A 142,113-nucleotide genomic window follows, 5' to 3' on the forward strand; every position below is an offset into this window, starting at 1 on the left:
AGCCATAGCTCTACATTGCGGAGCATTTAATAAACCAACCACATTTCCTGTGATGTTTAGGATGCGCAAGACCTTCGATAGGCTAGTAGACTGCGGAAATAATCGTGGAGATTACCATTGTTATAGTCTAGATCGCTTATAAAATCTGGACCGTTGCTTTTCCTATAGCTAAGCAAACAAGTGGTAGCATATGCTTTTTGGACGTCTCTATAACAAGGCCTATATCCTCACATACCCCCTCAATTCGAACCCTGCTTTTAACGATAAAACATCACAGAAATGTATAGACGAAGGATTGCATGGTGACAGTGATTGTGTCTGTTAATCGGGTAAACTGGGAAGTGGGCGGAACGAGGTCAAATCATGACATCAGTAATTTTCAGGTCAGAGAACGATGCCAGAGATTCCGAGATGGGATGAGCGCGTTTCTTTCATAGTTCCCAGTTGTCCGACTGAAGTCGGAAGTCAGAAATGAAAGGTGTCCAGGTGAGTCCAATGATGCGCTGCTGCGCGTGATGGTGACCGGTGATGAAGCGCAGGTGCGCGTAATGATGGCGACAGGTGTGCATGATGAAGGCAGTCTGGAGCCTCGAGCAGAGAGGGAGAGCGGGAGCAGGCGTGACAGTAGGTGTATATACACATATACAGTATTTGTGTATGTATTTTTTTATATACAGTATGTGTCATCGTATAAAAAAACTAAATGTTTGCAAAGTAGTAAAAACTTGATTTTTATTTATTGAAACTGGATACAGTACTCAGTCAGATAATAAAAGAGAAAGAACTAAACAAAAAGTCCTCACCATAATCAGACAATGTGATTTGGATATGAACAAAGTAAATAGTCAATTGTATTTGATCTGACTCCATAAGATAATAAGGAAATGTAGAATGAAGTAATGAATGGGCATCAAGAATGGTCTTAGATCGTGAAATCAAATGCAAGTAATAACATTGTCAAATTAATGAACTCCATTAAATATATAAGGCAAAATTATAAAGGTACAAGGTAATACGATCAAAGTATTGTCGTCATGGTAATCAATCAAAGCTGCACTATGCAGAAATCACTCAGCAAAAAAACGAAACTTAAGAAAGGGGAGCATAGAAATACCGCATGTAGAACAGATCTACCACTTCTTAGACTTGCTTTCAATGAGAATGACATATCTATAACTCACATTTCTATGTGGATATGGTCAGGTCACCAACTCGCTCCCTCTCTCCAGCACTCGACGTCGCCGGTCTAATAACCATCAGCCCTGTCAACCATCATTACACCATCTCCCCATCATTACCCACACCTGCTCTCCATTACCCACACCTGCTCACCACCATTACCCACACCTTCTCCCCATCATTACCCACACCTTTCCCCATCATTACCCACCACTGCACCCCATAATTACCCACACCTGCGCCCCATCACCTGGACTTCATTATCATCTTGACTACCTTCCCTTCATGTAGCCCTCGGTAGCTTCAGTCATCAGGCAGTAGAGGTTTGTTTTCATGTTCAGTACTCATCCCCTGTTTTATTCATTTAACTAGCATCATCGTTATCAAACTGTCCTTCTGCACCTGCTTCCTGACTCTCTACATATACCTGACAATTATAAATCAATAGTTAGCAGAAAGTGGACAGAGCCACAGTGGGAGGGGGTTGGAAAATAATCACATGTATTCAGCCAATCAGTGGGTTCAGGAAGTGGTCTTACAGCCAATGAATGAGCTGGAGGAGAAACACCGCCACCATGGCACTTCCAGCAGCCTGACCGGAACATGCTGAGGAGGGAAACAGATGTTTAGGCTGTGATTACACAGGCAGCACAATTATGATATTTTGCCAATATTTGACATGTTTGATACAGTGCATTCGGAAAATATTCAGACCCCTTCACGTTTCCACATGTTATGTTACAGGCTTATTCAAAAATGGATTACATTTTTTTTTAAATCCTCATCAATCTACACACAATACCCCATAATGACAAAGCGAAAACTGGCTTTTAGAAATGCTTGCTAATTATTATTTTTTTTTAAAGCATTCAGACCCTTTGCTAAGAGACTCAAAATTGAGCTCAGGTGCATCCTGTTTCCATTGATCATCCTTCAGATGTTTCTGCAACTTGATTGGAGTCCACCTGTGGTAAATTCAATTGATTGGACATGATTTGGAAAGGCACACACCTTTCTACATAAGGTCCCACAGTTGATAGTGAATGTCAGAGCAAAAACCAAGCTATGAGGTCGAACGAATTGTCCATAGATCTCCGAGACGTGATTGAACGGAGCAAAGTACAGAGAGATCCTTGATGAAAACCTGCTCCAGGGCGCTCAGGACCTCAGACTGGGGCGAAGGTTCGCCTTCCAACAGGACTACGACACTAAGCACACAGCCAAGACAATGCAGGAGTGGCTTTGGGACAAGTCTCTGAATATCCTTGAGTGGCCCAGCCACAGCCCGGACTTGAACCAGATTAAACATCTCTAGAGAGACCTGAAAATAGCTGTGCAGCTACGCTCCCCATCCAACCTGACAGAGCTTGAGAGGATCTGCAGAGAAGAATGGGAGAAACTCCCCAAATACACGTGAGCCAAGTTTGTACCGTCATACCAAAGAAGACTCGAGGCTGTAATCACTGCCAGGTGCTTTAACAAAGTACTGAGTAAAGGGTCTGAATACTTATGAAAATGTGATCAGTTTTTTATTAGAAATGTTTTTGCAAAAGAATACCAAAACCTGTTTTGCTTTGTCATTATGGGGTATTGTGTTGAGATTGAGGGGGAAAAAACTATTTAAGTCTGTTACGTAACAAAATGTTGAAAAAGTGAAGGCGTCTGAATACTTTCCGAATGCACTGTATATTATTTACTATACGTAAAGACATTCAATTGATCAGCTCAGTTCAGCCTAAATTCAACACACCTGGTCTTCCACAAAAACATGAAGTGCCTGTGGCCCTCCAGAACCAGGGTTGCCAGTTACACTTTATTTGGATAATCCAGTTGGTCATAATATCAACAAACTATCCATTGATAACAGAAGCTTACTACATTTACGGTTAAGGTTAGGTTTAAAGTAAGGGTTAAGGTTATGTCTAGGGTTAAGTTTAGGGTTAAGATAAGGGTTAAGGTGAGGGTTAAGGTTATGTTTAGGGTTAAGATAAGGGTTAACGTGAGGGTTAAGATAATGTTTAGGGTTAAGTTGAGGGTTAAGATAAGGGTTAAGGTGAGGGTTAGGGTTAGTAGATAGTCTGTAGAGCATCTACAGATGGATAAAGTGTTACTGGGTTGCCTACCCCTGCCCTATATATTGCACTACATTTGACCATATGGGGAATACGGTGACATTAGGGATGTATGTTAGGGTAAAGTAGTGCACTACATAGGGAATAGGGTGCCATTAGGGATGTATGTTAGGGTAAAGTAGTGCACTATGTAGGGAATAGGGTGCCATTTGGGATGCAGACTTCCAGGAGTTTATAATGTCTCTGGTAATGTTGCATTCAAGTAGTGTTCAGTCAGATTCTCAGATGTCTATCCCTCCCTCTGCCGTCTATCCCTCCCTCTTCCCTCTCTCCCTCCCCCTGCCCTCTCTCCCTCCCTCTGCCCTCTCTCCCTCACTCTCCCCTCTCTCTCTCCCTCCCCCTGCCCTCTCTCCCTCCCCCTGCCCTCTCTCTCTCCCTCCCTCTGCCCTCTCTCTCTCCCTCCCTCTGCCCTCTCTCCCTCCCCCTGCACTCTCTCCCTCACTCTGCCCTCTCTCCCTCCCCCTGCCCTCTCTCCCTCCCCCTGCCCTCTCTCCCTCACTCTGCCCTCTCTCCCTCACTCTGCCCTCTCCCTGCCCTCTCTCCCTCCCCCCCTGCCCTCTCTCCCTCCCCCTGCCCTCTCTCCCCTCCGTCCAATCGTTCTGTTTTCCTCCCCCCAATATTTCACACCAGCTCTGGCCTCTCACCCCCAGTCATTTCTCACACACACACACACACACACACACACACACACACACACACACACACACACACACACACACACACACACACACACACACACACGCAGAGAGAGACCGAGAGAGCAGAAAGACCAAGAGAGCAGAGAGAGCAGAAAGACCAAGAGAGCAGAGAGAGCAGAAAGACCAAGAGAGCAGAAAGACCAAGAGAGCAGAGACCGAGAGTAAAGGAGAACAGTGCAGACAGACATCACCAGTCGAGTCACAGAGAAACAGATGGACTCACAGTGCACGGTGAGTTTGAAGGGCTCTGATTCCACTTCAGGAGGAGGTTGGGGTCCCAGTTCTCCCAGTCCTAACAGGGCTGAACACCAGAGCTGGGCCCCATCATCACCTCTACTGGGGGACCACAGCAGGGGATATTCCCCACTAATAGGTTCCTTGGTGGTCTGCCTTGGTACATCTGGTGCGTATAACAATGTCTTTGTCTTTCTACCGATGGCAGAGGCTTTGTAGAAGGACACATTGAGACTGTTACCTGGAGCGACCTTCTGGATGAGACACTTAAACTCGTACTCTTTCCCCTCAACCATCGGACCTGAGGGGCCTGTCATGGACACACTGTCTGGAAGCTCTGTGGAGGAATGGAAACACACACAGTGATTTAACAGTGCAGAGCCATACTAAGAATATTCAGAAACTCCAGAGAAGATAAGGGAGAGTCACTCACTATAAACTGTGATGTCCAGCTGTTTCTGACACTGGCCTGCTTCTGTGTGGCATGTTGGTTTGATATTCCAGTCAGTCACACTGTTAAATCAAATGAAATATTTAAAGTGCATTTAAAATAAAATCAATGAAAATAAAAATAAAAAACAGAAGAGATTAATAAATGTCTAAAATAACAGTAACACCATTCATTGACTTCTTCGGGATCGAGGTCCCGTCCACGGGACGGTTGAGCTAACGTAGGCTAATGCGATTAGCACGAGGTTGTAAGTAACAAGAACATTTCCCAGGACATAGACATATTTGATATTGGCAGAAAGCTTAAATTCTTGTTAATCTAACTGCACTGTCCAATTTACAGTGCTATTACTGTGAAAGAATACCATGCTATTGTTTGAGGAGAGTGCCCAATTTTGAACATGAAAAGTTATTAATAAACAAATTAGGCACATTTGGGTAGTCTTGATACAACATTTTTAACAGAAATGCAATTGTTCATTGGATCAGTCTAAAACGTTGCACATACACTGCTGCCATCTAGTGGCCAAAATCTAAATTGCACCTGGGCTGGAATAATACATTATGGCCATTCTCTTCCATTTCAACAATGACGGTACAAAAAAAATACAAAAGAACAGTTGGTTTTTTCTTTGTATTATCTTTTGTGATCATCTATTATGTTATTCTCCTACATTCCTTTCACATTTCCACAAACTTCAAAGTGTTTCCTTTTCAAATAATATCAAGAATATGCATATCCCTGCTTCAGGTCCTGAGCTACAGGCAGTTCGATTTGGGTATGTCGTTATAGGTGGAAATTGAAAAAAGGGGACGGATCCTTATTTAGGCCATTGAAGCTACATAACAGTAAAGTCAAACAATAAAGGTGTTTTAAAAGTCTCAGCTGTGTCTGCCCCTCTTACCTGTCCACACTCCAGTTTAGGAACTTCACCTTCTTGTCTGTTAGACCCGTCCCTCCATGCGTCGCCTCCCAGCCCAATTGCTTAGGCTGATCGGAGGTGCATTTGGCTGAAGCTGGGTCTCCATACTTCACCACCAGCCTGGCAGGACTGATCACCAGGCACTCGGCATCTGGAAGACCAAGGTCAAGTTAAAATATGTATTGTTTTTCAAACAAAACAGGACGATATTATTGTCTAACGTTCATGTATCTGCATGTTGATCAAGCACGTTACACTCCATACACCAGAAATAGCCACACACACGCACAAGAAGAACATGCATATGCACACACTAGTGATGCGCGGGTTGACTCATAACCCGCAGCACCGGACAGACGGCATTGGGGTCATTAAATATTGTGTGGCTGAAGGGCGGGTGGTTGAATAAAGAGAAACAATAGCTTTTAAAAAATCAATGAATGTATATTTATTGTGCAATTTATATAGGCTACATTGAGGTTTTTCTTTCATTATTTTAGGCTACCTAGTATTAGTGTATAAATCTAAACTGTAGGGCTTAACTGTTCGCGCGCCAAATAGCCTACACTGGCAGAACAAGTTATTAACGTCAACCCACAGAGGCAAAAAGGAGATTGTCAAAATTGAATTCAATAAGACAAAATGCTGCAAAAGGCAAGTTGAAAATAAAGAGAAGGGAGGGCCAGAAAAGTAATGTTTGGAAAAGAAGTGGTAAAGTGGTAAAAGAGAGTGCTGATTGGGAGGCGCTGTATAAATTCGACAGTCACAAGACAGGACTTCAAATAGGGCTATGGCATGCTAAGGGAACTGTAGCCTACTGTTTAGATGGGTTACATGGAAATGGAAATCTGTTGGTAGGTCTATAATTTCTCACTTAGCCTTAATATTAACTCTTGCAGAACTAAGCATTTCTTGCAGTAAAATGATACACCAAATGCAGACAAAATGTGGACTTGGGAACAGGTGTGGAGAAATAGGATTTCTTTATTTCTACATCTTGAGAGAATACAATGCTCAGTTAGATACCATCTGTAGAGGTGATATCTTTATCATTAAACATCATAAAACCTGATAGTATTTCAACCACATAAAATACGCATCGAAGCCGAACTGCAATCTTGTTAGAAACACATTGGTTTTAATTTTCACAGCTTTCTTTCTCCTTTACAACCGGTCAAACTGATGTCATTTGGACATTTTGCACTGAAAATCTTTCCCCCCCTTTTTTTTGTTGCGTTATTGTATTTTCTCCCCGGTCCCTAAACGTCTTCGCTCTGCGAAAGAAGACAGAGAAAACTTTACAGATGTCAACTAGATTGAAGCTTCATTCTATCGATCTATTACATTATTATGTTGATCAAGGGTTTATTTAGTATTCTAGGTCAACATATAATGACAAAAGAGAAGCTACATTCATCTAATTATAGATTAGTTGACTAACAAATAGCCTACCAAAATGTCGGAAATTATAATTTATATCTAAATCAGGTTTAAAAAAAATCCTACTCCCCCTGTCAAAACATCGTTCCGCCGTCTTTGACTGTAGCCTATAGCATATTTTCTATATTTGCGGGTTAGGGTTGGGTGCGGCCCTCAGACTTTCACTTTATCACATATAGTCGGGTTGCTGTGGACGGGTTATTAGCTATTGCGGGCGGGTGCGGGTGAACAAACAGCTGACCCGCGCACCACTAACAGGTACACACACACGGAATTTAGTACGTCATTGAACAATGGCGGGAAGAATTCAACCATTCACTCTCAGTCATTAGTTATCTAAAATACTTGAAATCAAATGCACAGTACTAAAATATATTTAAGGTAACAAAACCGAAAAATACCTAAACTATTAAACTCAACTTAATTCCGCACTTGTCACGGAGTTGTGGTATTAGACAGTTGTCTAACTTACCGGTGAAGTCACAATACAGAGACAATGATGAAAGAAGTAGACCAATTACAATCTCCATTTTCCATCTAACTATCAACGAACGTCCCTCGGTGAAGTATTCCGCTATTCTGTTAGACGAGTTGAAGAAGAAATGCGCTCGCACTTCTGTTTTTCAGAAAACCGTTGAAAGTGAAAGTATTCTTTACTGGAAAACACCCCAACGACCCCTCCTCTTCCTCCTCTCTCTCAGTCTTCTATTATCTACAGCAGTGGTATTCATAGTCGGGGTCACAAACTCGAGGGAGAACTGCAGTGCACTCGCCCAAAGCATAAATAAGAGTATAGATTGTATGGGACAATAGGAGAGGATAGAGAACGGGGGTGGAGAGGAAGAGGCTATAGGCGGGAGGCCAGATATATCAACCAGTCAACCAACATCTGCATTGTCATAAACATAATTCTATCATTGACACTGGTGCCCAATCTATCTGAGAGATAGAGAGAGAGAGAGAGAGAGAGAGAGAGAGAGAAATAAGGACAGTAGTCTATAATCAAGTGTTGTTTAGGTTAGAGGTGTCACTTTAATCAATCAAAACCAGAATGAAAGTATCATTGGTGCTTCTCACTCTGAAACCCTGAAAAGCACATTCTATTGATATATTCTCATATTCCCTGATCAATTAAGTTCACAGTGTCTCCATGGTAACGGGCATGTTCGTCCGGTCGCTGGGTCGCTAAACAGAGGCAGTGAATCTGCAGGGCAGGAAGTTGATTAGATCTGACAGAGAGAGAAAAACATACAGTCTTCCTGACAGCCTTACAAGAGGCTAAACGTCACAGTCACAGGCCCTCTCATGGCTTTGAGCAAGAAATTGAACATGCCCTAACCAAGGTGCATTTAGTGGCAGCAAGCACTGTAGACAAAGCTAAAGAGTACATCCAGCTTATAGTTAACACTCAAAATGAAGTCTTTCAAACAGACTTACAAAGAGGATAAATGTCACAGCCACAGTTTGCCAATGAACATCTGAATGACTCAGAGGACAACTGGTGAAAGTGTTGTGGTCAGATGAGACCAAAATGGAGCTCTTTGACATCAACTCAACTCGCCGTGTTTGGAGGAGGAGGAATGCTGCCTATGTCCCCAAGAACACCATCTCCACTGTCAAACATGGAGGTGGAAACATTATGCTTTGGGGGTGTTTTTCTGCTAAGGGGACAGGACAACTTCACCGCATCAAAGGGACGATGGACGGGGCCATGTACCGTCAAATCTTGGGTGAGAACCTCCTTCCCTCAGGCAGGGCATTGAAAATGGGTCGTGGATGGGTATTCCAGCATGACAATGACCCAAAACACACGGCCAAGGCAACAAAGGAGTGGCTCACGAAGAAGCACATTAAGGTCCTGGAGTGGCCTAGCCAGTCTCCAGACCTTAATCCCATAGAAAATCTGTGGAGGGAGCTGAAGGTTCGAGTTGCCAAACGTCATCCTCGAAACCTTAATGACTTGGAGAAGATCTTCAAAGAGGAGTGGGACAAAATCCCTCCTGAGATGTGTGCAAACCTGGTGGCCAACTACAAGAAACGTCTGACCTCTGTGATTGCCAGCAAGGGTTTTGCCACCAAGTACTAAGTCATGTTTTGCAGAGGGGTCAAATACTTATTTCCCTCATTAAAATACAAATAATTTTATAACATTTTTGAAGTTTTTTTCTGGATTTTTTTGTTGTTATTCGGTCTCTCACTGTTCAAATAAACCTACTATTAAAATTATAGACTGATCATTTCTTTGCAAGTGGGCAAACGTACAAAATCAGCAGGGGATCAAATACTTTTTTCCCACACTGTATAGTAGGCTGCTTGGCTGTTTACTCTGTTGCGCTGCTACTTTGTGATTGACACTTTTTTTCTCATGCGTTCCGGTACCTCAAGCCCCCCGGATATCCTCCCTGTAAGCTACTGTAAGAGAGATAAAAAGTAAGAGAGAAAAGATAGAGAGTAAGAGAGATAAAGTGTACGAGAGATGAAGGATAGATAGTAAGAGAGAGAAAGAGTAAGTACATCTAATTCTGCCATTCATTGTCTTTGGTATCACATGATTTTATGTCAGTCTCATTAAGACTGTAGAACTGGCAGCGTTTAATCTTTATTGTCAACATAACAGACGATCTGGCATGACACTTCCTCCCACTGGTGTCCACACAGAGCGATTTTAAGGCCACACCTCCAACAAGTCACACCTCCAAACATTATATCATATCAGTTAGCAAACAAAAACAGGCGACTTCTGCGCCCTTGGGTGCTGCCATAGTTACACAGTTACATTGGCTGTGCCCGTCCAATCAGGCTTGAGGTCATCAGCCACTGATACATCGACGTATTTTCTCCGGTTTCTTTGATTGGACTGATGTGCGTTCATTTCATTGTTTGCCACGTCTTCTAGCTAGCTGAAAAGTTATCATGAATCATGTCGACTATATCTAATCATTTTCAAACTCAGCTGTATGAAGGAAATGTAGGGATATAACGTCTCAGGTGCTCATCAACCACTAAACAATGAAATGAGGCCATCCGTTGAAATAAAGCAAGCTGGAAAAGTAGATTCAGCTGTGGTTGGTGGTGGATGGAAGCAGTGGATAACATGTTTTGAGGAAGCTATACGACCTGGCTTGTTATTAATGTTTGATGTCAGACTGTTATACCCCATGGAACTGGAACTATACAATAGATGAAGCGTGATGGTAACTTTATAAACTGTGTTGCTTTATTCTTAAGAGGAGCATGTTGGTAACAGGCAGGACCAGAGCGTTTTTTTGCTTTGTACCGATACTCGAACAGCGTAGAGGTATTGTAGACCCATGCTGAATTTGACTTAGGGAGGTAGCCTATAAGCTGATCATAACCAAATATTATCTTTGATTTGTCATAAACCAAACGTTGTAACGTTTGAGTGTGAAGTGGTTTCGATGCATAATAGCTTTTTTTAATTGAGTTTGAACACCAGAACTGGGCTCATCATCAGCACTACTAAGGAAGAAGTCTTCCAGAAACAGCTGCCATCACTATAAACTGTAATGTCCAGCTGTTTCTGACACTGGCCTCCCTCTGTGAAGAACGAAGGTTTGATCTTCCTGTCAGTCACAATCAAATCATCACCACAACTAGGGAAGAAGTCCTCAGAAAAAGCTGTCACCCCCCCAAATAAAATGGCTGTTGTGTGAATAGTTGTCTGTTCAACACTCTTGGAGCCTGTAGAAGGTCACAGTGATGCTGTCAATGGGAGCAGTACCATGTTCACCACACTGTAGCTGGTCCTGATCCCCCTCATCCATTAGACCAGAGGGTGGAGGCTGCAGCCAATAGCTGATGGACACACTGTAGCTGGTCCTGATCCCCCTCATCCATTAGACCAGAGGGTGGAGGCTGCAGCCAATAGCTGATGGACACACTGTAGCTGGTCCTGATCCCCCTCATCCATTAGACCAGAGGGTGGAGGCTGCAGCCAATAGCTGATGGACACACTGTAGCCTTAGCCCTTCCGCCACCATTGTCTTCCAACCAAGTTTTTTGCTTGTTTACGCACACATCTGTTCCGGTTTGGATTACAATGGTGGCAGACCCCCTAGCTTACACAACAAAAATACATTTATTGTATATGGTTCACATGTCAGTCAATTTGCCACCATTCTTCTCCTGTTTCCTCCTGACAATAGTATGTTAGAAGGCGGAAATGTTATTATGTTCTCAGCTAATGCAATCTCTGTCATGACATCCTACTCAGAGATGGTATTTACATTACATGCCTCCACCTTTCTATCCGGTCAATGTACTCATTGTCCTTGCTATTTCCTGCTATTCAATTATGTTTCTTCAGCATAGCAGCTGCATCTAGTTTCTTTACATTAACTCCCACAGCCTCCCTCTGTGAAGCACTTAGGTTTGATATTCCGGTCAGTCACACTCAAATCAAATCACATTTTATTTAAATCTGGTCTGACCAGCATGGTCTAACTGGTTAGGCTGGTCTGACCAGCATGGTTAGGCTGGCCGACTAGCTGGACAAGCCGGTGATGCTGGTCTAGCCTTCAAAACCACACTCATCATTATCATATTTCCCAGCATGCTCTATTTCAGTTTGATTTTTAGAATTTGTTTGTTTCTATGTGTTTTTACATTTGCATTGATTGATACAATTAATCTCATGCTACACACAGATAAATAACATACATTTTCCTAAACTAATAATCTGTTAGTTGGATTTCTTGCACCCGTTACTGAAATGGTTGTTTGAGTAGTTAGAGTTAGATGGTTAAGGGACTCTAATTTACTCATCTTTCTAACCCTCAGTCATTCTGAATGGAGATTGTGGGTGAATAAATGTTCCAATTGTTGGATATCCTCACTCTGGCTGGATTCCAATAGGATTTAAATCCTCACTCTGGCTGGATTCCAATAGGAATTAAATCCCCACTCTAGCTGGATTCCAATAGGAATTAAATCCCCACTCTGGCTGGATTCCAATAGGAATTAAATCCCCACTCTGGCTGGATTCCAATAGGAATTAAATCCCCACTCTTGCTGGATTCCAATAGGAAGTCCCCACTCTTGCTGGATTCCAATAGGAATTAAAACCTCTTAGATCTGAAGTTCCCTGCTTGGCGGACCTGCGAGGTTCTGGTACTGGTTCCGACCAACATTTCTGCTTATACATCGATGTGTGGACACCGTATATCGAAATGGCTTGCATTGAGCAATAGCCCTGCTTCTCACGGACACAGTATTATATTCTGAGCCTGTGTGACGTAGGATGAGAAATTTGAAACCACTTTAAACTGCGTACACCCAGAAATAGCCACACACATATTCCACACTCATACTCTCCACCCACCGCCTCCTCTCTTCTCGAACTTTTACAATCTCACTCGCCACTCCTTCCCCAACAATATCTGCCCACTCTCTCCCTCTCTGCCTTCCATGCCTCCCTCCCTGAGTAAGTAAGCAGCCATGCACTAGTCTTGGGTTGTGTGAACTGGAACAGCTTATAGAGCAGGAGCCTGTGTCCTGTTTCTGTAGTGAGGCAGCTTGATGTACCAGTACACCCCCTGGACAAGACACTAGTCTATCTCCTGTTTCTGTAGTGAGGCAGCTTGATGTACCAGTACACCCCCTGGACAAGACACTAGTCTATCTCCTGTTTCTGTAGTGAGGCAGCTTGATGTACCAGTACACCCCCTGGACAGGAAACTAGTCCATCACAAGGCCTCAACCCCAATCTACCTCATTATATTGCTGTGTGCAGCATTTCCCAGAGGGGGATCATTTTGGTCACACTTTATTTGGATAGCAAATCTGCACTATCTATAGATCCTCTACAGTTGGTCATACTATCAACAAACAATCTGTTCATAAGCAACTGCTGACCAAGGTTAGGGTTAGAATAAGGGTTATGGTAAGGTTAGAATACGGGTTAAGGTAAGGGTAGGTTTAGGGTCAGGATAATGGTTAAGGTTACGTTAGATCTAGTGATAGTAGAAATGTTACTGATATTCTGTTGAGCATCTACAGATGGACTATCCAAATAAAGTGTTACCTTGGTTTTTGCCCTAGCACTACACAGCTGATTCAAATAATCAAAGCTTGATGCAGGCAAAACCCCAAATACACACCCCATAGGGACCCCAGGGCCGAGTTTGCGAAAAGCTGGCATAGTGCAAAGCAGAGACCACATTTTCAGCGTTGGGAAAGCTACTCTGAAAATATAGTTTACCAAGCTACCAATTACTGAACACTGGAAGTTAGGCTACTGTACACTAAAGCTACCCTTGAGAAACAAAGTTTACTCAGTGACTTTGAGAGAAAAAAAGCATTTCACTACATCCAAACCACTTCATAATTACCATATCTAAATCTGAAGAGTAGATCACTTCGGGGGTCAAATGTTAACAGAATGTGTAATTTAGCTTAATACACAAAAACGAATGTTTCAAGTGAGAATTCGGCAGGTCTGATAAAAGGAAGAGATTGTCTACTTCACCCATATGTTGTGTAGTTCCAGTAGTTAGCGACATGCCAAAAGTAATTCACTGAAAACACTACTGAAACCCATTTTGTAACGTTCCCCAGCAAGAAAACCAAAGAATATCACTCAAACAGAAGGGGAACAAACAGAGTCACTGACAACAACCAACACGAAACAGGAGGGGTTCTGAAAGACACTCATGGAGGTGTCCACTGAAAGTTGACTAGCAACAACAACTGGGACCTAAAAGACACCCACTCAATTTTCCCAAGAGGCAAACAAAATAAAAACCCAAACTGAAAGACAGGAAGCAAAATAAAAACTTTGCAGATCAGACAAAGGAATGTTTATCTAGATATCAAAGCGGGAGCGCAAACTAAAGGTGTTGACCCTCCACATCTCTGAAGACCACTGGCCCAGTCGTTTTTAAATATCACCAGGGCCAGCACAGGTGAAACACCTTCCCACTAACGAGATGGACGAGCCAGGACAGGTGTGGTTGTAACACACGCGAGGTGACGCCAATCGGTGCGCCCTACGTGCTAAAAGTCCAACCTCAAAACATAAATGGAAAACCCAAAACCTGTAACACCTTCCCCCTTGAGACAACTAATATATTCTATAGTTTTGTTGGACAAGTTCGCGCACCAACAGAAAACTTCCATCGCACAACATAATCAACGTAAATGCGGCGCCTTCTCCAGGGTAAACATGGCAAAAAAATATTATAATAATAATAATACAAATAATAAATAAATAAATAAAAATACGCTCTAACCACTAGGCTACCAGCCGCCCCTAATAATCTCGTCCCCTTGGAACGATCGCAAAACAAAACTCATCTCCAAAACGTGCAGTGAAAATAAATTGCGAGCCAGGGCTACACACAGGCTAAACACAAAACGGATCGACTGCCCACCCTTGACAATCAGCAACCAAGTTGTCCTTACCACGGACATGTCTGATTTCAGCGGGAAACTCCTGTAATATGAGACTCCAGTGAAGGAGTCGGCGGCGGTCCTTTCGCTAGATTTGAATTTAGTTCAACTACCAAGTTAATGTACACTGAACAAAAATATAAACACAACATGTAAAGTGTTGGTTTCATGAGCTGAAATAAAATATCCCAGAAATGTTTCATATGCACAAAAAAGCTTATTTCTCTAAATGTTGTGCACACATTGTTTTACATCCCTGTTAGTGAGCATTTCTCCTTTGCCAAGATAATCCACCCACCTGACAGGTGTGGCATGTCAAGTAGCTGATTAAACAGCACGATCATTACACAGGTGCACCTTGTGCTGGGGACAATAAAAGGCCACAGACGTCTCAAAGTTTGAGGGAGTGTGCAATTGGCCTGCTTACTGCAGGAATGTTCAACAGAGTTCTTTCTCCAACGTCATTTTGGAACATTTGGCAGTACGTCCAACTGGCCTCATAACCGCAGACCTTTCGTATGGTGTCGTGTGGGTGAGCAGTTTGCTGATGTCAACGTTGTGAATTGAGTGCACCATGGTGGTGGTGGAGTTATGTTATGGGCAGGCATAAGCTACGGACAATGAACACAATTGCATTTTATCGATGGCAATTTTGATGAACAGAAATACCGTGACGAGATCCGGAGGCTCACTGTTGTGTCACTCATCTGCCTCCATCACCTCATGTTTCAGCATGATAATGCACAGCCCCATGTCACAAAGGTCTGTACACAATTCCTGGAAGCTGAAAATGTCCCAGTTCTTCCATGGCCTGCATACTCACTGTCACCCATTGAGCATGTTTGGGATGCTCTGGATCGACAGGCACGACAGCGTGTTCCATCTCCCGCCAATATCCAGAAACTTTGCACAGCCATTAAAGACGAGTGGGACAATATCCCACAGGCCACAATCACCAGCCTGATCAACCCTATGTGAAGGAGATGTGTCGCACTGCATGAGGAAAATGGTGGTCCCACCAGATACTGACTGGTTTTCTGATCCACACCTCTACCTTTTTTTTTTACGGTATCTGTGACCAACAGATGCATATCTGTATTCCCAATCATGTGAAAATCCATAGATTAGGACCTAATTCATTTATTTCAATTGACTGATTTCCTTATATGAACTTAAACTCAGTAAAATCTTTGAAATTGTTGCATTTATATTTTTGTTCAGTGTAGTTAAATTACATGTAGTTCCCCAACACTGGCCATTTTGTTTACAGTTTTTGGTATGACTAATTTTGTCCATTCTTTGTTATAACCCACCTGTTTTTTTTAGGCGGTAATACATGTTTACTCTGAGGAAGAGTTCCTTATCAGTAGGAAACACACCCTAGTCCCTCCCTTTAGTTTCACACTAAGGCTACATAACAAATGGCACACTATTCCCTATATAGTGCACTACAGAGCGCTATGGGCTAAAAACACAACAAACTTCACTGGCTGCATTGTGAATGTGACCCAATACCACCACCTACAGGACGATGGGGGAAACTACTGGCTGCATTGCGAATGTGACACAATGGCACCTCCTGCAGGGCAATAGGGGAACTTAATTCTTTCAAACTAAGTTTTCACAGGATGAAACACATCAGTATACTTTAATGTTATTTATTAAAATCAGATCCAATACTCATAATAAAGAGACAAAGATGTAAACTGTGTTTTACCAGAGAATGTGTTCATTACTACTGCAGTATACACTCTGTTTACGTCCCTAATGGCACCCTATTCCCTATATAGTGCACTACTTTAGGCTCTGATCAACATTAGTGCACTATATAGGGAATCAGGGTGCCATTTGGGAATCATATTATATGATCAATATCAGATCGTGTACATTCTAATGGATAGATGACATGACAGATCTTTTACCATTAAGACCATCACTACCTCCATATTCACATACGGTCCCAAATGGCACCCTATTCCCTATATAGTGCACTACTTTTGGCCAGAACCCTATGGGCCCTGGTCAAACGTAGTGCACTAAATTGGGTGTCATTCAGGACTCAATACAATTTTTTGTCAAACATCACATTCTCTGATACTTTAAAACCTCATATTTGAACTCAGAGTAAACAACTGATGTTCTGCAAAAGGGAGAAATAGTGTCGGTCCTGAATGGTACCCTACTCCCTTTATAATGCAGTCCTTTTAACTAGAGCCCATAGTGAATGGTGTCCCATTTGACCAGAGCCCATAGTGAATGGTGTCCCATTTGACCAGAGCCCATAGTGAATGGTGTCCCATTTGACCAGAGCCCATAGGGAATGGTGTCCCATTTGACCAGAGCCCATAGTGAATGGTGTCCCATTTGACCAGAGCCCATAGTGAATGGTGTCCCATTTGACCAGAGCCCATAGTGAATGGTGTCCCATTTGACCAGAGCCCATAGGGAATGGTGTCCCATTTGACCAGAGCCCATAGAGAATGGTGTCCCATTAGGGACATCATGAAGCAGTAAAACCTCCCATCATGATCACGGTTCAGACACACAATGGCACATTTCCAGTGCTCTTATTTTGTAGTCCTCTTAGAGAGGACATTTATTTTGAAGCCACCCCCGTGTCTTCACCAGGAGATGATTGGACAGTGTCTCTCATGTGACACTCTTGGTGCCTTTTCAGCTGCCCTGACGCCGTGAACCCTTTCCCACACGCGCTACACAGGAACGGCCGCTCCCCTGTATGTGTCCTCATGTGTAGCTTCAGACTCCCCGGTGTGGTGAACCCCTTATCACAGACAGTACAAGGGTACGGCCTCTCTTTAGTGTGTGTGATCTGATGCACTTTCAGGTTGCCAGATTGGGCGAAACTGGTCCCACATATGGCACAGATGAATGGTTTCTCTCCGGTGTGTGTCCGCTGGTGGCTCTTCAGGTCTCCAGCGCGCAAGAAGGTTCGGCCGCAGAAGGAACAGCAGAATGGTTTCTCTCCGGTGTGGGTTCTCTGGTGGGTCCGCAGGTTCCCCAGCTCTGTGAAGCTCTTACATTGGAGACAGATAAACAAAAAGACACAAAAACAAAAATGAAGGAGGGGAAGCATTGAAATATTGCACATATAACGGATCTACCGCTTATAAGACTTGTTTTCAAAGAGAATGGCAAATCTATAACTCGCATTTCTATCTGAAATCTGTTGGTTCGTACACAAAGCTACATAATTAACTTTAATTGACACGCACCTTGCCACACTGGCAAATGTGGTAGGTCTTCTGCCCTGTGTGGAGCAGCTTGTGTTTCTTCAGGTCGTGGGCTCGGGAGAACTGTTTCCCGCACTCGGAGCATTGGTGTGGTTTCTCCTTCGTGTGTGTCTGCAGATGGGTCTTCAGGTTGCCGCGAATGGCGAACCCTTTACCGCATACAGAGCAGTGGTGTAGGTTCTCCCCTTTATGGATCATCTGGTGGCACTTGAGCGACTTGTATCAAATCAAACTTCATTTAGATCATTACTTACAACAAAATGCAGTGCAAAGTGCTTCCCATACATACATCAATAAAACGTGAGAAAGATAAAACAAAACAGCAGACGAGGAGTAAATAGATAAATTAAGACAGTAAAACAACAACGAACCTTGAAGTAGGAGAAGCTTTTCCCACAGTCATTGCAGTGGTACGGTTTCTCCTCCCGGTGAGTCTGCTGGTGATCTTTATAGTGGGCCAGCCGGGAGAAGCTTTTCTGACACTGGGAGCACTGGTACGGTTTCTCCCCTGTGAATAGAATAACTGTATTTTTTGATAAAGTTTATATTGATTTAAACTGGTGTTGAGAACAACGAGGTGGAAGCAGGCAGCAACGGAGTGAGGAGACGAGGAAACAGATAGGGGAGTTTCTCTCTCTGCGCTTAGTTATAATCAACTTAATGTTAAAAAAAATATTGCAATAAAATAAGCTAATGCAATTGAAGGCATGTATCAAATACAGTTGAAGTCGGAAGTTTACATACACTTAGGTTGGAGTCATTAAAACTTGTTTTTCAACCACTCCACAAATTTCTTGTTAACAAACTATAGTTTTGGCAAGTCGGTTATGACATCTACTTTGTGCATGACAAGTACATTTTACAACAATTGTTTACAGACAGATTATTTCACTGTATCACAATTCCAGTGGGTCAGAAGTTTACATACACTAAGTTGACTGTGCCTTTAAACAGCTTGGAAAATTCCAGAAAATGTCATGGCTTTAGAAGCTTCTGATAGGCTAATTGACATCATTTTAGTCAATTGGAGGTGTACCTGTGGATGTATTTCAAGGCCTACCTTCAAACTCAGTGCCTCTTTGCTTGACATCATGGGAAAATCAAAAGAAATCAGCCAAGACCTCAGAAAAAAATGGTAGATCTCCACAAGTCTGGTTCATCCTTGGGAGCAATATCCAAACGCCTGAGGGTACCACGTTCATCTGTACAAACAATAGTATGCAAGTATAAACACCATGGGACCACGCAGCCGTCATACCGCTCAGGAAGGAGACGCGTTCTGTCTCCTAGAGATAAACGTACTTTGGTGCGAAAAGTGCTAATCAATCCCAGAACAGCAGCAAAAGGACCTTGTGAAGATGCTGGAGGAAACAGGAACAAAAGTATCTATATCCACAGTAAAACGAGTCCTATATCGACATAACCTGAAAGGCCGCTCAGCAAGGAAGAAGCCACTGTTCCAAAACCGCCATAAAAAAATCCAGACTACGGTTTGCAACTGCACATGGGGACAAAGATCATACTTTTTGGAGAAATGTCCTCTGCTCTGATGAAACAAAAATAGAACTGTTTGGCCATAATGACCATTGTTATGTTTGGAGGAAAAAGGGGGAGCTTGCAAGCCGAAGAACACCATCCCAACCCTGAAGCACGGGGGTGGCAGCATCATGTTGTGGGGGTGTTTTATATTGAAGCAACATCTCAAGACATCAGTCAGGAAGTTAAAGCTTGGTCACAAATGGGTCTTCCAAATGGACAATGACCCCAAGCATACTTCCAAAGTTGTGGCAAATTGGCTTAAGGACAACAAAGTGGCCATCACAAAGCCTTAACCTCAATCCTATAGAAAATTTGTGGGCAGAACTGAAAAAGTGTGTGCGAGCAAGGAGGCCTTCAAACCTGACTCAGTTACACCAGCTCTGTCAGGAGGAATAGGCCAAAATTCACCCAACTTATTGTGGGAAGCCTGTGGAAGGCTACCCAAAACATTTGACCCAAGTTAAACAATTTAAAGGCAATGCTACCAAATACTAATTGAGTGTATGTAAACTTCTGACCCACTGGCAATGTGATGAAAGAAATAAAAGTTGAAATAAATCATTCTCTCTACTATTATTCTGACATTTCACATTCTTAAAATAAAGTGGTGATCCTAACTGACCTAAGACAGGGCTTTTTTACTAGGATTAAATGTCAGGAACTGTGAAAAACTGAGTTTAAATATATTTGGCTAAGGTGTATGTAAACATCCGACTACAACTGTACTTGCTTATACTGAAACTCCCAATGTCATATCCAACCGTTATACTAATTTAAAGCAATAGTCATGTGTGGTCACCTAGATGATCATTTCAGCACCGACTTGATTGGGACAGCGCCACCGCATTGCTTTAAAAAAAGTGTGGGTGACTCGTCTTGATAGATCTAACTAAATGGCAGATTTTTCTTTATTCGCTGAATCTCCGTTTGGATATTCGATAACAATCAGGCCGGGGAAATGTTAGCTAAGTGAGTGCTCATGATCATCTTGATTCTAGTTTGCTCATATATTAAATGATCAGAACATTTTGCCAGAGTGTAGCTTAACAAGTGGATTCTGCTCTTCTCTGGCGTAGCAGCCGGTCCTCCTCCAAACCAAAACACCTGTGTCTTGTCTGATAATCAGTCAATGAGATTTTATTCAACCGAATCGCTGTCTGTACACTGCCTTCAGAAAGTATTCACACCCCTTGACTTTTTCAAACATTTTGTTACAGCTTGAATTTAAAATAGATTCAATGTAGATTTTGTGTCACTGGTCTACACACAATAACCCATAATGTCAAAGTGGAATCATGTTTTTAGACATTACAAATGAATACAAAATGAAAAGCTGAAATGTCTTGAGTAAATAAGTATTCAAACCCTTTGTTATGGCAAGCCTAAATAAGTTTAGGAGTAAAACAAGTTAATGTGCTTAACAAGTCACATGGACTCAATGTGTGTGCAATAATAGTGTTTAAAATTATTTTTGAACAACTACCTCATCTCTGTATCCCACAAATACAATTATCTGTAAGGTCCTTCAGTTGAGCAGTGAATTTAAAACACAAATTCATCCACAAAGACCAGGGAGGTTTTCCAATGCCTCGCAAAGAAGGGCACCTGTTGGTAGATGGGTAAAAATGTAAAAAAAGCAGACATTGAATATCCCTTTGAGCATGGTGAAGTTATGAATTACACTTTGGATGGTGTATCAATACACCCAGTCACTACAAAGATACAGGCGTCCTTCCTAACTCAGTTGCCGGAGAGGAAGGAAACCACTCAGGGATTTCAACACGAGGCCAATAGTGACTTTAAAAACAGTCCCAGAGTTTAATGGCTGTGAAAGGAGAAAACTGAGAAATGACAGAGTGAAAAGAAGGAAGCCTGTAATGAATAAATATATTCTAAAACATGCATCCTGTTTGCAATAAGGCACTAAAGTAAAACTGAAATTAACTTTATGTCCTGAATACAAAGCATTATATTTGGGGCTAATCCAAATACAACACATCACTGAGTACCACTCTCCATATTTTCAAGTATTGTGGTGGCTGTATCATGTTAAGAGTATGCTTGTTATCGGCAAGGACTGGGGAGTTTTTTTTAGGATAAAAAGAAAAGGAATAGAGCTAAGCACAGGCAAAATCCCAGAAGAAAACTGGTTCAGTCTGCTTTCCAACACACTGAGAGATAAATTCACCTTTCAGCAGGACAATAACCTAAAACACAGTTAAAGTTTTGACTTAAATCTGCTTGAAAACCTGAAAATGGCTGTCTAGCAATGATCAACAACAAACTTGATAGAGCTTGAAGAATTTAAAAAAGAATAATGTGCAAATATTGTACAATCCAGGTGTGCAATGCTCTTAGAGACTTACCCAGAAAGACTCGCAGCTGTAATCGCTGCCAAAGGTGATTCTAACATGTATTGACTCAGGGGTGTGAATACTTATATAAATTAGATATTTCTGCATTTCATTTTCAATACATTTGGAAAAATATGTTTTCACTTGGTCATTATGGGTAGATGGATTAAATTGGTTAATTTGTCACCCATTTTGACAAAATTGGTTAATATGTACAATCTATCCACTATGGAGCTGTGAGAGTACGTCCTGTTTTATCTGTCTTAACGTAACTTCAATATAATCAACCATTCATGCATGTCATTGCACAGCAATCAAGCATTTTATATTAAAATGAAATAACAAAAGGGAGCCTTGAATAATTCAACAATAAATAACTTGATTTTTCTGCCAAACATCTATTTGAATAAAAGCCCCGTGTTTTGAACGCATGTTTGATTAGTAAACAATTGGATCAGTTATGGGTCTACTTTGGAAAGTTTACAAGGTCCAGCGAGGCTCTTTAGCAGGGCAGTCACAGGGTGTATTTGGGTAGGATGTATCGGCGTTAACAGATACCACTGGAATATTGGCTTCTCCTGATACTCAGATGCTCTGCCTGTCGCGGTCTCGCAGACCATCATTCTCCCGAGTGCACTCAAGCCTATTCCTATCGCGATTTGAAACATTTCTAATCATCCCGAAAAAAATTACGTTTCATCATGGCCACAAATTTCTCTGGCCCAGCCAATAATGGAATCCTGGCAGCTGCTGCGGCTGAGAGAGAAACGTAGTGGGCTGAAAAGGTAGGCAGACTTCCATTGGCTTCTCCCCCTTAACACAAAATGGCAAGCCTGAAACCGTCGGGTTCGGGCTGAGAATGAGACCTCTACACAGAACACATACCAATGATGCCAATGCAAAACATATACAAGATGAACATAAATACATTTTCAGTTAAAAGCCGGTACAAAACGTTCAGTGTCTTAGAGATATAAACCTGAGAGGTAAAACGGCATATATTATATTAAATATATTATATAATTGACCTGTGTGGATACGCTGGTGGATCTTGAGGTTACCCTGCGCAGTGAAACCTTTCCCACACTCTGAACACTGGAACGGCTTCTCTCCTGATAGATAGACGGACAGACAGAACGTTTCAATGTCACAAATAACAGATTTAAAAACCACATTGAGGCCCAATCAAAGAGAGTTGAGACACTGATAACTTTTGAAGGCAATTATAATATCAATATACGTTATAATGCATTACATCATACTATCATTAACATAATGTATTTCACCTTTATTTAACCAGGTAAGTCAGTTAAGAACAAATTCTTATTTACAATGACGGCCTACCGGGGAACAGTGGGTTAACTGCCTTGTTCAGAGGCAGAATGACAGATTTTTACCTTGTCAGCTCAGGGATTCGATCCAGCAACCATTTCGGTTACTGGCCCAACGCTCTGACCACTAGGCTACCTGCCGCCCCCTCATCATCAACAACATCCCATGACATCATCCTCTATACACCTGGAAGAAGGAGCACTACACCTGTGTGGGTCATCTGGTGTTTCTTCAGCCCTCCCAGACTGGTGAAAGTCTTCCCACACTGGTGACAGACGTGGCTCACCCTCTCTCCTAGGGATGAGTTAGAGGTACTGATAAGTGGATCAAGAGCATCCATATCGATTCCAACATTTTGTAATCTAAAATAATACATTTAAGTGATATTTCCCATTACTAGACATATTTTTGATTCAGCCCCCCAATAGATAGGTAAGCATGTACCACACATCTCTTACTATAATAATAATAATACATACAACTTTTAAAATGTTACTAACCCTCTCTCCTGTGTGGATACAGATTTATTTAGCATTGACATGAGAAGACCTCTACACTTCACAGCACCTCTACTTAGAGAAGTAGTTGACGTCACTAAAAATGGTCCCAAATCCATCAGAAGCATACTGCATGATCTGGTGGATGTTGAGTTGTGATGTTATGGCAGGCGGATGTTGAGTTGTGATAATTGGCAGGCATGGTCTGGTGGATGTTGAGTTGTGATGTTATGGCAGGCGGATGTTGAGTTGTGATAATTGGCAGAAATGGTCTGGTGGATGTTGAGTTGTGATGTTATGGCAGGCGGATGTTGAGTTGTGATAATTGGCAGGCATGGTCTGGTGGATGTTGAGTTGTGATGTTATGGCAGGCGGATGTTGAGTTGTGATAATTGGCAGGCATGATCTGGTGGATGTTGTGATGTTATGGCAGGCGGATGTTGAGTTGTGATAATTGGCAGGCATGGTCTGGTGGATGTTGAGTTGTGATGCTACGGCAGGCATGGTCTGGTGGATGCTGAGTTGTGATAATTGGCAGGCATGGTCTGGTGGATGTTGAGTTGTGATGTTATGGCAGGCATGGTCATCCAAGTTGTCCTGAATTTGGTGCTGTGGTGCAATAAGGCTTGAGCATCACCATGGCTGCTTACAGCTATATTCTATATCTTGTAATAGTCTATGCCAAATACTGAAAAATAATAATAATCATTGTTCACAATAACCTGTGTGGATGGTGAGGTGTCTCTTCATGTCGTCTGAGCGTGAGAAACATTTCCCGCAGACGGAGCACTGATGGGGTTTCTCTCCGCTGTGGGTCTGTGTGTGCCTCTTCAGGCTCCCCACGGTGATGAAGGTCTTGCCACACTGGGAGCAGGGGTGTAGCTTCTCCACTGCACTCTGAGCGTTCGAACTCTGTTCATTCTCCCCATCGAAACTGTCTGTGTCCGAGTTGGCGCCCCCTCCTGTTTCTGTGACAACACTACAGGTTAATTACTGTAGGTGACCGGGTGTATCTCTTAAGATCAATGTTCTCTTACGTAACACTATAAACTATCAAAGTGGATACAACCAAAGCTTTTATCATCCCCATGAATGGTTATTGTGGTCTGTGATTACCTGAGTTGGTCTCATCCCCGCCACCTCCCTCCTCCTCTGCATCTCTTTTAATAGAATGCCCTGTTAAAATAGATTCACATGAATAGAACAGATAATATCCATCAGAACCTCTACAACAGTCCAGCACAGGCAACCAGGCAACCAGGCCACCGGGGGCCTGAGTGTCTGCTGATGTTTATTATTTTTGTCAATCAGTGTTTGATATAGACATGGGTGACCAGGAGTGTACAATAATGAGTGCAGAAAGTTAGGCGCCCCGAGGACTCTCCCCACCCATTCTAGCTAGCTACTGTCCTGCTACTACCCAGAGGACTCTCTCCCCACCCATTCTAGCTAGCTACTGTCCTGCTACTACCCAGAGGACTCTCTCCCACCCCATTCCAGCTAGCTACTGTCCTGCTACTACCCAGAGGACTCTCTCCCCACCCATTCTAGCTAGCTACTGTCCTGCTACTACCCAGAGGACTCTCTCCCACCCCATTCTAGCTAGCTACTGTCCTGCTACTACCCAGAGGACTCTCTCCCCACCCATTCTAGCTAGCTACTGTCCTGCTACTACCCAGAGGACTCTCTCCCACCCCATTCTAGCTAGCTACTGTCCTGCTACTACCCAGAGGACTCTCTCCCCACCCATTCTAGCTAGCTACTGTCCTGCTACTACCCAGAGGACTCTCTCCCCACCCATTCTAGCTAGCTACTGTCCTGCTACTACCCAGAGGACTCTCTCCCACCCCATTCCAGCTAGCTACTGTCCTGCTACTACCCAGAGGACTCTCTCCCACCCCATTCCAGCTAGCTACTGTCCTGCTACTACCCAGAGGACTCTCTCCCACCCCATTCCAGCTAGCTACTGTCCTGCTACTACCCAGAGGACTCTCTCCCCACCCATTCTAGCTAGCTACTGTCCTGCTACTACCCAGAGGACTCTCTCCCACCCCATTCTAGCTAGCTACTGTCCTGCTACTACCCAGAGGACTCTCTTCCCACCCCATTCCAGCTAGCTACTGTCCTGCTACTACCCAGAGGACTCTCTCCCACCCCATTCCAGCTAGCTACTGTCCTGCTACTACCCAGAGGACTCTCTCCCACCCCATTCTAGCTAGCTACTGTCCTGCTACTACCCAGAGGACTCTCTTCCCACCCCATTCTAGCTAGCTACTGTCCTGCTACTACCCAGAGGACTCTCTACCCACCCATTCTAGCTAGCTACTGTCCTGCTACTACCCAGAGGACTCTCTTCCCACCCATTCTAGCTAGCTACTGTCCTGCTACTACCCAGAGGACTCTCTTCCCACCCATTCTAGCTAGCTACTGTCCTGCTACTACCCAGAGGACTCTCTCCCACCCCATTCTAGCTAGCTACTGTCCTGCTACTACCCAGAGGACTCTCTTCCCACCCCATTCCAGCTAGCTACTGTCCTGCTACTACCCAGAGGACTCTCTTCCCACCCCATTCCAGCTAGCTACTGTCCTGCTACTACCCAGAGGACTCTCTCCCCACCCATTCTAGCTAGCTACTGTCCTGCTACTACCCAGAGGACTCTCTCCCACCCCATTCTAGCTAGCTACTGTCCTGCTACTACCCAGAGGACTCTCTCCCCACCCATTCTAGCTAGCTACTGTCCTGCTACTACCCAGAGGACTCTCTCCCCACCCATTCTAACTAGCTACTGTCCTGCTACTACCCAGAGGACTCTCTCCCACCCCATTCCAGCTAGCTACTGTCCTGCTACTACCCAGAGGACTCTCTCCCACCCCATTCCAGCTAGCTACTGTCCTGCTACTACCCAGAGGACTCTCTCCCACCCCATTCCAGCTAGCTACTGTCCTGCTACTACCCAGAGGACTCTCTCCCACCCCATTCCAGCTAGCTACTGTCCTGCTACTACCCAGAGGACTCTCTCCCACCCCATTCTAGCTAGCTACTGTCCTGCTACTACCCAGAGGACTCTCTTCCCACCCATTCTAGCTAGCTACTGTCCTGCTACTACCCAGAGGACTCTCTCCCCACCCCATTCTAGCTAGCTACTGTCCTGCTACTACCCAGAGGACTCTCTCCCCACCCATTCTAGCTAGCTACTGTCCTGCTACTACCCAGAGGACTCTCTCCCACCCCATTCTAGCTAGCTACTGTCCTGCTACTACCCAGAGGACTCTCTCCCCACCCCATTCCAGCTAGCTACTGTCCTGCTACTACCCAGAGGACTCTCTCCCCACCCCATTCTAGCTAGCTACTGTCCTGCTACTACCCAGAGGACTCTCTCCCACCCCATTCCAGCTAGCTACTGTCCTGCTACTACCCAGAGGACTCTCTCCCCACCCATTCCAGCTAGCTACTGTCCTGCTACTACCCAGAGGACTCTCTCCCCACCCATTCCAGCTAGCTACTGTCCTGCTACTACCCAGAGGACTCTCTCCCACCCCATTCTAGCTAGCTACTGTCCTGCTACTACCCAGAGGACTCTCTCCCCACCCATTCTAGCTAGCTACTGTCCTGCTACTACCCAGAGGACTCTCTCCCACCCCATTCCAGCTAGCTACTGTCCTGCTACTACCCAGAGGACTCTCTCCCACCCCATTCCAGCTAGCTACTGTCCTGCTACTACCCAGAGGACTCTCTCCCACCCCATTCCAGCTAGCTACTGTCCTGCTACTACCCAGAGGACTCTCTCCCACCCCATTCCAGCTAGCTACTGTCCTGCTACTACCCAGAGGACTCTCTCCCACCCCATTCCAGCTAGCTACTGTCCTGCTACTACCCAGAGGACTCTCTCCCACCCCATTCTAGCTAGCTACTGTCCTGCTACTACCCAGAGGACTCTCTCCCCACCCATTCTAGCTAGCTACTGTCCTGCTACTACCCAGAGGACTCTCTCCCACCCCATTCTAGCTAGCTACTGTCCTGCTACTACCCAGAGGACTCTCTCCCACCCATTCTAGCTAGCTACTGTCCTGCTACTACCCAGAGGACTCTCTCCCCACCCATTCTAGCTAGCTACTGTCCTGCTACTACCCAGAGGACTCTCTCCCACCCCATTCCAGCTAGCTACTGTCCTGCTACTACCCAGAGGACTCTCTCCCACCCCATTCTAGCTAGCTACTGTCCTGCTACTACCCAGAGGACTCTCTCCCCACCCATTCTAGCTAGCTACTGTCCTGCTACTACCCAGAGGACTCTCTCCCACCCCATTCTAGCTAGCTACTGTCCTGCTACTACCCAGAGGACTCTCTCCCACCCATTCTAGCTAGCTACTGTCCTGCTACTACCCAGAGGACTCTCTCCCACCCATTCTAGCTAGCTACTGTCCTGCTACTACCCAGAGGACTCTCTCCCCACCCATTCTAGCTAGCTACTGTCCTGCTACTACCCAGAGGACTCTCTCCCACCCCATTCTAGCTAGCTACTGTCCTGCTACTAGCCAGAGGACTCTCTCCCCACCCCATTCTAGCTAGCTACTGTCCTGCTACTACCCAGAGGACTCTCTCCCACCCCATTCTAGCTAGCTACTGTACTACTCACCCGACTTCACTGCTTCTCCTTCCTCCTCATCCATGTCCACTTTCACAACGTTATGCCCTGGTGGAGAACACACGATACAGTACTGAAAACAGACAGTAGTACTGATGAAAGACCAGCACTATGAATAGGCTAGCCTGACTGAAAACAGACAGTAGTACTGATGAAAGACCAGCACTATGAATAGGCTAGCCTGACTGAAAACAGACAGTAGTACTGATGAAAGACCAGCACAATGAATAGGCTCGCCTGACTGAAAACAGACAATAGTGATGAATAGGCTAGCCTGACTGAAAACAGACAGTAGTGATGAATAGGCTAGCCTGACTGAAAACAGACAGTAGTGATGATGAAAGACCATCAGCACTATGAATAAGCTAGCCTGACTGCCAGTCTGTTTCTGCACTCGTGTCAAATCACACTCCATAAGGAGTTGGCAAGATAAGGGAAACAGACTGGCAATCAGGCTATGAATAGGCTACACAGCACAGAGTTTATTGTAGCCCAATATTGACTTGACTCAACACCTGAACTTACCATAGTCTACAGCATCGCTATCCTCTTCATCAGCCTCCTCCTCGTCATTACCATCATCATCTTTGACAGCCACACTGAGTTCCAGTGTTTGACTGCAGTCCTCCAGCTTCCCTGACGCCATCTCTGGACCTCGCAGGGAGCTTCTCGGGACTGGATCCCTAGAATCCGGGGATTCCGGATCAGACATGGTGCCACAGTCTTAAATATGAAGAGGACATTGGAGATATGTGATCGATCGATCTATTCAGAAAACATACGGACGTCTAGCTATCTAACATCGTTATTGTATCAGATATGAGTCTACGCTTGCTAGTTCACTGCTTACAGAACATTGGAGCAAAAACAACGATCACTGATCTAGTTAAGGTTAGCTAGTTACTGAGACGGGAATAGCCTTAACATTTTGTAGCTTCTACATCGGCTGTGGTTACTGACTAGGTGGAGGACGTGAAAAGAGCTATAGACGCAACCTAGCTATCTCGACTTGACGCTTCCCTGGCTGGTAGTCGTTCTACACAGCGGCTAGCATGCGCTACCGTTGCCGATACGTTGGGTAGTAGCTTAAACACTGATATAGCATGTTGGGTTCACATTTCAACGTTATAAAGATTACCTGGGATAGGTTTTCTTCAATTATTTGACATGGAGGAGGGTCGGGGAATCCAACTGTAAACTTCCGCCTGTATGAGGAAAAAGGTTTGTTCACGAGCATCAAGTATGCGCAGTCTTTGCGCTTCTCTAACTCTGGATTGTTTTATTATTATTTTACTAGGCTAATTTTACTAGGCAAGTCAGTTAAGAACAAATTATTATTTACAATGACGGCCTACCAGTCGGTAGAGTAGTATACTATTCGGCGTATTGGTGTAAATAGGAGATACATTTAGCAGATGCTCTCATCCAGAGCGATTTACAGGCGCAACTTGGCAGGACTTCTCCATGACTTTTAATTGAAATCTAACACATTTCTAGAAAATGAATGTGTCTAAACTACTTGGTAAGCTCCACATTTTTAAATGTCTTTATTTTTAAGGATAATTGTACTGCTGGATAGGCCTCATCTTGGACAACCGAAATAATCCCCAAAATTGCCACCAAGGTGAATTCATTTTATTTTAGCATTTATACACTCCACATGTTAATAGTCTCTGGGGCGGTTTCCCAGACACAGATCAAGCCTAGTGCTGGACTAAAAAGCACTTTCACTATAAATTCTCCATTGAAAATGCTTTTTAGGACTAGGCTTAATCTGCGTGTGGGAAACCGCCCCTTAGAGAACCCCAAACAAAGAACAACACATCATACAGTTAGCATTTATTGTCATAACATATACTGACATGTTCACATCGTGTCATATCAAATCATATGTATGTTATAAAGCCCTTTTTACATCAGCAGGTGTCACAAAGTGCTCTGCAGATACCCAACCTAAAGCCCCAAAGAGCAAGCAATGCAGAGGCAGAAGCAAAGGGACTAGGAAAAGCTCCCTAGAAAGGCAGAAACCAAGGAAGAAACCTAAAGAGGAAGCAGGCTCTGATGGGTGGCCAGTCCTCTTCTGGCTGTGTCGGGTAGAGAGGAACTAGGCGCCGAGGCGTGACCAGTCCTCTTCTGGCTGTGTCGGGTAGAGAGGAACTAGGCGCCGAGGCGTGACCAGTCCTCTTCTGGCTGTGTCGGGTAGAGAGGAACTAGGCGCCGAGGCGTGACCAGTCCTCTTCTGGCTGTGTCGGGTAGAGAGGAACTAGGCGCCGAGGCGTGACCAGTCCTCTTCTGGCTGTGTCGGGTAGAGAGGAACTAGGCGCCGAGGCGTGACCAGACCTCTTCTGGCTGTGTCGGGTAGAGAGGAACTAGGCGCCGAGGCGTGACCAGACCTCTTCTGGCTGTGTCGGGTAGAGAGGAACTAGGCGCCGAGGCGTGACCAGTCCTCTTCTGGCTGTGTCGGGTAGAGAGGAACTAGGCGCCGAGGCGTGACCAGTCCTCTTCTGGCTGTGTCGGGTAGAGAGGAACTAGGCGCCGAGGCGTGACCAGTCCTCTTCTGGCTGTGTCGGGTAGAGAGGAACTAGGCGCCGAGGCGTGACCAGACCTCTTCTGGCTGTGTCGGGTAGAGAGGAACTAGGCGCCGAGGCGTGACCAGTCCTCTTCTGGCTGTGTCGGGTAGAGAGGAACTAGGCGCCGAGGCGTGACCAGACCTCTTCTGGCTGTGTCGGGTAGAGAGGAACTAGGCGCCGAGGCGTGACCAGTCCTCTTCTGGCTGTGTCGGGTAGAGAGGAACTAGGCGCCGAGGCGTGACCAGTCCTCTTCTGGCTGTGTCGGGTAGAGAGGAACTAGGCGCCGAGGCGTGACCAGACCTCTTCTGGCTGTGTCGGGTAGAGAGGAACTAGGCGCCGAGGCGTGACCAGACCTCTTCTGGCTGTGTCGGGTAGAGAGGAACTAGGCGCCGAGGCGTGACCAGACCTCTTCTGGCTGTGTCGGGTAGAGAGGAACTAGGCGCCGAGGCGTGACCAGACCTCTTCTGGCTGTGTCGGGTAGAGAGGAACTAGGCGCCGAGGTGTGACCAGTCCTCTTCTGGCTGTGTCGGGTAGAGAGGAACTAGGCGCCGAGGCGTGACCAGACCTCTTCTGGCTGTGTCGGGTAGAGAGGAACTAGGCGCCGAGGCGTGACCAGTCCTCTTCTGGCTGTGTCGGGTAGAGAGGAACTAGGCGCCGAGGCGTGACCAGACCTCTTCTGGCTGTGTCGGGTAGAGAGGAACTAGGCGCCGAGGCGTGACCAGACCTCTTCTGGCTGTGTCGGGTAGAGAGGAACTAGGCGCCGAGGCGTGACCAGACCTCTTCTGGCTGTGTCGGGTAGAGAGGAACTAGGCGCCGAGGCGTGACCAGTCCTCTTCTGGCTGTGTCGGGTAGAGAGGAACTAGGCGCCGAGGCGTGACCAGTCCTCTTCTGGCTGTGTCGGGTAGAGAGGAACTAGGCGCCGAGGCGTGACCAGACCTCTTCTGGCTGTGTCGGGTAGAGAGGAACTAGGCGCCGAGGCGTGACCAGACCTCTTCTGGCTGTGTCGGGTAGAGAGGAACTAGGCGCCGAGGCGTGACCAGACCTCTTCTGGCTGTGCCAGATAGAGATGATAGTGTCCATGTGACCATTAAGGACAGATCGTTATTCAAGATGTTCAAACGTTCAAAGATGACCAGCAGGGTCAAATAATAACCATGATGGCTATAATGGAAAGGGGGATACCTAGTCAGTTGTACAACTGAATGCATTCAACTGAAATGTGTCTTCCGCATTTAACCCAACCCCTCTGAATCAGAGAGGTGCGGGGGGGCTGCCATAATCGACATCCACGGCGCCCAGGGAACAGTGGGTTAACTGCCTTGCTCAGGGGCAGAATGACAGATTTTTACCTTGTCAGCTCAGGGATTCGATCTAGCAACCTTTCAGTTACTGGCCCAAGGCTCTAACCACCAGGCTCTAACCACCAGGCTCTAACCACCAGACTGTAACCACCAGACTGTAACCACCAGACTATAACCACTAGGCTCTAACCACCAGGCTACCTGTAGAGGGCAACAGATGATGTAACACATTATATATCATTACTGTCTTCATATATGGCGTTAATCTAGAGAAGCTTTATGAAGGCTGTATCACTAAATGAAGCACTACAAATTCAGTCATGATTAGTGAGATGTTGAAAAGCACATTTGGAGCACAATTTCAGATGACTTTTATTTTGAAAACCCATGTCCTTAAATGGATTTATAGACTGTTTCAAATGTAGACATTCCACTGGTATGTGCCCGAGGCCCAGCGATGCTAGTGTTAATGAGAGCAGCAGAGAAACCACCAGCAATCCTTTGGCCATTGAAACCTGGATTTTTTTTCCCAATTCATCAGTCCTCGAGTCCTTGCATTCTCTCACCTCAGCTTCTTCTCAAAACTCATTGGAGGAGAAGGTCTGAGGGGAGGGACTTTAGATGTTCTCCTCCAATACAGTTGAGGAGGCGAGGAGAGAGGATGCGAGATAATTGAGGAAAGATGAATTGAGAAAGGACAGGTCTCAGTGACTAAAGTACTGGCCACTGGTCTCATTGAGGACGTATTTTCCAAAATAAAAGTCCTCCAGACAAATTGTAGGCTTTTCCTATGTCATGTCCAAGGAGGCTGTCATCTCGCTTGTGTGATGCTCCTGGTGTTTCTTCAGCAATTTGGGTACATGGAACCCTTTCCCACACAGGCTACAGACATACGGCTTCTCCCCTGTATGGAGCCTCATGTGCACCTTCAGACTCCCCGGTGTGGTGAACCCCTTATCACAGACAGTACAAGGGTACGGCCTCGCTTTAGTGTGCGTGATCTGGTGCACTCTCAGGTTCCCAGACTGGGCGAAACGGGTCCCGCATATAGTGCAGACGTACGGTTTCTCTCCAGTGTGTGTTCTCTGGTGGCTTTGAAGGTCACCAGCCCGTACGAACGTCCGGCCGCAGTATGAGCAGCAGAACCTCTTCTCAAGGTTCTTCAAGTGCGTCCTTGCGTGCGTCTGCAGCTTCTCTACATCCGTGAAGCTCTTACCGCAGTCGCAGATGTGGTAGAGGACCTTTTCCATGTGTAATTTCTTGAGCTTGTGTTTTTTCAAGCACTGGGATCTTGCGAAGCATTGTCCGCAGATGGAGCACTGATGCGGTTTCTCCTTAGTGTGGGTCAGTAGGTGGGTGTTGAGGTTCCCTCTGATCGTGAAGCCCTTCCCGCAGTAGGAGCAGTGGTGGAGGTTCTCACCTGTGTGGATCAGACGATGAACCTTGAGGGTTCTGAAGTGGGAGAACATCTTGCCACAGTCATCACAGTGGTATGGTTTCTCCTTACGGTGGGTCTGTCTGTGCTTCCTATACTCCAACAGATGGGCGAAACTCTCCGGGCACTTGGAGCAGTGGTATGGTTTCTCTCCTGTATGGACTCGCTGGTGGATCTTGAGGTGCCTTAGCAAGGTGAAGGTCTTCCCACACGGATGGCAGACGTGCTTGGTTTTCTCTCCGGTGTGGATGGTCATGTGTCTCCTCAGGTCATCGGGTCGTAAGAAACACTTCCCACAGACAGAGCACTGATGTGGTTTCTCTCCGCTGTGAATCAACGCATGTCTGTTCAGCCGCGTCTTTGTGAGGAACCTCTTTCCGCACTCGGAGCAGCGGTGCAGCTTCTCAGAGCTGTCCGTGTCAGAGCTGGCACCCTCTCCTGTTTCAATGACAACATTATAGGGGTTAGAGACGCTGCTAGAACAGAGAGGAGAGAACAGCATCCCTTGCATGCTTAACAGTATGCTGTACATACAGTAAAATACTATAGCGACCTTAACCCAACACCTAGCAACCTCGTCAAGAGGTTCAGATCACTGTAGGGTTGACAGTCTCCTGGACACAGTTTGCATCCTGGTCGGAGATACACCCCAAATTTGCTACAATACCATGTACCTGTACCCATAGAGATCCTACTCAATTACTACAGGGGCTGTGTTGTAAACCCTCAAAGTTCCATAATGGTCTGAAAATGGCAGCCATCTTGGTCAGGGAGAAATCCAACCCAGTCTAATTGGAATGAATGGCAGTAGGTGATGCATTTCCTGCTTTAACTGACGCAGGAAAATAAAAGGCATGTGATGTATCAGAAATTGGGTAATAGAATTAGTCTACCTAAAATATTGGTCATATAATTATAAATACAGTTTATACAGGTTTTATACACACTTTCCGTATAATTAGCCTCTAAAATATATGTAAACAAACCATAATGTCTCAATGTGTGTTCTCTTGGAAAGCAGTGAGTGTTACTATACGATACAATATCAGTACTTGCATTTACAACTTGTCTAAGTCCTATCAACAACTGATTTCAGCCAGTGTATGGCTGTGGATTGACACATTTTTTTATGGAATGTTGGCAGTTATTTTTAAAAACTGTCTGGATAGCTAGCTAACAAACATACAATGGAGATCATCTTCAAAGTCATTGTTTTACACAATAGTGTACCTGTACCATAGTCAATAAAATAGTTTAACATCAGGGTATAGGTGTTTCTCTCACCTTTGTGAACCACCTGGTGTCGTCTCAGGTCATAGGATCGCAGGAAGGCCTTCCCGCAAATGGAACACTGGTGGGGTTTCTCTCCGCTGTGGGTCATCATGTGTATCTTCAAGCTGCTGGCTGCAGTGAACCTCTTGCCACACTGGGAGCAGAGATACGGTCTCTCCGTGTCAGGGTCCCCTAGGCTGTCTGGGTCAGAGCTGGCACCCTCTCCTGTTTCAATGGCAATATTACAGGGGTTAAACACTTGTTTTCTGTTTTATATGCTATACTATGCATCGGTATGTAGAAAGGGAAGTTGACTTCTCCTAAATATATATTCTGATCTGAGTTGGTCCTACCCACACCTTCCTCCTCCTCTTAAATGTATGTTCTGATCAGCGATTACTGGGATATTCAAGTCTGGGCTCTAGCTGGGCCACTCAAGGACATACAGAGACTTGTCCCGAAGCCACTCCTGTGTTGTCTTGGCTGTGTGCTTACGGTTGTTGTCCTGTTGGAAGGTGAACCTTCACCCCAGTCTGAGGTCCTGAGTACTCTGGAGCAGGTTTTCATCAAGGGATCTCCCTGTACTTTGCTTCGTTAATCTTTTCCTCGATCCTGACTAGTCTCCCAGTCCCGGCCGCTGAAAAACATCCCCACAGCATGATGCTGCCACCACCATGCTTCACCATAGGGATGGTGCCAGGTTTCCTCCAGACGTGACGCTTGGCATTCAGGCCAAAGAGTTCAATCTTAGTTTCATCAGACCAGATAATCTTGTTTCTTATGGTCTGAGTCCTTTAGGTGCCTTTTGGCTGTCATGTGCCTTTTACTGAGAAGTGGCTTCTGTCTGGCCACTCTACCATAAAGGCCTGATTGGTGGAGTGCTGCAGAGATGGTTGTCCTTGTGGAAGGTTCTCCCATCTCCACAGAGGAACTCTGGAGCTCTGTCAGTGACCATCGGGTTCTTGGTCACCTCCCTGATCAAGGCCAGTCTCCCCCGATTGCTCAGTTTGGCCAGGTGGCCAGCTCTAGGAAACCCTTCCCCATATCTGTGTCGTGACACAGTCCTGTCTCTGAGCTCTAAGGACCATTCTTTCGACCTCATGGCATGGTTTTTGCTCTGACATGCACTGTCAACTGTGGGACCTTGTATAGACAGGCGTGTGCCTATCCAAATCATGTCCAATCAATTTAATTTACCACAGGTGGACTCCAATCTAGTTGTAGAGACATCAAGGATGATCAATGGAATCAGGATGCACCTGAGCTCAATGTCGAGTCTCCTAGCAAAGGGTCTCTGTTTTCATTTTTAATACATTTGCAAACATTTCTGAAAACCTGTTTTCACTTTGTCATTATGGGGTGTTGAGTGTAGATTGATGAGGATTTTTTTATTTGTTTAATCTATTTTAGAATAAAGCTGTAGCGTAACAAAATGTGGGAAAAGTCAAGTGGTCGGAATATTTTGCGAAAGCACTGTATGTAGGTAAGTAGCCTTCCACAAGCCTCGGCTTGTACAAGCCGGAACGGCTCATAGGACAGGAGGCATCTCCTGTTTCTGAAGCGTGAGGCAGAGGCAGGAGATTATGTAGTGTTATGTAGTTTTATGTATATCATGTATTTTATTTGTTGTGTTTTATTTCCAAATTGGGGATCCCAATAAATACTACTAAATACTACACAACTTATTCTGAAGCCTGGACCAGGCTGCATGTAGCTGGTTTGAAAATTATTTAAAAGGACAACCAGTCGTATGAATGTGGCTCACCTTTTAGTCAGTTACATTTCTATGGTAGCGAATCCTTCAGAACTAACCTGGTCCCGGGCAGGCCAACTCTATCCTGAATGAATCCTTCAGAACTAACCTGGTCCCGGGCAGACCAACTCTATCCTGAATGAATAGTCTGAACCGCGAGTTGAGGATCAATGAAATCAGAATCCCTCCCTTTTGCAAAGAGTGCGTCATCATCTCCTTCATTTGAGGAAGAAGACTGGTTAAATATGTTATTAATTAAATGACTGATTAAATATGTTATTAATTAAATGACTGATTAAATATATTATTAATTAAATGTTTGTGTGATTTCTTTTTTTTACAATTAAAAAAAATACCTATCACATGATTTAGTAATGACAGAATGCATTTAGAAACGAAAATAAACATTTATTATTGTGATAATTATTTTAACAATAAGAATGAACACAGTGAAGAAGATACTTCTAAAAGCTTATTTCACACCTCAGCCTGCTGAATCTGTAAGAACTTTTCCTTCATTATGATTTTCGTCTCAAATGTTTAACATGGCACTGATTTGCCCACGGATTGACCTTTCAGCATTGTCTCAATGAAGAATTCGACAAGCCATGTACGCCTGGTGGAGTTAGCGGCAGGCAGGTGAGAAATATCCGCCGTCGTAGTACGGATGAAGCCTGAGCTGGGATGTCAAGCTAACTGAAGCCCGGTTAGCTTTAGAAAACCCAGAGTAGCTTGCTCCATAGGATACCCCTCAGAACACAGTGTGTATTTACTGATGGTGTTAAATCAGGTTCTGGACATAAAGGGTTTCCCGGAGGGATCCATTCTTGGTCCGTTTTATTTTCTCTCACTATCTTAAAATGTTATCTTTCACCTGTACGCAGATGACACTGTGGTGAATACTGATCTTGCGATCTTTTCAAAAAGTATGTTGATGAATTAGCTAAGAAATTAATAATATGAAAAAATAAATAAAAAATGTTTTTTTTTTATTATTTTTAATCGGCTTCTTCTATAGGAACTGGTCCTGTCTTTCATTAAATAGCAGAAAACAAATCATTTAGTCAACATTCATTCCAGGTATATTGACTATGGCGGATATTGTCTATCTGAATGCAGCTGCCACTATATTGAAGTCATTGGATGTGGTTTATCATGATGCGATGCGATTTATTACGGCCGATAGGTTCAGCACACATTGCATTTTGTATCAGAATGCAGGCTGGCCCACCTTGAAGTCTCGTAGATCGATGCATTGTGCTCTTTTTGTCTATAAAAAAGGCATATTGCATACATTTCCGCCGTACCTTACCTCATTGTTAACCTATAGATGTACGGGCTACCGGACCGGGCTCAGAGATGGCTACTCTCTGGAGATCCCTTCGATATCCCCCGAGTTGGGTAGATCTGCGTTTAGTATTTTTGCACTTCAGTGTGGAATGATCTACAATGCACTTTAAAATTGTAGGAATTGGTGCCTCTAGGGCCTTTCAGACGGTTGTTAGGGGGACCCTCTAGGGCCTTTCAGACGGTTGTTAGGGGGACCCTCTAGGGCCTTTCAGATGGTTGTTAGGGGGACCCTCTAGGGCCTTTCAGACGGTTGTTAGGGGGACCCTCTAGGGCCTTTCAGACGGTTGTTAGGGGGACCGTTTTTCTGAATGTGTCTGTTTTTTATCATTTTGTTTTGCTTTTCATGTATTGTTGTGTATAATAACGTGTATATTAATGTATATGAATGGGTAGTTTAATGTGTTTAAATAAAATCACATTTTATTTGTCACATACACATGGTTAGCAGATGTCAATGCGAGTGTAGCGAAATGCTTGTGCTTCTAGTTAAGACAGTGCAGTAATACCTAACAAGTAATCTAACAAATTCACAACGACTACCTTATACACACACAACGTAAGGGGATGGAATAAGAATATGTATATATAAATATATGGATGAGCGATGGCATAGACAAGATGCAATAGATGGTATAAAATACAGTATATACATATGAGATGAGTAATGTAGGATATGTAAACATATAAAAGTGGCATTATTTAAAATGACTAGTGATAACATTATTAAATCCATTTATTAAAGTGGTCAGTGATTTGAGTCAGTATGTTGGCAGCAGCCTCTCTATGTTAGTGATGGCTATTTAACAGTCTGATGGCCTTGAGATAGAAACTGTTTTTCAGTCTCTCAGTCCCAGTTTTGATGTACCTGTACTGACCTCGCCTTCTGGATGATAGCGGGGTGAACAGGCTGTGGCTCGGGTGGTTGCTGTCCTTGATGATCTTTTTGGCCTTCCTGTGACATCAGGTGCTGTAGGTGTCCTGGAGGGCAGGTAGTTTGCCCCAGTGATGCGTTGTGCAGACCTCACTACCCTCTGGAGAGCCTTGCTGTTGAGGGCGGTGTTGTAGCCGTACCAGGTGGTGACACAGCCCGACAGGATGCTCTCGATTGTGCATCTGTAGAAGTTTGTGAGGGTTTTTGGTGGCAAGCCAAATTTCTTCCGCCTCCTGAGGTTGAAGAGGTGCTGTTGCGCCTTCTTCACCATGCTGTCTGTGTGGGTGGACCATTTCAGATTGTCCGTGATGTGTACGCAGAGGAACTTAACTCTCTGTAGTGTCGTCTGCAAACTTGATGATTGAGTTGGAGGCGTGCATGGCCACGCAGTCATGGGTGAACAGGGAGTACAGGAGAGGGCTGAGAACTCACCCTTGTGGGGCCCCAGTGTTGAGGATCAGCGGGGTGGAGATGTTGTTTCCTACCTTCACCACCTGGGGGCGGCCCATCAGAAAGTCCAGGACCCAGTTGCACAGGGCGGGGTCGAGACCCAGGGTCTCAAGCTTAATGATGAGTTTGGAGGGTACTATGGTGTTGAATGCTGAGCTGTAGTCAATGCACAGCATTCTTACATAGGTATTATTTTTGTTCAGATGGGATAGGGCAGTGTGCAGTGTGATGATGATTACATCGTCTGTGGACCTATTGGGGCAGTAAGCAAATTGGAGTGGGTCTAGGGTATCAGGTAGGGTGGAGGTGGAGGTGATATGATCCTTGGCTAGTCTCTCAAAGCACTTCATGATGACAGAGGTGAGTGCTACGGGGCGAGAGTCATTTAGTTCAGTTACCTTAGCTTTCTTGGGAACAGGGACAATGGTGGCCATCTTGAAGCGTGTGGGTACAGCACATTGCATATTAATGTGTATATGAATGTGGAGTTTAATGTGTTTTTTGTATATTAATATATATATATATATGAATGGGTAGTTTAATGGATTGATTGTATATTAATGTGTATATGAATGGGTAGTTGAATGTGTTTATTGTATATTAATGGGTAGTTGAATGTGTTTATTGTATATTAATGTGTATATGAATTGGTAATTTCATGTGTTTAAATAAATACCTGGCTTGGTCCCATCTATACCTTCCTCCTCCTCTCCTCTCCATCCCCCACCTCCTCCTCTGGATGCATGTTGTGATCAGTGATTACCTGGCTTGGTCCTATCCACACCTTCCTCCTCCTCTTCATCCTTCTTCTCTCTGTCCCTCTCCTCCTCTCTTTTAACAATAACAAGCCCTGTAAAACATCAAACCAATAAGACTGGAACACAATGTTCATTAAAACACTTTATAATATAATAGATCTTCACATAATAATAGTAGTAGTAGTAGTAGTAGTAGTAGTAGTAGTAGTAATAATAATTGTAGTAATAATAATAGTAATAATAATAATAATAGTAATAACAATAGTAATAATATTAATAACAGTAATGATAATAGTAGTGATAATAATAGTAATAATAATAGTAATAATAATAGTAATAGTAATAATAATAATAATAGTAGTAATAATAATAATAGTAATAATAATAATAATAGTAATAACAATAGTAATAATATTAATAACAGTAATGATAATAGTAGTGATAATAATAGTAATAATAATAGTAATAATAATAGTAATAGTAATAATAATAATAGTAATAATAATAATAATAATAATAACATAATAATAGTAATAATAATAATAATAGTAATAACAATAATAACAGTAATGATAATAGTAATAATAATAATAGTAATAATAATAGTAATAGTAATAATAGTAATAATAATAATAATAATAACGTAATAATAGTAGTAATAATAATAATAATAGTAATAATAATAATAGTAATAATAATAGTAATAGTAATAATAATAATAGTAATAGTAATAATAATAATAACATAATAATAGTAGTAATAATAATAATAATAACATAATAATAGTAATAATAATAATAATAGTAATAATAATAATAATAGTAATAATAATAATAATAACATAATAATAATAGTAATAATATAATAATAATAGTAATAATAATAGTAGTAATAATAATAATAGTAATCATAATAATAATCCTAATAATAATAATAATAGGCTTTATTCTATTCTCTTTCTATTGTAATGTGTTACCTGGGTTAGTTCTCTTTCTATTGTAATGTATTACCTGGGTTAGCCGCACCTCTTTCTCCCTGGTCCTCCTCTTCTTCCATATCTACTTGAACAACATCAAAACAGGGGCTTAGGGGTTATTTTTGGACTACACATGCTGTGTGTGCCACACTAGACAATAGTAGACATGGGTTCAATTCAAATTTAAAATCAGTCTGTGCTTGATTGAAATCAATATGTGCCTGGTCCATTTGAACCAACGGAATAGTCTCAAAAGTGACCATCACCCCGCTTAACTAGGTGACACTTCAGGTAGGCTCAAGCAAACACTGAAAGTATTTGAACGTTTTTAAATACTATTTGAACCTAGATCTGGACTGTAAGAATTATGATGTAACCAAAATGCTGGTGTAGCCAACCTGGACTCACCAGAGTCAATGTCATTATCTTCCTCATCCTCTTCTTCCTCCTCCTCCTCCTCCTCCCCACCTTCCTCCTCCTCCTCGATTTCTCTGTCCTCCTCCTCCTCTTTGACAATCACATTGAGTTCCAGTGTTTGACTGCAGTCTTCCAGCTTCACTGATGCCATCTCTGGACCCTGTTGTGATCTTGTCTGGGCTGCAACACTGCAGCCAGAACCCAGTTAAGACATGGTATGAACACGGCAGCCAGAACCCAGTTCAGACATGGTACGAACACTGCAGCCAGAACCCAGTTCAGACATGGTATGAACACGGCAGCCAGAACCCAGTTCAGACATGGTATGAACACGGCAGCCAGAACCCAGTTCAGACATGGTATGAACACTGCAGCCAGAACCCAGTTCAGACATGGTCTGAACACTGCAGCCAGAACCCAGTTCAGACATGGCCTGAACACTGCAGCCAGAACCCAGTTCAGACATGGCCTGAACACTGCAGCCAGAACCCAGTTCAGACATGGCCTGAACACTGCAGCCAGAACCCAGTTCAGAGATGGTCTGAACACTGCAGCCAGAACCCAGTTCAGACATGGCATGAACACTGCAGCCAGAACCCAGTTCAGACATGGTCTGAACACTGCAGCCAGAACCCAGTTCAGACATGGTATGAACACTGCAGCCAGAACCCAGTTCAGACATGGTCTGAACACTGCAGCCAGAACCCAGTTCAGACATGGTATGAACACTGCAGCCAGAACCCAGTTCAGACATGGTCTGAACACTGCAGCCAGAACCCAGTTCAGACATGGTCTGAACACTGCAGCCAGAACCCAGTTCAGACATGGTGTGAACACTGCAGCCAGAACCCAGTTCAGACATGGTCTGAACACTGCAGCCAGAACCCAGTTCAGACATGGTGTGAACACTGCAGCCAGAACCCAGTTCAGACATGGTGTGAACACTGCAGCCAGAACCCAGTTCAGACATGGTGTGAACACTGCAGCCAGAACCCAGTTCAGACATGGTGTGAACACTGCAGCCAGAACCCAGTTCAGACATGGTCTGAACACTGCAGCCAGAACCCAGTTCAGACATGGTCTGAACACTGCAGCCAGAACCCAGTTCAGACATGGTCTGAACACTGCAGCCAGAACCCAGTTCAGACATGGTCTGAACACTGCAGCCAGAACCCAGTTCAGACATGGTCTGAACACTGCAGCCAGAACCAAGTTCAGACATGGTCTGAACACTGCAGCCAGAACCCAGTTCAGACATGGTCTGAACACTGCAGCCAGAACCCAGTTCAGACATGGTATGAACACTGCAGCCAGAACCCAGTTCAGACATGGTCTGAACACTGCAGCCAGAACCCAGTTCAGACATGGTATGAAGTGGACTGGATGCTTTTTTTCTATTTTAAAAAAAGTGTCTGAATCAAAAAATGTAAATCTAAGTGTTGTTCAGAAATGAAATAAACAAACAGAAAAACATATATAATATGCATACACACTACCGTTCAACAGTTTGGGATCACTTAGAAATGTACTTGTTTTTGAAAGAAAAGCAAAAAAAATGTATCCATTAAAATTGATCAGAAATACAGTGTAGACATTGTTAATGTTGTAAATGACTATTGTAGCTGGAAACAGCTGATTTGTAATGGGATATCTTCATAGGCGTACAGAGGCCCATTATCAGCAACCATCACTCCTGTGTTCCCTTGGAACGCTGTGTTAGCTAATCCAAGTTTATCATTTTAAAAAGGCTAATTGATCATTAGAAAACCCTTTTGCAATTATGTTAGCACAGCTGAAAACGGTCGTGCTATTTAAAGAAGCAGTAAAACTGGCCTTCTTTAGACTAGTTGAGTATCTGGATCATCAGCATTTGTGGGTTTGATTACAGGCTCAAAATGGCCAGAAACAAAGAACTTTCTTCTGAAACTCATCAGTCTATTCTTGTTCTGAGAAATGAAGGCTTTTCCATGTGAGAAATTGCCAAGAAACTGAAGATCTCGTACAACACTGTGTACTACTCCCTTCACAGAACAGCACAAACTGTCTCTAACCAAAATAGAAAGAGGAGTGGGAGGCCCCGGTGCACAACTGAGCAAGAGGACAAGTACATTAGAGTGTCTAGTTTGAGAAACAGACGCCTCACAAGTCCTCAACTGGCAGCTTTATTAAATAGTACCCGCAAAACACCAGTTTCAACGTCAACAGTGAAGAGGTGACTCCGGGATGCTGGCCTTCTAGGCAGAGTTGCAAAGAAAAAGCCATATCTCAGACTGACCAATAAAAATAAAAGATTAAGATGGGCAAAAGATCACAGACACTGGACAGAGGAATATTGGAAAAAAGTGTTATGGACAGACAAATCTAAGTTTGAGATATTCGGATCACAAAGGAGAACATTCATGAGATGCAGAAAAATCAAAAGATGCTGGAGGAGTGCTTGACGCCATCTGTCAAGCATGGTGGAGGCAATGTGATGGTCTGGGGGTGCTTTGGTGGTGGTAAAGTGGGAGATTTGTACAGGGTAAAAGGGATCTTGAAGAAGGAAGGTTATCACTCAATTTTGCAACGCCATGCCATACCCTGTGGACGGCGCTTAACTGGAGCCAATTTCCTCCGACAACAGGATAATTACCTAAAGCACAGCTCCAAACTATGCAATAACTATTTAGGGAAGAAGCAGTCAGATGGTATTCTGTCTATAATGGAGTGGCCAGCACAGTCACCGGATCTCAACCCTATTGAGCTGTTGTGGGAGCAGTTTGACCGTATGGTACGTAAGAAGTGCCCATCAAGCCAATCCAATTTGAGGGAGGTGCTTCAGGAAGCACGGGCTGAAATCTCTTCAGATTACCTCAACAAATTGAAAACTAGAATGCCAAAGGCCTGCAAGTCTGTAATTGCTGCAAATTGAGGATTCTTTCATGAAAGCAAAGTTTGAAGGACACAATTATTATTTCAATTAAAAATCATTATTTATAACCTTGTCAACGTCTTGACTATATTTCCTTTTCATTTTGCAACTCATTTCATGTATGTTTTCATGGAAAACAAGGACATTTCTAAGTGACTCCACATTTTTTTAACGGTAGTATATACACATACTGACTAGGTATCCTCTTTCCCTTATATTTGTCACGGTGTAAGGAGTCAGTTCTCTTGCTTGTGCAACAAGCGCTACAGTAAAACAATAAGGGGCATTTAACTAATCAGCACTTTTTTTACACAGTACCATACTCTTACTCAGATATACATTCATTTTGAGTCCTCACCTATGTAATGACTTGTATCGATAACGACCCTGAGTTAAAAAAATAAATAAAAACATGACAGACGGAAACCACAACGCTGCAGCCCGAAAAACGGACACTATTCAACGGCTGCAATCTGCCACATTACCGATTGACAATAAACGTTTACTGTAATGTTCAACTGTTGCCTATCGTTTAAATTATTATGCAAGCATGTCGGATTACCTGAAATCGCTGGTCTTTTATTGATAAACTGGGAGGAGGGTTGCGAATCGGTCGGTGTGATGGCCGACGGCTGCGCTTACATGACGCCCGTGAACATGACGCCCTTTCCCATCCTGCGCGCAGGCGGAAGTTTACAGTCCTGGCTCATCCGATTTTCCATGCTCAGAGTCTAATCAAACAATAAAACACCAGGGATATCAGGTAATCTGTCGTGCTTTGATTATAATACATTAAACTATAACCAGACGCTGACACTTACAGTTAACGTTTATTGTCGGTCGGCGATGTGGTAGATGTTGAACAGTGTGGTGGTATACAGCCATGGTTACCGTCCGTTGGGCTGTCACGGTTGTTATTCTGGCCAGGAACGTTATCGATAAAAAAATCCATTACAGTTTAGGGGAGGAACTCCATGTGAATGAATTATTTCGGAGTGAAAACACTGTACGTAGAAAGCCTAAATTTTTTCGCGTGGTCGTACATTTCATCACCATTTAGCTGATATACAAACATGGTGATTAGTGAAATGGCCTTTAGCTTATTGCTTAGCTGCAGCGCTCTCCCTGGCATGATAGTCGGTTCATCCCATTGTGATTTATATATATTTTGTTGTTTTATATATTAATTTAATTTCCTGAACATATCTAGAGTTGATGTTTAACATGTATTCTTTTTCCTTTCTTAAAGCATCCGCCTCTAGCATACCATGACTGAACCGAGTCCGGCACAGAAAAGCTCACAGCCAGGTCAAGAGATGGCGTCAGTGAAGCTGGAGGACTGCAGTCAAACACTGGAGCTCAATGTGATTGTCAAAGAAGAGGAAGAGGAGGATGAGAGAAGAACCGAGGAAGAGAACGGGGGAGTAGAACAGGAAAGGGAAGATGAACTGGAGAGGGAAGATGGTAACATTGACTCCGGTGAGTCTAAGATGCCTACACCTGCCACTGGGTTACATCTAGACCTTGATCCTAACTCTCAGTTCCATTACAGAAGACATTGGACGAAGGCGTCTTCTGTACAGTTTTGTTAAGAGCCCATACGCTCAATCTGAACATTAACACAAGTCGCTTGTGGTACGGTTTTGGAAGGATAAGGACCTTTTTTATAATTTTCAAAAAAACAAAAGGTTAAATTGATACACACCTTGATAGGGCTAGTGTTCCCAAACGACCATATCTTCAAGTTACAGCGCTATGGAAAACAGACGGAATACAAGAGGCGACCACCTGTGCCAATTAACTGTCTAGCATGCTCTGAACACCTGTGTGTAAGCGTAACTCGGGAAGAGTAGTTTGGTCGGATGGAGGCTCCATAGCTGTATGGATCTGTAACTGCTATAGTGTAGTTTAGTAGCATGGAGGCTCCATAGCTGTATGGATCTGTAACTGCTACAGTGTAGTTTAGTAGGATGGAGGCTCCATATCTGTATGGATCTGTTACTGCTATAGTGTTGTTTAGTAGGATGGAGGCTCCATAGCTGTATGGATCTGTTACTGCTATAGTGTAGTTTAGTAGCATGGAGGCTCCATAGCTGTATGGATCTGTAACTACTACAGTGTAGTTTAGTAGGATGGAGGCTCCATAGCTGTATGGATCTGTTACTGCTATAGTGTAGTTTAGTAGGATGGAGGCTCCGTAGCTGTATGGATCTGTAACTGCTACAGTGTAGTTTAGTAGGATGGAGGCTCCATATCTGTATGGATCTGTAACTGCTATAATGTAGTTTAGTAGCATGGAGGCACCATAGCTGTATGGATCTGTAACTGCTACAGTGTAGTTTAGTAGGATGGAGGCTCCATATCTGTATGGATCTGTAACTGCTATAGTGTAGTTTAGTAGGATGGAGGCTCCTTAGCTGTATGGATCTGTTACTGCTATAGTGTAGTTTAGTAGGATGGAGGCTCCATATCTGTATGGATCTGTTACTGCTATAGTGTTGTTTAGTAGGATGGAGGCTCCATAGCTGTATGGATCTGTTACTGCTATAGTGTAGTTTAGTAGCATGGAGGCTCCATAGCTGTATGGATCTGTAACTACTACAGTGTAGTTTAGTAGGATGGAGGCTCCATAGCTGTATGGATCTGTAACTACTACAGTGTAGTTTAGTAGGATGGAGGCTCCATAGCTGTATGGATCTGTAAATGCTACAGTGTAGTTTAGTAGGATGGAGGCTCTATATCTGTATGGATCTGTTACTGCTATAGTGTAGTTTAGTAGGATGGAGGCTCCATAGCTGTATGGATCTGTTACTGCTATAGTGTAGTTTAGTAGGATGGAGGCTCCATAGCTGTATGGATCTGTAAATGCTACAGTGTAGTTTAGTAGGATGGAGGCTCCATAGCTGTATGGATCTGTAACTGCTACAGTACTTGAAAGATTATTCCTCGCCGATGAAAGATAAGGCTTTCAAAACATATGGCCCTTATGTCAAGCGATGATTATTGATGTTTCTAAACGTTAAAACACAGCGTCGGGACTGTAGTTCACACGAGCCAGTCGCGGGCGAAGCTAATGGCTGAAAACTGTAGGGAGAAGGCAGAATGCTCCCTAGAGTAATCGAGAGCTAGGTTACATCCTAATAGGAATTTTTAGGTTACATCCTAATAGGGGTTTTTAGGTTACATCCTAATAGGAGTTTTTAGGTTACATCCTAATAGGAGTTTTAGCGAGAGAGAGGTTACATCCCAATCTAGTTAAAAAATATAACAAATCATTTAAAACATTCAAAACCTTCAGCGTTTGGTTGAGCCTGCCTGGAGTGTCAGATAGCCAGGGGGGCGGGGTGGCACTTTTGGGACTATCCCATTTGGTTCAATTGCTCCAGGCAAGCTCAATCAAGCACAGATAAAGCATTTGAATGGTTTCAAATACTATTTGAACCCAGGTCTGCTATAGTTCAGAGTATTGCACAGCATGTAGTGCACTATATAGGGAATAGTGTGTCATTCCGGACACAGACCATATGTGTGATGTTGATCTTGTTCCAGTAGATATGGAAGAAGAGGAGGACCAGAAAGGAGGAGAAGATCTGGCTAACCCAGGTAATAAAGTACACTAGCCAGGGAATAGAATATATGTATTTATTATCCCAAGACCTTATTATTTGAATATTGATTGATTTTAATGTATTAGGTAATTAAAAGTAGAAGTCTGCTCCAGCTGAAGACAACACGACATAACATGACATAACATGAACAATTATTCAGGATAAAAACACTGAAGTCCAAAGGCTTATTTTCATTGTGGTCCTGTGAGATGGCAGGTGGGCATGATTTACACATTATTCTCAATGCAATTTAAAACAACAGTAACATCAATTACAAATATATACAACTTAGAACAATTAACAGCACAGAGGTGCTCGTTTTAAGAGTCACCTCTTGAAAGAATAGCCTACCCCTAATCACACCATTACGTTACTTTTCAGATATTTCTTAAGTGGCACTTTACAGGTTCAGTTCCACAGAACAACAGCAGAGTACCTGCATGTGTTTCCCCCAAGGAGCTGTTGACTCTACAGGGAACCAAGTTAGAGCTCCCTCTGGTGGAGTACTGATGGGGGGGGGGGGGCATTTATATTATCAAGTGTTTTAGATCTTTTGGTTTGACGTTTTACAGGACTTGTTACTGTTAAAAGAGAAGAAGAGGAGGAGTGGGTCAGAGAGGAGGAGGATGGAGAGGAGGAGGAGGTTGGGGACAGAGAGGAGGTTGGGGACAGGACCAACCCAGGTAATCACTGATCAGAACATCAGAGACCAGTTTCATGGAACCCAGCTCCCTATATAGAGCACTACCTTTGAGAAGGGCCCAGAGGGCTGAGTGACTGCTTATAGCTGTCATTCTTGTATGTACTAAACTGTGCCCCCTAACCAAATAACTCCTGATCAGTTTACATTAAATAGGGCTCTTAGAGGAGTCATCTTCCCTTTCTACCTTCCTACATACCAATGCATAGTGTTATATACAGTATAATAAACTGGGTGGGTCGAGCCCTGTATGCTGATTGGCTGACAGCCTTGGTTTATCAGACCGTATACCACGGATATGACATAACATTTATTTGTACTGCTCTAATTACGTTGGTAACCAGTTTATAATAGCAATAAGGCACCTCGGCGGTTTGTGATATATGGCCAATATACCACGGCTAAGGGCTGTATCCAGGCACTCCTGTATTTAACCCCTGTGATGTTGTTATAGAAACAGGAGAGGGTGCCAGCTCAGACAGAGAGAGACCGTTCCTCTGCTCCCAGTGTGGTAAGAGGTTCACTGCACCAAGCAGCCTGAAGACTCACATGCAGAGACACAGCGGAGAGAAACCCCACCAGTGCTCCGTCTGTGGGAAGCGCTTCCTGCGGTCCACAGACCTGAAGAGACACCAGATGATCCACAAAGGTAAGAGAGACACTCACACACCTGGCGTCGCTCCTCGCACACCTGGCGTCGCTCCTCACACACCTGGCGTCGCTCCTCACACACCTGGCGTCGCTCCTCACACACCTGGCGTCACTCCTCACACACATCTCTCTGTTGGAACACTGTCAATCAACGTATCCACACCAGTGCACCTGTTTATCAGTTAAATAAGTTGATATATATGGTGTAGGTTCATTTCCATGTAAAACGACCCATGAACACCAACGTGAAGTTCATTGGAGCATGTCAAATTGGGTGTCAAATGAAAGCATAGAGCCTATATTTTTAAGAAATGAAGGCATACATACATATTGAACCATTTTCCATCCCCAAAAATGTGAATAAGCAAAGGCTTATTGGACAAGGGGTCTTAAAAAACATCTACCAGAAAAAGTCCTAGAAGGTATCAGAAATACATCAAAACAGAATAATATTGAAGTAAAAACCCTGCCAACTAATATCAACACTTATATTTAGTTTTGGAGAAATTTGACTGAAACATTGCCTTGTGCCTTGAAATACAGTTACTAAAAACCCTCATCTTGAATATATTTTCTAATGTCTCTCCCTCATGAGGAGGATAATGAAAGTTCACAAAAGTAACAAGTAAATGTAGACCTACCAATTAGTTATAGTGTTTTCACTGATATCAAATTCGTTTATGAATTCAAAATGATTTTACCCCCCCTCAATTTTTTTTATCGGTAACAGAATGTCTGCTATTGAATAGACTATAATGGGACATCATAGTAGTTACAAACCTCAGTTGGGTCACAAACCAATCAATCACATGTATTTTTAAAGCCATTCTTACATCAGCTGATGTCACAAAGTGCTGTACAGAAACCCAGCCTAAAACCCAAACAGTAAGCAATGCAGGTGTAGAAGCACGGTGGCTTGGAAAAACTCCCTAGAAAGGCCAGAACCTAGGAAGAAACCTAGAGAGGAACCAGGCTATGAGGGGTGGCCAGTCCTCTTCTGGCTGTGCCGGGTGGAGATTATAACAGAACATGGCCAAGATGTTCAAATGTTCATAGATGACAAGCAGGGTCAGATGATGATGATGATGATGATAATAATAATCACAGTGGTTGTAGAGGGTGCAACAGGTCAGCACCTCAAGAGTCCTCCGATTGAAAGAGCGAGAGAGAATTAGAGAGAGCATACTTAAATTCACACAGGACACAGGATAAGACAGGAGAAATACTCCAGATATAACAGACTGACCTTAGCCCCCCGACACAAACTATTGCAGCATAAATACTGGAGGCTGAGACAGGAGGGGTCGGGAGACATTGTGGCCCCGTCCGACGATGCCCCCGGACAGGGCCAAACAGGCAGGATATAACCCCACCCACTTTGCCAAAGCACAGCCCCCACACCACTGGAGGGATACCTTCAACCACCAACTTACTATCCTGAGACGAGGCCGAGTATAGCCCACGAAGTTCTCCCGCACGGCGCCAACCCGGACAGGAAGATCACGTCAGTGACTCAACCCACTTAAGTGACGCACCCCTCCTAGGGACAGCATGGAAGAGCACCAGTAAGCCAGTGACTCAGCCCTCATAATAGGGTTTGAGGCAGAGAATCCCAGTGGAGAGAGGGGAACCGGCCAGGCAGAGACAGCAAGGGTGGTTCTTTGCTGCAATGCCTTTCCGTTCACCTTCACACTCCTGGGCCAGACTACACTCAATCATAGGACCTACTGAAGAGATGAGTCTTCAATAAAGACTTAAAGGTTGAGACCGAGTCTGTGTCTCTCACATGGATAGGCAGACCATTCCATAAAAATGGAGCTCTATAGGAGAAAGCCCTGCCTCCAACTGCTTAGAAATTCTAGGGACAGTAAGGAGGCCTGCGTCTTGTGACCATAGCGTACGTGTAGGTATGTACGGCAGGACACAATCGGAAAGATGGATAGGAGCAAGCCCATGTAATGCTTTGTAGGTTAGCAGTAAAATCTTGAAATCAGCCCTTGCCTTCACAAGAAGCCAGTGGAGAGAGGCTAGCACTGGAGCAATATGATCACATTTTTTGGTTCTAGTCAAGATTCTAGCAGCCGTGTTTAGCACAAACTGAAGTTTATTTAGTGCTTTATCCGGGTAGCCGGAAAGTAGAGCATTGCAGTAGTCTAATCTAGAAGTGATGAATGCATGGATACATTTTTCGGCATCATTTTTGGACAGAAAGTTTCTGATTTTTGCAATGTTATGTAGATGGAAAAAAGCTGTCCTTGAAACAATCTTGATATGTTCTTCAAAAGAGAGATCAGGGTCCAGAGTAACGCCGAGGTCCTTCAGTTTTATTTGAGATGACTGTACAACCATCAAGATTAATTGTCAGATTCAACAGGAGATCTCTTTGTTTCTTGGGACCTAGAACTAGCATCTCTGTTTTGTCCGAGTTTAAAAGTAGAACATTTGCCGCCATCCACTTCCTTATGTCTGAAACACAGGCTTCCAGGGAGGGCAATTTTGGGGCTTCACCGTGTTTAATCAAAATGTACAGCTGTGTGTCGTCCGCATAGCAGTGAAAGTTAACATTGTTTCCGAATGACATCACCAAGAGGTAAAATATATAATGAAAACAATACTGGTCCTAAAACGGAGCCTTGAGGAACACTGAAATTTACAATTGATTTGTCAGAGGACAAACCATCTACAGAGACAAATTGATATCTTTCCAACAGATAAGATCTAAACCAAGCCAGAACTTGTCTGTGTAGACCAATGTGGGTTTCCAATCTCTCCAAAAGAATGTGGTGATCGATGGTATCAAAAGCAGCGCTAATGTCTAGGAGCACGAGGACAGATGCAGAGCCTCGGTCTGACCCATTAAAAGGTAATTTACCACCTTCACAAGTGCAGTCTCAGTTCTATGATGGGGTCTAAAACCAGACTGAAGCGTTTCGTATACATTGTTTGTCTTCAGGAAGGCAGTGAGATGCTGCGCAACAGCTTTTTCCAATTTTTTTGAGAGGAATAGGAGATTCAATATAGGCCGATTTTTATTTTATTTTTTATTATTTATTTTTTTTTGTTTGTTTTTTATATTTTCTGGGTCAAGGTTTGGATTTTTCGAGAGGCTTTATTACTGCCACTTTTAGTGAGTTTGGTACACATCCGGTGGATAGAGAACCATTTATTATGCTCAACATAGGAGGGCCAAGGACAGGAAGCAGTTCTTTCAGTAGTTTAGTTGGAATAGGGTCCAGTATGCAGCTTGAAGGTTTAGAGGCCAATACTATTTTCATCAATGTGTCAAGAGACATAGTATTAAACAACTTGAGTGTCTCCCTTGACCCTAGGTCCTGGCAGTGTTGTGCAGACTCAGGACAACTGAGCTTTGGAGAAATGCGCAGATTTAAAGAGGAGTCCGTAATATGCTTTCTAATGATACTGATCTTTTTGTCAAAGAAGTTCATGAATTTATCACTGCTGAAGTGAAAGCCATCCTCTCTTGGCCATCAATTTTAGATTGTTCTTATTTTCCTCAATTAAGTTGGAAAAATAGGATGATCGAGCAGCAGTGAGGGCTCTTCGATACTACACGGAACTGTCTTTCCAATCTAGTCGGAAGACTTCCAGTTTGGTGTAGCGCCATTTCTGTTCCAATTTTCTGGAAGCTTGCTTCAGGGCTTGGGTATTTTATGTATTCCAGGGAGCTAGTTTCTTATGACAAATGTTTTTAGGGGTGCGACTGCATCTAGGGTATTAAGCAGGGTTAAATTGATTTCCTCAGTTAGGTGGTTAACTGATTTTTGTACTCTGACGTCCTTGGGTAGGTGGAGGGAGTCTGGAAGGGCATCTAGGAATCTTTGGGTTGTCTGAGAATTTATAGCACGGCTTTTGATGACCCTTGGTTGGGGTCTGAGCAGATTATTTGTTGCGATTGCAAACATAATAAAATGGTGGTCCGATAGTCCAGGATTATGAGGAAAAACATTAAGATCCACAACATTTATTCCATGGGACAAAACTAGGTCCAGAATATGACTGTGGCATTGAGTAGGTCCGGAGACATGTTGGACAAAACCCACTGAGTCGATGATGGCTCCGAAAGCCTTTTGGAGTGGGTCTGTGGACTTTTCCATGTGAATATTAAAGTCACCAAAAATGTGAATATTATCTGCCATGACTACAAGGTCCGATAGGAATTCGGGGAACTCGGCGAGGAACGCTGCATATGGCCCAGGAGGCCTGTAAACAGTAGCTATAAAAAGTGATTGAGTAGCTGCATAGATTTCATGACTAGAAGCTCAAAAGACTAAAACGCAGTCTTTTTTTTGAAATTTGCTATCGTAAATGTTAACAACACCTCCGCCTTTGCGGGATGCACGGGGGATATGGTCACTAGTGTAACCAGGAGGAGAGGCCACTTCTTATGGCTTGAGTCCCGTTAGCGGGATCGATATGACGACAGCCAGTGAAAGTGCAGAGCAGCAAATTCAAAACAACAACAAACCTCAATTAAAATTCCTCAAACATACAAGTATTGTACACCATTTTAAAGCTTTACTTCTTGTTAATCCAGCTACAGTGTCTGATTTCAAAAAGGCTTTACGGCGAAAGCAAACCATATGATTGTTAGGTCAGCGCCTACACACAAAAAAACACAGCCATTTTCCAGCCAAAGAGAGGAGTCACAAAAAGCAGAAATAGAGAGAAAATTAATCATTAACCTTTGATGATCTTCATCAGTTGACACTCATATGACTTCATGTTACACAATACATGTATGTTTTGTTCGATAAAGTTCATATTTATATCCAAAAATCTCAGTTTATATTGGCGCGTTATGTTCAGTAATCTTTTGCCTCCAAAACCTCCGGTGATTTTGCAGAGAGCCACATCAATTTACAGAAATACTTATCATAAATGTTCATGACAATACAAGTGTTATACATGGAACTTTAGATAAACTTCTCCTTAATGCAACCGCTGTGTCAGATTTAAAAAAAGCTTTACCGAAAAAGCAATAATCTGAGTACGGCGCTCAGACACAAAAACATGCCATACAATATATCCGCCGTGTTGGAGTCAACAATAGTCAGAAATAGCATTATAAATATTCACTTACCTTTGATGATCTTCATCAGAATGCACTCCCAGGAATCCCAGGTCCACAATAAATGTTTGTTTTGTTCGATAAAGTCCATCCTTTATGTCCAAATACCTCCTTTTTGTTCGCGCCTTAAGTTCACAAATCCAAATTCACGACGTGCAGGTCAGACGAAAACTCAACTCAAAAATGTCCATTTCAGTTCATAGAAACATGTCAAACGATGTATAGAATCAATCTTTAGGATGTTTTTATCGTAAATCCGCAATAAAGTTTCAACCAGAGAAATCCTTTGTCTTCAGAAATGCAATGGAACTGAGCTACCTCTCACGTGAGCGCGCATGCCTGAGCCTCATGCCCTGCTGACAGTGTTCTGACTCCAGGAGCTCTTATTCATCCCCACTTTACAGTAGAAGCCTCAAACAAGGTTCTAAAGACTGTTGACATCTAGTGGAAGCCTTAGGAAGTGCAAAATTACCCCACAGACACTGTAGTTTGGATAGGGAATCAATTGAAAAACTACAAACCTGTTTGGATTTTTTCTCAGGTTTTTGCCTGCCATATGAGTTATGTTATACTCACAGACATCATTCAAACAGTTTTAGAAACTTCAGAGTGTTTTCTATCCAAATCTACTAATAATATGCATATCTTAGTTTCTGGGAGTGAGTAGCAGGCAGTTTACTCTGGGCACGTCAGTCATCCAAGCTACTCAATACTGCCACCATCCATAAGAAGTTTAACTCAGTAAATTCATCAGGCTTAAGCCATGTTTCAGTCAGGCCAATCACATCAAGATTATGATCAGTGATTAGTTAATTGACTATAACTGCCTTGGAAGTGAGGGATCTAACATTATGTAGTCCTATTTTGAGATGTGAGATATCACTATCTCTTTCAATAATGTCAGGGATGGAGGTCTTTATTCCAGTGAGATTGCTAAGGCGAACACCGCCATATTTAGTTTTTCCCAAACTAGATCGAGGCACAGACACGGTCTCAATGGAGATAGCTGAGCTGACTACACTGACTGTGCTAGTGGCAGACTAAGCTGGCAGGCTGACTAACAGCCTGCTGCCTGGCCTGCACCCTATTTCATTGTGGAGCTAAGGGAGTTAGAGCCCTGTCTATGTTCGTAGATAAGATGAGAGCACCCCTCCAGCTAGGATGGAGTCCGTCACTCCTCAGCAGGCCAGGCTTGGTCCTGTTTGTGGGTGAGTCCCAGAAAGAGGGCCAATTATCTACAAATTCTATATTTTGGGAGTGGCAGAAAACAGTTGTCAACCAGCGATTGAGTTGTGAGGCTCCCCCTAACTGGGAGGGGGCCAGAGACAATTACTCGATGCCGACACATCTTTCTAGCTGATTTACGCGCTGAAGCTATGTTGCGCTTGGTGACCTCTGACTGTTTCATCCTAACATCGTTGGTGCCGACGTGGACAACAATATCTCTATACTCTCTACACTCGCCAGTTTTAGCTTTAGCCAGCACTGTCTTTAGATTAGCCTTAACGTCGGTAGCCCTGCCCCCTGGTAAACAGTGTATGATCGCTGGATGATTCTTTATAAGTCTAATACTGCGGGTAATGGAGTCACCAATGACTAGGGTTTTCAATTTGTCAGAGCTAATGGTGGGAGGCTTCGGCGTCTCAGACCCCATAATGGGAGGAGTAGAGACCAGAGAAGTCTCGGCCTCCGACTCGCTTAATGGGGAGAACCAGTTGAAAGTTTCTGTCGGCTGAATAAGCGACACCGGTTGAGCATTCCTACAGCATTTCCCTCCAGAAGCCATGAGAAAGTTGTCCGGCTGCGGGGACCATGTGAGGGGATTTATACTACTATCTGTACTTACTGCTGGCACAGACGCTGTTTCATCCTTTCCTACACTGAAATGACCCTTGCCTAACGGCTCCGTCTGAAGCTGGACTTGCAACACGGCTATCCTCGCCATAAGGCGGTCGTTCTCCTGTATATTATGAGTACAGCGACTGTAATTAGAAGGCTTAATGTTAATGTTACTACTTAGCTTCGGCTGGTGGAGGTCCTGACGAACCACGTCCAGATAAAGCATCCGGGGTCAAAAAGTTGAATGAAAAAAAACGAGGGGAGCGAGGGGAAATAAATTAATATATAAAACCGTAAAGTTAGCAGGTAGCAAACTAAGTTTAGCAACAAACCGCACAGCAGCACGTAAACAAGTCTACAAGTTGTGACCAGAAATGACGACCAGAAGATACAAGGAAGAGGTCGTTTTGGTGCTCTGTAATGTAGTATTGGTGCTCTGTACATCATACCAGCTACTGTCCTCCCTTCTACTGGCATAACTGTTATGTTCAGCTCATAGTGTCTCCTGCTACTGTCCTCTCTTCCACTGACATACTGTTATGTTCAGCTCATAGTGTCTCCTGTTACTGTCCTCTCTTCCACTGACATACTGTTATGTTCAGCTCATAGTGTCTCCTGTTACTGTCCTCTCTTCCACTGACATACTGTTATGTTCAGCTCATAGTGTCTCCTGTTACTGTCCTCTCTTCCACTGACATACTGTTATGTTCAGCTCATAGTGTCTCCTGTTACTGTCCTCTCTTCTACTGACATACTGTTATGTTCAGCTCATAGTGTCTCCTGTTACTGTCCTCTCTTCCACTGACATACTGTTATGTTCAGCTCATAGTGTCTCAGTGGAAGGGAGGAAGTAGCAGGAGACACTATGAGCTGAACACAGAACCATACGGTCCTGTACTGTGGAGTATAGTTCAGTACGGTCCTGTACTGTGGAGTATAGTTCAGTATAGTACCATACGGTCCTGTACTGTGGAGTATAGTTCAGTATAGTACCATACGGTCCTGTACTGTGGAGTATAGTTCAGTATAGTACCATACAGTCCTGTATAGTGCACACTAGAGTTGAGTATACTATATTTTACTGAACTATACTCTACTGTGCCGAACGTTACTGTACTGAACTCTTCTCTTCTCTACTGTACTATACTCTACTCTACTGAACTCTACTCTACTCTACTGAACTATACTATACTGTACTATACTATACTCTACTGAACTCTACTGTACTGAACTCTACTGTACTGAACTCTACTGTACTGAACTCTACTCTACTGTACTGAACTCTACTCTACTGAACTCTACTCTACTGTACTGAACTCTACTCTACTGTACTGAACTCTACTGTACTGAACTCTACTCTACTGTACTGAACTCTACTCTACTGTACTGAACTCTACTCTACTGTACTGAACTCTACTGAACTCTACTGTACTCTACTGTACTGAACTCTACTGTACTCTACTGAACTCTACTCTACTGTACTGAACTCTACTGTACTGAACTCTACTCTACTGAACTCTACTCTACTATACTGTACTCTACTATACTGTACAGAAATCTACTATACTGTACAGAAATCGACTATACTGTACTGAACTCTACTGAACTCTTCTCTTCTGTACTGAACTCTACTGAAATCTACTATAATGTACAGAAATCTACTATACTCTACTGTACTCTACTGAACTGTACTGTGCTTTGATATCCAAACTTGTAAAACATTCGTGCAGATTTGGTCCGCTTCGGATGAACCAATTGTGGTTTTGCTGCGGAGTTGATTAAATAATAGCCAGTGTGTAAAATAATACCCACATATGTAGAGGAGGATGTTGCATATTTACACCTTTTGTGTAAAAATCAGTTACCGGGTGTAAATCCACTTCACTCACTTCTTTCAAACTCAAGGTGTCCTGTCATAACTGACACGCCATTCTTTTATGCAGAGTTTTTAAGAAAACCTGGTCACATAAATACCTGTAATTCTGTTACCAAACTTTGCATCCTCACAGTTCTTCTAGTAAATATGTTCAGTGTAAACGTAGTCCTTGTGCATAGAGTTGTATGGTTTGTTAAAAATCAATGGTTTTTGTAGAGCATACATTTTACATGAAAAACATTCTCCATTCAGTTAAAATAGTATTGCCCATAGATGCATAATACTGTATGTGGTGGGCTGTTCTCTCCTCTGTGTCCTGCAGCGGTTAAACCTCTGTAATGTTGTCATTAAAGCAGTCACCTCAGACAGACCGTACCACTGTTCTGAGTGTGGCAAGACGTTCACCTCGCCAACCAGCCTGAGGATCCACGTGAAGATCCACAGCGAAGACAAACCCCACCAGTGTTCCATCTGCGGGAAGCGTTTCCTGTGGCTATGTGTTCTGAAGAGACACCAGGTGGTGCACAAAGGTGAGAGGAACATCTCTCTGCTGGAAGACTGTCCTGTGTGGCTCGTTGGTAGAACATGACCTTTGCAAGCCCAGGATTGTGTTCAGAATGACAGAACGGTGCATCGTTGAATTCACTGGAAACAGTACTGTACGACCGGTTGAGATTATGACGGCTCAGAGGACAGTTACCATAGGGTGTGACTATAGAGGCTCAGAGGACAGTTACCATAGGGTGTGATTATAGAGGCTCAGAGGACAGTTACCATAGGGTGTGACTATAGAGGCTCAGAGGACAGTTACCATAGGGTGTGATTATGACGGCTCAGAGGACAGTTACCATAGGGTGTGACTATAGAGGCTCAGAGGACAGTTACCATAGGGTGTGACTATAGAGGCTCAGAGGACAGTTACCATAGGGTGTGACTATAGAGGCTCAGAGGACAGTTACCATAGGGTGTGATTATGACGGCTCAGAGGACAGTTACCATAGGGTGTGACTATAGAGGCTCAGAGGACAGTTACCATAGGGTGTGATTATAGAGGCTCAGAGGACAGTTACCATAGGGTGTGACTATAGAGGCTCAGAGGACAGTTACCATAGGGTGTGACTATAGAGGCTCAGAGGACAGTTACCATAGGGTGTGATTATGACGGCTCAGAGGACAGTTACCATAGGGTGTGATTATAGAGGCTCAGAGGACAGTTACCATAGGGTGTGATTATGACGGCTCAGAGGACAGTTACCATAGGGTGTGACTATAGAGGCTCAGAGGACAGTTACCATAGGGTGTGATTATAGAGGCTCAGAGGACAGTTACCATAGGGTGTGATTATGACGGCTCAGAGGACAGTTACCATAGGGTGTGATTATAGAGGCTCAGAGGACAGTGACTATAGAGGCTCAGAGGACAGTTACCATAGGGTGTGACTATAGAGGCTCAGAGGACAGTGACCATAGGGTGTAAGTCTACTGTATGTGTACTTGCTGTTCTCGCCTCTGTCTTGATGTGTTTTAAACCCTGTGATGTCGTCATTGAAGCAGGAGAGAGCGCCAACTCTGACCCAGACAGCCCAGGGGATCCCGAACAAGGGCAGAAGCCGTACCCGAACCCTGAAAGACTGTACCTCTGCTCAGAGTGTGGCAAGAGGTTCACCACAGCACCTTTACTGAAGTCTCACATGAAGAAGCACAGTGGAGAGATACACCACCAGTGCTCCGTCTGTGGGAAGTGTTTCCTGCTGTTCCAGGACCTCAAGAGACACCAGGAGGTCCACAAAGGTGAGAGAGACACCAACACACTGAGTCGCACACTGTAGCAAACGTTTTGCAACGGTAACCTTTAACAAATTCAGGTAGGTCCCTCTCCATTTTGTTCCTAGTGAATACACCCTGAAGTCTCTACTCACACACCTAGGTCATATTCATTAGGAACCAAACAGAAACAAAATGGGCCGAAGTGGGAGGGGCTATCCAATAATAATACACTTGTTTTCTGTTTGCAAAACATTTTGCAACAGTGTGCAGTAATGAACAGGACCCTGAGATCTCTGCTGGAAGACAGGTGACTTGAAGAAACATATCCACACCAGTGCCTCTTTCCGTAAATTAGCTGGGTATTTTTATGTGTATTAGTCCATAATAAACTGTCATTTATTGACAGTGCAGCATTTTAACCCCTGTAATGTTGTCAATGAAGGGGGCAACAACTCTGACGCAGACAGCCCAGGGGAACCAGATCCGGAGAGACCGTTCCCCTGCTCTGTGTGTGGTAAGAGGTTCACCGCAGCCTTCAGACTTAAGGCACACATGAAGATCCACAGCGGAGAGAAACCCCACCAGTGCTCCATCTGTGGCAAGGCCTTCCTTCGACCCTACGACCTTAAAAGACACCTTGTGACCCATAAAGGTGAGAGGAACACCAGGTTGGAGTTGTGCTATCCTCATCATTCTCCTCTTGCGTTAAACCCTTCTAATGTTGTCATTGAAACAGGAGAGGGCACCAGCTCTGACCCTGACAGCCCAGGGGACCCTGACCAGGAGCTGAAGCCGTATTTCTGCTCCCAGTGCGGTAAGAGGTTCACTGCAGCCAGCAGCCTGAAGGCACACACAATGACGCACAGTGGAAAGAAACCCCACCAGTGCTCCGTCTGTGGGAAGTGTTTCCTGCGATACCAGGACCTGAAGAGACACCAGGTGATTCACAAAGGTAAGAGAGACCCACACACCTGAGTCGTGTTCACTAGGAAACCACACTGAAGCAAACAGGGATGGACTACCAGATCTTTTCCAATAAGAAACGCGTTGTTTCTGCTACGTGTGCACCAATTAATTTCTCCTCTGTCTGTTTTTAACGCTTGTAATGTTGTCATTAAAACAGGAGAGGGCGCCAGCACAGAGAAACCCCACCAGTGCTCTGTCTGCGAGGAGAGTTTCTTGAAGCTCGACGACTTGAACATTCATGTGACGATCCACACAGGAGAGAAGACCAAGCACATCTGCCAACCATGTGGGAAGACCTTCACTCTGCTGCAGGACCTAAAGACTCACCAGCGTACCCATACAGGGGAGAAACCGTACCACTGCTCCAAGTGCCCAGAGAGCTTTGGCAACCTGTTGGAGTACAGGGAGCACAAGCAGACACACAACAACAAGAAACCGTACCTCTGTGACCAATGCGGCCAGACGTTCACCCACTTCTACACACTGAAGACCCACCGGTCGATCCACACAGGGGAGAACCTCCTCCACTGCTCCTACTGCGGGAGGGGCTTCACTCAGAAAACGTCCTTGGCGACCCACATACTGACCCACACCAAGGAAAAACCGCACCAGTGTTCTGTGTGTGGCCAACGTTTTGCCAGAAGCGAAAGCCTGAAGAAACACAAGAGGATACACATGGAAGAGGTCCGCCACCACATGTGCGAGTGCGGGAAGAGTTTCCCGGACATGAAAAGGCTGGAGGTGCACGCGAGAATGCACTACAAGAGCCTGGAAAAGAAGTACTGCTGCTCGTACTGCGGGAGAATGTTCCTACGGGATGGGGATCTAAAGAGTCACCAGAGAACACACACCGGAGAGAAACCCTTCGTTTGCGCCATATGCGGGAAAAGTTTCGCCCAGTCGGGGAACTTGAGAGTGCATCAGATCAAGCACACTAAAGAGAGACCGTACCCTTGTACTGTCTGTGATAAGGGGTTCACCACCTCTGGGAGTCTGAAGGTGCACATGAGGAGGTTTCATACAGGGGAGAAGCCGTACGTCTGTAGCCTGTGTGGGAAAGGGTTCATTGTACCCAAAGCACTAAAGACACACCAACAGAAACATATGAAAGAGACTACTGTCTAGTTTGACGGGAGATAGGAAAAGACTGTCTTTCTGTGATTCCTCGCTCCACTCTCCTCTCAACTGTAATAGAGGAGAAGTTCCAAGGTCCCTCCTCTTTGACTTTATTCTCCATTGCATTTTGAGGAGGAGACTAAGAGAGAGAACGTGAGGAATCAGGGAATGATGAATTGAGAAATAGTCGAGGCATGCTGGTGGTTTTACCTGCTGCTCCAATTGAGGACATGTTTTTTTTTCTCTAAAATAAAAGTCCCCCACATGCATCCATGTTATTGTACATAGTGGTTAGTTTAGTGATACTCTACAGAAACTGAGGTTGTATCACTAAACTAACCACTAGCTATTCAGTCTGTAAGATACAACCTCAAAGTTTCTGTAGAGTATCTTAATGTCAGATCTGAATTGACAGGATGATGTGATTATGTATGGCATGATATGACACAATATCCATTATGACAATAATAAATTCAAACCTGACATGATGTCTCCACTCACCATGGCTGGCGGCTATTGACATGTCTCCACTCACCATGGCTGGCGGCTATTGACATGTCTCCACTCACCATGGCTGGCGGCTATTGACATGATGTTTCCACTCACCATGGCTGGCACCTATTGACATGTTGTTTCCACTCACCATGGCTGGCACCTATTGACATGTCTCCACTCACCATGGCTGGCACCTGTTGACATGTCTCCACTCACCATGGCTGGCACCTGTTGACATGTCTCCACTCACCATGGCTGGTACCTGTTGACATGTCTCCACTCACCATGGCTGGTACCTGTTGACATGTCTCCACTCACCATGGCTGGTACCTGTTGACATGTCTCCACTCACCATGGCTGGTACCTGTTGACATGTCTCCACTCACCATGGCTGGTACCTGTTGACATGTCTCCACTCACCATGGCTGGTACCTGTTGACATGTCTCCACTCACCATGGCTGGTACCTGTTGACATGTCTCCACTCACCATGGCTGGTACCTGTTGACATGTCTCCACTCACCATGGCTGGTACCTGTTGACATGTCTCCACTCACCATGGCTGGCGGCTATTGACATGATGTTTCCACTCACCATGGCTGGCGGCTATTGACATGATGTTTCCACTCACCATGGCTGGCGGCTATTGACATGTCTCCACTCACCATGGCTGGCGGCTATTGACATGTCTCCACTCACCATGGCTGGCGGCTATTGACATGATGTTTCCACTCACCATGGCTGGCACCTATTGACATGTCTCCACTCACCATGGCTGGCGGCTATTGACATGATGTTTCCACTCACCATGGCTGGCGGCTATTGACATGTCTTCACTCACCATGGCTGGCACCTATTGACATGTCTCCACTCACCATGGCTGGTACCTGTTGACATGTCTCCACTCACCATGGCTGGTACCTGTTGACATGTCTCCACTCACCATGGCTGGTACCTGTTGACATGTCTCCACTCACCATGGCTGGCACCTGTTGACATGTCTCCACTCACCATGGCTGGTACCTGTTGACATGTCTCCACTCACCATGGCTGGTACCTGTTGACATGTCTCCACTCACCATGGCTGGTACCTGTTGACATGTCTCCACTCACCATGGCTGGTACCTGTTGACATGTCTCCACTCACTATGGCTGGCACCTGTTGACATGTCTCCACTCACCATGGCTGGCACCTGTTGACATGTCTCCACTCACCATGGCTGGCACCTGTTGACATGTCTCCACTCACCATGGCTGGCGGCTATTGACATGTCTGCCCCCTTGACTTTTTCCACATTACAGCCTTATTCTAAAATGGATTAAAACATTTTTTTTATCAATCTAGACACAATACCCCATAATGACAAAGCAAAAACAGATTTTTTAGCAAATGTATTAAAAATAAAACTGATATCACATTTACATAAGTATTCAGACCCTTTAATCAGTACTTTGTTGAACCACCTTCAGCAGCGATTACAGTCTCGAGTCGTCTTAGGTATGACGGTACAAGCTTGGCACACCTGTATTTGGTGAGTTTCTCCCATTCTCTGCAGTTCCTCTCAAGCTCTGTCACGTTGGATGGGGAGCATCGCTGCACAGCTATTTTCAGGTCTCTCCAGAGATGTTTGATCGGGCTCTAGGCCACTCATGGACAATCAGAGACTTGTCCTGAAGGCACTCCTGTGTTGTCTTGGCTATTTGCTTAGGGTCGTTGTCCTGTTGGAAGGTGAACCTTCACCCCAGTCTGAGGTCCTGAGCGCTCTGGAGCAGGTTTTCATCAAGGAACTCTCTGTACTTTGCTTCGTTCATCTTTCCCTCAATCCTGACTATTCTCCCAATCCCTGCCGCTGGAAAACATCCCCACAGCATGATGCTGCCACCACCATGCTTCACCGTAGGGATGGTGCCAGGTTTCCTCCAGACGTGACGCTTGGCATTTCAGGGAATCTTGTTTCTCATGATCAGAGTCCTTTAAGTGCCTTTTGGCAAACTCCAAGCGGGCTGTCATGTGCCTTTTACTGAGGAGTGGCTTCTGTCTGGACACTCTACCATAAAGGCCTGATTGGTAGAGTAGTGCAGAGATGGTTGTCCTTCTGGAAGGTTCTTCCATCCCCACAGAGGAACTCTGTCAGCGTGACCATTGGGTTCTTGGTCACCTGCCTGACCAAGGCCCTTCTCCCCTGATTGCTCAGTTTGGCCAGGCGGCCAGTTCTAGGTAGAGTCTTGGTGGTTCTAAACGTCTTCCATTTAAGAATGATGGAGGCCACTGTGTTCTTGGGGACCTTCAATGCTGCAGAAATGTTTTGGTACCCTTCCCCAGATCTGTGCCTCGACACAATCCTGTCTTGGTGCTCTACGGACAATTCCTTCGTCCTCATGACTTGGTCTTTGCTCTGACATGCACTGTCAACTGTGGGACCTTATATAGACAGGTGTGCTTTTCCAAATCATGTCCAAATCAATTGAATTTACCACAGGTGGACTCCAAGTTGTAGAAATATTAAGGATGATCAATGGAAACAGGATGCACCTGAGCTCAATTTCATGTCCCAAAGCAAAGGGTCTGAATACTTATGTAAATAAGGTATTTCTGTTATTTTGTTTTTGCTTTGTCAGCTAGCTACCTTGACATTGCTAACATTAGGTACCTTTCTGGCTGACAAGGTGAATATTGTTTTATTACAAAATCTAAAAATGAGAATTATACCCAGTGTATATTTTTTGTACCTGTTCTGGGGACATTGTTGCAAAAAATGTAATCGAATCATCTTCAATCTTGTCTCAAACTTCGACTGTTGGGTTGTCACTAGTTGCCACAAAGTCACAGCAGGGACTACCAATGAGAGCTGGGGATTCTGGGATATCGTGTTCTAATCAACAACAACAAAAAATAATACTTCTTTGCCAGAAGGGTCTCCAAAATCACATGTACACACAGTTATGCAGTGCATAGAAGACTAAGGGACAGCAACAGAAGAGGGCTTAACATTGGTTACTAGATGATTCCATATGTGTTATTTCATAGTTGTGATGTCTTCACTATTATTCTACAATGTAGAACATAGCAAAAATAAAGAAAAAACCCTTGAATGTGGTGTGACTGGTACTGTATGTGAAAGAGAGGGTGTTTGGGTACTGTGGGATTCTTTAATCAGTTTTGCTCATTAGACAGGTCAGAGTTTGTTTGAAGTTGTTGAGTGGTATTGAGTTTTTTGACAATACACTGTGGACTTGTTTCAAAGTAGAGAGACCCACAGTAGCTACTGTAATTGAGTACTGGCAGTGTCTGCTATGGCAGTTGGGAAGGTACAAGTTACCTGAAAAAGATCTAATCTCTCAAAGTGCACCAAATTCATGCATTTACAGTTGAAGTCGGAAGTTTACATACACCTTAGCCAAATACATTTAAACTCAGTTTTTCACAATTCCTAACATCCTAGTAAAAAAATCCCTGTCTTAGGTCAGTTAGGATCACCACTTCATTTTAAGAATGTGAAATGCCAGAATAATAAGAGAGAATTATTTATTTCAGCTTTTATTTCTTTCATCACATTGCCAGTGGGTCAGAAGTTTATATACACTCAATTAGTATTTAGTAGCATTGCCTTGATTTTTTTTTAACTTGGGTCAAATGTTTCGGGTAGCCTTCCACCAGCGCCCCACAATGAGTTGTGTGAATTTTGGCCCATTCCTCCTGACAGAGCTGGTGTAACTGAGTCAGGTTTGTAGGCCTCCTTGCTCGCACATGCTTTTTTCAGTTCTGCCCACACATTTTCTATAGGATTGAGGTCAGGGCTTTGTGATGGCCACTCCAATACCTTGACTTTGTTGTCCTTAAGCCATTTTGTCACAACTTTGGAAGTATGGTTGGGGTCACTGTCCATTTGAAATACATCCACAAGTACACCTCCAATTGACTCAAATTATGTTAATTAGCCTATCAGAAGCTTCTAAAGCCATGACATTTTCTGGAATTTTCCAAGCTGTTTAAAGGCACAGTCAACTTAGTATATGTAAACTTCTGACCCACTGGAATTGTGATATAGTGAGTTAAATGAAATAATCCGTCTGTAAACAATTGTGGGAAAAATTACTTGTGTCATGCACAAAGTAGATGTCCTAACTGTGACGACCCTCCCACTCTGTCTGCCGTATTCTCTCTTTGTTCTTGTTTCCTTATTAGGATGCCGGTGGGCGGAGTTGGAAGGGTCGTCAGCTAAATGGGAAACACCTGGGCCCGGCTGTGTCCCAGAATAAATAGACCTCTTCCACAGTCATTGGGGAGACTCTCTCCATGCAGACACCTTGTTGTTTTTGGTTGTGCTAGTTTTGGTTGTTTGCTTTGGCACCTTTCAACACTCTGCATTATTACATTCAGGTATGCAAAACACTCACTTACACTACTGATTACACACACCATTGTTAGTTACTTTATTTAATAAATATATATTTTGATACTCCTTGTCTCCACGTTGTCTCCCTTTTGTTGCGAACTCAGAGCCGGTTCGTGACTTGCCAAAACTATAGTTTGTTAACAAGAAATTTGTGGAGTGGTTGAAAAACGAGTTTTAATGACTCCAACCTAAGTGTGTAAACTTCCCACTTCAACTGTAGTTAATGTTTGGGGGGTGGGGGAGGATGCCCACAAACCCCCAATGTTTTAAAATCCTAGAAAATACTGTTGGTCAACAGCTTATTTTGGCATGTGAAAAGAGCAAAAATCAAACCTGTTCCGAATAAATAATTGTTGGATTGCATCATTTCACATCTAATCCTACACTCGTTAAAAACCCACCACCCTACTCCACTAAATCTATCTAGTCATACTTCAGGCCAACAGCCTGAAAGGACAGGACGCCATCTTCTCAAATCTACACGCTGTATCTCTTCTCGTACAAGCAAATACTTCTATGCAGCTGCCACCACAACCTCTATTTTCTGCGACTTATCCCTTCAGTACAGTTAATAACCATTGCTATGAACGCTAAAAAGACAATCTTACTGAAACATCACTCCTCAGCCTATCCCTCTGTACTGCTACAGATCTACTACTCACACCACTCCTCTCAGGATCCCTCCCCTTGAACCATCTTCCTCTACTTCCTTCACTGCCTCAGCATATGACAACGTCTGCACTATTCTAACCCTGGAATCCTCAACCTGCCTCTCTCGCACAGGAAATGTCTGATCCCCGGCCCCATGGGCACCCCTACAATTAACACATACCACTACTTTCCCCAATGCTACACATTCCTTTGTCTCATGCACTTCTCACACCTAGGAACCTCCCTCCTACACACTGCTGCCACATGCCCATAAGCTTGACACCTGTAACAACATAATTTGTACGGTATAACTGAAATATCGTAACATCACTTGGTCGGGCAATGACTCAATATAAAAACGACAGACTATGACTCTTCTGTTTCACCACTCAGTCTGCGTCGCACCAAACATTACAAACACTGGGAATCTTCCCCTTCAGTTGGTCCACTTTCACATTTACCGCTACCTCAGTAATAACTCCCTTCACATTTACCGTTACCTCAGTAATAACTCCCTTCACATTTACCGTTACCTCAGTAATAACTCCCTTCACATTTACCGCTACCTCAGTAATAACTCCCTTCACATTTACCGCTACCTCAGTAATAACTCCCTTCACATTTACCGCTACCTCAGTAATAACTCCCTTCACATTTACCGCTACCTCAGTAATAACTCCCTTCACATTTACCGTTACCTCAGTAATAACTCCCTTCAATGGTGTTCTTTTCTTGAGAGTAAAAACAATTCACATTTCTTGCCCCCATTTGTTTAACGCGGAACACCTGCTCCCTCTGACCAGCAGAAACACAAACAATTATCACAAGACCACTTCTGGTTACCCTCACCGATTCCACAGGACCCAACTCTGTTTTCACCCAGCCTGAAACCACTAATGGATCAGCCATAAGGCAAGGGCCCCTTTTTCCAAAAAATGTCACTCCTACTGTCAGACTCATCTTTATCCTGACCCTCAGTGCCTCGGGCTCCAAGAACTTCACCACACCTACCACCTCCGATACTTCGCCCTCATTCACTCACATTTCTCCTCCTGTCTTCAGCTCCCTCTGCTTACACTTTCTACCGTTATTCTTCGACAAACCATCTCCCTTTTTTCCACCATTTTTAAACCGATTCAAGCTCACCCTCTTCCTCCCTCTCTTTGACCTCTGCCTTTCTTTTTCCCCTCCTCCGTATTTCAAGTATACATCTCCTTATGACAGGGATCATGAACTAGATTCAGCTGTGGGCCGATTTTTTTTCCTCGAGCGGATGGTCGGGGGGCAGGAACATAATTGCAAATTGACCGCAAGAAGCCCAAACATATGTTTGACAAACAATTTCAAGCCTTTCTTACATTTGTATACGATCCCATGTTTCTCTCTATTATGCGTGGGAATACTTGGGAACAGATTTCTTAAATTAAAATCGCTTGGAGCTGATAAACATTTTGCTCAGAAAACCACCCGCGGGCCGCCAGTTAGGGAACGTTGCCTTATGATAATATTGCACTTCTCCTAACATACATCTCGTTCTTGCACTCTCAAGGGATGCCATTTTCATGACCTTCCTCAAAGTGTACAAAGAGGCATGGTTGTGGGTGCCATGCCAACCAACACAATACAATGTCAATGAAGAAGAGGCATGGTTGTGGGTGCCATGCCAACCAACACAATACAATGTCAATGAAGAAGAGGCATTACACAGACAGTTTGTCCTGTTTGTATTTATAATTCAATTCAAGGATACTTGGCAATATTTTATACACAGATTACATCCAGATTATGACATAACAATACACTCATATTGTTTACTTCTGATGTCAATCCATACAAGCCCTTCTCCTGAGCTTAAAAAAAGAATGTCTGAATTCTGTCATAATCCTACTGGGCAAAAACAGGTTGAATCAACGTTGTTTCCACGTCATTTCAACCAAAAACTTCAACGCGATGACGTTGAGTCAACGTGGAAAACTGATTGGATTTGAAAACAGTATTTAAATGTAAGGGAATCTAATTTGAAAAAATTGGCTAAAACTTTTGACCTAAATGTTTTGTTGATTTCACGTTGAACTCACAACCAAATATGAATTAAAACTAGACGTTGAACTGACGTCTGTGCCCAGCGGGATGATTCAATGGACATATTTTGTATTCAATAGGATATCCCACAGGGCATTCTTCTCTTGATGCTGTACTACTCGTTTCAACAGGAAGGTTGTATTTTAGATCAACTTATCAATGACCTTGTACAACATATAATAGTGATCCAATGTGCCTTTACACATCTCACTCATCAGTTTAAAAAGTAAAGCAGAAACATTGTTTAACAACGTAAACTGTAGGCCTATCTGACCTCTGTTACTGTGAACTGTTGTAATGATATGTAAGGTTATGATACTGTAGTGTTTAAAGGGGCGATATGCAATTGTAACATACATTTTTAGACTTATAAATGAATGATACTGTATAATCGCTATTGATTCTTGAAAACTATTCATTTATAATCCCTCATGAGATTATTTCAACTGTCACACTCCATCAGAACCCCAAAATATAAGCTTGTTTTCCTCCAGTGTTTGGAAACATTGTAAATGTAAACAAACCCTGTATAGCCCAAAACATGGTTAAAATGAACATTTTGAGATCATGGATAGTCAGTCCAAAGCTAAAATCATCATTATGACATCATGAATGGTCAGTCCATAGCAGATCATTTTGAGATCATGAATGGTCAGTCCATAGCAGATCATTATGACAACATGAATGGTCAGTCCATAGCAGATCATTATGACATCATGAATGGTCAGTCCATAGCAGATCATTTTGAGATCATGAATGGTCAGTCCATAGCAGATCATTATGACAACATGAATGGTCAGTCCATAGCAGATCATTTTGAGATCATGGATGGTTAGTCCATAGCTATAATGATCATTTTGAGATCATGAATGGTCACTCCATAGCTAAAATGATCATCATGACATCATGAATAGTCAGTCCGTAGCTCTGCCTATTAATGTGAAAGTGGTTACATTTCTCCAGGTCCATCCCTAAGCTTTATACCAAAACAAGCGTGCCTCGCTTTGTTATTGGTTCAACTTTGGATTGGTCCTTTAATGTGTTAGATATTGTTGTTTGTTGTCTGTGCTATGCATCCAGAATAAATCACTTTGGATAAAAGCTTCTGCTAAATGGAAGAAAATAAATGGAAGAAAGATGTAACGTTTTCAGCATATGTTCGCACAGTCGGAAATTGCCTTTAAAAGCTGCATTGTCGACAACCCACGGTCAGATGAACTCTCAGCATGAATCTGTGTCCTGGAACGCAGTTTCTATACAAATATATATCAAATGCTTTAGTGAATAAGAGATTTTCTATAATGAAAGCAACGGTGAGGCTTCTCTAATGAGCAACACCATTGAGGACTTTCACCATTTTGAAGTAGTCAAAATGGTGGGGCTTCCTGTGGGTTAAGGAAGGAATGTATAATTCCATCCAGGTCAGCAGAAGGAGTTAACCAATGAATTATAGTCCTGAGCTAACATTCCATAACTGCAAGTAGCAGTAAATCACCAACCTTGGCTTTGTACCTGTTCAGATTATACACACTCCACCAAAATAGGTGGTGGTATGTACCTTTTCAGTTTATTTGCTACCTTCCAATACACTCATAGAAATAGAAGATATGGACTATTTTAAAATGGAAATCACCCTCAATGGTGCTGCCCAATCCCATACTGACACAGAAGACAGCATCCTTTCCTAGTTAGCTTATGTAGCCTCTTCCTTCACAACACTCTCCTCGACCTCAATTTCTCTCTCTTTTCCATCTTCCTCCTCCTCTTTGACAATCACATTGAGAGTAAAGGTAGGATTCTCTCCAATATGTATTCTTTGATGTTTCTTAAAATTTCCTGAATAATTGAAGCTCTTCCCACATTGAGTGCAGTGGTAAGGCTTCTCTCCATTATGTATTTTTTTATGTTCCTTAAGGCTTCCTAAATTATCAAAGCTCTTCCCACAAAAATAGCAGTGGTTAGGCTTCTCTCCTGTGTGGACTCTCTGGTGTTTCTGTAGGGTATCTGCCACACGGAAATTCTTCCCACATTGGGTGCAGTGGTAAGGCTTCTCTCCACTATGTACTATCTCATGTCTCTTAAGGTTTGCTTTCTCACTGAAACTCTTCCCACATTGGGTGCAGTGGTACGGTTTCTCTCCCGTGTGTACTTTTTGATGATTATTTAGATTACCTAAGGAACTGAAACTCTTCCCACATTGAGGGCAGGGGTAACTCCCACGACCAGGTAGTCTTGATGTACTCGGGTCAACTACACCACTAGTTTCCTCCTCTTCCTCAACCTCTCTCTTTTCCTTCTCATGTACTCTCTCATGTCTCTTAAGGTTTGCTTTCTCACTGAAACTCTTCCCACATGCAGAGCAGTGAAAAGGTTTCTCTCCAGTGTGTACTCTCTGATGATTCTTTAGATTACTTGAGGAACTAAAATTCTTTCCACATTGAGAACAGGGGTAACGACCATAATCTGGTAGTCTCGATGTATCTGGGTCTTCCTCCTCCTCTTTGACAATCACATTGAGAGTACAGTCACCATCCTCCTCTTTGACAATCACATTGGGAGTACAGTCACCATCCTCATTTTTGACAATCACATTGAGAGTACAGTCACCATCCTCCTCTTTGACAATCACATTGAGATTACAGGTAGGTTTCACTCCAATGTGACTTTGCTGATGTTTCTTAAAGGTTCCTGAATGATGGAAGCTCTTCCCACAAAGAGAGCAGTGGTAAGGCTTCTCTCCACTATGTATTCTTTGATGTTCCTTAAGGCTTCCAGAATGATTAAAGCTCTTCCCACAAAGAGAGCAGTGGTGAGGCTTCTCTCCTGTGTGGATTCTCTGGTGTTTCTGTAGGGTATCTGCCATACGGAAATTCTTCCCACATTTGAAGCAGTTGTAAGGCTTCTCTCCACTATGTACCCTCTCATGTCTCTTAAGGTGTGCTTTCTCACGGAAACGCTTCCCACATGCTAAGCAGTGGAAAGGTTTCTCTCCAGTGTGTACTCTTTGATGATTCTTTAGATTACTTGAGGAACTAAAATTCTTCCCACATTGAGGGCAGGGGTAACTCCCACGACCAGGTAGTCTTGAGGTACCTGGGTCAACTACACCTTTACTTTCCTCAACTTCTCTCTTTACCTTATCATTGATTTCCCTCTCGCCCTCCTCCTCTTTAACAATCACATTGACAGTACAGGTAGGCTTCTCTTCTACGTGTATTCGCTGATGACTCTTTAGGTTTCCGGGTTGATTGAAACTCTTCCCACAAATAGAGCAGTGGTAAGGCTTCTCCCTACTGTGTGATCTCTGGTGATTTTTTAGATCTCCTGCAAAACGGAATTTCTTTCCACACTCAGTGCAGTGGTAAGGTTTCTCCCCTGTATGTATTCTCTGGTGTTCCTTAAGGCTTCCTGAATGATTAAAGCTCTTTCCACATGTGGTGCAGTGGTAAGGCTTCTCTTCACTATGTACTCGCTCGTGTCTATTAAGATTTACTTTCTCACTGAAACCCCTCCCACATGTGGAGCAGTGGAAAGGTTTCTCTCCAGTGTGTACTCTTTGATGATTTTTTAGGCTTACTTCTCTTGTAAAACTCTTCCCACAAGCAGAGCAGTGGAAAGGTTTCTCTCCTGTGTGAGTTCTCTTATGATTCTTTAGAATTCCTGCCCGACTGAAACGCTTCCCACATTGGGTGCAGTGGTGAGGCTTCTCCCCTGTATGTATTCTTTGGTGTTCTGTAAGGTTTCCTGAACGATTAAAGCTCTTCCCACACTGGGAGCAGTGGTAAGGCTTCTCCCCTGTATGTATTCTCTGGTGACTTTTTAGACTTCCAAGCTGAGTGAATCCCTCCCCACATCTAGCGCAGTGGTATGGCTTATTTTTACTGTGTGATCTCTGATGACTCTTTAGGTCTCCTGTCCGACTGAAACTCTTCCCACATTGGGAGCAGAGGTATGTCTTCTTTATTTTGGGAGTCTGTTTGAGTGATTTGAGGTGAGTTGGACAAATAAAGCTGTCGCTACAGCAGGGTTGGGGCTTCTGTCTGCATTGTTTATGATTTCCTGATGCTGTGGGACTGGGCTTGCTGTCTGAGCCTGGGTTGGAGCTCTTTCCTGTAGGAATATGAACACATATTGGGTAAGAAACAGAAAGAGAAACAAAGGCTTTTAGGCTTAGAAATGCAGGAATTAACCATAAATAACGGCTGAAAAAACTAGATATCGGTTTTCAGGGTGTGGTTTGATGTGGGTGAGTTATGTTCGAATATCCTACTCTGGCAGTTAGTTGTTTGTCCCTCTTGAGTCACGGTAGCAACAACATATCCTACCGCTTCCTCAAAATAATCTCAGATCAATCAAGAAATCTGTAATTAGTGGAGAGCCGTGATATAGTGATAGAACTCCCCTACACCAATCACATTTAAGACTCCCCACCAGAGACCAGGGTTCCATACCCTTCACCAATCACATGTATTAGTTCCTAGAATCACTAGCTAGCTAGCCAGCCAGGCAAGTTCCATCTCTGTGTTTGTCAATGAAGCAGGTACATTGAGCAGGCAGGCCACGTTAGCTCAATCAGCTTATCAAGTCACTGGCGACACATGTGCTTCGGTACCGTTTTGTTTCTTACAACTTCCTCGCTATCTATTACCAGAGTGTGTAAGTCTGGTAATGTTTCATAGCGAATTATGTTATAAAACAGGTCGTGGCGGGACACAAGATGTTCGCGAATGGGAATTTTGGAATATTGACAAGTGGCAGTTGGGATACAAGTGTGCATCGTCTCAATTCCCCATTTGCCCAAAACAATGGCAGACTGGAGTGATCACCAGGCCTGGAGTTTCCTGATGTTAAGGGGCAAGGCCATTTGGCTTTCAAGAGGTGCCCAATCTGCCAGGGCACCAAGGCCACCTGCCAGGGCACCAGGGCCATCTGCCAGGGCACCAAGGCAATTAGACAATTAAATTGATTTGAAAACCCCAAAAAAACACTAGCTCTTCTGTTAAGAAAAACATAAGTGTATGTCAATGTACAGAAATAATTATCCTACACGTCAAAGTGTAGGTGATAGACATTGGTATTGACTAATGCCTGTCATGTTTGACAAATATAATGAAGGATAATTAATATTAAGGTCTAAAGGCTTGATTCTGTCATACCAGAGGCACTGTTCATTCAGATAGGAGAGAAAAACCAATGACTGTTGAGCACCGCAACATCACCCACCTTGCAATCTGAGCGGAGGCAGTCAACATTTTTTTTAACTATTTAACCATAAACGCTAAATGCAATTTGGAACATTTGCGCTTATAGCCTACTGCCGTGTGAACATTGCTGAGCTTATAGCCCATCCGGTTTCTTCATGCATCGCGCCGACAGAAACAAACATCTATCTATCTATGCCTTATGATTAACGAGTCATGGGGTGATCATAACAACATACAAGAACTCAAGTCCTTTTGTTCACCTGACCTAGAATTCCTTATGATCAAATGCCGACCGCATTATCTACCTAGAGAATTCTCTTCAATTATAATCACAGCCGTGTATATCCCCCTCAAGCAGACACCTTAACGGCCCTGAAAGAACTTCATTGGACTATGTAAACTGGAAACCACATATCCGCATTTATTGTAGCTGGGGATTTTAACAAGGCTAATCTGAAAACAAGGCTCTCTAAATTTTATCAGCATATTGAATGCGCGACCCGGGCTGGCAACACTCTGGATCATTGCTACTCTAATTTCTGTGACGCATACAAAGCCCTCCCTCGCCCTCCTTCGGCAAATCTGACCACGACTCCATTTTGTTGCTCCCAGCCTATAGACAGAAACTAAAACAGGAAACGCCCGTGCTCAGTTCTGTTCAATGCTGGTCCGACCAATCTGATTACACGCTTCAAGATTGCTTCGATCACGTGGACTGGTATATGTTCCGGATAGCATCGGACAATAACACTGATGTATACGCTTATTCGGTGAGCGAGTTTATCGGTGATCTGGTACCCACGGTGACGATTAAATCCTTCCCCAACCAGAAACCGTGGATTGATGGCAGCATTCGTGCAAAACTGAAATCGCGAACCACTGCTTTTAATCCTGGCAAGGCGACCGGAAACATGACCGAATACAAACAGTGTAGCTATTCCCTCCGCAAGGCAATCAAACAAGCTAAGCGTCAGTATAGAGACAAAGTAGAGTTGCAATTCAACGGCTCAGACACGAGACGTATGTGGCAGGGTCTACAGTCAATCACGGACTACAAAAAGAAAACCAGCCCCGTCGCGGACACCAATGTCTTGCTCCCAGACAAACTAAACAACTTCTTTGCTCGCTTTGAGGACAATACAGTGCCACTGACACGGCCCACTACCAAAACCTGCGGGCTCTCCTTCACTGCAGCCAACGTGAGGAAAACATTTAAACGTGTTAACGGCCCAGACGGCATCCCTAGCCGCGTCCTCAGAGCATGCGCAGACCAGCTGGCTGGTGTGTTTACAGACATATTCAATCAATCCCTATCCCAGTCTGCTGTGTTTCAAGAGGGCCACCATTGTTCCTGTTCCCATGAAATCTAAGGTAACTGAACTAGACGACTATCGCCCCATAGCACTCACTGTCATCATGAAGTGCTTTGAGACACTAGTCAAGGATCATATCGACGCCACCCTACCTGTCACCCTAGACCCACTCCATTTTGCTTACCACCCCAATAGGTCCACAGACAAAGCAATCGCAACCACACTGCCCTATCCCATCTGAACAAGAGGAATACCTATGTAAGAATGCTGTTGATCGATTACAGCTCAGCATTTAACACCATAGTACCCTCCAAACCTGTCATTAAGCTCGAGACCCTGGGTCTCAACCCCGCACTATGCAACTGGGTCCTGGACTTTGACGGGCCGCCCCTAGGTAACAATATTTCCACCCCGCTGATCCTCAACACTGGGGCCCCACAAGGGTGCGTTCTCTGCCCTTTCCTGTACTCCCTGTTCACCCATGACTGCGTGGCCATGCACGCCTCCAACTCAATCATCAAGTTTGCAGACGACACTACAGTGGTAGGCTTGATTAACAACAACGACGAGACGGCCTACAGGGAGGAGGTGAGGGCCCTCGGAGTGTGGTGTCCCGAAAATAACTTCACACTCAACGTCAACAAAACAAAGGAGATGATCGTGGACTTCAGGAAACAGCAGAGGGAGCACTCCCCTATCCACATCGACAGGACAGTAGTGGAGAAGGTGGAAAGTTAAGTTCCACGGCGTACCCATCACGGACAAACGGAAATGGTCCACCCACACAGACAGCGTGGTGAAGAAGGAGCAACAGCGCCACTTCAACCTCAGGAGGCTGAATAAATTTGGCTTGTCACCAAAAACACTCAAACTTTTACAGATGCACAATCGAGAGCTTCCTGTCGGGCTGTATCACCGCCTGGTACAGCAACTGCTCCGCCCACAACCGTAGGCTCTCCAGAGGGTAGTGAGGTCTGCACAACGCATCACTGGGGGCAAACTACCTGCCCTCCAGGACACCTACACCACCCGATGTCACAGGAAGGCCAAAAAGATCCTCAAGGACAACAACCACCCGAGCCACTGCCTGTTCACCCCGCTATCATCCAGAAGGCGCGGTCAGTACAGGTGCATCAAAGCTAGGACCGAGAGACTGAAAAACAGCTTCTATCTCAAGGCCATCAGACTGTTAAACAGCCATCACTAACATTGAGTGGCTTCTGCCAACATACAGACTCAATCTCTAGCCACTTTTAAAAATAACATTTGGATGTAATAAATGTATCACTAGTCACTTAAACAATGTCACTTTATATAATGTTTACATACCCTACATTACTCATCTCATATGTATATACTGTACTCTATACCATATACTGCATCTTGCCTATGCCGTTCGGCCATCGCTCATCCATATATTTATATGTACATATTCTTAATAATTCCTTTACACTTGTGTGTATAAGGTAGTTGTTGTGAAATTGTTAGATATTAGTGCACGGTCGGAACTAGAAGCACAAGCATTTCGCTACACTCGCATTAACATCTACTAACCATGTGTGTAACCAATAAAATTTAATTTGATTTACTGCCGTGTGCACATTGCTGAGCTTATAGCGTGAAGAAATAATACTTTACAAAAGAAATATGTAACTAAACATTCTGATCAGCCTCATTGTTATTAAAGGGTGTTTTGATGTAGTGGTTGGATTCATTTGGGATCCATCACCCCACAACTGTCCCATAGTCTGGTTTGGAATATTTACTTCTCGCACAGAACAACAAGCTGACCAATAGAATAGGTCAACTTTTGTACTATGGGGGGATAGTACATTGACATAGTAAAATTAGCAGCCTGTTCGTTACTCATCTTGTCGACCAAAAAGTGGACATTTCGTCTAACATCTTCAATATGCGTCTTGGAATCCGATAAGACCGTTGCATCCCCCGATGTGTCGGCCTTCGCTAGCAGCCTACCCCGATGTGTCGGCCTTCGCTAGCAGCCTACCCCGATGTGTCGGCCTTCGCTAGCAGCCTACCCCGATGTGCCGGCCTTCGCTAGCAGCCTACCCCGATGTGCCGGCCTTCGCTAGCAGCCTACCCCGATGTGCCGGCCTTCGCTAGCAGCCTACCCCGATGTGCCGGCCTTCGCTAGCAGCCTACCCCGATGTGCCGGCCTTCGCTAGCAGCCTACCCCGATGTGTCGGCCTTCGCTAGCAGCCTACCCCGATGTGTCGGCCTTCGCTAGCAGCCTACCCCGATGTGTCGGCCTTCGCTAGCAGCCTACCCCGATGTGTCGGCCTTCGCTAGCAGCCTACCCCGATGTGTCGGCCTTCGCTAGCAGCCTACCCCGATGTGTCGGCCTTCGCTAGCAGCCTACCCCGATGTGTCGGCCTTCGCTAGCAGCCTACCCCGATGTGTCGGCCTTCGCTAGCAGCCTACCCCGATGTGTCGGCCTTCGCTAGCAGCCTACCCCGATGTGTCGGCCTTCGCTAGAAGCCTACCCCGATGTGTCGGCCTTCGCTAGCAGCCTACCCCGATGTGTCGGCCTTCGCTAGCAGCCTACCCCGATGTGTCGGCCTTCGCTAGCAGCCTTCCCTGATGTGTCGGCCTTCGCTAGCACTCTACCCCGATGTGTCGGCCTTCGCTAGCAGCCTTCCCCGATGTGTCGGTCTTCGCCAGCAGTCTACCCCGATGTGTCGGTCTTCGCCAGGAGTCTACCCCGATGTGTCGGTCTTCGCCAGCAGTCTACCCCGATGTGTCGGTCTTCGCCAGCAGTCTACCCCGATGTGTCGGTCTTCGCTAGTAGCCTACCCCGATGTGTCGGTCTTCGCTAGTAGCCTACCTCGGAGCTGCGACGACTGTGAGATGGACCCGAACACGTGACGGGCATTGGCTAATAAGAATTGAGATATCTGAGAGAGCCATGTGAGTGAAAGGTGCTTCGGAGCAAAGCGGTTGGCAGCTAGAAGGGAATGGCTACCCAGACTATGCAAATAGTCTGCATAGCCATTTGATTAGCTGTTCAGGAGTCTTATGGCTTGGGGGTAGAAGCTATTTAGGAGCCTCTTGAACCTAGACTTGACGCTCTGGTACTGCTTCCCGTGAGGTAGCAGAGAGAACAGTCTATGACTTGGGTGGCTGGAGTCTTTGACAATTTTTAGGACCTTCCTCTGACACCGCCTGGTATAGAGGTCCTGGATGGCAGGAAACTTGGCCCTGGTGATGTACTGGGCCGTACGCACTACCCTCTGTAGTGCCTTGTGGCCGAGCAGTTGCCATACCAGGCAGTGATGCAATCCGTCAGGATGCTCTCGATGGTGTAGCTGTAAAAATCTGATGACCCATGCCAAATCTTTGTGTCTCCTTTGGGGGAATAGGTTTTGTCGTGCCCTCTTCACGACTGTCTTGGTGTGCTTGCACCATGTTAGCTTGTTGGTGATGTGGACACCAAGGAACCTGAAGCTCTCAACCTGCTCCACTGCAGCCCCGTCGATGAGAATGGGGGCGTGCTCGGTCCGCCTTTTTCCTGTAGTCCACAATCATCTCCTTTGTCTTGATCACATTGAGGGAGAGGTTGTTGTCCTTGCACCATACGGTCAGGTCTCTGACCTCCTCCCTATAGGCTGTCTCATTGTTGTCAGTGATCAGGCCTACTACCACTGTTGTGTTAGTGGGGCACGATTGGAATCCAAACACAACCCTCATGTCCGTCGTGATGACCTCAGTTACACAAATCTCACAACTGTTTTGGAATATACTTTATTACCAAAATTATCCTACTTACACTTTAGTCAATATTGAAAGTGGAATAAATGTTTGACTAATATCGATGCCACATAAGCCATTTTCAACCAGAGAAGTTGGTTTTTGCATTCAGTTGCTCTTTAATTTGTTGGGATGTGAGCCAGAGGGCGAGTACATTAACAGAGCATTGAAAGAAAGGCTTTACAAGGGGCTTGTTGCTTTAAATCACACAGTGATAACACAAATTAAATATATAAAGTATTATAATGTTTGGGGATAAAGCAATTCGTGCTCCCTCCCAAACACAGCCTGAACTCAAGTCAAAGAGGATGTAAGTCTGAACATTTTCCATTTTAGTCATTTAGCAGACGTGCTTAAAATCAGAGCGACTTGCAGTTAGTGCATCCATCTTAAGTAGGTGAGACCACCACATTTCTCAATCATAGTAAGTGCATGTTTCCTCAATAAAGTAGCTATCAGCAAAGTCTGTGCTAGTGGGAAAAGACAGCCAGAACTCACCTGAATCACTGTTTTCTTCTTCCTTGATTTCTCTCTCCTCCTCTTTCACGATCACATTGAGTTCCAGTGTTTGACTGCAGTCCTCCAGCTTCACTGACATCACCTCTGGAACCTGTTGTGAGCTTCTCTGGGCTGGAACACCACAGCCAGAACCCGGCTGTGACATGGTAGGATGGGTAGATCTAAAAGCGGAGACCCAAATAGTTCAGGATGGTTTTCACAAATGGATCTTTCGTGGGATTGCTACAGAAAAGACAACACATATGTAACGTTTGCTAAATGAGCTAACCACACATCACGTCCAACAGGGATTAACATAAATCGGTAGCTATTAGCAACGGTTGGTCCAGCTAATGTAGCTAGCTAGCTAATTCCTCGCTAGTCATTTCGCTCACAATGAGACGATAGCTGGCTACCAAACGCAAGTCACACTTCAACCGTTATCCTGAACTGAAGTTAGCTACCTAGCTAAAGAAACGGGTTGGAGGGGTGTAGGTAGCTAACTATCTAGCGTGCTAATCGCTCATGGCTAGCTGGGACAACATCATCAAGGCCCAGCAGTGGAATGATTTTAGTATAAACCGGTAGCCAGGTAGCTCAGCAGCGGTTGGTCCAGCTAATTTAGCTAGCTAGCTAATTCCTCGCTAGTCATTTTGCTCACAATGAGACGATAGCTGGCTACCAAACGCAAGTCACACTTCAACCGTTACCCTGAACTGGAGTTAGCTAACTAATATTAGCTATACTAACGGATTGGAGGTTGTAACTAACTATCTAGCTGACTAATGGCTAACTTGCTGGGAAAACAACAAAGACAGGCCGCGGCAACCACTGCAAATCCATGGAATGCGTTAGTTTACATACCCAACTACAAGGTCACATTTCAAATGTAAATACCTGAACAATTAATTTTCTGTAATTGTTTGGCTGTAAGTGCAAATTATGAGATCCAGTGAGAGCAATCAGAATCGTTCAATGTATTATTCTATATGGTATAAACACATCTGTATGACGGGATCTTCTTCTTCGATGTGGTTTAACGGCGGTTGGCATCCAATACACGTTGCATTGCCGCCACCATCTAGACTGGAGTATAACTCCCTTATAGTTTGCTTTAAAAAAAAATGTGAATAAATGAACAAATACCCTACCATCTAACCTTACACTAATTAAAAACCCACCACCCTACTCCACTAAATATATGTAGTCGTACCTCAGGCCAACAGCCTGAAAGGACAGGACACCACCACTCAACACACCCTGTAACTCTTATGTCAAATCTCGTTCAACCAAATACTTCTCTGCAGCTGCCACCACAACTTCAATTTTCTGCGACTTATGTTCCATCCCTGCAGTACAGTTGATAACCATTGCTATAAATTCAAAAAATCCAATCTTACTGAAGCATATATCACTCGTTGGCCTTTCCCTCTGTGCTGGTACAGATCTACTACCCATTGTGATCCTCTCAGGATCCCTCTCCCTTGACCCATCTTTCTCTACTTTCTTCACTGCCTCAACATATGACAACTTCTGCACTATTCTAACCCTGGTAACCTCAACCTGCCTCTCTCTCACCGGACATGTCTGATCCCCAGCCCCATGTTGTTACAGGAGTCAAGCTTATGGGCATGTTGCAGCAGAGTGTAGGAGGGAGGTTCCTAGGTGTGCAGAAGGGCATGAGACAATTAACACATACCGCTTCTTTCCCCAATGCTACACATTCCTTTGTCTCATGCCCTTCTGCACACCTCTCACACCTAGGAACCTCCCTCCTACACACTGCAGCAACATGCCCATAAGCTTGACTACTGTAACAACATAATGTATTTAAATAATGACTAGATCCTCATGTCTCCGCCCTAAGAATGGGAGTCGTTGTCCCAAAGGTGGGAAGGAAAGCAACAAGCTTATGTCTGCATATTGAGTCATATAAACACATTGAATAACGCTGTATTCCCAAGTGGACAGATGTTGGAGAGAGTGAAACCTCTTGCAGCACCTCTCCCTCACTGGTAGGGGCTCTTGCAGCTCCTGAGTGGCGCAGCAGTCGAAGGCACTGCATCTCAGTGCTAGAGGCATCACTACAGACACCCTGGTTCGAATCCAGGCTGTATCACAACTGGCCGTGATTGGGAGTCCCATAGGGCGGTGCACAATTGGCCCAGCGTTGTCCGGGTTTTGCCGGTGTAGGCCGTCATTGTAAATAAGAATTTGTTCTCCTGCCTAATTAAATAAAGGTTCATTTAAAAAATATTTAGAAATATATAGGATTTTAAGACATTGGGGTCTTAGCCCAAAGCCAGTAGGTGAGTCCGGAGGCATTCTACCCCGACAAAAAAAGGAATTTCAACAGCTAAATGCATGAATTTGGTGCACTTTGAGATTAATTTAGAAAGATTATGTAATTTGCACCTTCCCACCTGCCACAGCAGAAACTACCACTCAATTACAGTAGCTACTGTGGGTCTCTCTACTCTGGAACACTCTCTACTCTTTACTCTACAGTGTATTGCCAAAAACCACTCAACAACTTCAAACATAGACTCCGACTTGTCGAATGAGCCAATCTGATTGTCGAAAATGTCTAGGATATTTTATTTCAGCTCATGAAACCAACACTTTACATGTTTCATTAATATTTTTGTTCAGTGTAATTAGAATCTATAGAGCAGCTTGAAGTAATACAGTTTACTGTGTGCTCAACCCACCTATGTTGTCTCTCCATCTCCCCTCTTCTGTCACTTTCTCTGTATTTTCTGCTGCTATCTGTGTCTCTCTCCATCATCTACTCTTCTGTTGCTGTCTCTGTGTCTTTGTCTGGTGTCTCTCTCCATCATCTACTCTTCTGTTGCTGTCTCTGTGTCTTTGTCTGGTGTCTCTCTCCATCATCTACTCTTCTGTTGCTGTCTCTATGTCTTTAGTTTTGCAATCCAAAACGGCCAAGTGGATTCTGGGGTGGCTTAACTTGTTTTGGGCCTGAGTCTTTGTCACGTAAATCATCCTCTTCCCTACCATGTTTTGCCCCTGGCTGCTGCTGGTCTAAAACCTTGTTCACACTGGCAGTTTGAAGTGACTGAAATCCATTTTTTTTTTTTATATCTGATTAGAATCTGTTATTTTTCCTGCAGTCTGAACAGCCAAAAAAGCACATGGAATCTGATATTTCAAGCCACATTTCAAACCACCTTCGTAAGTGATTTGAAGTCAGATACAAGTCTGATTCCTGGCCATGCGATTTGTGTCTGAAAGGTACAAATCAGATGCATTTGCCCTCAAGTGGTTTTTAGACTGTTACTTGTCATTTTATGTTGCTTTGCTATCTATTCTATTGACAGTCTGACAATAACATGTGGTAGCTAACTAGCTTGTTTTATTGTTTACAAACAAGTGAATGTGCTAGAAAGCTAAACAGCTACATAGCTAGCTAGCCGAGGCTAATCTGAAATGTCATTTTCACTAAATTTGCAAACATTTCTAAAAACATGTTTTCAATTTGTCATTATGGGTTAGTGTGTGTAGATGGGTGAGATAAATGTTTTTAATCCATTTTGAATTCAGGCTGTAACACAACAAAATGTGGAACAAGTCAAGGGGTATGAATGCTTTCTGAAAGCACTGTAGGCACTGTATTTACAACAATGCAAGAAAACCATAAAGTCCAGACACAAACATGACATGAAGGCCAACCAAATGGAATGATGAATTCAATTAACAATGGTCTCTCCCCTCTACAGTGTTATCAATTCCTCTCAGATCTACACAAGTACATGGTGTGCAGGGCTTAGGGGACGATATGGTATTGGAGCCACCTCTGTCCTAGTCTGACCTTGGAACCTTGGTCCACAAACCTTCCTTTGGAGGGAGCCAGCTCTTCTGTCCTAGTCTGACCTTGGACTCTTGGTCCACCAACCTTTCTTTGACGGCCATATAAATGCCAGCCCTTGGGCTCTGAATCCAAACCCTTCTGCCACACATCTACCAACATGTCTCTGATCTTACATTGAGCTTCACCTCTACCCAGTGGAGAATCTATTGATTCATGTTTTAGCACCCTTTTGAATATTTGATCTACAAGTTCACAGAATCATTACAAACCACACAGTTTGACCTTTGTTCTGCCAGCAGCACAAACAGTGACATCACTCTCGTATAACAAGTTTATTTACCTTTATTTTATCAGGCAGGTCAATTAAATACACATTCTTAACACCTTCACAAAAAAAAAATTCTATAAATAAAATAAAAAACCACTGCATTTCAACTAATTACAATATCAATAAATGATTCAAAAGATATTCAATTTTAATCAATGGCCACCTTTATTGTGCTAACAAGATAATGCAATAAGTTATTTATGGAGAGAAAAAAAATATTGCTTCAAAGACAACTGTTTAGGGCCAATATTGAAAAATACAATGTTGAAAATATTGGGCTGTAGGACCTGTCTGTAGGACCTGTCTCAGTTAAAGTGGGTCGGAAATGATTCATTAAGGTCTCTACTAACCAAATATGTTTCGTTTTTGAGAGGGACTGTGTCGTATAAATCCAGCAGCACTTCATGTTCCTCCCCCTCCATTGTCCCTCGTGCAATGTATATGGAATACACCAGGGCAAGTAGAGAAAAAAATAAAAACTTTACTACCCGTCTCAGGTAAACCGGGGTGGAAAACACAAATATGTTTTTAAAGGGGACTGTGTCATACATATCCAGCAGCACTTTGTTCTCCACCATAGAGGTGGATAGAAGGCTTACAGGCAGCGCCATTGAGGGTTTTCAACATTTTAAAGTAGTCAACTGGATGGGACTTACCATTGATTGATTGATTTACTGAGAAAAAAACAAGCACAGAGTACAACCCAGTGGATAACACGTTAAAGCGAAAATCACTTGTTTCTAACGTGGTCCCCTTATGCGTTTATGAAGGATCACAGAATTCCATCCAGGTCAGCAGGAGGGATCAACCAATGAATTATATGGAGCTAATGTTCCATAACTGTAGCTGGCAGTAAATCACCAATCTTGGCTTTGTACACTAACAAAGTAGGTGGTGGTATGTACCTTTTTGAGTTTATTTTCTACCTTCCAATACACTTATACAAGTAGAATAGATATGGATTTCTTTAAGAGATAGGGCATGGGCAGCACCATTGAGGGCTGTCACAGAAGACAGCATTGCAATGGATAGGAGGTGTGCCTTTACATTCCTATGGAGTTAGCTTATGTAGCCTCTTCCTTCACCTCTCTCTCCTCTACCTCAACTTCTCTCTCTTCTGCCTTAATGCGTCTCTGTTCGCCCTCCTCCTCTTTGACAATCACATTGAGAGTACATGTAGGTTTCTCTCCAATGTGTCTTAACTGATGATTCCTAATGTTTGTTGCCCAACTGAAACTCTTCCCACAAAGTGTGCAATGGTACGGCTTCTCCCCTGTATGTACTCTTTGATGTTCCTTAAGTACTGAATAATAATTGAAGCTTTTCCCACATTGGGTACAGTGGTAAGGTTTCTCTCCATTATGCACTCTCTCATGTCCCGTAAGTTTTACTTTCTCACTGAAACTCTTCCCACATTGGGAGCAGTGGTAAGGCTTGTGATTTTTCTGATGAGTCTTCAGGTTTCCTAACTGACTGAAACTCTTCCCACAAAGAGAGCAGTGGTATGGCTTCTCCCCAGTATGTACTCTTTGATGGTCCTTAAGTCTTCCTGAATGATTGAAGCTCTTCTCACACTGGGAGCAGGGGTAAGGATTCTCTCCAATGTGCATTCTCTGGTGAGCCTTTAGCTTGCTTGGTGTCTGAAAACTCTTCCCACATTGATGGCAAAGGTAAGACTTATTTATTTTGGGAGTTTGTTGGTGTGATTTGTGGCGAGTTGGATAAATACAACTGTCGCTACAGCAGGGTTGGTGCTTCTGTCTGCGGTTTCTTGATGCTGTGGGACTGGGCTTGCTGTCTGAGCCTGGGTTGGAAGTCTCTCCTGTAAGAATATGAACACATATTGGGTAAGAAACAGACAGAGCAGAAACAAAGGCTTTTGGGTTTAAAAATGCAGGATTCAACATGAATTTGGTGGGATGTGAGCTGGAGGGCGTGTACATTAACAGAGCCTTAACAGACTTTACAAGGGGCTTGTTGCTTTGTATCACACAGAGATAAATTACAATGCATTGCACACTGGTGAGTACTGGACAGACATTTGTTCTGGCACTCACCCTCCCACATTCAGAAGCCGGAGGGGTATACTACAAAGCAGGATCAATGAGTTAGCCAGCTAACTTGCCTAAATATTCAGAAATAACTTTAAACTTGATATTGGCATGGTCTAATTGACTTTGAGTAAAGCCAGTGTGTCTATGCATGCGGATGACTCAACACTGTACACGTCAGCTACCACAGCGACTGAAATGACAGTAACACTTAACAAAAAGCTGCAGTTAGTTTCAGAATAGGTGGCAAGGAATCAAAAACCAAAAGCATTGTATTTGGGACAAATCATTCACTAAACCCTAAACCTCAACTAAATCTTGTAATGAATAATGTGGAAATCGAGCAGGTTGAGGAGACTGAACTGCATGGAGTAACCCTGGATTGTAAACTGTCATGGTCAAAACATACTGATACAACAGTAGCTAGAATGGGGAGAAGTCTGTCCACAATAAAGCGCTGCTCTGCATTCTTAACAACACTATCAACATGCAGGTCCTACAGGCCCTAGTTTTGTCGCACCTGAATACTGTTCAGTCGTGTGGTCAGGTGCCACAAAAATGGACTTCGAAAAATTGCAATTGGCTCAGAACAGGGCAGCACAGCTGGCCTTTGGATGCACACAGAGAGCATTAATAATATGCATGTCAATCTCTCATGGCTCAAAGTGGAGGAGAGATTGACTTCATCACTACTTGTATTTGTGAGAGGTATTGACATGTTGAAAGCACCGAGCTGTCTGTTTAAACTACTGGCACACAGCTCGGACACCGATGCATACTAGAGGTCGACCAATTAATCGGAATGGCCGATAAATTAGGGCCGATTTCAAGTTTTCATAATCTGCACTCCACGAGCAGACTGCATTGCAGACTGACTACCTGTTATGCGAGTGCAGCAAGGAGCCAAGGTAAGTTGCTAGCTAGCATTAAACTTATTTTATAAAAAACGATCAATCTTAACATAATCACTAGCTAACTACACATGGTTGATGATATTACTATGTTAACTAGCTTGTCCTGCGTTGCATATAATCAATGCGGTGCCTGTTAATTTCTCATTGAATCACAGCCTACTTCGCCAAATGGGTGATTTAACAAGCGCATTCGTGAAAAAAAGCACTGTCGTTGCCCCAATGTACCTAACCATAAACATCAACGCCTTTCTTTAAAATCAATACACAAGTATATATTTTTAAACCTGCATATTTAGTTAATATTGCCTGCTAACATGAATTTATTTTAACTAGGGAAAATGTGTCACTTCTCTTGCAACAGAGTCAGGGTATATGCAGCAGTTTGGGCCGCCTGGCTCGTTGCGAACTGTAAAGACTATTTCTTCCTAACAAAGACAGCCGACTTCGCCAAACGGGAGATGATTTAACAAAAGCGCATTTGCGAAAAAAGCACAGTCGATGCACGACTGTACCTAACCATAAACATCAATGCCTTTCTTAAAATCAATACACAGAAGTATATTTTTTTAAACCTTAATATTTAGTTAAAAGAAATTCATGTTAGCAGGCAATATTATCTAGGGAAATTGTGTCACTTCTCTTGCATTCATTGCACGCAGAGTCAGGGTATATGCAACAGTTTGGGCCGCCTGGCTTGTTGCGAACTAATTTGCCAGAATTGTACATAATTATGACATAACATTGAAGGTTCTGCAATGTAACAGCAATATTTAGGCTTATGGATGCCACCCGTTAGATAAAATACGGAACGGTTCCGTATTTCACTGAAAGAATTCAAAAACGGATAAAAATACACCCTATTGAACAGCTGGGACTGTGAAGCAACAATCATAGACACATGCATACACACGTACACATGGATTTTGTGTTGTAGATATGTTATAGTGGAGTAGGGGCCTGAGGGCACACACTTAGTGTGTTGTGAAAACTTATGAATGTATTGTAATGTTTTTAAAATGTATAACTGCCTTCATTTTGCTGAACCTCAGGAAGAGTAGCTGCTGCCAAGGGGATCCATAATAAATACAAATACAAACTTGTCTAAATATTCAGAAATAACTTGAAGCTTGATATTGGCATGGTCTAATTTGACTCAACAACCCAAAGCACACATATAAGTTTAGATTTCTTAATGTACCAGAAAATCAACGGTAATGTGGGGTTGTTAATCAAAATTAGCTGGTTAATTCAATGATCCTGATTTGTATAACCCAAAGATGATGATGTTAGCCTGAATTTACCTGAGTCAACGGAGTCACTGTTTCCGTCTTCGCTCTCTCCCTCCTCCTCCTCTTTGACAATCACATTGAGTTCCACTGTTTGATTACAGTCCTCCAGCTTCACTGACACCATCTCTGGACCCCGCTGTGAGTTTCTCTGGGCGGGAATACCACAGCCAGAACCCGGTTCAGACATGGTCAGCTAGAGGTGGACCTAAAAGAGGAGACCCAACGAGTTCAGGGGGATTTTCACTAACCTTGATCGTGGGATAGTTCCAAAAATATATATGTAGCTAAAATATCTAAGAACTCATCCCGTCCAACAGGGATTAACACAAACCGGTAGCCAATTAGTTTAGCAACGGTTGGTCAAGATAATTTAGCTAGTTAACTACCTACCTACCTAGCCAACCGCCAGCTAGCTTATTCCTCACTAGACATTTTACTCAAAATGCAACGATAGCTGGCTAAGTATAAAATAAAGACACATTTCAACTCTCACTGAATTTAGTTAGCTAGCTACACAAACGGGTTGGATTGGAGTGTTGTTCTAGCTAGGTTGGATAACAACAAAGCCAGGCCGCGGCAACCACTAACGATTCATGGAATGCGTTAGTTTACAGACCAAATGTACAAGCTCACATTGAAAATGTTAGCAGTAGGCTACCTGATACTGATTTCCTTTAGCTACTTGTTTGGTTGAGGAGATCCAGTGAGAGCGCAAGCAGAATCAATCATCCACCTGCCGACATCAGCGTCTCGTCAGCAACATTAATGAAGTACTTCCGGGTCACGGAATTTCGGAAACTTTCCCAAATAAAAGTCCCCCCATGTAATAGTAGAAAAGTGTCAATAACCTGTATTTATTCATGATATAGAAAAAAAGTGTCTAAACGCTAGGGATGGGGGAAAAGTGTGACACCCATCAGGCCCCCGAGGACTGGAATTGCCCAGACCTGGTATTGGCTGATAGAGTGAAAACTATTCTAGGTGCTGCACTAGGGAATACTCAGTAGGGTCTGTAGAATACCATTTCATGGGAGACTAAATTATATGTCGTGTTGCTGGCCTTTTACTCCACCCAATCCATTGTACAAAACATTAGGAACACCTGCTCTTTCCATGACATAGACTGGTGAAGTAAATCCAGGTGAAATTTGACACGTGTAACCTTTATTTAACTAGTCAAGTCAGTTAAGAACAAATTCTTATTTTTCAATGACGGCCTACATAGACTGGTGAAATAAATCCAGGTGAAACCAGGTGAAAGCTATGAACACTTATTGATGTCACTTGTTAAATCCACTTCAATCAGTGTAGATGAAGGGGAGTAGACAGGTTAAAGAAGACATTTGATGCCTTGAGACAATTGAGACATGGATTGTGTACAGAGCATTCGGAAAATATTCAGATCCCTTGACTTTTCCCACATCAACACATAATACCCCATAATGACAAAGCAAAAACAGGTTTCTAGAAAATGTTGCACATTTATTAAAACTAAAAAACTTAAATAATACATTTACATAAGTATTCAGACCCTTTACTAGGTACTTTGTTGAAGCATTTTTGGCAGCGATTACAGCCTCGAGTCTTCTTGGGTATGACACTACAAGCTTGGTACATCTGTATTTTGGGAGTTTCTCACATTCTTCTCTGCAGATCCTCTCAAGCTCTGTCAGGTTGGATGGGGAGCGTTGCTGCACAGCTATTTTCAGGTCTCTCCAGAGATGGTAGATCGGGTTCAAGTCCTAGCTGGGCTACTCAAGGACATTCAGAGTCTTGTCCCGAAGCCACTCCTGCTTTCTCTTGGCTGTGTGCTTAGGGTTGTTGACCTGTTGGAAGGTGAACCTTCAACCCCAGGCTGAAGTCCTGAGTGATCTGGAGCAGGTTTTCATTAAGGATCTCTCTATACATTGCTCCATTCATCTTTCCCTCGATCCTGACTAATCTCCCAGTCCCTGCCGCTGACAAACACCCCCACAGCATGATGCTGCCACCACCATGCTTCACCGTAGGGATGCTGCCAGGTTTCCTCCAGACATGATGATTGGTATTCAGGCCAGAGTTCAATCTTGGTTTCATCAGACCAGAGAATCTTGTTTCTCATGGTCTGAGAGTCCTTTAGGTGCCATTTGGCAAACTCCAAGTGGATTGTCATGTGCCTTTTACTGAGGAGTGGCTTCCGTCTGGCCATTCTGTCATAAAGGCCTGATTGGTAGAGTGCAGCAGAGATGGTTGTCAGTTTGGCCGGGCGTCCAGCTCTAGGAAGAGTCTTGGTGGTTCCAAACTTCTTCCATTTAAGAATGATGAGGCCACTGTGTTCTTGGGGACCTTCAATGCTGCAGAATTTTTTTGGTACCCTTCCCCAGATGTATGTCTCGACAGAATCCTGTCTCGGAGCTCTATGGACAATTCCTTCGACCTCATGGCTTGTTTTTTGCTCTCTCATGCACTGTCAACTGTGGGACCTTATATAGACAGGTGTGTGCCTTTCCAAATCATGTCTAATCAATTGAATTTACAACAGGTGGACTGCAAGTTGTAGAAACATCTCAAGGATGAATATTTATGTAAATAAGCTATTTATGTATTTTATTTTTAATACATTTGCAAAAATGTCTAAAAACCTGTTCTCGCTTTGTCATTATGGGGTATTGTGTGTAGATAAAGAATGGTCCATCACCCAAAGGACATCCAGCCAACTTCACACAACTGTGGGAAGCATTGGATTCAACATGGGTCAGCATCCCTATAGAATGCTTTCGACACCTTGTAGAGTCCATGCCCTGACAAATTGAGGCTGTTCTGAGGGCAAAAGGGGGTGCAACTCAATATTCGGAAGGTGTTCCTAATGTTCTGTACACTCAGTGTACATATGTTGTCATTTCATGGGGCACTGAATGACACAGAGTGTTGCTGGTCCGATAGTTTTTTTTTAACATCATTTTAACATTATGCCCTATGCAAAGCTGCAAAAAAAGTTTTCCCCCGGACTTTTATTTTGAATACAAATTCTGAAAACCCGAAGTCTTAATGTGGATAGGATATAGCTAGTGTGTTGCTGACATGACCCTAATCCTGCTGTGTCTGGTCTGGGGTTAATGGAGCACTGCAATAAATGTTTAAATGTAGTAGTTGTGCATATTTTGGCCATCTGACAGATACATCACTTTTTTAGTCTGTGGCTGAAAAAAGGGAGTTTTCGCCCTCCCAAGTATGGGTAACTGCAGAGTTGTGCTGCGTTCTTATGAAGAATCTCAAATATAAAATATATTTTGATTTGTTTAATACTTCTTTGGTTACTATATGATTTCATATGTGTTATTTCATAGTTTTGATGTCTTCATTATTATTATACAATGTAGAAAATAGTCAAAATAAAGAAAAACCCTGGAATGAGTAGGTGTGTCCAAACTTTTGACTGGTACTGTATGTGTATATATATTATTTTTTATTTTTGCCTGTTTTGCATGTTATTTTGGCATTAATACATGTCACATTTCAGTTTGTAAACAATGTAAAATAAATAAATTAAACATTGAGTTAATAAAGCCACATACAAACTTGGTCTCTTTTTTTGTTTTCTTGAGTAAGGCAGCTCCAAAATGCAGGTGTTTCAGCCTAGCTCAGTGCCTTCTGTGGTGGTGGGACAGCCAGCGGAAAATACGAAGCATTGCTAATGGTAATTGGTAATGTTCTCTAGTTGCTCTGTGATTGGCTCAGTGTTTTGTCACTCATGGGGACACTACGTCACTGCAAAATCTACGGGTAGAGGTTGAAAATTAGATTTTGATCTAACTTTATTAAGCGTTGAGCTATCTTTATTAAACGAGCACCACTATTTATTCATCACAGACATTCACCAGAGTAGCCTATTCTCTGGACAGATGAATGAGTAGAAAAGAGACTGTGCGTAAAGTAGATAATCCTACACAGGCCTGCAGTGTGATGTTATATTATTCCAACAATTAATGTATGGCATCTTTTATTCTTATGATTTATCATCACCATGACACAATACTGACTTTTCATGGATAAAGACAATCTACCAACATCATCCACCTTTAATGAAAAAGAAGATTACAGTTTGTTTGCATTTATTATTTAATTAATGGATACTTTACAATATTCTAAACCAGGGGTTGGAACCAGTTCAGGGAACAGAAAAGAAAACCGGAATTTCAAGGAACAGAACCAGAACTGACAACGAAAGTGATCTATACTGTTCCGAAACAGAACAGTTATTTTAAAAGCATGGGAACTGGTTAATAATGTTATTTTACATTCCAGGCATTTTTTTCCGTCCCTATGCACTCAGAAATGTATTCCAGTGTCTGCCTGCTGAAAATCTTTGCCAGTGTGTGTGTAGGCTACATTCCCCCTCCTCTCCCACTGAAGCCTGCATAGTCTACTGTAGCTACTGACATTACAGGCGCGATTCAGACATTACGGAGAGAGAGGTTTAATTAGAGAACATTGATTAACTATTTCAATGCTAGTTAAGGATACTATAGTTATCACGTTTCACATTGGATTTATTAACTACAAAAAAGGTAAAACATGTTTTTATTTTAATTCTGGTGCTGTTCTGCACACACAAGCTTGTTAGCTAGCTCTGGCCTAGCTTTCCAAAACTCTAGAAGGCATGATCTGTACTGTAATGGAAGTGAGAGTCATGATTAAGGGATAGTTCTGGTCCAACGTTAGCTGAAGTTCAAAGATTTTCAAAGTTTCATCATAGAAGCCGCTCCTTCGTAGGCGTACTTCTGTGGGCCTAATTCAGATAATACATGTCATAACAGATAATACATGTCAAAACAGCTAATACATGTCATAACAACTAATACATGTCATAACAACATGATGCCCAGCGTGTCATGGTTCGAACCGGTTCAGAACTTTACTTTGCTGGAATGGAACAAAAAACAGTAACGGTTCTGTTCAGAACGAAATGATTGGAAAATACTTTCAGGTTCCAAACCCTGTTTTAAAGACTGGTTCCGTCCAGATCATGACATAACAATAGACTTCATGTCAATAGAAACCAGCCCTTCTACTGAGTTTAATCATGTATACAAAATATCCATAACTGAATTCTCCTGGAGTCTATGGACTTATTTTGTATTCAATAGAATAGCCCATAGGGCCCATGGTCAAATGTAGTGCACTACAGAATAGGGCCCATGGTCAAAAGTAGTGCACTACAGAATAGGGCCCATGGTCAAAAGTAGTGCACTACAGAATAGGGCCCATGGTCAAAAGTAGTGCACTACAGAAAAGGGCCCATGGCCAAATGTAGTGCACTACAGAGGGAATAGTGTACCATTTGGGACATTCAGCCCCAGTATATACTATATATAGACTCAGCCCCAGTATATACTATATGTAGACTCAGCCCCAGTATATACTATATGTAGACTCAGCCCCAGTATATACTATATGTAGACTCAGCCCCAGTATATACTATATGTAGACTCAGCCCCATTATTCAGCTCAAGTCAAAAATAGATTATGCTACTATGAACTGTTTTACATTTAAATGTTAGTCGTGTACATGGGCATACGTACCTTTAAAGGGACATTTCAAAAACATTCTACTACATATTTATCATCTCAAGCACCACCCCAACATCAACATATGTGAAAATGACACGTTTCTATGTTTGTAGTAAAAAAAAGATAAAGGAAGATACTTTTGTAGTGGTAAGCGACGAAGTGTATGTGGACACCTGCTCGTTGAACATCTCATTCCAAAATCATGGTCAAATGTAGTGCACTACATCCAGGTCGTATAATTCCATCCAGGTCAGGAGGAGGAGTCAACCAATGAATTATAGTCCTGAGCTAACATTCCACAACTGCAGGTAGCAGTAAATCACTAACCTTGGCTTTGTACCTGTTCAGACTATACACACTGCAGCACATTAGGAGGTGGTATCCTGTTCAGAAGTAATTCATAAAATAAATTATGCTTGGGTCAAGGCCAGGAACAAAGGCTTAGGCCCGGACTGGCAACCTGGTTTACAATGAGACATGTATAGTTAACGTAAAACCAATCAGGCTTTAGGCCTGGGCATAGCACTATTACAGCAACCACTATAGTTGTTAATGATCTTGTCTCGATCTCATCTAAATACGGATGATACTATTACGTTAAGGAATTACCCCGACTGCTGACCTGGCTGTGACAAGGCTACAGTCGGATTTTACAGTTGTGCAGGAAGCTCTTAATGATTTAAAACTCAAATGGTGCTGCCCATGACCATGCTGTCACAGAAGATGCTACTGCAAGGATAGGTGTGAATTTCAATACCTATAAAGTTGCTTATGTATCCTCATTAGACCTTTATTTCACGTCACTCTCCTCTCCCTCAACGTCTTTATTTTCTCCCTCCTCCTCCTCCTCTTCCTTGACAATCACATTGAAAGCACAGGCAGGCTTCCCTCCAATGTGTATTTTCTCATGACTTTTAAGACTTCTTAGCTGAGTGAAACCCCCCCCACACTGAGAGCAGTGGTAAAGCTTCTCACCTGTATGTACTCTCTGATGTTTCTTAAGGTTTCCTGGCTGACTGAAACTCTTACCGCAAAGAGAGCAGTGGTAAGGCTTCTCCCCTGTATGTATTCTCTGATGTTTCTTAAGGTTCCCTGGCTGACTGAAACTCTTACCACAAAGAGAGCAGTGGTAAGGCTTCTCCCCGGTATGTATTCTCTGGTGTTCCTTAAGGCTTCCTGAATAATTAAAGCTCTTCTCACATTGGGTGCAGTGGTAAGGCTTCTTTCCACTATGTACTTTCCCATGTCTCTTAAGGTTTACCTTCTCGCTGAAACCCCTCCCACATTGGGAGCAGTGGTAAGGCTTCTCTCCAGTGTGTACTCTTTGATGATTCTTTAGATTACTTGAGGAACGGAAACTCTTCCCACATTGATGGCATGGGTAACGACCACGACCAGGTAGTCTTGATGTATCTGGGTCAACTACACTACTATTGTCCTCCTCAACTTCTCGCTTTTCCTCCATTTTGATTTCCCTCTCACTACCCTCCTCTTTGACAATCACATTTAAAGCACAGACAGGCTTCCCTCCAATGTGTATTCTCTGATGACTTTTAAGACGTTGTAGCTGAGTAAATCCCTCCCCACACTCAGAGCAGTGGTAAGGATTTTCTCCCGTGTGTACTTTTTGATGATTCTGTAGATTACTTGAGGAACGGAAACTTTTCCCACATTGATGGCAGGGGTAACGACCACAACCAGGTAGTGTTGATGTATCTGGGTCAACTATACCACTGTTGTCCTCCTCTTCCTCAACTTCTCGCTTTTCCTCCTCTTTGATTTCCCTCTCAACCTCCTCCTCTTTGACAATCACATTTAAAGCACAGACAGGCTTCCCCCCAATGTGTTTCCTCTGATGACTTTTAAGACGCCTGAGCTGAGTGAATCCCTCCCCACACTGAGAACAGTGGTAAGGCTTCTCTCCACTGTGTGATCTCTGATGATTCTTTAGGTCTCCTGCGAAACGAAAATTCTTTCCACACTGTGAGCAGTGGTAAGGTTTCTCCCCTGTATGAATTCTCTGGTGTTTCTTAAGGCTTCCTGGTTGACTGAAATGCTTCCTACAAAGAGAGCAGTGGTACGGTTTCTCCCCTGTATGTACTCTTTGGTGTTCCTTAAGGCTTCCAGAATGGTTGAAGCTCTTCCCACATTGGGTGCAGTGGTAAGGCTTCTCTCCACTATGTAATCTCTCGTGTCTCTTAAGGTTTGCTTTCTCACTGAAACTCTTCCCACATGCAGAGCAGTGGAAAGGTTTCTCTCCAGTGTGTACTCTTTGATGATTTTTTAGAATAGTTAAGGAACTGAAACTCTTCTCACATTGAGGGCAGGAGTAACTCCCACGTCCAGGTAGTCTTGATGCTGTGGAACTGGGCTTGTTGACTGAATCTGGGTTGGGGATCTCTCCTGTAAGAATATGAACATATATATGGTCAGAAACTGACAAAGAAACAAAGGCTTTAAGCTTACCAATGCAGGATTCAACATTAATTTGGATTAACAGAGGATTGAGATAAATACTTTGCAAGGGGCTTGTTGCATAGCATCACACATAGATAATGCCATTGTGAAATTACAATGCATTGCCAAATTGTCGGTAGACACTCGCCTTCCCTCTTACACATACAGAAGCCTGAGGGGTATAATACAAAGCAGAATCAAAGAGTTAGCCAGCTAACTTGCCTAAATATTCAGAAATATATATATTTTTTGAAAGATAAACTTGAAATTGGGATGGTCTAATTGACTTAACAACCAAAAACATATCTAAGTTACCATTTATTAATTAACCAGAAAATCAATAGTTATTTTTGATTGTTCAACTCTCTGAAACAAAGAGGATCTTAGCCTGAATTTACCTGAGTCAACAGAGTCCCTGTCCTCCTCTCTCTCTTCCTCCTCCCGCTCATTGATTTCTCTGTCCTCCTCCTCCTCTTTGACAATCACATTGAGTTCCACTGTTTGATTGCAGTCACCCAGCTTCACTGACAGCATCTCTGGACCCCGCTGTGAGCTTCTCTGGGCTGGAACACCACAACCAGAACCTGGTTCAGACATGGTAGGCTGGAGGTGGATCTAAAAGAGGAGACCGAAAGAGTTCAGGGTGATTTTTACAAAGTATACACAGAGGAAGAGGAAGAGAGAGGCCCAACGCGGCTGCAAATCTGTCTCCCTCCAGCAGGTGCCGTTTTCTCGTTGTTTTGCCCACCAAGCAGGGAGTTTTGTATGGAGGTCAATGAGAGTGAGTCGATTTTCTTCAACAACAAAAAAGTGCTTATTTGCTACACAAGGTTTACTTGATCGAATAGAAGTTGTGTCATCCTTATGTCGTTACGAATGTACTGATAGAAGTAGGACATGTGACATGCGAGACACAACTTTTAGAAAAAACACTGGAGTCTCGAGATGGCCATGCATATTCACGGCATGACGCTAGGGCTCTCAAGAGGGTGGTGTGGTCTGCACAACACATCATCGGGGGGCAAACTACCTGCCCTCCAGGACACCTCCCGCACCCGATGTCACAGGAAGACCAAAAAGATCATCAAGGACAACAACCACCCAAGCCACTGCCTGTTCACCCTGCTACCATCTAGAAGGGAGAGACAGTACAGATGCATCAAAGCTGGGACCGAAAGACAGAAGCTATTTTTCAATCTCAAAGCCATCAGACTATTAAACATCACTAACACAGAGAGGCTGCTACCTACATACAGACTTTTCCATATCTTTATATGTATATATTCTTACTACATTCCTTTACTTAGATTTTAGATTTGTGTGTATTAGGTAGTTGTTGTGGAATTGTTAGACTACTTGTTAGATATTACTGCACTGTTGGAACTACAAGCACAAGTATTTCGCTACACTTGCATTAACATCTGCTAACCATGTGTATGTGACCAATAACAATTGATTTGATCCATCACTCTCCATTGAATACAGGCGGTTGATGTCAACAACCCTCATCAAATATTCAAAAAAGGATTACAATAATGAGATGTATCGACCAATTCAAAGAAAGGATAGGCGGGAGCTAGACAGCCCACTGTGCCACTTTGTGGACAACCACTCCCATTATTAGGGCGGAGAGACCTGTATCTTGTCACTATATCCAGTATATCCATGACAGGACTCTTATTCTGAAGGATTCCAAAAGATCCTTGACCTGGAAGTATTCTGTTATTCTTGCCTGTTTCACAACTGTATTTTATTATTTTGATGGAAACCCGAATTTTGCATCTTATGTTGCTACAAGTTATGTCCGCATTCCTTCTTAATTCGCTTGAAAACTTAATGGAAAAAGTGTTACGCCTTGATCACACCAAAAGTATCATTGTATTTTGGTACACCAGAAGTACATTCATTCATATCCAATGGGACACTGCGTTTGCTTTACAGCATTGCCTTGAATTGATCGAACGCATAAAAGTGTATGCCTGGACGGATTGACAGAAATGGTAGCTGAAGGTTGAACTGTTGCTGCATACCATTGCGCAAAATCACTGTAGGTGTGTTCGAAGCATTAGGATTCGACGTTTGCATAAACCGGTAGCTGGTGTTGTGCCAAGAAAATGCAAGAAAATTTAGAATTGCGTGCGTGCGTGTTCACGCATTAGGGGGGCTGATTTTCGGCACAACACCTGCTAACGTTAGTTTAGCAACGTTTAGTCCTGCTAATTTTGCTAGCTAGTTACTTAGATAGCTAAAACCAAATGTTTTATTTATTTAACTAGGCAAGTCAGTTAGGAACAAATTCTTATTTACAATGACGGCCTACCAAAAGGCCTGTGGCTAAACAATGAGCAGCCGGTTATCTAATTTCTCGCAACAGTCATTTTACTCACGATGACACGACAGCTGGCTAACTATGAATTAAAAGTCACACTTCAACCGTGACCCTGAAATAAAGTTAGCATGTTAGCTAGCTAACTACACTCACGGGTTGGACGGGAGATGTGTTGGGAGCTAACTGGCTAACGGCTGGCTAGCTGGGATAACAACAAAGCCAGGCCGCAGCAACCACTGCCGTTTCATCGTGGAATATGTTGGTTTACAGACCGTGCTACAAGCATAATTTAAAAACATGTTAAAAATGTGCAATAGTTACCTGGAACTGATTTCCTGTAGCTAATTGTTTGGCTGAAAAGAACTTCAGGAAATTGTTAGGTCTCGTAGAGCAAGCGGGGAAAATGTATCCACTTTCCGAGTGAGTTTGGTCTGGATTATGAGATGCTGCAGGAAATGTTCGTGAGTGTCGTATCAGCGGTGTCATTGTGCATGTTTTACCGGCCTCTGACGGAAAGAAGTCAGGCAAAACAAATGCAAATAGATTTAAACTAAAACAAGACAGCTATCATTACATTCTATCTGCAGTGTGATGTTATATTATTACAACAGTGTACAGCATCTGTTATCCGTATTTATTATCATAATGTTACTATCAAATCAATTGTATGGGTCACACATGGTTAGCAGATGTTAATGCGAGTGTAGCGAAAGGCTTGGCTTCTAGTTCCGACAGTGCAGCAATATCTAATAAGTAATCTAACAATTCCACAACAACTACCCAATACACACAAATCTAAAGGGATGGAATAAGAATATGTACATATAAATATATGGATGAGTGATGACTGAGAGGCATAGGCAAGATGCTGTATAGATTGTATAAAATACAGTATATACATATGAGTAATGTATGTAAACATTATTAAAGTGGCATTATTTAAAGTATTTAAAGTGACTATACTGACATCAATATAGACAATCTACCAACATAATACAGGATTTCGCGACATTCTTTTCTGATTTCTGCGCCCAAAAACGCTTGATTTTGTGGCAGCTTTTCTGAAATTCTGCGATACATTTTGCGGTGTTTTTTTCCTTCACGTTAATTTCATATAAAGCAATTAAGTCATATGTGCTCAGTTTTGGGACGATTTTAAGCAGAATACATAATACAAAAACAATTAGAAACATTTAAAGTGCTCAAATTTTCCTGAACAAACAGCTCTTTTTCTGAACAAAAAAGGGGTGGAAGCTAGCTCAGAGTTCCAACATTAAAAAAAATGCATGCCTCCATAATCTGTAAGTACTAAAAAAGATTAAACTAGGACAAAAGAAACACCTGGGGTCCAATCTGCAATTAAGACATATTATATCTCAAGTTCATCTTCCATGAAAACAATTAGAGACAAAGTGATTTTTTGAACAAACAGCTCTTTTTCTGAACATAACGAGAGGTGGGGGAGTGACCAAGGGCCAGGCTCATCTACGCCTATATCTCAATGTAATCATATTATTATTTGACACTGCTGGTCATCTATGAACATTTGAACATCTTGGCCATGTTCTGTTATAATCTCCACCCGGCACAGCCAGCTTCTACACCTGCATTGCTTGCTGTTTGGGGTTTTAGGCTGGGATTCTGTACAACACTTTGTGATATCAGCTGATGTAAGAAGGGCTTTATAAATACATTTGATTGATTGATTGATTCATCCTGCTCCATATCAACTGCTCCACTGCGGAGCCAAATCAAATCAAAGTTTATTTGTCACGTGCGCCGAATACAACAGGTGTAGACCTTACAGTGAAATGCTTACTTACAGTCTCTAACCAATAGTGCGAAAAAAAGGTATGTGTGTGTGTGTGTAGGTAAGTAAAGAAATAAAACAACAGTAAAAAGACATTTGAAAATAACAGTAGCAAGGCTATATACAGACACCGGTTAGTCAGGCTTATTGAGGAAGTATGTACATGTAGGTATGGTTAAAGTGACTATGCATATATGATGAACAGAGAGTAGCAGTAGCGTAAGAAGAGGGGATGGCGGGTGGTGGGACACAATGCAGATAGCCCGGTTAGCCAATGTGCCGGAGCACTGGTTGGTCGGGCCAATTGAGGTAGTGTGTACATGAATGTATAGTTAAAGTGACTATGCATATAAGATAAACAGAGAGTAGCAGCAGCGTAAAAGAGGGGTTGGGGGGGCACACAATGCAAATAGTCCGGGTAACCATTTGCTTACCTGTTAGGAGTCTTATGGCTTTGGGGTAAAAACTGTTGAGAAGCCTTTTTGTCCTAGACTTGGCACTTCGGTACCGCTTGCCATGCGGTAGTAGAGAGAACAGTCTATGACTGGGGTGGCTGGGGTCTTTGACAATTTTTAGGGCCTTCCTCTGACACCGCCTGGTGTAGAGGTCCTGGATGGCAGGCAGCTTTGCCCCAGTGATGTACTGGGCCGTACACACTACCCTCTGAAGTGCCTTGCGGTCGGAGGCCGAGCAATTGCCGTACTAGGTAGTGATGCAACCAGTCAGGATGCTCTCAATGTTGCAGCTGTAGAACCGTTTTGAGGATCTCAGAACCCACGCCAAATCTTTTTAGTTTCCTGAGGGGGAATAGGCTTTGTCGTGCCCTCTTCACGACTGTCTTGGTGTGTTTGGACCATTCTAGTTTGTTGGTGATGTGGACACCAAGGAATTTGAAGCCCTCAACCTGCTCCACTACAGCCCCATCGATGAGAATGGGGACGTGCTCGGTGCTCATTTTCCTGTAGTCCACAATCCTCTCCTTAGTCTTGGTTACGTTGAGGGATAGGTTGTTATTCTGGCACCACCCGGCCAGGTCTCTGACCTCCTCCCTATAGGCTGTCTCGTCGTTGTCGGTGATCAGGCCTACCACTGTTGTGTCGTCTGCAAACTTAATGATGGTGTTGGAGTCGTGCCGGGCCATGCAGTCGTGGATGAACAGGGAGTACAGGAGGGGACTGAGCACGCACCCCTGGGGAGCTCCAGTGTTGAGGATCAGCGTGGCAGATGCATTGCTACCTACCCTCACCACCTGGGGGCGGCCCGTCAGGAAGTCCAGGATCCAGTTGCAGAGGGAGGTGTTTAGTCCCAGGTTCCTTAGCTTAGTGATGAGCTTTGAGGGTACTATGGTGTTGAACGCTAAGCTGTAGTCAATGAATAGCATTCTCACATAGGTGTGCCTTTTGTCCAGGTGGGAAAGGGCAGTGTGGAGTGCAATAGAGATTGCATCATCTGTGGATCTGTTTGGGCGGTATGCAAATTGGAGTGGGTCTAGAGTTTCTGGGATAATGGTGTTGATGTGAGCCATGACCAGCCTTTCAAAGCACTTCATGGCTACAGACGTGAGTGCTACGGTTCTGTAGTCATTTAGGCAGGTTGCCTTTGTATTCTTGGGCACAGGGATAGTCCCTGTGCCCAAGAATGGTCTGCTTGAAACATGTTGGTATTACAGACTCAATTAGGGACATGTTGAAAATGTCAGTGAAGACACCTGCCAGTTGTCAGCACATGCCCGGAGCACACGTCTTGGTAATCCGTCTGGCCCCGCTGCCTTGTGTATGTTGACTTGTTTAAAGGCCTTACTCACGTCGGCTACGGAGAGCGTGATCACACAGTTGTCCGGAACAGCTCATGCGCTCATGCATGCCTCAGTATTGCTTGCCTCGAAGCGAGCATAAAAGTGATTTAGCTCATCTGGTAGTGGAATTCCAGGTCTCCGGCAGCCTCTGGAACTGCCGGTCTGCGGCCAACAAGGCAGAGTTCATCTCAGCCTATGCTACCCTCCAGTCCGTCGACTTCTTGGCGCTGACGGAAACATGGATTACCACAAAAAACACTGCTACTCCTACTGCTCTCTCCTCGTCTGACCACGTGTTCTCGCATACCCCGAGAGCATCTGGTCAGCGGGGTGGTGGCACTGGAATCCTCATCTCTCCCAAGTGGACATTCTCTCTTTCTCCCCTGACCCATCTGTCCCATCCTTTGAATTCCATGCTGTCACAGTCACTAGCCCATTCAAGCTTAACATCCTTATCATTTATCGCCCTCCAGGTTCCCTTGGAGAGTTCATCAATGAGCTTGACAAGTTCCTTTCCTGAGGATGGCTCACCCCTCACAATTCTGGGTGACTTTAACCTCCCTACGTCTACCTTTGACTCATTTCTCTCTGCCTCCTTCTTTCCACTCCTCTCCTCTTTTGACCTCACCCTCTCACCATCCCCCCCTACTCACAAGGCAGGCAATACGCTTGACCTCATCTTTACTAGATGCTGTTCTTCTACGAATCTCACTGCAACTCCCCTCCAAGTCTCCGACCACTACCTTGTATCCTTTTCCCTCTCGCTCTCCTCCAACACTACTCACTCTGCCCCTACTCAGATGGTATTGTGCCGTCACAACCTTCGCTCTCTCTCTCCTGCTATTCTCTCCTCTTCCATCCTATCATCTCTTCCCTCTGCTCAATCCTTCTCCAACCAATCTCCTGATTCTGCCTCCTCAACCCTCCTCTCTGCATCCTTTGACTCTCTATGTCCCCTATCCTCCCGGCCGACTCGGTCCTCCCCTCCTGCTCCGTAGTTTGACGACTCATTGCGAGCTCACAGAACAGGGCTCCGGGCAGCCGAGCGGAAATGGAGGAAAAGTAGCCTCCCTGCGGACCTGGCATCTTTTCACTCCCTCCTCTCCACATTTTCTTCCTCTGTTTCTGCTGCTAAAGCCACTTTCTACCACTCTAAATTCCAAGCATCTGCCTCTAACCCTAGGAAGCTCTTTGCCACCTTCTCCTCCCTCCTGAATCCTCCTCCCCCTCCCCCCTCCTCCCTCTCTGCGGACGACTTTGTCAACCATTTTGAAAAGAAGGTTGACGACATCCAATCCTCGTTTGTTAAGTCAAACGACACCGCTGGTCCTGCTCACATTGCCCTACCCTATGCTTTGACCTCTTTCTCCCCTCTCTCTCCAGATGAAATCTTGCGACTTGTGATGGCCGGCCGACCAACAACCTGCCCGCTTGACCCTATCCCCTCCTCTCTTCTCCAGACCATTTCCGGAGACCTTCTCCCTTACCTCACCTCGCTCATCAACTCATCCTTGACCGCTGGCTACGTCCCTTCCATCTTCAAGAGAGCAAGAGTTGCACCCCTTCTCAAAAAACCTACACTCGATCCCTCCGATGTCAACAACTACAGACCAGTATCCCTTCTTTCTTTCCTCTCCAAAACTCTTGAGCGTGCCGTCCTTGGCCAGCTCTCTTGCTATCTCTCTCAGAATGACCTTCTTGATCCAAATCAGTCAGGTTTCAAGACTGGTTATTCAACTGAGACTGCTCTTCTCTGTGTCACAGAGGCTCTCCGCACTGCTAAAGCTAACTCTCTCTCCTCTGCTCTCATCCTTCTAGACCTATCTGCTGCCTTTGATACTGTGAACCATCAGATCCTCCTCTCCACCCTCTCCAAGTTGGGCATCTCCGGCGCGGCTCACTCTTGGATTGCGTCCTACCTGACAGGTCGCTCCTACCAGGTGGCGTGGCGAGAATCCGTCTCCGCACCACGTGCTCTCACCACTGGTGTCCCCCAGGGCTCAGTTCTAGGCCCTCGCCTATTCTCGCTATACACCAAGTCACTTGGCTCTGTCATATCCTCACATGGTCTCTCCTATCATTGCTACGCAGACGACACACAATTCATCTTCTCCTTTCCCCCTTCTGATAACCAGGTGGCGAATCACATCTCTGCATGTCTGGCAGACATATCAGTGTTGATGACGGATCACCACCTCAAGCTGAACCTCGGCAAGACGGAGCTGCTCTTCCTCCCGGGGAAGGACTGCCCGTTCCATGATCTCGCCATCACGGTTGACAACTCCATTGTGTCCTCCTCCCAGAGTGCTAAGAGCCTTGCCGTGACCCTGGACAACACCATGTCGTTCTCCGCTAACATCAAGGCGGTGACCCGATCCTGTAGGTTCATGCTCCACAACATTCACAGAGTACAACCCTGCCTCACACAGGAAGCAGCGCAGGTCCTAATCCAGGCACTTGTCATCTCCCGTCTGGATTACTGCAACTCGCTGTTGGCGGGGCTCCCTGCCTGTACCATTAAACCCCTACAACTCATCCAGAACGCCGCAGCCCGTCTAGTGTTCAACCTTCCCAAGTTCTCTCACGTCACCCCGCTCCTCCGCACACTCCACTGGCTTCCAGTTGAAGCTCACATCTGCTACCATGGTGCTTGCCTACGGAGCTGTGAGGGGAACGGCACCTCCGTACCTTCAGGTTCTGATCAGTCCCTACACCCAAAGAAGGGCACTGTGTTCATCCACCTCTGGCCTGCTCGCCTCCCTACCTCTGCGGAAGCACAGTTCCCGCTCAGCCCAGTCAAAACTGTTAGCTGCTCTGTCACCCCAATGGTGGAACAAGCTCCCTCACGACGCCAGGACAGCGGAGTCAATCACCACCTTCCGGAGACACCTGAAACCCCACCTCTTTAAGTAATTCCTGGGATAGGATTAAGTAATCTTTCTAACCCCCCCACCCCCCTCCCCAAAATATATAGATGTACTATTGTAAAGTGGTTGTTCCACTGGATATCATAAGGTGAATGCACCAATTTGTAAGTCGCTCTGGATAAGAGCGTCTGCTAAATGACGTAAATGTAAATCTATAAAAGACATTCCCTCTGGTTGCACATTTAACATGTTGATAGAGATTTGGTAGAACTGATTTAAGTTTCCCTGCATTAAAGTCTCCGGCCACTAGGAGCACCGCCTCTGGGTGAGTGGTTTCCTGTTTGCTTATTTCCTTATACAGCTGACTGAGTGCAGTCTTAGTGCCAGCATCTGTTTGTGGTGGTAAATAAACAGCCACGAAAAGTATAGCTGAGAACTCTCTAGGCAAGTAATGTGGCCTGCAATTTATCACAATATACTCTACTTCAGGCGAGCAAAATCTAGAGACTTCCTTAGATTTCGTGCACTAGCTGTTGTTTACAAATATGCACAGACCGCCCCCACTCGTTTTAACGGAGTGTGCTGTTCTATCCTGCCGGTGCAGCGTATATCCCGCTAGCTGAATATCCATGTCGTCATTCAGCCACGATTCCGTGAAACATAGGATATTACAGTTTTTGATGTCCCGTTGGACATCCGGCTCTTCGTCCTCTGCGTCGCTTCCTTTTGCGAATAATTGGGATGTCTGCCCTGTGGGGTGTTTGGAGGATATCGTGTGAGTCCTGCTTGTTGCTGAAAAAATCTTTGTCTAATCCGAGGTAAGTGATCGCTGTCCTGATATCCAGAAGCTCTTTTCTGCTGTAAGATACGGTAGCAGAAACATTATGTACAAAATAATATACAAATATCGCGAAAAAAACACAGTAGCACAATTGGTTAGGAGACCGTACAACGGCGGCCATCTCCTCCGGCGCCATCTTGTGGTAAATGAAGACCAAGGCTCGTAGGTTGTTGTTAGAGGTCGATCGCCTACAGCTGGACAACACAAGCTTGTAGACACTGTTGCTTCGCTCAGCAACAGCTGAGTTTGAGACTGCATCTTTGTAGTGTTTGGCCAGGATGCTCAGCACAGGAAGGCTCTCTTGAAGACCATCCCAGAAGATATCCAAATCTACAACCCCCATTCACTGTGGCTCTCAGTGCTGCTGGTCCTACATTGGTCAAGAAGGTATTCAGTTCATCTCGTGGTGCTTTACTGAAGCCTGGAATAGCCTTGTAGCTGGACACTCTGTCAACCATAAACACAATGTGATGTGGATCAAACACCCTAACTTCTTGGAGAAACTCCATGGCAGGCTGTCCATCTGACATGTACAGTGAGGGAAAAAAGTATTTGATCCCCTGCAGATTTTGTATGTTTGCCCACTGACAAAGAAATGATCAGTCTATAATTTTAATGGTAGGTTTATTTGAACAGTGAGAGACAGAATAACAACAACAAAAAATCCAGAAAAACGCATGTAAAAAATGTTATAAATTGATTTGCATTTTAATGAGGCAAATAAGTATTTGACCCCTCTGCAAAACATGACTTAGTACTTGGTGGCAAAACCCTTGTTGGCAATCACAGAGGTCAGACATTTCTTGTAGTTGGCCACCAGGTTTGCACACATCTCAGGAGGGATTTTGTCCCACTCCTCTTTGCAGATCTTCTCCAAGTCATTAAGATTTCGAGGCTGACGTTTGGCAACTCGAACCTTCAGCTCCCTCCACAGATTCTCTATGGGATTAAGGTCTGGAGACTGGCTAGGCCACTCCAGGACCTTAATGTGCTTCTTCTTGAGCCACTCCTTTGTTGCCTTGGCTGTGTGTTTTGGGTCATTGTCATGCTGGAATACCCATCCACGACCCATTTTCAATGCCCTGGCTGAGGGAAGGAGGTTCTCACCCAAGGTTTGACGGTACATGGCCCCGTCCATTGTCCCTTTGATGCGGTGAAGTTTTCCTGTCCCCTTCGCAGAAAAACACCCCCAAAGCATAATGTTTCCACCTCCATGTTTGACGGTGGGGATGGTATTCTTGGGGTCATAGGTAGCATTCCTCCTCCTCCAAACACGGCGAGTTGAGTTGATGCCAAAGAGCTCCATTTTGGTCACATCTGACCACAACACTTTCACCCAGTTGTCCTCTGAATCATTCAGATGTTCATTGGCAAACTTCAGACGAGCATGTATATGTGCTTTCTTGAGCAGGGGGACCTTGCGGGCGCTGCAGGATTTCAGTCCTTCACGGCGTAGTGTGTTACCAATTGTTTTCTTGGTGACTATGGTCCCAGCTGCCTTGAGATCATTGACAAGATCCTCCCGTGTAGATCTGGGCTGATTCCTCACAGTTCTCATGATCATTGCAACTCCACGAGGTGAGATCTTGCATGGAGCACCAGGCCGAGGGAGATTGACAGTTCTTTTGTGTTTCTTCCATTTGCGAATAATCGCACCAACTGTTGTCACCTTCTCACCAAGCTGCTTGGCGATGGTCTTGTAGCCCATTCCAGCCTTGTGTAGGTCTACAATCTTGTCCCTGACACCCTTGGAGAGCTCTTTGGTCTTGTCCATGGTGGAGAGTTTGGAATCTGATTGATTGATTGCTTCTGTGGACAGGTGTCTTTTATACAGGTAACAAACTGAGATTAGGAGCACTCCCTTTAAGAGTGTGCTCCTAATCTCAGCTCGTTACCTGTATAAAAGACACCTGGGAGCCAGAAATCTTTCTGATTGAGAGGGGGTCAAATACTTATTTCCCTCATTAAAATGCAAATCAATTTATAACATTTTTGACATGCGTTTTTCTGGATTTTTTTGTTGTTATTCTGTCTCTCACTGTTCAAATAAACCTACCATTAAAATTATAGACTGATCATTTCTTTGTCAGTGGGCAAACGTACAAAATCAGCAGGGGATCAAATAATATTTTCCCTCACTGTACTTTGTAAGTTTTTTCCCTCTGCATTGCTGTATGCCTCTTAAACAGTGCTCAAGATTTTTTGTTTTCACAGCAAAAGGCAAGTCGTTCACTGGGTTAAAGTAGTGTAAACAAGCCTCATATTGTAGTTCTTTGTTGGCTGCAACATTTATCTTCAAGTCTTCTAAATAGTGAAAGATTTTTGTTGTCACGGGGCGTCTACTCTGGAAGATGTCGAGAAGCTGCAGGATGACTTTACACGTGTCTGCCATGATGTTAAGCTGAATCTGCAGCAACTGAACCAGCTCGTGGTCTTGTAGCATCTCATGGAGTTTCTCTACAGACTGTGGTGCACTTTGGCCACACACCTGTCAATGACACGGAATAAAAAAAGAGGAAGATAGGAAATTTGACTATGAAATAACATCACGGCATAAATACAATGATATGACAATGACTTAAGCAATTGTAGAATGCATGTAGATTTATATCATACCTGTATTTCCATCTCCATTTGTATTTATTTGACCTTTATTTAATGAGGCAAGTCAGTTAAGAACAAATTCTTATTTACAATGACGGCCTACCAAAAGGCAAAAGGCCTCCTGCGGGGACGGGGGATTAAAAATACAAATAAATTAAATATAAATATAGGACAAAACACACATCACAACAATAGAGACAACACTACACAAAGAGATCTAAGACAACGACACAGCATGGCAGCAACACATGACAACACAGCTTGGACCCATTGTAGAGGCCAAACTGCTCGAAGTGGTACTGCACTGCTGAGAACCATGAGTTCCAGCGTGTTGCACATGGATTGGGAGCCATAGTCGCTCTCTTCCGTCCTGCCAGGTTGTTGGTGAGGAAGGTAAGGTATCTTCTTTTGCGTGCCCCTGCCTGGTAAAACATCTGCGAAAAAACTTAGGGAGTGCTTTCCACAAACATTCATGCTATCAGATTCATAATGTGAGCCATGCATGTTATGTGCAGGGAGTTGGGGAACAATGACTGAAGTGCAGCTTTGTGGGCTTTCTTCATGTACACAGCATTGTCTGTGTCAAAGACAAAGACGTCATCATTGGAGATATTGCAGTCTTGTAGACATTTCACCACCGCCATGGAAACTGTTGAATGTTTGCACTGCTCTAGAAACACTGTCTGCGAGGTAGCCAAAAATTCTCCCCGGGGTATCCTTTTCAAGTGGTGCGATGAGGATGTTTAGTACACATCTTCCTTCAACATCTGGAGTTTCATCAAAGATGACTGCCACTGGCTTCCCTGCAAGATGTTGCTTGAGTTCTTCCTTCACCTTCAAGTAGACATCTCCCAAGTACTTTTCCTGTAGCTGGTGGTATCCAGGGATGGCACCTCCATTGATGACTTTCTCCTTCAGAAACTGCCTCATTGAGGAGTGATCACTTTTGGAAAGGGGCATGTTGACTGCTGTGCAAGTGTGTACCCAATCTTCACAAATCTGAAAAACAACAATTGCACCAATTAATTAGACCAAATATATTCACTCACACACACCTCTCCATCAGGCTTGGGGCTTGCTATCAACACAAGATGCACCTCCCATTCCTACTCCCATTCTCTCTCAAACAAAACAAATAGATTCAAAGCTGATCAATCGCTTTCAATTTGAGCATCGATTTTTGTCGTCGTCAAAATTCTTGTGTGATTTTTTTCTGAAAGGGTCGTAAGGGAGATGAAGAACAGAAAACGTAAAAATAGAGTATTGTGGTTGATATGTACTTTTAAACGGTATTACCATTTTCTTTTTAAATCCAGAAAGATTGTGCTTTCGTCATACGTATTAAGTTTAATACCGCAAAGCTGACAAATTGCACTCAGCGCTTTGAGCAGCGCTCTCCATAGACAGACTGGGGAGAGCAGAGTGCCGACCACCCTACTAAAGCCAAGGTTAGTGGAGCAAAAGTTCGAGTGAAGCCACTCACCTTGATTCTTTCAGCGCTTGCCACAGTCTTCCCTGCTACCACTTCAGTCATGGTGATCTGCCGCTGCTGTGGGAACTGTTCTGACATTCTCATATACTTTGCTGATTCGAAGTGACTGTTGATTGTCGACCTTCTCTCGTGTTCCAGCACAACGTTGCACGGAGTGCAAAAAAATGTCCAACCACTTTCGTGTAAAACATTTGGAAAGTGTTTCACACGGTCTTTTAGCTGTTATTTTTGTTGGCAAATGAGATTGATTTGGATGATTTTGTGAACGATCGCATTTTTCTCTCATGCCATGCCCTGAAAACTCAACAACTCGAGCCACTATAGACAATAGGCCACGTGCTTTTATTGAAACAAAAGACAGGCTAGTTCTTTATCGCCATATGCTCTAAAATTCATTAACTGTACATCATTCACAACGCTGTAGGCTACTTCAAAATAACACTGTACATAACTCAAGATCTAAGACTTGAAAAATTATCTTTTTTAAATTCACGTTGAGAAATGTGAGGAGGGTGAGCACAAATGTAGAATACTGTCATTATGGCTACGTTTACACAGGCAGCCCAATTGAGTTTTTTTTCTCTCCATTCATTGGTCTTTTGACCAATCACATGACACTTTTTCACATCAAATCTTGGCTGCTTGTGTAAACTCAGCCTATGATCCTACATTGATTCAGTTTTGATCTAACTTTATTAAATGAGCACCACTCTTTATTCATGACAAACATTCTCCGGTGTAGCCTCTTCTCTGGGAAGCTGAACAAGTAGAGCAGAGATTTTGTGTAAAGTAGATAATCCACTCTCCATTCATCACAAACATTCACCAGAGTAGCCTCTTATATTTAAGCAATAAGGCCAGAGGGGGTGTGGTATATGGCCAATATACCACGGCAAAGGACTGTTCTTATGCCCGACGGAAAGCCGACTGCCTGGATACAGCCCTTAGCGGTGGTATATTGGCCATATACCACAAACCCCGAGGTGCATTATTGCTATTATAAACTGGTTACCAACATAATTAGAGCAGTAAAAATACATGTTTTGTCATACTGTCTGATATACCAATGGCTGTCAGCCAATCAGCATTCAGGGCTCAAACCAGCCAGTTTATAATATTCCAACAATGCAGTGAGTGTATGGCATCTTTTATTCTTATGATTTATCATCACCATGATACAATACTGACTTTTCGTGGATAAAGACAATCTACCAACATCATCCACCTTTAATGAAGAAGAAGATTACAGTTTGTTTGCATTTATTATTTAATTAATGGATACTTTACAATATTCTAAACCAGGGATTTGAACCAGTTCAGGGAACAGAAAAAAAATATCAAAGAACAGAACCAGAACTGACAACGAAAGGGATCTATACTGTTCCGGAACAGAACAAACCAGCCCTTCTACGGAGTTTAATCATGTATACAAAATATCCACAACTGAATTCTACTGGAGTCTATGGACTTATTTTGTATTCAATAGAATAGCCCATAGGGCCCATGGTCAAATGTAGTGCACTACAGAATAGGGCCCATGGTCAAAAGTAGTGCACTACAGAACAGGGCCCATGGTCAAATGTAGTGCACTACAGAGGGAATAGGGCCCCAGTATATACTATATATAGACTCAGCCCCAGTATATACTATATACAGACTCAGCCCCAGTATACAGGCCTATTTGTGAACTTCCAATACACTCAGAAGTAAAAGAAGATGAAGATAGCCCTAAATGGTGCTGCCCATGACCATGTTGTCACAAAAGACACCATTGCAAGGATAGGTGTGAATTTCAATACCTATAGAGTTAGCTTATGTATCCTCACTTCACATCACTCTCCTCTCCCTCAACTTCTTTCTCTTCTTGGACAATCACATTAAAAGCACAAGCAGGCTTCCCTCCAATGGATATTCTCTCATGATTTTTAGACTTCTTCGCTGAGTGAATCCCTCTCCACACAGAGCAGTGGTAAGGCTTTCCACTGTGTGATCTCTGATGATTCTTTAGGTCTCCAGCAAAACGAAAATTATTTCCGCACAGTGAGCAGTGGTAAGGTTTCTCCCCTGTATGAATTCTCTGATGATTTGTAAGGCTTCCTGAATGATTGAAGCTCTTCCCACATGTGGTGCAGTGGTAAGGCTTCTCTCCACTATGTACTCTTTCGTGTCTCTTAAGGTTTACTTTCTCACTGAAACTCTTCCCACATTGGGAGCAGAGGAAAGGTTTCTCTCCAGTGTGTACTCTTTGATGACTCTTAAGATTACTTGAGGTACTGAAACTCTTTCCACATTGAGGACAGATGTAACGATCAGGCAGTCTTGATGTGTCTGGGTCAACTACACCACTATTGTCCTCCTCTTCAATTTCTCTCATTTCCTTCTCATCAATTTTCTTCTCATCGTTCTCCTCTTTGACAACCACATTGAAAGTACAGGCAGGCATCTCTCCAATATGTATTTTCTGATGGCTTTTAAGACTTTTTAGTCGAGGGAATCCCTCCCCACACTGAGAGCAGTGGTAAGGCTTCTCTCCACAGTGTGCTCTCTGATGATTCTTTAGGTTTCCAGCGAAACCAAAACTATTTCCGCACAGAAAGCAACGGTAAGGCTTCTCCCCTGTATGTATTCTCTGATGTTTCTTAAGATTTCCTGGCTGACTAAAACTCTTCTGACAAAGAGAGCAGTGATAAGGCTTCTCCCCTGTATGTACTCTTTGATGTTCCTTAAGACTTCCAGAACGATTGAAGCTTTTCCCACACTGGGTGCAGTGGTAAGGCTTCTCCCCACTATGTACCTTCTCGTGTCCCGTAAGGTTGAATTTTTCACGGAAACTCTTCCCACATGTGGCACAGTGAAATGGTTTCTCTCGAGTGTGTACTCTTTGATGATTCTTTAGATTACCTGAGGAACAGAAACTCTTCCCACACTGATGGCAGGGGAATCGACCAAGACCAGATAGTCTTGATGTATCTGGGTCAACTACACCACTAGTTTCCTGCTCTTCCTTAATTTCTCTCTTTACCTTCTCAGCAATTTCCTTTTCATCCTCCTCCTCTTTGACAATCACATTGAAAGTACTGGCAGGTTTCTCTCCACTGTGGGATCTCTGATGAGTCTTCAGGTCTCCTGCTCGACTGAAACACTTTCCACATTGAGGACAGGGGTAACTCCCACAACCAGGTAGTCTTGATGCTGTGGAACTGGGCTTGTTGACCAAGTCTGGATTGGGGCTCTCTGCTGTAAGAATATGAACAGATATAGAGTAAGAAACAGACAGAGGAACAAAGTATTTTAGCTTAATGCAGGATTCCACATTAATTAGGATTAACAGTGTATTGAAAGAGATACTTTGCAAGGGGCTTGTTGCATTGCACATAGATAATGCCGCCATTGTCAAATTACAATGCATTGTGCAATGGTCGGTAGCCATTTCTTTGGGGCACTTGCCTTCCCTCTTACACATACAGAAGCCCGAGGGTTATACTACAAAGCAGAATCAATGAGTTAGCCAGCTAACTTGCCTAAATATTCTGAATTAACATTTTATTCGACAACCAAAAACATATGTTTACATTTCTTAATGAACCAGAAAATCAATAGTTATTTTGGGTGGTTCAACGCTCTGAACCAAAGAGGATGTTAGCCTGAATTTACCTGAGTCAACAGAGTCCCTGTCCTCCTCTCTCTCTTCCTCCTCCCGCTCATTGATTTCTCTCTCCTCGCCCTCCTCCTTGACAATCACATTGAGTTCCACTGTTTGACTGCAGTCCCCCAGCTTCACTGACAGCATCTCTGAACCCCGCTGGGAGCGTCTCTGGGCTGGAACACCACAACCTGGTTCAGACATGGTAGGCTAGAGGTGGATCTAAAAAAGAGGAGACCGAAAGAGTTCAGGGTGATTTTCACAAACGTAGATCGTGGTATAGCTCCAGAAAAGACAACAAAAATGTATCTAAGCCAGCTAACCACACATCCCCTCCAGCAGGAACCCTTTTTCCATAAAATAAATATAGAAATGACGGCAACAGCCAGTCAGATTAATCTATAAGTAAAGAAAAACACTGGCTGTTGAGTACAAGCATATACAGTTCAAATTCATTACTAATATCTGATACACTCAGTGATTGAAATTACCACCCCATCCTCAGTAGCCTATTCAAACATTCGCCTATAGGATATTAGGCAACACAAGCATTTTCTTGTGTTAGAATTAGGGGCAATTCCTAGGTAACAGAGTGATGTAGACACAGAGTTGTCAATTTAAAATGTATGAAAAACCAATGAATACAAAGTTAAACAAACCATACAACTCCATGCACAAGGACTAATTTTAACAATTTACACAGAAAATTCTACAAAGTTTAGTAACAATGGCGGCACCAAACAGCAAAAACTGTCAATCTGCACTGTTTTTGTCTAATTTTCAGTGGAAATTGTTAATAGTAGTCGAGAACTGTTTTTTTCGTGTGTATTTTACCCCCTTTTTCTCTCTCTCTTTCGTGATATCCAATTGCGATTATATTACGAAAAAAGAGACGCTTCTGTGGGTGTAAACTCATTGGACTTGGAAAGGAGAAGTGTTCCTGAGTAGAATGGACCTTTTACTGCAGCACAACATACAGATAATTGTGGAAGGTGCAATAAATGATAGGAGTACACACATTGTTGACCATTTAGACTTGAAAAAAATAAACAAAACGAACAAACAAATCACATAATATCTTATAGAAATACTTTTATGTACAAAGTATACACAGAGAGGAAGAGGAAGAGAGAGGCCCAACTCGGCTGCAAATCTGTCTCCCTCCAGCAGGTGGCATTTTTCTCATTGTTTCACCCACCAAGCAGCGAGTTTTGTATGGAGGTCAATGAGTGTGTCGATTTTGGTCAACAAAAAAAGTCATGGCTTATTTGCTGCACAAGGTTTACTTGATCGAATAGAAGTTTTGTCATCCTTATGTTGTTACGAGTGTACTGATTGAAGTAGGACACGTGACATGCGAGACACACAACTTTTAGAAAAAACATTGGAGTCTAGAGATGGCCATGCATATTCATGGCATGACGCTAGGGCTCTCAAGAGGGTTGTGTGGTCTGCTGTTATGTGAATTTCGTTATCAATGTTCATAAACTTCAATTAATCTATAGTCTGCAACCCAGAGTTTGTAAGATTCTGGTTGAATGAAACAGACGAGAGTCCCAGCTTACAATAGTCAAAATGTTTATTCACGAGGGTACTCTGAAGTCCATTACACAAAGACATCCATTTTATACTTCCACACAAACAGTAGATATCCTACGCCCATACATACACACGAACAGTAGGTGAGTTCTGTGCTTCTCCAGAGTTCTCACCACTGTGTATCACTACCCAGCGCTGTTCATTCCATTCCCCTGAGATTAGAGGAACCTTGAAATTGACTCCCTGTCCTATCATAAGTTTCTCAGAGTTCTAGCCAGGTCGGGTAATTGTTCTCGGTATTTTCTTAGACACACACATTTATCTCCCTCCCAGTCCAACCTAGTTGGACTTATGTTTAATACTTTCATTATCCCTTATACATGCTACATAAACTATAATCCCTAATGGTTACGTTTCAGGGTAGAATTATTTAATAATTATCTTTAAAACAAATTATTTTATCATCTGCACAACGCATCATCGGGGGGCATACTACCTGCCCTCCAGGACACCCGATGTCACAGGAAGGCCAAAAAGATCATCGTTTGCATAAACTGGTAGCTGGTGTTGTACCGAAAATCTCCCCCATGCCAGAATTCTCCCTCCCCCCTTCGCGTGAAGGCGCACACACTCAATTCTTCATTGCTGCGACTTGCTTCCTAGTTGAGATTTCTGATCAGTTAGGCTGCGTTTCATTACATTTTTTATGTCGGTTTGATCGCGGGGCAGGCACTAATGTCTGCAGTTGTCGGTTTGGCTACTTGTTTCAAGTGTATTAGTCTATAAATACATATCTTTGCCAAACTTCGTCATTTCTCCCATGTCTTATTTGACTAGTAGTAGTTGTTCTGAAATGTTTGCTTGCGTACATTTTACTCCCTCTTCTGTGTTTAATATAACACACAAACATACATTATTCATTTCGGTTGCATATCCTGACGTGAAGTTTGTTCTATAGAAAGCATTTGACTCTGATGTGTGCCACAGAAAGTATTTGACTAGTGACAAAATAAGGAAATTATAAGGGGGGGGATTTCTGCAGGCAAGAAAATGTAGAATTGCGTGCATGCGCGTTCACGCATTAGGGGGGGCTGATTTTCGGCACAACACCTGCTAACGTTAGTTTAACAACGTTTAGTCCTGCTAATTTTGCTAGCTAGTTACTTAGATAGCTAAAACCAAATGTTTTATTTATTTAACTAGGCAAGTCAGTTAGGAACAAATTCTTATTTACAATGACGGCCTACCAAAAGGCCTGTGGCTAAACAATGAGCAGCCGGTTAGCTAATTTCTCGCAACAGTCATTTTACTCACGATGACACGACAGCTGGCTAACTATGAATTAAAAGTCACACTTCAACCGTGACCCTGAAATAAAGTTAGCATGTTAGCTAGCTAACTACACTCACGTGTTGGACGGGAGATGTGTTGGGAACTAACTGGCTAACGGCTGGCTAGCTGGGATAACAACAAAGCCAGGCCGCAGCAACCACTGCCGTTTCATCGTGGAATATGTTGGTTTACAGACCGTGCTACAAGCATAATTTAAAAACATGTTAAAAATGTGCAATAGTTACCTGGAACTGATTTCCTGTAACTAATTGTTTGGCTGAAAAGAACTCCAGGAAATGGTTAGGTCTCGTAGAGCAAGCGGGGAAAATGTATCCACTTTCCGAGTGAGTGTGGTCTGGATTATGAGATGCTGCAGGAAATGTTCGTGAGCGTTGTATCAGCGGTGTCATTGTGCATGTTTTACCGGCCTCTGACGGAAAGAAGTCTGGCAAAAAAAAAACGAAAATAGATATTTCAACCAAAACAAGACAGCTATCATTACATTCTATCTGCAGTGTGATGTTATATTATTACAACAGTGTACAGCATCTGTTATCCTTATTTATTATCATAATGTTACTATCAAATCAATTGTATGGGTCACACATGGTTAGCAGATGTAAATGCGAGTGTAGCGAAAGGCTTGGCTTCTAGTTCCGACAGTGCAGTAATATCTAACAAGTAATCCAACAATTCCACAACAACTACCCAATACACACAAATCTAAAGGGATGGAATAAGAATATGTACATGTAAATATATGGATGAGTGATGACTGAGAGGCATAGGCAAGATTGTATAAAATACATATGAGAAATGTATGTACATTTTAGTCATTTAGCAGACGCTCTTATCCAGAGCGACTTACAGTAGTGAATGCATACATTTCAATTCATATATTTTTTTCCCCTTACTGGCCCCCCGTGGGAATCGAACCCACAACCCTGGCGTTGCAAACACCATGCTCTACCAACTGAGCCACAGGGAGGATCAGTTGTAAACGTTGTTAAAGTGGCATTATTTAATTATTCTACCAACATAATACAGGATTTCATGACATTCTTTTCTGATTTCTACTTCCAAAAATGCTTGATTTTGTGGCAGCTTTTCTGAAATTCTGTGATACATTTTGTGATATTTTTTCTCTCACGTTCATTTCATATAAAGCAATAAAAAGTCATATGTGCTCAGTTCTAGGACGATTTTAAGCAAAATACATAATACAAAAACAATTAGAAACATTTCAAGTGCTCAGATTTTCCTGAACAGCTCTTTTTCTGAACAAAAAAGGGGTGGAAGCTAGCTCAGAGTTCCAACATTAAAAAAAATGCATGCCCCATAATCTGTAAGTACTAAAAAAGATTAAACTAGGACAAAAGAAACACCTGGGGTCCAATCTGCAATTAAGACATTATATCTCAAGTTCCTGGAATAGCCTTGTAGCTGGAATAGCCTTGTAGCTGGACACTTTCAACCATAAACACAATGTGACGTGGATCAAACACCCTAACTTCTTGGAGGAACTCCATGGCAGGCTGTCCATCTGACATGTACTTTGTACGTTTTTTCCCTCTGCATTGCTGTATGCCTCTTAAACAGAGTTCAAGATTTTTGTTTTCACAGCAAAGGGAAAGTCGTCAACTGCATTGAAGTAGTGTAAATAAGCCTCATACTGTAGTTCTTTGTTGGCTGCAATATTAATCTGCAAGTCCTCTAAATAATGAAAGATTTTTGTCGTCACGGGGCATCTGCTCTGGAAGATGTCGAGAAGCTGCAGGATGACTTTACACTTGTCTGCCATGATGTTAAGCTGAATCTGCAGCAACTGAACCAGCTCGTTGTCTTGTAGCATCTCGTGGAGTTTCTCTACAGACTGGTGCACTTTGGCCACACACCTGTCAATGACACAGAATAAAAAAAGAGGAACATAGGAAATATGACTATGAAATATGAAATGACATCACGGCATAATTACAATGATATGACAATGACTTAAGCAATTGTAGAAAGCATGTAGATTTATATCATACCTGTATTTCCATCTCCATTTGTATTTATTTTACCTTAATTTAATGAGGCAAGTCAGTTAAGAACAAATTCTTATTTACAATGACGGCCTACCAAAAGGCAAAAGGCCTCCTGCGGGGACGGGGGATTAAAAATACAAATAAATTAAATATAAATATAGGACAAAACACACATCACAACAATAGAGACAACACTACACAAAGAGATCTAAGACAACGACACAGCATGGCAGCAACACATGACAACACAGCTTGGACCCATTGTAGAGGCCAAACTGCTCGAAGTGGTACTGCACTGCTGAGAACCATGAGTTCCAGCGTGTTGCACATGGATTGGGAGCCATAGTCGCTCTCTTCCGTCCTGCCAGGTTGTTGGTGAGGAAGGTAAGGTATCTTCTTTTGCGTGCCCCTGCCTGGTAAAACATCTGCGAAAAAACTTAGGGAGTGCTTTCCACAAACATTCATGCTATCAGATTCATAATGTGAGCCATGCATGTTATGTGCAGGGAATTGGGGAACAATGACTGAAGTGCAGCTTTGTAGGCTTTCTTCATGTACACAGCATTGTCTGTGTCATACGCCATGAGGATGTTTAGTACACATCTTCCTTCAACATCTGGAGTTTTATCAAAGATGACTGCCACTGGCTTCCCTGCAAGATGTTGCTTGAGTTCTTCCTTCACCTTCAAGTAGACATCTCCCAAGTACTTTTCCTGTAGCTGGTGGTATCCAGGGATGGCACCTCCATTGATGACTTTCTCCTTCAGAAACTGCCTCATTGAGGAGTGATCACTTTTGGAAAGGGGCATGTTGACTGCTGTGCAAGTGTGTACCCAATCTTCACAAATCTGAAAAACAACAATTGCACCAATTAATTTGAGCAAATATATTCACTCACACACACACACCTCTCCATCAGGCTTGGGGCTTGCTATCAACACAAGATGCACCTCCCATTCCTACTCCCATTCTCTCTCAAACAAAACAAATAGATTCAAAGCTGATCAATCGCTTTCAATTTGAGCATCGATTTTTGTCGTCGTCAAAATTCTTGTGTGATTTTTTTCTGAAAGGGTCGTAAGGGAGATGAAGAACAGAAAACGTAAAAATAGAGTATTGTGGTTGATATGTACTTTTAAACGGTATTACCATTTTCTTTTTAAATCCAGAAAGATTGTGCTTTCGTCATACGTATTAAGTTTAATACGGCAAAGCTGACAAATTGCACTCAGCGCTTTGAGCAGCGCTCTCCATAGACAGACTGGGGAGAGCAGAGTGCCGACCACCCTACTAAAGCCAAGGTTAGTGGAGCAAAAGTTTGAGTGAAGCCACTCACCTTGATTCTTTCAGCGCTTGCCACAGTCTTCCCTGCTACCACTTCAGTCATGGTGATCTGCCGCTGCTGTGGGAACTGTTCTGACATTCTCATATACTTTGCCGATTCGAAGTGACTGTTGATTGTCGACCTTCTCTCGTGTTCCAGCACAACGTTGCACGGAGTGCAAAAAAATGTCCAACCACTTTCGTGTAAAACATTTGGAAAGTGTTTCACACGGTCTTTTAGCTGTTATTTTTGTTGGCAAATGAGATTGATTGATCGCATTTTTCTCTCATGCCGTCAAAACTCAACAACACGAGCCACTATAGACAATAGGCCACGTGCTTTTATTGAAACAAAAGACAGGCTAGTTCTTTATCGCCATATGCTCTAAATTCATTCACCGTACATCATTCACAACGCTGTAGGCTACTTCAAAATAACACTGTACATAACTCAAGATCAAAGACTTGAAAAATTATCTTTTTTAAATTCACGTTGAGAAATGTGAAAGGAGGGTGAGCACAAATGTAGAATACTGTCATTATGGCTACGTTTACACAGGCAGCCCAATTGAGTTTTTTTTCTCTCCATTCATTTTTTGACCAATCACATGACATTTATCCACATCAGATCTTGGCTGCATGTGTAAACTCAGCCTATGATCTTACATTGATTCAGTTTTTGATCTAACTTCATAAAACGAGCACCACTCTTTATTCATCACAAACATTCTCCGGTGTAGCCTCTTCTCTGGGAAGCTGAACAAGTAGAGCAGAGATTTTGTGTAAAGTAGATAATCCACTCTCCATTCATCACAAACATTCACCAGAGTAGCCTCTTATATTTAAGCAATAAGGCCAGAGGGGGTGTGGTATATGGCCAATATAGCACGGCAAAGGGCTGTTCTTATGCCCGACGGAAAGCCGACTGCTTGGATACAGCCCTTAGCGGTGGTATATTAGCCATATACCACAAACCCAGAGGTGCATTATTGCTATTATAAACTGGTTACCAACATAATTAGAGCAGTAAAAATACATGTTTTGTCATACTGTCTGATATACCAATGGCTGTCAGCTAATCAGCATTCAGGGCTCAAACCAGCCAGTTTATAATATTCCAACAATGCAGTGAGTGTATGGCATCTTTTATTCTTATGATTTATCATCACCATGATACAATACTGACTTTTCATGGATAAAGACAATCTACCAACATCATCCACCTTTAATGAAAAAGAAGATTACAGTTTGTTTGCATTTATTATTTAATTAATGGATACTTTACAATATTCTAAACCAGGGGTTGGAACCAGTTCAGGAAACAGAAAAGAAAACCGGAATTTCAAGGAACAGAACCAGAACTGACAACAAAAGGGATCTATACTGTTCTGGAACAGAACAATATTCTAAAAAATACTGGTTCCATCCAGATCATGACATAACAATACATTTTATGTCAATACAAACCAGCCCTTCTACAGAGTTTAATCATGTATAAAAATATCCACAACAGAATTCTACTGGAGTCTATGGACTTATTTTGTATTCAATAGCCCATAGTCATGGTCAAATGCAGTGCACTACAGAGAGAATAGTGCACCATTTGGGACATTCAGCCCCAGTATATATATATATATATATATATATATAGACTCAGCTCCAGTATATACTATATATAGACTCGGCCCCAGTATATACTATATATAGACTCCGCCCCCAGTATATCATCTATATCTATATCTATATCTATATATATATATATACTCAGCCCCCAGTATATCCTATATGTATAGACTCATCCCCCAGTATATCCTATATGTATAGACTCATCCCCCAGTATATCCTATATGTATAGACTCAGCCCCCAGTATATCCTATATGTAGACTCAGCCCCCAGTATATCCTATATGTAGACTCAGCCCCCAGTATATCCTATATGTAGACTCAGCCCCCAGTATATCCTATATGTAGACTCAGCCCCCAGTATATCCTATATGTAGACTCAGCCCCCAGTATATCCTATATGTAGACTCAGCCCCCAGTATATCCTATATATAGACTCAGCCCCCAGTATATACTATATACAAACTCAGCCCCAGTATATACTATATACAAACTCAGCCCCAGTATATACTATATATAGACTCAGCCCCCAGTATATACTATATACAAACTCAGCCCCAGTATATACTATATATAGACTCAGCCCCCAGTATACAGGCCTCTATAGACTATGCTACTGTTTTACATGTTAGTCATGTACATGGGCATACGTTACTTTAACAAGAAATAAAATATATATATATATAAAAAAAAAAACATTCTACTACATATTCATCATCTCAAGCACCACCCCAACATCAACATATGTGATGACATCAACCAATTAGTAGGTAATTAGTAAACAATGCCTCCTGATAATTGGTTAAAATCACACCGATGTCATTGGAAACACATTCCTCTTATTATTTTACTGCAAAACATAGAAATGCGCCATTTTCACATATGTTGATGTTGGGGTGGTGCTTGAGATGATGAACATGAAATGTGCCCTGAAATTTCCCTTTAACATGATACTGTGGTAGTTGGGGTTAGATATTGTTGTTTGTGTCCTCTGTGCATTCAAAAGAAAGACAATGTTTTTTTTTAATAATTTTTGACCCACCAAACCGAGCTTCTTAACATCCGCTCGCTTAACCCAGAAGCCAACTGCACCAATGTGTTGGAGGAAACACCATTCAACTGACAACCGAAGTCAGCCTGCAAGTGCCCGGCCCGCCACAAGGAGTCGCTAGAGAGCGATGAAACAAGGAAAGCCCCCCCCCCCCCCGGCCAAACCCTCCCCTAACCTGGACTGCGCTGGGCCAATTGAGCGCCTCCCTATGGGACTCCTGGTCACGACCGGTAATGAGACAGCCTGGGATTGAGTAGTGACGCCGCAACACTGCGATGCAGTACCTTAGACTGCTGTGCCACTCGGGTGGCCAGACGTCAAGTTTTTACCATGACTAGACTAAGGTTTGTCAATGGTCATGCTGTAATGATCATGCTATTTAATCAGCTTCTTGATATGACACCTGTCAAGTGGATGGATTATCTTGGCAAAGGAAAAATGCTCAATAACAGGGACGTAAACAAATTTGTGCACAAAAGAAGCTTTTTTTGTGCGAATGGAAAACATTGTTCAGTATATCGATCTCATGTAAAGGCTTTAGGCCTGGACTGGCAACCTGGTTTACAATGAGACATGTATAGTTAACGTAAAACCAATCAGGCTTTAGGCCTGGGCATAGCACTATTACAGCAACCACTATAGCTGTTAATGATCTTGTCTCGATCTCATCTAAATACGGACGATACTATTACGTTAAGGAATTACCCCGACTGCTGACCTGGCTGTGACAAGGCTACAGTTGTGCAGGAAGCTCTTACTGATTTAAAACTCATACTTATTGTCTCAGTTGGATTACATCTTCCCTCACTCATCGGATGGTTTTATAAATCAAACGAGTCCCAGCATACAAAGACCTTGGTGTGATTTAACGTTTAAAATAAAAAAAAACATACGACTGAGCTTGTTAAGAAACTAAGATATAATTTATTTATTTTTTTACAGAAACTGATCTAGTCTCTCTCTAGTCAGCAGGAATCTGTTCTCAATTATGTTGATACTATTTATATAAGAGCAGCTGCCTCTAAATGATAAGTTATCAAACCCGTTCACAGGGTTGGTTAACTCTAGAGACTCCATTGGTGTCTACAGAGTTCGGTAGATCAGCATTTGATTTACTTGTGCCTTGTGTGTGTCGAATGATCTACAATGCACTTTAAAATTGGAGGAATTGGTGGCCCTAGGGCCATTCAGACGATTGTTAGGGGACCTTGTTACTAAAGAATGTGTCTGTTTTTGTATGATTGTGTTTTGCTTTCGTGTATTGTTGTGTATAACACCTTGTATATTGTGTTTATGAATGTGTAGTTGAATGTGTTTATTGTATATTAATGTGTATTGTGGTGCTTTACAGGCCTCATCTGGAAAAGAGACCTTGGTCTCAGCGTTGACTCCCTGTCAAAACAGAGGTTTAATAAATACACTCTCCAGCACATTAGGTGGTGGTGGTGATGGTATTCAAGTTGAGTTCCTTTGTGAACTTCCAATACACTCATAGAAGTAAAAGAAAATGAAGATAGCCCTAAATGGTGCTGCCCATGACCATGTTGTCACAGAAGATGCCATTGCAAGGATAGGTGTGAATTTCCATACCTACAGAGATGCTTATGTATCCTCACTTCACATCACGCTCTTCTCCCTCAACTTATTTCTCTTCTTGGACAATCACATTGAAAGCACAGACAGGCTTCCCTCCAATGGATATTCTCTCATGACTTTTTAGACTTCTTAGCTGAGTGAATCCCTCTCCACACCGAGAGCAGTGGTAAGGCTTCTCTCCACTGTGTGATCTCTGGTGATTCTTTAGGTCTCCAGCAAAGCGAAAATTATTTCCGCACAGTGAGCAGTGGTAAGGTTTCTCCCCTGTATGAATTCTCTGATGATCTCTAAGGCTTCCTGAATGATTGAAGCTCTTCCCACATGTGGTGCAGTGGTAAGGCTTCTCTCCACTATGTACTCTTTCATGCCTTTTAAGGTTTACTTTCTCACTGAAACTCTTCCCACATTGGGAGCAGAGGAAAGGTTTCTCTCCAGTGTGTACTCTTTGATGATTCTTAAGATTACTTGAGGAACTGAAACTCTTTCCACATTGAGGACAGGGGTAACGACCACGATCAAGCAGTCTTGACCCAGATACGTCAACTACACCACTATTGTCCTCTTCAACTTCTCTCATTTCCTTCTCATCAATTGTCTTCTCATCCTCCTCCTCTTTGACAATCACATTGAAAGTACAGTCACCATCCTCCTCTTTGACAATCAGATTGAAAGTAGAGGGAGGCGTCTCTCCAATATGTATTTTCTGGTGGCTTTTAAGACTTTTAAGTTGAGGGAATCCCTCCCCACACTGAGAGCAGTGGTAAGGCTTCTCTCCACAGTGTGATCTCTGATGATTCTTTAAGTTTCCAGCAAAACAAAAACTATTTCCGCACAGAGAGCAACTGTAAGGCTTCTCCCCTGTATGTATTCTCTGATGTTTCTTAAGGTTTCCTGGCTGACTAAAACTCTTCCGACAAAGAGAGCAGTGATAAGGCTTCTCCCCTGTATGTACTCTTTGATGTTCCTTAAGACTTCCAGAACGATTGAAGCTTTTCCCACACTGGGTGCAGTGGTAAGGCTTCTCCCCACTATGCACCTTCTCATGTCTCGTGAGGTTGAATTTTTCACGGAAACTCTTCCCACATGTGGCACAGTGAAATTGTTTCTCTCGAGTGTGTACTCTTTGATGATTCTTTAGATTACCTGAGGAACGGAAACTCTTCCCACACTGATGGCAGGGGAAACGACCACGGCCAGGTAGTCTTGATGTATCTGGGTCAACTACACCACTAGTTTCCTGCTCTTCCTTAACTTCTCTCTTTACCTTCTCAGCGATTTCCTTTTCATCCTCCTCCTCTTTGACAATCACATTGAAAGTACTGGCAGGCTTCTCTCCACTGTGCGATCTCTGATGAGTCTTCAGGTCTCCTGCTCGACTGAAACGCTTCCCACAAAGAGAGCAGTGGTGAGACTTCTCTCCACTGTGCGATCTCTGATGAGTCTTCAGGTCTCCTGCTCGACTGAAACACTTCCCACAAAGAGAGCAGTGGTGAGGCTTCTCTCCAGTGTGTACTCTTTGATGATTCTTTAGATTACCTGAGGAACTGAAACTCTTTCCACATTGAGGACAGGGGTAACGACCACGAAGTCTTGATGTATCTGGGTCAACTACACCACTAGTTTCCTTCTCTTCCTCAACTTCTCTCTTTTCCTTCTCATCCTCCTCCTCTTTGACAATCACATTGAGAGTACAGTCACCCTCCTCCTCTTTGACAATCACATTGAAAGTACTGGCAGGTTTCTCTCCACTGTGGGATCTCTGATGAGTCTTCAGGTCTCCTGCTCGACTGAAACACTTTCCACATTGAGGACAGGGGTAACTCCCACAACCAGGTAGTCTTGATGCTGTGGAACTGGGCTTGTTGACCAAGTCTGGATTGGGGCTCTCTGTAAGAATATGAACAGATATAGAGTAAGAAACAGACAGAGGAACAAAGTATTTTAGCTTAATGCAGGATTCCACATTAATTAGGATTAACAGTGTATTGAAATACATATTTTGCAAGGGACTTGTTGCGTTGCACATAGATAATGCCGCCATTGTCAAATTACAATGCATTGCACAATGGTTGGTAGCCATTTTTTGGGGGCACTCGCCTTCCCTCTTACACACCCGAGGGTTATACTACAAAGCAGAATCAATGAGTTAGCCAGCTAACTTGCCTAAATATTCTGAAATAACATTTTATTCAACAACCAAAAACATATGTTTACATTTCTTAATGAACTAGAAAATCAATAGTTATTTTGGGTTGTTCAACTCTCTGAACCAAAGAGGATGTTAGCCTGAATTTACCTGAGTCAACAGAGTCCCTGTCCTCCTCTCTCTCTTCCTCCTCCCGCTCATTGATTTCTCTGTCCTCGCCCTCCTCCTTGACAATCACATTGAGTTCCACTGTTTGATTGCAGTCCCCCAGCTTCACTGACAGCAACTCTGGACCCCGCTGGGAGCGTCTCTGGGCTGGAACACCACAACCAGAACCTGGTTCAGACATGGTAGGCTGGGTAGATCTAAAAAAAGAGGAGACCGAAAGAGTTCAGGGTAATTTTCAAACTTAGATCGTGGTATAGCTCCAGAAAAGACAACAAAAATGTATCTAAGCTAGCTAACCACACATCCCGTAGGAACCCCTTTCCCCCTAAAAATATATAAGATAGACGGCAACAGCCAGTCAGATTAGGCTATAAGTAAAAAATAAAAAAAATAAAAAAAACTCTGGTTGTTCAGCACAAGCATATTCAGTTGATATTCATATTACTAATATCTAATCACCACCCCATCCTCAGTAACCTATTCAAACAGGCAACACAAGCACTTTGTGTTAGAATTAGGGACAATTCCAAGGTAAGACTGATCAGAGTTCTCACCCTAAAAATGTATGAAAAACCAATGAATGCAAAGTTAAACAAACCATACAACTCTATGCACACCACTATGGCCTATTCATTGCCTTACCTCCCTTATCCTACCTCATTTGCACACATTGTATATAGACTTTTTCCATTGTATTATTGACTGTATGTTTGTTTATTCCATGTGCAACTCTGTGTTGTTGTTTGTGTTGCACTGCTTTACTTTATCTTGCCCAGGTCGCAGTTGTACAGTCGTATCAAAAAGTTTTGAGAATGACACAAATATTAATTTTCACAAAGTCTGCTGCCTCAGTTTATATGATGGCAATTTGCATATACTCCAGAATGTTATGAAGAGTGATCAGATGAATTGCAATTAATTGCCATGCAAATGAACTGAACTGAATCCCCCAAAAACATTTCCACTGCATTTCAGCCCTGCCACAAAAGGACCAGCTGACATGTCAGTGATTCTCTTGTTAACACAGGTGAGTGTTGACGAGGACAATGCTGGAGATCACCCTGTCATGCTGATTGAGTTTGAATAACAGAGTGGAAGCTTCAAAAGGAGGGTGGTGCTTGGAATCATTGTTCTTCCTCTGTCAACCATGGTTACCTGCAAGGAAACACGTGCCGTCATCATGCTTTACACAAAAAGGGCTTCACAGGCAAGGATATTGCTGCCAGTAAGATTGCACCTAAATCAACCATTTATCGGATCATCAAGAACTTCAAGGAGAGCGGTTCTATTGTTGTGAAGAAGGCTTCAGGGAGCCCAAGAAAGTCCAGCAAGCGCCAGGACCGTCTCCTAAAGTTGATTCAGTTGCAGGATCAGGGAACCACCAGTACAGAGCTTGCTCAGGAATGGCAGTAGGCAGGTGTAAGTGCATCTGCACGCACAGTGCGGCGAAAACTTTTGGAGGATGGTCTGGTGTCAAGAAGGGCAGCAAAGAAGCCACTTCTCTCGAGGAAAAACATCAGGACAGACTGATATTCTGCAAAGGGTACAGGGATTGGACTGCTGAGGACTGGGGTAAAGTCATTTTCTCTGATGAATCCCCTTTCCGATTGTTTGGGGCATCCAGAAAAAAGCTTGTCCGGAGAAGACAAGGTGAGCGCTACCATCAGTCCTGTGTCATGCCAACAGTAAGCATCCTGAGACCATTCATGTGTGGGGTTGCTTCTCAGCCAAGGGAGTGGGCTCACTCACAATTTTGCCTAAGAACAAGCCATGAATAAAGAATGGTACCAACACATCCTCAGAGAGAAACTTCTCCCAACCATCCAGGAACAGTTTGGTGACGAACAATGCCTTTTCCAGCATGATGGAGCACCTTGCCATAAGGCAAAAGTGACAACTAAGTGGCTCGGGGGACAAAACATTTATATTTTGGGTCCATGGCCAGAAAACTCCCCAGACCTTATTCCCATTGAGAACTTGTGGTCAATCCTCAAGAGGCAGGTGGACAAACAAAAACCCACAAATTCTGACAAACTCCAACCATTGATTATGCAAGAATGGGCTGCCATCAATCAGGATGTGGCCCAGAAGTTAATTGACAGCATGCCAGGGCAGATTGCAGAGGTCTTGAAAAAGAAGGGTCAACACTGCAAATATTGACTCTTTGCATCAACTTCATGTAATTGTCAATAAAAGCCTTTGACACTTATGAAATGCTTGTAATAATACTTCAGTATTCCATAGTAACATCTGACAAAAATATCTAAAGACACTGAAGCAGCAAACTTTGTGGAAATTAATATTTGTGTCATTCTCAAAACTTTTGGCCAAGACTGTAAATGAGAACTTGTTCGCAACCTGGTTAAATAAATAACAAATAAAAATAATGCACAAGGACTATTTCCACTGAACATTCTACAATGTTTGATAACAATGACAGCAAACAGTACAAACCGTTAAACTGTTAAACTTTATATCTGCACTGTTCAAGTAAATGTGTTTTTGTATAATTTTCAACATCAGCAAGACAAAAAGACGCTGACAGTGTACTACAGGAAATGGAGTGGCTGAGCACGCCCCCATTCACCTCGACGGGTCTGTAGTGGAGCGGGTCGAGAACTTCAAGTTCCTCGGTGTTCCACATCACTAAGGAACTATCATGGTCCAAACACACCGACCGCAAGGCACTTGAAAGGGTAGTGTGTACGGCCCCAGTAAATCACTGGGGCCGAGCTCCCTGCCATCCAGGACCTCTAAACCAGGCAGCGTCAGAGGAAGGCCCTAAAAATGGTCAAAGACCTCATCTACCCAAGTAATCTCTGGTACTACACGGCCAGTGGTACTGGAGTACCAAGTTTGGCACCAAAAGGCTCTGGAACAGCTTCTCTCCCCAAGGCATTAGACAGCTGAACAGCTTCTACCCCCAAGCCATTAGACTGCTGAACAGCTTCTACCCCCAAGCCATTAGACTGCTGAACAGCTTCTATCCCCAAGCCATTAGACAGCTGAACAGCTTCTACCCCCAAGCCATTAGACTGCTGAACAGCTCTCTACCCCCCAAGCCATTAGACTGCTGAACAGCTTCTACCCCCAAGACATAAGACTGCTGAACAGCTTCTACCCCCAAGCCATTAGACTGCTGAACAGCTTCTACCCCCAAGCCATTAGACTGCTGAACAGTCTCATGGCCCGGACAATGGCAACCTGCACCCTCACACATACTACACAAAACACACTTTCACACTCTGTACATACAGTACCAGTCAAAAGTGTGGACACACCTACTCATTCAAGGGTTTTTCTTTATTTTGACTATGTTTCTACATTGTAGAATAATAGTGAAGACATCAAAACTATGAAATAACTAATGGAATCATGTAGTAACCAAAAAAGTATTTTATATTTGAGATTCTTCTAAGTAGCCCCCCCTTTGCCTTGACAGCTCTGCACACTCTTGGCATTCTCTCATCCAGCTTCAGGATGTAGTCTCCTGGAATGCATTTCAATTAACAGGTGTGCCTTGTTAAAAGTTAATTTGAGGAATTTCTTTCCTTCTTAATGCGTTTGAGCCAATCAGTTGTGTTGTGACAAGGTAGGGGGGTATACTGAAGATGGTCTTTTACCAAATAGGGCTAAGTCCATATTATGGCAAGAACAGCTCAAATAAGCAGAGACAAACGACAGTCATGAAGGTCAGTCAATGCGGAAAATTTTAAGAACTTTGAAAGTTTCTTCAAGTGCAGTCGTAAAAACCATCAGGTGGTATGATGAAACTGTCTCTCATGAGGACCGCCACAGGAAAGGAAGACCCAGAGTTACCTCTGCTGCAGAGGATAAGTTCATTATAGTTAACTGCACCTCTGATTGCAGCCCAAATAAATGTTTCACTGAGTTCAAGTAACAGATACATCAACTTTTCAGAGGAGACTGCGTGAATCAGGCCTTCATGGTCGAATTGTTGCCAAGAAACACGAGCAATGGACATCAGACCGGTGGAAATCTGTCCTTTGGTCTGATGAGTCCAAATTTTTGGTTCCAACCGCCGTGTCTTTGACACGCAGAGTAGGTGAACGGATGATCTCCGAATGTGTAGTTCCCACCGTGATGCATGGAGGAGGTGGTGTGATGGTGCTTTGCTGGTGACACTGTTGGTGATTAATTTAGAATTCAACGCACATTTAACCAGCATGGCTAACACAGCATTCTGCAGCGATACGCCATCCCATCTGGTTGGCGCTTAGTGGGACTATCATTTGTTTTTCAACAGGACAATGACCCAAAACACACCTCCAGACTGTGTAAGGGCTATTTGACTAAGGAGAGTGATGGAGTGCTGCATCAGATGACCTGGCTTCCACAATCACCCGACCTCAACCCAACTGAGATGGTTTGGGATGAGTTGGACTGCAGAGTGAAGGAAAAGCAGCCAACAAGTGCTCAGCATATGTGGGAACTCCTTCAAGACCATTGGAAAAGCATTAATTTAACACTTTTTGGGTTACTACATGATTCCATGTGTTATTTTTATAGTTTTGATGTCTTCACTATTAAAATAGTAAAAATAAAGAAAATCCCTTGAATGAGTAGGTCTGTCCAAACTTTTGACTGGTACTGTATGCTGCTGTTACTCTTTATTATCTAACCTGATTGCCTAGTCACTTTTACCCCTAAATACATGCATATATTACCTCAATATTAATCTGAATATAGCAAATTATCCAATAGTAATGTAAACACCTTACTCTGCTTATCTTAAGTCGGTGTACGGTCAAAATCAAAGCAAGCATCAACGCCGATTAAAACAAGGTTTTCTGAGCAACCTTTTAAGCTATAGGACATGTAGCACCTTAAATCGGAATTCCAGAAGATTGTAATAAAAAAAAATCGGAATTCCAGCAAATTGTATTTGATCTGCAAATGTGCTGGCACCAGCAAAGCGAGCCTCCCTCTTAAGCGCAAGTGAAATGAGTTCGGAACAAGTGAATGTACGTGAAGGGCACTGCGTTCATCCACCTCTGGCCTGCTCGCCTCCCTACCTCTGCGGAAGCACAGTTCCCGCTCAGCCCAGTCAAAACTGTTCGCTGCTCTGGCACCCCAATGGTGGAACAAGCTCCCTCACGACGCCAGAACAGCGGAGTCAATCACCACCTTCCGGAGACACCTGAAACCCCACCTCTTTAAGGAATACCTGGGATAGGATTAAGTAATCCTTCTAACCCTCCCCCCAAAAAGATATAGATGTACTATTGTAAAGTGGTTGTTCCACCGGATATCATAAGGTGAATGCACCAATTTGTAAGTCGCCCTGGATAAGAGCGTCTGCTAAATGACGTAAATGTGTCTTAGAAGTAGTTTTCACAAACAAAATGTTTTATGTCCTAACTCAATCAAATATGCTTAAAAAATAACAAGGTCACTGTGGTAGAACATTTATTTTGAGTTGTAATCTTCTGCATTTATCAGAGTGCCATCGGGTAGCCGGATTTCAGATGGAAACAGGATTATTATTAGAGAAATCGTTCTTCTTGCAAAGCACGTTGTAATCAAACTATTACATTAATCTGACTATCCACAATAATATTGTGTCCATGTAACCTCACACAGAGACTTGGTAACGCCACTATGTATTTTATTGTTTTACTATTCTCATTTTCCTTTTTAACTCTGCATTGTTGGGAAAGGGCTCGTCAGTCAGCATTTCACTGTAAAGTCTACACCTGTGACAAAACAGGGGAAAGGGGGATACCTAGTCATTTGTACAACTGAATGCATTCAACTGAAATGTGTCTTCCGCATTTAACCCAACCCCTCTGAATCAGAGAGGGGGGGCTGCCATAATCAACATACACGTCTTCGCGCCCAGTACAACAGTGGGTTAACTGCCTTGCTCAGGGGCAGAACGACAGATTTTTACCTTGTCAGCTCGGGGATTCGATCCAGCAACTTGGGCTCGTAAATAAGCATTTCACTGTAAAAGTCTACACCGGTGACAAAACATCTGATTTGATATAAAATTGTCAACGGAAGAAAATAGTTTAAAAAAAAATCTATTCGAAATAAAATCAGTGACTCAAGCGTTAACCTGTCTTTAATGACTTTCAGTTCTCTTCACGGAACTTCTTTATTCCATGAAGAGAATAATGTTGTTTTCTTTTAGAGTCACTGTGAAACAATCATTAGTCCCCTTCTCTTGTATCCGTTATCAAACTAATGATCTTCAGCTGGAACAAGTTAGTAATCTGCTTCCATAGTCAGAGCTAGCGATATATTGCAGCTCATGAATTTCCAGAATAGCTGTATTTGCATTAGCTATGCTATCTGCTACTCCGGCTACTTCTTATCGTTGCCAAGAAATTGCAGAGCGCCAAATTCAAACTACAGAAATATCAATATTCACGAAAATATAAGTGCAGAGCGCCAAATTCAAAATAAAGCTTAACTTCTTGTTAATCCAGCCGCAGTGTCAGATTTCAAAAAGGCTTTATGGCGAAAGCAGACCATGCGATTATCTGAGGACAGCGCCCCGCATATAAACACATGAAAATCATTTTCAACCAGGCAGGTGGCGACACAAAAGTCAGAAATAACGATATAATAAATGCCTTACCTTTGAAGATCTTCTTCTGTTGGCACTCCAAAATGTCCCAAAAACATCACAAATGGTTATTTTGTTCGATAATGTCCTTCTTTATATCCCCAACATATCAATTTATTTGGCGCGTTTGATTCAGAAATACACCGGTTCCAACATGACTACAAAGTATCTAATAAATTACCTGTAAACTTGGTCCAAACATTTCAAACAATGTTCCTAATCCAACCTAAGGTATCCGAAAATGTAAATAAATCGCTAAAATTTAAGACGGGATAAACTGTTTCCAATATCCGGATAAAAACAACGTGAAGCGTGTTCCAGTTCACGTGCACCAAAAGACTAAAGTCTTTCAGAGTGACACCTACAAAGAACAGCCCTACTTCTTCATTTCATTTCTCAACATCTAACAATTTCTATAGACTGTTGACATCTAGTGGAAGCCATAGGAACTGCAACCAGGTTCCTATTAAATAGGGATTCCCATAGAAACCCATGGAAAACACAGTGACCTCAATTTTTTCCCCCTGGATGGTTTGTCCTCGGGGTTTAGCCTGCCAAATCAGTTCTGTTATACTCACAGACATTATTTTAACAGTTTTAGAAACTTTAGAGTGTTTTCTATCCAAATCTACCAACTATATGCATATCCTAGCTTCTGGGCCTGAGTAACAGGCAGTTTGTTTACGATTTTCATCCGGACGTGAAAATACAGCCCCCTATCCCTAAGAAGCTGATTGGCCACTCTAAGGGCCGCAAAATGAGCAGCGACGCTCCTGGGGGTGTAAACTCAGTGGACTTGGAAACTAGAAGTGCTCCTGGGTAGAATGTACCTTTTACTGCAGCACAACGTACAGAAGATTGGAGTACATACACAAACAACACTATTGAACATTTAGCATTGAAAAAATAAACAAATAAATCACATAATATCTTATAGAAATACTTATCAAACAAAGAATAATTACAAGGATAAAATACATGGATAAGTCTGCACATTTTTGCACTAATTATTAATTTACAAAGTATACACAGAGAGGAAATGGAAGAGAGAGGCCCAGCTAGGGTGCACATCTGTATCCATCCAGCAGGTGGTGTTTTCTTTCAATTGTTTAGCCAAGTAACGGGTTTTTGTATGGAAGTCAACGAGAGTGAGTTGAATTTGGTCAACAAAAAATGTATTATTTGCGACAAGGTTTATTTGATCTAATAGAAGTTTCGTAATGTTTAAGTAGTTCCGAGTGTACTGATATAAGTAGGACACTATACTGGAGTTGTCCCGAGATGGCTATGCATATTCATAGCAATTAGCATACAATCTCTCCAATGAATACAGGCGGTTGACGTCAACAACCCTCATTGAATACTTTTTAAAAGGATTACAATAATGAGATGTATCCACCAATTCAAAGAAAGGATAGGCGGGAGCTAGACAGCCCACCGTGCAGCTTTGTGGACAACCACTCCCATTATCAGGGCGGAGAGACGTGCATCTTGTCAGTTCATCCATAATGTTTGGTATACATAACAGGACTCTTATTCTGGAGGATTCCAAAATATCCATGATCCAGAAGTACTTCGTTATTCTTGCCTGCTTCACAGCTGTATCATTAGGATGAAAAACCGAATTGTGCTTATTATATCGACATTAATTCTAAATTTGCTTGAAAATATTATGGAAAAAGGGTTATGCCTTAATCACACCAACAGCGTTATTGCGAAAAATGGTACACAGCATCATCTGGATATGTGTGGAACAAAAGTTCAACATTCAACTTCTGTTACCTGTAATATTCATATGTGAATACATACTGAATTATAATTGGATGCATTTTACCGCCGTATCATACTGTGCGGTGATTGGTTAAGACCACCCAGACGGTTAGGTCATGGGCAGTTGATCGTGGTTGGAGATAGGCTAACATGTAGTTGTAGCTAGTTAATAAAGAGTTATGTTAAGAAACATCCTGTAGTTCTGCGTTTTATTATTTTGTACAAAGTGTACAAAACAAAACATGGTGTCAGAGTAAATGGTCTTAAAAGATGGATTTTTCTGGAGTTCCTTCACCTCGAATGGACTGGGAGTCTACAAACTTACCCGATGCATGGCGTAAGTACAAACAGCATGTGGAGCTAATGTTCACGGGTCCCCTGAAGGAAAGAGGAGAAGAGGAAAAATGTAGCTACCTGCTCCTCTGGATCGGTGAAAAAGGGAGAGATATTTACAACACATGGACACTTACCGAGGCTGAATCAAAGGTACTGAAAACATACTACGATCGTTTTGAAGCATATGTTGTGCCGAAGACTAATACAATTTTCGATAGGTACAAATTCCATGAGAAAGTACAGGGAGCTAGCGAGTCTTTTGAACAGTTTGTGACTGAGCTGCGTCTGCTTGTGAAAGACTGTGATTATGCAAACAAGGATGAGATGGTCAGGGACCGTATTGTATTTGGAATACACTCACCGCGAGTGAGAGAGAAACTTTTGAATGTTGGGTCTGAGCTAACGCTGGACAAAGCTATCGACATAGCCAGATCTCACGAGCTAGCACAGGCTCAGATGAAAACCATTTCGCGCCGCAGCACGAGCGCATCACGTGAACAAGCTTTGCACGCAGTCAGGCAGACATCAAAGCACACCTCCGGTGCCCAGAGAGAGCGTTTCAGAACGGAGAGAGACATAACTCCAAAACAGAGCGACACAGACTCAAAACGCCCCAAAACATGTGGATATTGTGGATACAAAGTGCATGGCGAACAAGGAAATTGCCCAGCTAAAGGCAAACAGTGTACTAAATGTGGTAAATGGAATCACTTTGCAAAAGTGTGCAGAGCTTACCGTGGAAAAACAGTACACACAGTGAGTGAAGATGAAATGTCAATCAAAGAGTCAAATGATGATGAACTGTTTATTGATTCAGTGACACAGAAAAGTCACATATCAGAGACAGAGCAAGCCTTTGCTGACATTGAGATAGGAACACAAGGCACAAAGCTAAAGTTCAAACTAGACACTGGTGCACAAGTAAACATTATTCCTCTGAATAAGTACCGCAGCTTGACATCTGAGTGCGAGCTACAGCCCACCATGCGCAGACTGACTGGTTATGGTGGTGAACAGCTCCCAGTAAAAGGCACATGCACTTTCAAATGCAAATACAAGGAAAGTGACATGATGTTGGACTTTTACGTTGTTGACACTAGAGCACCTGCAGTGCTAGGTCTTAAAGCATGTTTAGACATGGACCTCATCAAGCTAGTTTTATCAGTAACAGCACCAGTAGAGACAGAAAATGTACTGGAGGAGTTTGCTGATGTCTTTACAGGAATAGGATTATTCCCAGGAGAATGTACCATTCACCTTGACCCAGACGCAACCCCTGTGGTCTACCCACCGAGAAAGATTCCCCTTGCTCTCCGTGCCCGTCTGAAGAAAGAGTTGGAGAGCATGGAGCAATCTGACATAGTCACCAAGGTTACAGAACCGACTGACTGGGTAAACGCGTTAGTGGTGGTGGAGAAACCACGCACAGGCAAGCTCCGAGTATGCCTCGACCCAAGAGACTTGAACAAGGCTATCAAACGGCCCCATTACCCTTTACCGACGCTAGATGGCATCACACACAAGCTAGCGGGAGCACACTACTTCAGTGTCATGGACGCTAGATCAGGCTACTGGGCTATCAAGCTCACAGAAGAGTCATCTAAGCTCACAACATTCAACACACCGTTTGGACGCTACAGGTTCCGTCGCCTGCCTTTTGGGATTATCTCAGCCCAAGACGAGTTTCAGCGAAAGATTGACGAAGTATATGAAGGCCTCGACGGAGTTGTGGCAATTGTGGACGACATCCTTGTTTATGGTCGAACCAAAGAGGAGCACGACCGAAACCTCCGCGCGATGCTGCAAAGGTCCCGCGAGAGAGGAGTCCGGCTCAACCCCGAGAAGAGCACAGTCAGCGCTACAGAGGTCAGCTACTTCGGACATCTTCTCACAGCGAATGGAATCAAGCCAGATCCACAGAAGATCTCAGCCATAAAAGAAATGGAGCCACCAAAGAACCGTGCAGAGCTGGAAACAGTGCTTGGCATGGTCAACTACTTAGCCAAGTTCGCACCCAGCCTCTCCAATGCTAATGCACCCCTGCGTCAACTGCTAAAGCAGTCCAGTGAGTTTCTTTGGGACAAGCAACACGACATTGCTTTCCAGAATGTGAAAGACTTGATCACGAGAGAACCAGGACCAATCCTTGCCTACTACGACCCCAACAAAGAGCTCAGACTCCAAGTGGACGCGTCGAAGTATGGACTAGGTGCAGTGCTACTGCAAGAAGGAAAGCCCATCGGCTACGCTTCCAAATCTCTCACAGACTGTGAAATCAACTACGCTCAAATCGAAAAGGAGCTCTATGCCATTCTGTTCGGATGTAAACGTTTCCATCAGTACGTATATGGACGACAAGTCATTGTGGAATCCGACCACAAGCCCCTTGAGTCAATCATGAGGAAACCACTAGCTGCAGCCCCGCCAAGGCTACAGAGAATGATCCTTCAACTACAAAAATACGACTTCACAATCACTCACCGTCCAGGCAAAGACATCCCTGTCGCAGACACACTCTCCAGGAAGTTTCTTACCTACAAGGACAGCAGCCTCAGTGAGGGCATGGACATGCAAGTGCACACTGTGTACAGCAACTTACCAGTTAGTGACACGAAACTGAAGGAGATCCAAGCAGAAACAGAAAAGGACTCACAACTCACACAGCTGAGGAAAGTCATACAGGATGGATGGCCTGAGGAGAGGAGAAAATGCCCTCAGAGCGTCTCAGAATTCTGGAACCATCGTGATGAACTATCACAGATCAACGGAATCATTTTCAAAGGAGAGAAAATCATTATTCCTACCAGTCTCAGAGAAGAGATTTTGACAAAGATCCATGCTGGACACATGGGCATGGAAAAGTGCAAACAGAGAGCACGGGACATTTTGTTTTGGCCTGGAATGTGCAAACAAATAGAGGACATTGTTGGTAGATGCACCATCTGTCTTGAAAGACGCCCCTCAAACACCAAAGAGCCAATGTTACCTCACTGTATCCCAGACCGACCCTGGCAGGTTGTGGCAACCGATCTGTTCACCTGGAACAACGAGGACTACATCGTAACAGTGGACTACTACAGCAGATACTTCGAACTCGACAAGCTTCACAGCACCACATCTGCAGCTGTGATACACAAGCTGAAAGCAGCCTTCGCCAGGCATGGCATTGTAGAGACTTTAATATCTGACAATGGGCCCTGTTACAAATCAAATGAGTTTGAATCCTTCACAAAAGCATGGGAGTTCACACATGTCACCACAAGCCCACATTACCCTCAAAGTAATGGCCTTGCTGAAAAATCTGTGCAGATTGCTAAATCACTCATGGACAAAGCAAAAGCAGACAAGAGAGACCCCTACCTCAGTCTCCTTGAATACCGCAACACTCCAGTTGACAACTTCAAATCACCAGCCCAGCTGTTGATGAGCCGCAGACTTCGCTCAACCCTTCCCAGCACCAACCAGCAGCTGCAACCTGAGGTTGTCAGCTATAAGGAAATGCATGAAAAACGTGCACAGAGACAACAACAACAAAAGCGATACTACGACAGGTCAGCTAGACCACTGCCACCACTGATCGACGGAGAGTCAGTTAGAATCCAGGAGCATGGCCTCTGGAAACCAGCAGTCGTCATCCAGCCAGCTGACACTGAACGTTCATATCACGTCCGCACAGCAGAAGGAGCAGTGTACCGCCGCAATCGTCGTCACTTACTGAACACAAAAGAACAACACACTGATGAGATGAACTGTTCCCCTGAAAGAGAACGTGATGGACTAAACACACACACAGCACAACATACACCACACTTAGCTGCAACACCACAAGAGCTGTTGACTGACACAGAAGCATGCTCAACATCATATCGCACAAGGTCAGGAAGAGAGGTCAAGCCCAGAGCTGTCCTCGACCTGTGAAATGTCAAAGGGTGTAGGCGGATCGCTGCCCTAAAAGCGTTCCAGACTGTAAACTTGTTATTGAAAGTTCACTTGACATGCTTTGGTATTGTATTTGTTTCAAATGTTAAGATGTCATTTCTACAGTGAAAGCTGAGTTGCTGAGAATCCCTTGTTTGAAAAGTTGGATCATTGTTTCAGAGTCTATGTTGATTCAGTTGGTGTATTATGCAATATAAATGGTTACTTACCTTGAGTTCAAACTACAGAGCATGTATCCAAAAGAAAAGCTTAGAATATGTAAAACATTTGTATTTTGTTTAAAAGAAGGGGGATGTAATATTCATATGTGAATACATACTGAATTATAATTGGATGCATTTTACCGCCGTATCATACTGTGCGGTGATTGGTTAAGACCACCCAGACGGTTAGGTCATGGGCAGTTGATCGTGGTTGGAGATAGGCTAACATGTAGTTGTAGCTAGTTAATAAAGAGTTATGTTAAGAAACATCCTGTAGTTCTGCGTTTTATTATTTTGTACAAAGTGTACAAAACAAAACATTACCATTTTTGTCAAGTAGACGCATATGTTCAATAAATTCACCATAATCACCAAACAGAACGCACTGCCTCTGCAAATCAATGCTACAAGGCAAACGCCGGACCCGTTGGAAAGGAATATACTTTTAAGCAAGCCAGTTGAGAACAAATTCTTATTTACAATGAAGGCCTACCCTGGCCAAACCTTAACGATGTTTGTGAGCGTAGCCTAGCGGTTAGAGCGTTGGACTAGTAACCGAAAGGTTGTAACATCGAATCCCCCAGCTGACAAGGTCGTTCTGCCCCTGCCCACTGAAAATAAGAATTTGTTCTTAACTGACTTGCCTAGTTAAATTTTTAAAAATGTTAATTTGTGCCCGTTCACGGCCGGTTGTGATACAGCCAGGAATCTAACCAGGGTCTGTAGTGACGCCTTTAGCACTGAGATGCAGTGCCTTAGACCGCTGCACGATGTTACGCCACTCAGAGTACTAAAACGCAATAATACTATCGGTATGATGGAGGCGTTAGCTCTACGCATTAACCTGTAGCCGGGTAGTTTAGCAACGGTTAGTCCAGCTAATTTTGCTAGCTACCTAGATAGCTCAGCCGGCTAGCTAATTCCTCGGTACAGTCCTTTTACTCACAATGAGACGACAGCTGGCTAACTATGAAATAAAAGTCATACTTCAATCGTGACCCTGAAATGATGTTAGCTAACTACACACACGGGTTGGACGGGAGATGTGTAGCTAACTGGCTAGCTAGCTGGGATAACAACAAAGCCAGGCCGCGGCAACTAGTGCTGTTTAATCCTGGAATGCTTTGGTGCTACAAGCATAATTTTAAAATGTTAGAAATTAGCAATATGTTACCTGGAACTGATTTCTAGTAGCTAATTGTTTGGCTGAAAGAATTTGATGAAATGTTGAGGTCTCGTAGAGCAAGCGGGGAAAATGTATCCACTTTCCGAGTGAGTTTGGTCTGGATTATGAGATGCGGCAGGAAGTGTTCATGAGCGTCGTATCAGCGGTGTCATTGTGCATGTTTTACTGGCCTCTCTTGTTCAATTCTATACTGAGGATATTATACAGAATTAACTCAACCAGACTCGAAGGTAAACTTCAACATGTCTTTACTCCGTCACTGTCCGTGTAACAAGCCCCACATTCCTGTGGTGACGTCATATATCAGCGCGTCACATCAATACACGACATTCCCCTTTACTTGGACATGAACTTTAATGTCAACCTGACATTTTTATTTATTTATTTTATTTAACCTTTATTTAACTAGGCAAGTCAGTTAAGAACAAATTCTTATTTACAATGATGGCCTAGCCCGGGCTAAACCCTAACCCGGATGACGCTGGGCCTCTCTGACATACACTACAACACTCATTCTTTACCTGTATAGCAACCGTTGTGTTACCAATAAACAACTGAAATCTGTTCAATGTCTTATTTCTGTTCTCCTAATGGACATTCCATTTTAAGCCTACTTCTAAGAAAAACAAAACAGTAGTATTATTGTTTTCTTACTGTAACAAAACATTTTGCACCTTTTTCACAACATAATTCAAACATTCAGTCTTCACATTAGTCCGTTGTACTTGTCATTTTTTCAGTTTATGCTTGTTTTCTTTACCCCTTGCAGTACAGGATAATTATTTAAATGTCTAAGTCTGTTAACTTCTGTGGCAGTTTAATTTGTCTGTGAGGCCTGACTAGCTTGGTCCGTGGTCTTTGTGGCGGTCCCTCACAGATGGTCTCTGGTTTGGCCTCTATGTAATGTCTCAGAGTAGGACTCTGTTCTCTCTTTCAGTCTCTGTCCTTTGGTTGTGGGTTTGGCTCCTCAATTCTATAGCTCTTCATGAATGTTGTATTGCTGGAATAGCTGGCTCCGTTGGAGATGGAACAAGCACATTGTTTCCCTCTATAGTGATCACAGTGTGTGGTATCTTGTTGAAGGTTGTTGTGAACTTGTCTGTTCTTGTCCTGTTTTAGGAGAACCTGGTCTCCGATGTCCATGTCAGAGTGTTTGGCTCTGCGACGGTTGTCTGCATAGATCTTGGATTTGCCTTTCTGCTCAGCATCATTTTCCTGGCAGAAGTTCTGGAACTGGGATGACATGTACTGTGG

The 142,113-nt window shown here is 43.4% G+C and overlaps 8 protein-coding genes across 10 annotated transcripts; 1 reads left to right on the top strand and 7 right to left on the bottom strand.

Moving 5' to 3' along the window:
- Positions 1–715: 715 nt before the first annotated feature.
- On the bottom strand, positions 716–7,736 carry LOC106594917 (uncharacterized). The gene is made up of 5 exons (XM_045710915.2): positions 7,529–7,736; positions 5,599–5,767; positions 4,677–4,756; positions 4,233–4,580; positions 716–1,785 (listed from the first exon to the last, which is right to left on the bottom strand). The coding sequence occupies exons 1-5, from the start codon at positions 7,584–7,586 to the stop codon at positions 1,715–1,717; spliced, it is 726 nt and encodes a 241-aa protein (XP_045566871.1). The 5' UTR covers positions 7,587–7,736; the 3' UTR covers positions 716–1,714.
- Positions 7,737–16,108: 8,372 nt separating this feature from the next.
- On the bottom strand, positions 16,109–29,326 carry LOC106594722 (uncharacterized). Of its 2 annotated transcripts, none has more exons than XM_082967590.1 (10): positions 29,223–29,326; positions 28,610–28,767; positions 28,076–28,132; positions 24,556–24,615; positions 24,162–24,407; positions 23,150–23,236; positions 22,639–22,722; positions 18,089–18,225; positions 17,700–17,933; positions 16,109–17,500 (listed from the first exon to the last, which is right to left on the bottom strand). In XM_082967590.1, exons 2-10 carry the CDS (start codon positions 28,728–28,730, stop codon positions 17,063–17,065), a joined length of 1,464 nt encoding a protein of 487 aa, XP_082823716.1. In that variant the 5' UTR covers positions 28,731–28,767; positions 29,223–29,326; the 3' UTR covers positions 16,109–17,062. The 2 variants fall into 2 exon arrangements, with proteins under 2 accessions (XP_082823716.1, XP_082823715.1); XM_082967589.1 differs by having other exon boundaries at positions 28,610–28,807; positions 29,223–29,316.
- Positions 29,327–31,177: 1,851 nt separating this feature from the next.
- LOC145862639 (uncharacterized) lies at positions 31,178–44,852 on the bottom strand. Its single transcript, XM_082967612.1, has 6 exons — positions 44,771–44,852; positions 41,289–41,485; positions 40,915–40,962; positions 39,910–39,996; positions 34,675–34,887; positions 31,178–33,828 (listed from the first exon to the last, which is right to left on the bottom strand). The coding sequence occupies exons 2-6, from the start codon at positions 41,446–41,448 to the stop codon at positions 32,744–32,746; spliced, it is 1,593 nt and encodes a 530-aa protein (XP_082823738.1). The 5' UTR covers positions 41,449–41,485; positions 44,771–44,852; the 3' UTR covers positions 31,178–32,743.
- Positions 44,853–44,872: 20 nt separating this feature from the next.
- On the top strand, positions 44,873–65,406 carry LOC106594799 (uncharacterized). The gene is made up of 10 exons (XM_082967596.1): positions 44,873–44,971; positions 45,458–45,687; positions 47,761–47,811; positions 48,389–48,499; positions 48,971–49,165; positions 58,325–58,501; positions 59,522–59,761; positions 60,180–60,389; positions 60,474–60,689; positions 60,861–65,406. Exons 2-10 carry the CDS (start codon positions 45,477–45,479, stop codon positions 61,826–61,828), a joined length of 2,379 nt encoding a protein of 792 aa, XP_082823722.1. The 5' UTR covers positions 44,873–44,971; positions 45,458–45,476; the 3' UTR covers positions 61,829–65,406.
- Positions 65,407–69,068: 3,662 nt separating this feature from the next.
- On the bottom strand, positions 69,069–81,307 carry LOC106594789 (uncharacterized). Its single transcript, XM_014186179.3, has 3 exons — positions 81,124–81,307; positions 80,227–80,408; positions 69,069–73,553 (listed from the first exon to the last, which is right to left on the bottom strand). The coding sequence occupies exons 2-3, from the start codon at positions 80,390–80,392 to the stop codon at positions 71,137–71,139; spliced, it is 2,583 nt and encodes an 860-aa protein (XP_014041654.2). The 5' UTR covers positions 80,393–80,408; positions 81,124–81,307; the 3' UTR covers positions 69,069–71,136.
- Positions 81,308–84,372: 3,065 nt separating this feature from the next.
- LOC106594902 (uncharacterized) lies at positions 84,373–89,395 on the bottom strand. The gene is made up of 3 exons (XM_014186292.3): positions 89,296–89,395; positions 88,650–88,842; positions 84,373–86,205 (listed from the first exon to the last, which is right to left on the bottom strand). The coding sequence occupies exons 2-3, from the start codon at positions 88,822–88,824 to the stop codon at positions 85,448–85,450; spliced, it is 933 nt and encodes a 310-aa protein (XP_014041767.1). The 5' UTR covers positions 88,825–88,842; positions 89,296–89,395; the 3' UTR covers positions 84,373–85,447.
- A 21,829-nt stretch (positions 89,396–111,224) lies between these two features.
- LOC106595283 (uncharacterized) lies at positions 111,225–117,369 on the bottom strand. Of its 2 annotated transcripts, none has more exons than XM_014186272.3 (3): positions 117,142–117,369; positions 114,037–114,247; positions 111,225–113,616 (listed from the first exon to the last, which is right to left on the bottom strand). In XM_014186272.3, exons 2-3 carry the CDS (start codon positions 114,227–114,229, stop codon positions 112,205–112,207), a joined length of 1,605 nt encoding a protein of 534 aa, XP_014041747.3. In that variant the 5' UTR covers positions 114,230–114,247; positions 117,142–117,369; the 3' UTR covers positions 111,225–112,204. The 2 variants fall into 2 exon arrangements, with proteins under 2 accessions (XP_014041747.3, XP_014041734.3); XM_014186259.3 differs by having other exon boundaries at positions 111,229–113,619; positions 117,142–117,365.
- Positions 117,370–121,375: 4,006 nt separating this feature from the next.
- On the bottom strand, positions 121,376–141,125 carry LOC106594848 (uncharacterized). Its single transcript, XM_014186235.3, has 3 exons — positions 140,848–141,125; positions 126,813–127,027; positions 121,376–126,403 (listed from the first exon to the last, which is right to left on the bottom strand). The coding sequence occupies exons 2-3, from the start codon at positions 127,009–127,011 to the stop codon at positions 124,563–124,565; spliced, it is 2,040 nt and encodes a 679-aa protein (XP_014041710.3). The 5' UTR covers positions 127,012–127,027; positions 140,848–141,125; the 3' UTR covers positions 121,376–124,562.
- Positions 141,126–142,113: the final 988 nt, after the last annotated feature.

Source organism: Salmo salar, chromosome 02, assembly GCF_965601325.2.
Source record: "Salmo salar chromosome 02, fSalSal1, whole genome shotgun sequence".
In the NCBI taxonomy this organism is placed as follows: domain Eukaryota; kingdom Metazoa; phylum Chordata; class Actinopteri; order Salmoniformes; family Salmonidae; genus Salmo; species Salmo salar.

Coding starts and splice junctions, on each gene's coding strand:
- LOC106594917 (XM_045710915.2), bottom strand. CDS start 7,586: ATGGAGATTGTAATTGGTCTACTTCTTTCATCATTGTCTCTGTATTGT. Junction 4,757..5,598: donor CTAAACTGGAGTGTGGACAG/GTAAGAGGGGCA, acceptor TTGATTTAACAG/TGTGACTGACTGGAATATCA. Junction 1,786..4,232: donor CTTCAAACTCACCGTGCACT/GTGAGTCCATCT, acceptor TTCCCTCCTCAG/CATGTTCCGGTCAGGCTGCT.
- LOC106594722 (XM_082967589.1), bottom strand. CDS start 28,796: ATGTCTGATCCGGAATCCCCGGATTCTAGGGATCCAGTCCCGAGAAGC. Junction 18,226..22,638: donor CCACCAGCGTATCCACACAG/GTCAATTATATA, acceptor TTCTATTCACAG/GGGAGAAACCGTACCAGTGC. Junction 17,501..17,699: donor ACATTTGCCAGTGTGGCAAG/GTGCGTGTCAAT, acceptor CTCCAATGTAAG/AGCTTCACAGAGCTGGGGAA.
- LOC145862639 (XM_082967612.1), bottom strand. CDS start 41,448: ATGGCATCAGTGAAGCTGGAAGACTGCAGTCAAACACTGGAACTCAAT. Junction 40,963..41,288: donor AGATAATGACATTGACTCTG/GTGAGTCCAGGT, acceptor TTGTTCAAGTAG/ATATGGAAGAAGAGGAGGAC. Junction 34,888..39,909: donor TGTGGATAGGACCAAGCCAG/GTAATCACTGAT, acceptor CCATTGAAACAG/GAGAGGGTGCCAGCTCTGAC.
- LOC106594799 (XM_082967596.1), top strand. CDS start 45,477: ATGACTGAACCGAGTCCGGCACAGAAAAGCTCACAGCCAGGTCAAGAG. Junction 45,688..47,760: donor AGATGGTAACATTGACTCCG/GTGAGTCTAAGA, acceptor TTGTTCCAGTAG/ATATGGAAGAAGAGGAGGAC. Junction 48,500..48,970: donor TGGGGACAGGACCAACCCAG/GTAATCACTGAT, acceptor ATGTTGTTATAG/AAACAGGAGAGGGTGCCAGC.
- LOC106594789 (XM_014186179.3), bottom strand. CDS start 80,392: ATGTCACAGCCGGGTTCTGGCTGTGGTGTTCCAGCCCAGAGAAGCTCA. Junction 73,554..80,226: donor AGAAGAAAACAGTGATTCAG/GTGAGTTCTGGC, acceptor ATATTCCTACAG/GAAAGAGCTCCAACCCAGGC.
- LOC106594902 (XM_014186292.3), bottom strand. CDS start 88,824: ATGTCTGAACCGGGTTCTGGCTGTGGTATTCCCGCCCAGAGAAACTCA. Junction 86,206..88,649: donor CAGTGACTCCGTTGACTCAG/GTAAATTCAGGC, acceptor ATATTCTTACAG/GAGAGACTTCCAACCCAGGC.
- LOC106595283 (XM_014186259.3), bottom strand. CDS start 114,229: ATGTCTGAACCAGGTTGTGGTGTTCCAGCCCAGAGACGCTCCCAGCGG. Junction 113,620..114,036: donor CAGGGACTCTGTTGACTCAG/GTAAATTCAGGC, acceptor ATATTCTTACAG/CAGAGAGCCCCAATCCAGAC.
- LOC106594848 (XM_014186235.3), bottom strand. CDS start 127,011: ATGTCTGAACCAGGTTCTGGTTGTGGTGTTCCAGCCCAGAGACGCTCC. Junction 126,404..126,812: donor CAGGGACTCTGTTGACTCAG/GTAAATTCAGGC, acceptor ATATTCTTACAG/AGAGCCCCAATCCAGACTTG.